Source organism: Plectropomus leopardus, chromosome 11 (genome assembly GCF_026936395.1).
Source record: "Plectropomus leopardus strain MGB_pleo_1.0 chromosome 11, ASM2693639v1, whole genome shotgun sequence".
Lineage (NCBI taxonomy): Eukaryota > Metazoa > Chordata > Actinopteri > Perciformes > Serranidae > Plectropomus > Plectropomus leopardus.
Window position 1 is genome coordinate 9968679 of NC_142186.1, and position 144179 is coordinate 10112857.

General features: G+C 41.2%; 1 protein-coding gene across 4 annotated transcripts; it reads left to right on the top strand.

Moving 5' to 3' along the window:
- Positions 1 to 21019: 21019 nt before the first annotated feature.
- LOC121945323 (zinc finger protein 516-like) lies at positions 21020 to 78513 on the top strand. 4 transcript variants are annotated; one of them, XM_088083993.1, is made up of 6 exons: positions 21055 to 21127; positions 23824 to 23985; positions 54016 to 56378; positions 60761 to 62089; positions 66984 to 67088; positions 73614 to 78513. In XM_088083993.1, exons 3-6 carry the CDS (start codon positions 54629 to 54631, stop codon positions 73823 to 73825), a joined length of 3396 nt encoding a protein of 1131 aa, XP_087940119.1. In that variant the 5' UTR covers positions 21055 to 21127; positions 23824 to 23985; positions 54016 to 54628; the 3' UTR covers positions 73826 to 78513. The 4 variants fall into 4 exon arrangements, with proteins under 4 accessions (XP_042345380.2, XP_087940119.1, XP_042345379.2 ...); XM_042489447.2 differs by lacking the exon at positions 21055 to 21127 and adding an exon at positions 70314 to 70384 and having other exon boundaries at positions 23699 to 23985; positions 73614 to 73823; XM_042489446.2 differs by lacking the exon at positions 23824 to 23985 and having other exon boundaries at positions 21020 to 21127.
- Positions 78514 to 144179: the final 65666 nt, after the last annotated feature.

Genomic DNA, 144179 nt, shown 5'->3' on the forward strand with positions numbered 1-144179 from the left:
TCAGTGATCTTTTTCAAGAGAAAAAAAAAGTGTTTGACCCTCAAACACACACCCGGATTATGTGCATTTTAAACGTATAATCATGCCCATAAATAGATGCCCATCTGTTGTGTGGATGTATCTTTAGCAGGACGTAAATCATACTTTATATGAGCATGATTGCCTCAGCAACATTTTTCCCTGATACAGGCCTACAGGTGGAAAGCCGTGACTCTTTGCTGTGTTCTTCTTTGTTTCTAAAAACGGGAAGTCAGCCTCTGTGCCTTTTAGTGAATAAGCAACCAACCAAATGCATGTTCATTGTGTAAGAACATCTGTTCCTGCCAGGCCGCCAGTTACTCTGCCTGTCCCCTCGCGGCTGCACAGGCCACTGATCTCACCATTGAAAACAAAAGACTGGACATCACTCTGACCTTGTGGGATTGTCCACGCCCCTCTTTCCTCCCTCTCCTTTTCTTTTTCACTCTGCGGTCTGCTCTCTTCCCTCTCACCGCTGCCAAAAGGCAAGTGATCAATCATTAAAATTGTCGTGGGCTCTGGGAGTGGGATTGTCAGGAAGTGCACCTCTGTCGGAAACATGCTAAAGTCATGTTGTGGAAAACGTGCTGAGAGGGAGACAGAGAGTGAGGGAGCTGCTGTTGTTGAGTCACATCTCTAGCCTTGTCATTCACGCTAACAAGCCTCACCAACAGCACTGACATCAATGATACTGGCTGCGCTTTTCCACAGACTAGGCTAGACATGAGTCAGACTTGAAAATGCGGTGCTTGTTTGCAGCACTTTGCAGATGAGGTATCTGGTGAAAAACTCCCATGCAATCAGAAGCTTCTACTGCAATTTAAAGACACCAGACTGTTCCCGGTTAGAACAGGACCAACCATTGCCTGGAGGGTGTCCTTGCTGATTTTGGCTTGTACGTTTCCCTTTTCAAACCAGGACATTGTTGTCTGCAGATTCACCACCACCTCACGCAGAGGCAGACAAAGCCTAAGTCAGACTCCCCTCTCAAACAAAGGAGAAATTCAGACACAATATTCTCCACATGTAGCACGAGGCCGGGCTGTAAATTCCTTGATGTCGTCAGGAGACGGGTGACACGTCTCACAATGACCCATGGAATGACCTTGTTCAGTAACATTTCACATCCTGCCAGTGTTTCTTCTCCCAGGTGTGGGCAAGGGTCCCCATGTGCTGTTGGAGAGCACCGTCCGGATCCATGAAACCAATCATTCTTCGGCATCATGGAAACAGCATCTGACAGCCGCGGTCGCCATGGGCGTTCTCCCCTGTGACCAAACTCAACAGGGGACCAGGGAGGTAAGGCCACGCTCAGCAACACTCATTGGTCTGCTGGGTCTCTGCTTTAGTGAAGAAGCTTTTGACAAATGTTTTTTTTTCTGAAAATTCAAGACACAATAAACATAAAATACAACCAACCTTTTATGATTGTTGAATGTGAAATGTTGCAACAACAAAAGAGGAGCCAGGAAAAAATATAGAATATGAATAAGGGAGCAAATGAATATTTAACATCTCACAGTCAGTAATTGACAGCAGAATTAATAAGAATTACAATGAGATATTGTCAACAGACTGCAGGTTGTGCAAAGTAACATGAGTGCAGTGAGACAGAAATTAGAGCGTATGGTTTAGAATATACAAACATAAAATGTTCAGTGAGGTGTGTGTATATACACAGGATGTGCAATACGCACTGTAGAAACAATCTTGTGCTTGACATGCGTATGTACACAAAGTGTCTCAGTGTGTGTGTTTAAATAAGTGCTGTACCAGGAAGCTCAAAATAAAGTGAAAGAAATGCCTTTATGTGTGACAGAGTTGGTGTGATAACCATTAGCCTGTATTTCAACCTCCTATTGTTCCACATAGGTTTGTCTCTGCCTACCTTTGTCTTTTGTCTTGTGCAATTCTCTGTCAGCGTGCTGTGTAGCAGGATGTGAAGTTGTTTCTGCATATCTAACATTTAGCCTCCCACTGGCTGTTATAGGGGGAGGAGGTGGGGTGGGGGGTGGGGGGTGGCGGGGGGGTGAGAAAAGCATTACACTAACTAAAATCATTCAGACAATCAAAGAGTTGCACGCATTATAAAACAAACTAAATCTGCAAAAAAAAAGTAAAGCCGGATTCATGGTCAGCTGTGCTGGAAAGATGAAATAGCATTGCAGGAGTGTTTTGTAATCAATAATGCATGGCTGTCCATCTTCGGAAAAGAGAAAGCCCCTCCGAACACACCAGAGGCATCAGACACTTTTCATTTCATGCTGAAGGTCAGCAGAGCAGCATGGACGTCCCTACAGTGCAGAACACGAGGAAGTAAACACATACAGAAAATTATTTTTGCATTCCCTTCCATATAATATATATATATATATATACACACACACACATGCACAGTAATAAAGAGACACTAATGATGAGACTTCTCTGATTAAGTACTTGTAATATAATCAGGGTTGTTCTAAGGTAGTCATGTAATCTGATCTCTGATGTAATCTAATCTTTTCAATAACATGCTTTCGATGACAAGATGAATAAGGCTTTACATTGCAGCCCACAAGTTACAATGTAATATGGTAGGAATATAGATAGGTAGGTCGGCAGGTAAGTTACTGGGCACCTAAAGGTTCAAGACAAGAATGCAACAACATTTGCATTTTGGTATGTACTTGAATTACCCAACACATATTTAATAATTACAAGGCACAACCAGGGTTTACAGATTTAGCCTACATACTTTTAGCCTACCTACCATTTGATGAAAAGGAGCCAAACTATACATCATTTCAATTTCTTTTATAAAAAATAAATAAAAATGAACTCATTTTTTAAAGAGTTATTCTGTAATTAAAAAAAATTCTCATTCTAAGACCCCCTTAAACACAAAACACTCATCCCCCCATTCCCTCACTTTTCCTTCTCTGTTATAATTTGCATTCTATTGATACTTTGTATACACTATCAAAAGTTCTCAATCTTTCTTCAGCCAAGGACCCCTTAACGATAGACAACATACCAATGAATTCTTCATGTACGTCCCAGCAAATAATTTCAAGGGACATACATACTTCTCTTTTTATATTTATATTTGATAGAAAGGCACAGGAGAAATGTATTGGAAATGTATTGGAAATATATTTGAAATGTATTCAAAATATTTGCACCATGTCAACTATGGCTGGCTATTGATGTCGACCCAAAAAAAACAGTACCAAATAGTATCAAAACGCCTCCCGTCAATGATACCTGCAGTCATGCCTTTTTACGCCATTTATCCCTGACATAGGTTCAGTGCAGCCGTGCGGACTGCTACCAACTGTCCCAAACACGGAGCTCACACTCCCACAGCAGCAGCTACAACTCATACAGTCTGTGGTGCAGTGATGTCAAGCACAGCATATCAACAGAGTTGGCAGTTCAGCGTGCTGAGATGCCACCAAAACGTTTGCAAGTATGGCCAAATCATGCACCACTGGATACACTTTTTTGGTATCAAATGAAGTACTCTGTTAGTATCAGAATCACTTTAATGATATTGGTATTGGTTCTGGTACTGTAAATTTTTAAACGCTACCCGGCCAAAATAGAGAGCAAAGGGCTCAGCTGAACTGCATTTCTGAATGTACACATGCACACATACATACATGTGTGCGCGCACATACATACACACACACACACACAAAAAAAAACATGTATCAGGAGAAAGTTTCACTCTTGCATACATAGTAAGACATATGTAAGACATTAGCCTACTTAATTCTTCATATACATAAATAAAAATTATGATCATAACATAACATTCAAATTATAATATAATAATATATTTTTATGTCGTCATGATTTTAATTAATCAATTTATAAAACTGTCAGGGACCCCCTGACAGAGTGCCACTGACCCCACTTTGAGAATAACTACACTAAATGATGACAGAGCAATTTGCAGGCTGCAATCTTAAGTATTACCCAAACACCAGTTATTATTTCAATTTATTTTGACTACTATATTACTGCTTGCTGTGGTTACTTGCCTTGATGTAAATTCATCCTCACACTCCTCAATGTCTTCATGAACGGCCATCTGTTCAGTCCAGATTACTGTTAAATATTAATCCCTCTCCATCCTTACTGCATTATGACAGTATGCTCATCACCTGCTCTGGAGCCATCCTCCATATCGATTTCCCTCAAGCTTCCGCACATCTGGATGTTAAATTATTCTGACCGCAGCACAGCCTCTCCTCAGCCACTATATGTACAAACATGCATACACACTCATAAAAATACACACAGTCACCCTTTGTACACACAGCAGTAATCTGTGACCGCCTTAATGCAATGCATATAGACACAGGCACAAACCAGATCCCATCCCCCTGCCTTTTAGTCACACAGATGCAGAGTACATCAAATTTGTAGTTCTTTTTTACCGACACAGATGCACATAATCACAGGCGCATGCACACCTGTATGCGTGCACCCACCTTATCTGACTGTAAAAGCCAGCACGCTGAGCTAATGCTCATGCACTGAGGATGACACATAAGGATAATCAGCTTCCTACCACATGAAGCCATGGCCCCGTGACAGCTCAGATCAATTAGACACCATTAAAGGCTGGTCTCAGAACAGCCATGGAGACTTCCTAATGTCTTCTTTTTCCTCTGCAGGGTGCTAACAAAATCCATCTTCTCCCTCGCCCAAACCTAATTACAGGTAGAGATGCACTGTGTGAGATGAAAAGCTGTGAGATGCTTTGATGGATGGTGGGCTCCTGCAAAACAGAGCAAACAGGTAATTAACATGACAATAGGGATGAGGCAGGGGTCTCATACAAAGACACAAGGGTGGTGGTGGTGGCGGTGGGAGCAGAGTGTGCATTCGTGTATGGAAGACAAAGACACCAAAGTGCAGAAATGAAGGCTGTAAACTTTGATGTGATGTAAAATCCTCTCACTGCGTGTGTTGTGGTGAAGTAGAATAGATAACAGTCCTGCAGGGAGTGACCAGACGCTTAATGGAGGTGTTGAAACCTCGTGCCGAGATAAATAATTTATCCTTTGACAAAGTATACCTCATTAATTTTTCATTTCAGCATATTTATGGGTGAATCATGAAGATGCGATCGCCGTATCAGTTTAAATTGTCAGCGTAAGAGGTACTGCTCCTCTTCAAACAGCGTATAGATCTGACTAACTTATCTCTTATTTCCCTTTCTGTGTGCTGAGCGCAGGGAGAACGTGAATCATACATACATTTATACATAAACCATTAGCACCGGATTTTTAAACGTCTCATTAAGACGGAGATAACACTGAAAAGGTGAAGTGAAAGCAACAGCTCAGACTTCCCTACTGTATTTTATGGCTCATGAGAATAAAGAGCACGCCTCGTGTCCTGGGGGAGTTTCACACAGAAGTAAATGGCTGTGCAACATGATTCCTCTATGGGCAATGTGCTACACTTTTATCTGGGTGGCAACAATTGCTTAGCAGCCAAGTTGTTTGATAACGAGAAACTTTTTGTTGTTATTTCACATGACTGTAAATCTTTAATATAACAACAAACTATAAGAGACATAATTCACAGTGTCAGCGTGGTCACAGGTGACCTGATAAAGAAATAAAATAGGTTAGCAAACTGACAGTGACATATAAATATTGCAGAAGCTGTAACTGTACTGTTAGTGAATTAGATACATTTATTATGGGAGATGTAATTGAATTATAATTCAATATTGTGTCTAATTTTTACAAATAGGTTTTCCTCCTACCTTTCCTTTTTGGCAATGACAAGCACTAAAAAGTACAGGAATCCTTTCAGCATTTCAGAAAGTATCTGCGACAGCAAACCATAACTTCCGGTGATAGCAGCAACTTTAAAGACCTCTGAGAGCATTCTGTAGATTAGACAATGAAGGCATGAACACAAACACACACACACACACACACACACACACACACACACACACACACACACACACACACACACACACACACACACACACACACACACACAATGTGAGCTGAGGTCCCAGCAATAGTGAAACACAAACACATAGGAGAGATCATAGAGACATTGTGACTAAAGCAAACTACTACTACTACTAAAGTACCTCCTAGTTCTAGTCATCTGCAGCATCTTTTTTTCCATGGCAATATTCAGGCAAAGGTAAAAACAAAACAAACAAAAAACATTTTATTTCAGTGTATTTAAACTTACATAACTCAAGGACAGAGGCCCTTCCAGTGATTCTGACTGTTCGGGGGATAAAGTTCAGAGTGTTACACTTCAAATAAAACCACAAGCATGTACTAAAAAAGAAATGAGAACAGATTTCACTTTATTTTGGGTATGCCTTGGATAGGCGTTTTGGATGAATTTAGGTGAATTTTACAGGATGTTAAAGAGGTTAAAGGTCTAGTGTGAATTACTTAGTAGCATTTAGCTGTAAGGTTGCAGGTTGTAGTCAGTTGAAACGTCTTACTGTGTGCTGAGCATGTAAGAGAATTAGAGTAGCCAATCTAAAATGTTAAAACACGAAAATGCGAATGACCCTATCAAGAGTCAGTGTTTGATTTCTTTGTTCTGGGAATCTGTACAACAACATGGCAGACTCCGTGACAGAGGACCCGTCTGTATGTAGATTATACTTCTCATTCTAAGGTGAGGAAAACACAACGATTTTTATTTTCAGGTAACTATACACTAATGAAAACATAGCTTTGAATATTATGTATCATTTTTGTCAATATATCCCCCTAAAACCTACACACTGGATCTTTAAGGGTCAGTGTATTTAGGAGATTGTCCCACTGGACAGCTTACTTTGTATGCTGTCTGTGATGCAAGGACGACTGGCACCAAAGTCTCATCTTGTCTCTGTAATAACTGTCTGCTCTGTAGGCAGACACTCACTCATCCAGTCATTGTTGACAGCTTTCATTGTTCCAAAGTGGATTGTTACATATTTTTAATCGTGTAATTAGATGTGGATGGCTTGTCTACCAGCCAGTGACAAAACAGTCTGCAAGGTGGTGAGATGATTAATGTGATAGGAGAAAAGAAAAAAAAATCAACCACACAAATTCTAATTTTCTCCCTCTGGGCCTCAAATATCTTTTTTTTGTAATGAAATCATCTGAGAAGTTTTGTGGGAAAAACCCTCTTTGGTGGAACTAAATATGTATTTGACACTTGACATGACCTGAGAGTAGAAACTTCTTTTACTTAAGGGTGACAAGCCAAAAAGGTTGAAAACCACAACTTTAATCTTTATTGTTATGTAGCATTAAATAACTGATTATGTGTATACGATTAGCGTCAAATGCTAACACTTTGGGTTGGGGCTAGTCCGATTACCAACCCAAAGCGTCAGTTTTTGACAACCTGGGAATGGTACACTACAACAAACTTGCTTTCTCTAGAGTTACATACAGTACCTTTAATGACATGCATTTTTTAAATTTTTCAGTTAAAGTTACTAATTTTCTGATGTGTATAGTCCAATACCATTACAGTCGCCATTTTGAGTTCCACAGTAATCCTCTTGTAATGTATAATCAATCTATACACGGTTGGCAATCCGTTTTCCATATTGTCCTTTTTCTTAAAAAGACAAATATATAGCTTTAATTGGAAAGTGTGCATTAAGAGAGACTTGGGGTTACCAATAGAACCCATTTTCATTCAGATATCTGGTTCGAGGGACCCAACTGAAAGTAGTCATGCCAGGTGATCCCTAAACAAAATTTTACTTTGGAGCGTTGTTTAGCCACCTTCCTGACAAATATGATGACATGGTTGGCACCATTGAATGCCTTAGGTTGTCCAGTTTAATGAATGTAATACACATCCTTCAAACCTCTCCTCCAGTAAAACTTCCACCAGTTGATTGTTGTATTTTTGTCACTGTGCTATTGTGGTGCAGCTCTAAAGAGCTTTTATAGATGTTATAGATGACCTTTTTTCACTTTAGACTTTCCATTGAAAATCTGAAAGTATTTTTTTAAGTGAAGGCTCCTTTGTGTGTCACAGGAGTGACTCCATTGAGAGATAATCTACTTAATGTTGGTTACATTTTTGGTGACCCCTTTGTGACCCAGACCTTGTGAAAACAATGTTTTAAATATAATACCTCTATTTTTCTATAAGTGAGATGATTTGCTATCGTGCTGACATACGCTGTTTTATTCAGAAGCACCGTTGTAAAATACAGTTGTGGTGGCAATTTAAATTCTTTGCTATTGGCCATTAACTTAGACTACGTTCAGACCCAAACACACAAGAAAATGCTGTAACTCGCTGCTCGATGGCCCATCACATGATCGAAACACACAGTAATTCCCAGTCTACGGCAGAAATGTTCCTGTGGGATTAGTGTTGTGGACAAGACTCCATTGTTTTGGATTTCAGTCTCACATTCTCTCTTGCTCTCAAATCATTTCACAATGACAAAACTCCTTTCTGCTCCGCTCCTAGAAACACTGAATGTAATCAGCCAAATCACACTGACCTGCCACCACCCTGATGGCAATTAAGTGACCATAACTTTGCATCTAACGCCAAGCTATATGCCTAGTTAGTACAATACGAGTGTGTAACGGAGAAAGGGTTCACATGAGAGAGGAGAAAACGCTTTCAGGAGGGACGCTCTGAAACTTCCAATGCACATTTGTCATGCTTTTTAAGTGATTTACAAATGAGAGGCATGCAGGCTTTGTGAGGGAGATGGAGAGAGCGTTTTCAGTGAGAGGCTTTGTGTGTCTGCCTACCCGCAGCATATAGATGGAGTTGGAAATTGTGTTTGTGCGTCATCAGGGGTCATTAAACCAGGAGATAGACCAGGGCCACTTGTATGATGATGAAGGGGTGAAGGAAAAATGATGGTGATTGTGTTTTCTCATGACTCTTTTATTATTGCAAAATTAAATGAAACCGTAAGAATGATGAGATACTGTCACAAAAAGTTTTACTTTTGATATGTTTTTAAATGTATGTGTTTAGTCATTCATTTCTGTCCACTTTACTGCAGCTCCCCTGACACCACACCCACTCATTTCCATGCGCGCACGCACGCACGCACAAACACGCACAAACACACACACACACACACACACTTATGCTTCACTCTCACACACTAAAGCACAAGCACATACACACTCAAACACACCACCACCACACAATAATAATATACAATATCTCAAGTAAACACACCAACTCCCAGTCAGTGACAATGTCATGTCGACCACTTTGGACTCATTTATTATGACTTTCATTCAGTGTGCAGGGGCGGCTTGTTTTAGCCAGGCAGCCCTTGAACAAAGATGAGAGGGAAGAGGAAAAAAAAGACAGAGGAAGAGGGAGGAGGGACAATCTAAAAAGCCACCCATCCCCCTCTCACTAAAAAAAAAAAAAAAAATGCATGCCGTGCCATGATTTCCTCTCTCACCTTCCTATATGTGGTCTGTGTTTTTCAACTTTTAACTTCTCTATTTGAATCTTCAAAATAATGTTAAAAACTCTATCTCAATTCATGTTATTGACAGATTTTGGAAAATTTGCAGGCAAGTTTGTTGCTTGAGGCAACAGGTTTCTGTGTGTATAAGCAGCTTTGATATGCTACTGATGAATATTGTTTCAGTATGATCCCATGCAAACATACACTCCATATGTTCTCAGTTCTTTTGGAATGAGGTCATAAACTAACACTTTTCAATGTCAGCTGTTTTGAACATGGCTCCTGTGTTGGAGCTATTGTTGCTGGCTGGAGCTGTGTGTGTGTGTGTGTGTGTGTGTGTGTGTGTGTGTGTGTGTGTGTGTGTGTGTGTGTGTGTGTGTGTGTGTGTGTGTGTGTGTGTGTGTGTGTTTCTTTGCAGAGCAGATTGGGGGTGGGTAGGGTGTTGTGAATTGGGATGGTGCCGGTGGTGTTGGATGTGGGGATGTGGGGAGGGTCGCTCTTCTTTCCCCTCCAAACACACACACACTCATCACTTCAGTAAAGTAAAACACAGATAGGGCTAATTACAAAGTCAGTCTGAGCACTTGGGGCAATACAAACAACAGCTGTCTGTGGCATAAGTAGGAAAGTCAAACACACAGTTGCGTACACAGGCACACACTAACACACACACATGCCGTGGATATAATTAGAAAGATCAAGATAAGTGGAGGGTAACTCAAGACGTCTGTGTTTTTTTGCGCTGCCAAACGACTATTTGTTAAGTTTCACAGTTGCAGATAAATGTGCGCCGACTCTGAGCTGAATGTTATTTACCACAGCACTGGTAGGTGGATGTGAGTGGGGAAGCACCACGAGACTCTGTCACGCTGCTGACCACATGTGTATTTGTATATTAGTACGCAGTGCTCAATTCATCCCTCCTGTGGATGATGAATGTACAGAGAGTGTGGAAAAAGGAAGGCAGCCCAGACATGTGTGCAGGTTTCTAAACAACAAGTGAACAGCAGGTGATTTATCAGCTTCAGTTTTTTGGTTGGAATGAAAACTTATTGGCCCTAAATCAAACATGAAAAGGGTTTGTTGTATTTATATATATAGTATCCTTACACATTACACACACATTATAAGAGTACATTGTTTGTCATTTTGATTCTTTTTCTTTCTGTTTAACAAATACCATGAATAGACCAAAAAAAGAGCCCTGGAGATTGAAAATATCTGGTGCTCAATTGACTAAAATGGTAGAATTTCACAAATTAGATTTAAAAAATAAAGTTGTGGGGCACCCGGTGGCTAAGTGGTGGGATGCCTCATGTATGGAGGCTGCAGGTTTGATTTTGGCCTTAGCCCTTTGCTGCATGTCATCCCCTCTCTCTCTCTTCACCTTTCACGCTTAAGCTGTCCTATGAATTTCACACAAAGATCAGTTTCATAGAACTGCTTGTTTTACCAGTACTACTGAGTTAGTACAGTTCCTGTGTGAAAATGAAAGAGGTGTTATGTCTTCTGTGGCTCTAGTGAAGCTTTGTCCAGGCTGAGATAATACCCCTGATGATATCACCGTGATGTAATGTTTTGTTTTTTTAACAGACAGGCTGTATTACAAACGTTGTGGAGTTTCAAAAACAGGCGGTATATGTTGACCTCTGCTGCTTAGATTTTGACACTTTTGTCTTTAATATGTCTCTAAAAGGTCTCCCAAGTTTAACAGAGTGCAAAGTCCCTTTAATGATATCAGTCCTGTGTGTGTGAGTGTGAACCACTGCGGTCAGTTTCAACAGTAGTAACAGCAGTAACAGAAGTAGTAGTACTATTACTTGCAGTGGCAATATTAATTTCAACCTTCCCATACTGACAGGGGAGGGAGTGAGTATGGGAGTGGGTATGATGGTGAGTGAGTGAGAGTGTTTGAGGCGAGTGGGTGTGTAAGCAGGTTTTAGATATAGTACTATTTCAGATTTTGTAAGTGTCTGCAAGGGCACTAATATGGGGCCTGAACTCTATAGCTCCTCCAGCTGAAATCTTGTTTCATGGATTTTCAATAGTGGCGGGCATCTAACTGAAAAATAGTGACACTGGGAGTCACATAAATTTACTCCTGTCAGTGGGTTTGCTTTAAGCTTTTTCCCAGGTGCTTTTGAAATGTCAAAAAGAAAACTAAGACCTGTCATAATCTGCCATGTTTATATTCATTATATATCTCTATTTAAAACAGTATGCAATAAAACATGATGAGCAAAAATGAAAATGCTTCATCACATTAATTAACCCTTTGAAACCTAAGCAAATTAGCTTCACCCATATCTTTTTTGTGGCATTTTGTGCGTGGCAACACATCAGATTCAAACATAATTTCTGCATACACAAATGAGGAGATGAGAGAGAGGTTGAGGTTGTCCATGTTAGATTGCTTCAACAATTGCATTAAACACAACAAATTTCCAGGACTTTCCCAAAAGTTTGAATATTTTTTACTGATTCCATGACTTTTCCTGGCCTGGAAAATATGATTGTGAAATTACATGGCTTTTTCAGGTTTTCCATGACCGTGGGAACCCTGTGTCAGGCATTAAGAGTAACTGTATAAAAATCACTTCTATTATTGCTGATGGTCTTGTTTATTTATGTAGAAGCATTGGTATTGAATTGAACTTTTTCATTACCAGGTAAAAACTCCTTATAATTACTTTTGCACTTCAAAATTCCTTTTAAATAATGTCTAAAAAAATTGTTGGAACAACTTTAATTTTATGAGTAATTAATTTAAAACGTGTTTTCAGAAATATGGTAATTAAGAATTCCTTTCAGATAATGTGGAAAACTTAGCTGGAACAAATGAATGAATGAAGTATGGATTATCAACTTAAAAACTTGTTTATTATCATATCAATGAACACAAGTTTTTTATGTTAATTCCTCTTAAAAATTCAGTCTTTCATATTATTTAAAAGGAATTTTAAAGTGGTACGTACTGTTACCGTAACTATGAACACATGTTTTTCAGTTAATTACTGATAAAAATGAAATTGGTGCAATTTTTTTTTCACATTAATGTTTTATGTACTTCATACTTCAAACTTCATACCATAATTATGAACACAGTTGATTCCTCATAAAATTATGTTATGGCAACTATTTTTTTCAAGTTATTTTAAATGAATTAGAGTTAGTAGTATGTTAAGGCAAGACTGTACCTTCTTGTTGTTGTTGTCGTCACAGTTTAAGTATGGAAATATTCTTGAAATGAATTCATAACTGAAATCAGTGTTGGAAACCCTGCATTCTGCCAATACACTGGTTATACCCAAAAGAGTAAAATTACATCACCAATTAAAATGCCTACCGTGTGACCTTGGTCACCAGCACGAAGTATCTCATAGAAAATGTGTTGCCAACAAAGAAAAAAAAGAAAGGAAAACCACTGGCCTAAGCAACACTCTCACCACCTTGAACTCTCACAGAAACACACGCTCACACACAAACACTGTGAAAACGCCACTCGCCTAGTTGAACTTTTGCACTTTATGATATGATGAAACCCAGAGAGGGAGCAAAAGAAAATCTAGCAGGTTACAGATACAGCTTTTCTCTCCACTTTACAAATATGTGCATCTTTATGCACTGCCCTGACATATTTTAAAGCGTTGCATATTATAGCAGGTGTCACAGCAAACAGCATGTATCTGAAGGACTCATTGAATATTGGTTGAAGCAGAGCAGAAAAAGAAGCAGAAGAGGAAGAAAAGATTTTTAAAGCCTAGTCTCCAGTTAATATTAATACACTTGACCTTGTGAGATTATTAATGTTTGGTTAATGAAGTAATTTCCCTTTGTATTATTAATATTAAATGATCGTGTACATATTAGACCAAATTTCCTTTTGTTTTTAGATCTGAAGGTCCCTGGCACATTTAACTCAGCCTATTAGCATTATTTCTTTTTAAAAAGTTCGTTTGACTAAAATATGAACAGAGTGCGATGTGTAGCTGCCTCGTTATAAGATCTCATGGTCAACATTTCAACAGCAGCGGTTGGTGAGCTGGCTAAATTGGAGTAATAGAGCCTCATGCCAGACAATAATGCGAGTTAAGTCCTTTAGGGCAAGGAGCTGCAGAGATAGCCAAACAAAAGATAATCAATATCATATGGTGTGTCGCCTGGAGTCCAGACCAGCCTCTCTCGCCAGCATACTCATCACATGCCTCTGAGCACTTGTCTACCGCAGGATTCAATGTCAGACACAATGTCAAACATGCAACACGTCCAGGCCAACGTGTTAATTACAACATCATTGCACAAATACACTTGGAGGTAATATGAATTATTTTAAAGCAAGGTGGATGCCTTTCACATGCAGTATGATGTTGAAAAAGACACTTGGTTTGATTAAAAAAAGAATACTTGCGTGCACTTTTAGACCTGCTTATACAGCATTTGCTAAAATTAAATGTAGCAGTTTTAAAGAGCATTTATTCACCTAAAATGTGATATAGGAGTTACTTAATCCCTTAAAAATAGTTTTCAACAGAAATACTGCCAGGCTTTTTTTTTCATCTGATGAGAAAAGTGGAAGCGATACTAGAGAAGTCAGAAAAAGGATTACTTTTTTTTTTGTAGTGACATTGGACACCGTATATGCATGAAGCAGCACCCGATACAAAGCCAGCGGGTGGCACAATGTAAAGCACAATAGTGGCGGCCTCAAATTGCACTTTGTGCCACAGCGTATAGAACGAAGCCAGTACGCATGCATTTATACAACCTAAACAAACTTTAGGCACCCTTTCCCGCCTGTCCTCACCACACACACACACACACACACACACACACACACACACAGCCAACCCCCTCTCTCTCCTCTCTATCTCCTTTGAACCTGAGGACAGACAGAGGTGTCTCTGTGTTTGAATTAAAGGGCTAAGACAGGAGTGGACACTTCCCTTCCTCTAGACAAGCCGTGTGTAACAAGGTCTGCTGTCACTGGTAAAATGTACCATGTGTGCACGCGTGGCAAGGCACAGCTCCCTGTCTGACTTCCTGTTTGTGTAAGTCAGACATGGGATCCTTCTGTGCAGCACACTCGCAGCCTGACATAAGATTTGATGATGAAATCCCACGCTGAGATGCTGTGATACACTCGGCGTATCCCTGATGGCTGTTTTTGTCTTGTTGTTTGCTCTCACAGGCACCTTGCTTCTGAGCATGCATGGCTGCTTTTGAATGAGCAGGGGAGTATACGTGTGCTTTGTGTGTGTGTGTGTGTGTGTGTGTGTGTGTGTGTGTGTGTGTGTGTGTGTGTGTGTGTGTGTGTTTTGCATGTGTGCACTTTCGGACAGCGGCTCTCCTGCAATCAGCTCGTGCACTTACAGCTTGTATCTTTTCCTGCAGGGAAGGTGTAAGCAATGCTTGCATGTGGCTGCCTTTGCTCCTGCATGCATGCGCGTGTGTGTGTGTGTGTGTGTGTGTGTGTGTGTTTTAGAGTGATAATTCTGCTGAGAGGCAGGCGGACAGTAGGGGAGGGTGAAGGAGGAGGAGGAGGAGGAGGAGGAGGAGGAAGAGGACTGAAGACAATGTGAGCGCTGCAGTATGATCCTGTATCCATCAGGCTGCCTCCTGCAGTCACCACTGCTTAAAATGCACTGCCACAGACACACACTCTCTCTCGCTCTCTCTCTCTCTCACACACACACACACACACACACACACACACACACAGGAAATGGCCTCAATCACTGTAGCACACAGTCCACAGTTTCTCATTCCAGATGGGATTATGATGTTATTACTGCACGATTACACCACATAACTATATTAGCAACAGAACACAACCTGGGACTTCTCAATCAGTCACCTTCGCTTTATACCGAGAGGACTTTTCAACAACCCCTCCCGGCCCTACACACAGATACACACCCTGAACTAACAACAGCAGGACTCAGCCATTTACCTTCATCTTCATCCTCCCTGCTACAGAATTATCTACCATTAGCATGATTTAACTATGTTTGCACTCTGATGTTTTGCCATTTTTTAATGTTCGATTTTATTTTGACTTAGTGACGCAACACCGATTTGAGCCTTCTGCAGGTGGATGTTGTGGCCCGGCCGAGAACAACGCCGCTAAAATAGCATGAATGATTACTCATGTGGGTGGATCCACCCCTCACTTCCCCTCCCCACCCTATGGAATTTGATAAGCTGGAAAGGAAAAGGTGGTCAAAAAGAGAAGAAGAGGAGCAGAGAGGGAGGGAGGGAGAGAGCAAAAATGAGAAGAGATGTGAAAAATTTAAAGAGGAGAGGAGGGGAAGAGTGCAACCAGGAAATAGATGAGATCCAAAAGCTGTTTCAGATTGAGTCAACAAGATAGAGAGCGAGAGAGTGAGAGTGAGGGAGCCGCACTTCCTCCTATAACAACGAAGAGGTAAAAAGACCCGGTGCCTCTCTATTCGAAACCACATGCATTCATTCGGGAAACCTTTGTCCCTGCTGCAACATCACCTGAAGAGAGAGAAAGAGATTTATTTGTTTAATACCTACAAAGCATATTTGACTTGAATTCTTTAACTGAATTGGGAGAGGTGTCGCATCAGATTCCAAAAAAAAGGTGTAATTTGTCTTATTCAAAAGAGGTAATGCGATATCCCATAAATATTTCACGTCCTGTGGCAAGATGTGGGCTTCCTCCTCCTGCTGCTCCAAGATACTGTATTTGCTCATGGGCTGGTTAGGCAACAAAGCACCTCCACCCCCCTCTCTCCCTCCCTCTCCCCCTCCCTGAGGTATCTCCTTGAGGGTTCTCCTTGCACTCCTTTGCCAGCTGACAATTAGCATGCGGTCGCTAATGCACTACAAGCTAATTGAGCACAAGGGGGCTGGAGGTGTCAGTCACTGGAGAGTGCTCGTGATGGCTGTGTATCCTAGTACCGAACAGCGTGCCATTTTGAGACAGAGAAGACTAAACTTTATGGAAGTATTCAAGAGAAGTGGATCACAGCCAGAGCAGGAATTAAATCTCAAAAGAGAAAAAAAAATGCTGTTCAGAAAATAAAATAGTTTCTAGTTTTATATTTATATTTTGGTATATTTTAAATAGACAACACGAGAAATAAGGACTTCATAGGCTTGCTTTTATGTGATGTCTTCTCATTTTTTAATTGCTCTTATAAAATTTGTATTTGTATTTATTTACATGCATTTTGCATTTTTTTATGTATTTGTTTGCATATGTTTGGTGGACTGTTAGGCTGTCTTTTGCTATGTTGTCTTCTGATTATCCTGTTTCTGCTTTTGCTTTGTTTCTCAAAGCACTTTGAAATGTTTGTTTTTAAGGTTCTATATAAATAAAGTTATTACTATTGTTATTGTTATTACTATCATTAGTAGTAGTAGTAATAGTATTGTTATTTGTCCTATGGTCCTATTTGTGACTTAAAGAGATAGCTCAGATTTGTTGAAGTGGGGTTGTATGAGATACTTATCCATAGTCAATGTATTACATACAGGAGATTATTTTCATAGCTTTACCTTTTCATCAGACAGCTTGTTTCGACAGGGAAGCCATTAACAGCTTATTTCCCTATCAATGATCTTGTCAAAGCCATCAAACTACATTAAGAAAAACAGTAATTTTAGCTCTCTGAACATGGGAGCTGATGGTCTGCCGCTGGTAGTTTGTTAGTATTATTGTGACTTAACCTATTTAAACACCAAAGTCACACAATAACACCAACAATCTAACTGATAGAGGCAACGGTGGACCAGCAGCTTCTGTGTTCAACGATGTTAAATTGCTGTTTTTCTCAATGGAGTCTGGCTCTGAAGAGAGCGATAGAACAGCTTCATTAACCTTGTTTACACTCTGATGTTTTGCCCTTTTTTAATGTTCAATTTTATGTTGACTTAGTGACGCAACACCGATTTGAGCCTTCTGCAGGTGGATGATGTTGGAAATCACTGTCTGACAGGCAAAGCAATGAAAATATTCTAATTACTCTACTAATATGGTGGGTTTTTTTTTTGGTGGGACTGTTTTAAATGGCTAAATATGTTTGGTTGTTGTCCGCATCGACAGCAGTCCATTGCTTAGCTTCCATGCCGGACTCCAGCCTGCTGCTCCAAACTGGGGGTGCGCCAACTGTCAACAGTTTGTAATATGATATCTGTGGATACCCCATACAACCCCACCTTGAAAAAGAAACCATCCCCTTAAAGCATCGATGTTCTAAGTAAATCTGAAACATTTTCATACAACTTGATTATTTTTCTTCTTTCATTAAGTGCAATTCAACCTGTAGTCCAACATGCACAGACACTGTATACCGTAATGTAAATCAATGCTGCCTACAACAGTGAACATCATTGCAGTGGATATCAGGGGTAGCTATTATAAGAGCTGCCCCGAGGTGTGCGTTTGTCTGCCACGCACGAACAAGCAGCTACGCATGCAATAGTGTGCAAAACGCATGCATGCATTGTTGTATGCGTTTGCACAGCTGGTACAGTAGGTTTTTAAAGGTGAAGGTTCACTGAGGTATGTTTTAAAATGCTGAGTGGGTGACCTGCAGACTGAAGGGCGTTTGACGAACGACAGGGAGGCTTCTCTGCCGAACGGTTCAGGGGGAAAAGAGAGAGAGAGAATGAGAGAGAGGGGGAGAGGACACCTTGGTGTGTGTTTGGCCTGACATTCCCTCTGACTTGGAAAGCAGGAATAGACAGAAAGAGGAAGAGAGAAAGAAAGAGAGAGAGAGAGAGAGAGAGTGTGTGTGTGTGTGTTTTAAAGCTGCTCTCTTATAACAGGAAGTATCTGAACAGTGACTCACACACTACAGGGAGAGAGAGAGAGAGAAAGCAGGAGGCTCTGTTCATTGTTGTAACTATGTATCACTTAAGTGCTGTGTGTTTGTTATTATATTCATGGGTGTTGGAAGATATTTTTTTCTTTTCATGCATATAATAAGGAACGTCAGCTGTGACGGAGTATGTGTGTGTGTGTGTGTGTGCACGCATGGGAGTGTCACATTTTTTAAAGCATGGAATGAAGTCCTTAAGAAGCCATAATACATGATAAACATATATCTGTGTGTGTGTGCGCGTGTGCGTGTGTGTGTGTGTGTAAGGAAGTCCACATGCATGTGCACGGGTGTGGGAGTTTGAGCGTGCGCGCAGATCACATTTCAAGAATGCAATGCTGCATTTTAGTAGATATGGGTGTGTATGTGCACACGGGAGGGGCTATCACAGTATTTTCATATGCGTGTGTGTGTGTCTTGTGCGTACAGCTGAGCAGATCATATGTCATCAAGGACATAATGACTTACTTAACAGTCTTGTACGATCATCTGTACGTGCATGTCAGCACACATGCGGGTGTGTTTGGATATTAGCAGATATTTGAGGAAGCAGTGATGCATTTAAGGGCTTATATGGAACTCATTGCTCAATGTGTGGGCCCGTATGTGTGTATTTTCAGTATATGTGTGCAAATGCTAAGGGAGACCCCATGGAGCTCTGGGGGCTTGCATGTGTAAAGCACTGCCGTTACAATTTGAGGGCTCTTCGCTGATAAGATGTCTGTGTGTCTTAACTCACTGGCACATCACCAGTCAGCAACATGGCTCCCTCTCACTGCACGCATGCTGAGCAAACAAGCCTGACCTCTGCACAACACCCACAACAACGCTGTGGAGTGACAGTTATTACACATGACTTCAGCATACAATAAACTGGAGTACATTTTAAAATCAGCTAAGCCTCATGCTCCTAACGCTCTGAGGAAATGCATACATGTTTGGGGGTGACTGTGTAATTTGCGGTGATAATGTGAAATCACAAGTATTGAAAAATACTCATTTTATGAGGCTTAATTAGATTTATTAGACAAATAACCACAGTTGTTCAAACATTTCTACACCATTGCGTTATCACATTTATTTTTCAAGATTTTCTAGATTTTCCTGTCCTGCAAGGGAATTCACTTTAACCCTTTTTAACCTGGCATTTACTCATCTTATGTAACACGGGACCTAATTAATCAACTCACTTTTTCCAGCCTTATTTTCCAAAAGTGAAGCACATGTAGCATAATATTAGCCACAATATGTGATATAAAAACTTTGCAGTTATGCGGTTACTTTTTGAGCATGGATTGACCTTGAGTTGGTGTTGCTGTTATTTTGTTTGCCAGTGTCAAACCTGTGTGTGTGTGTGTGTGGAACAGGATTGAAAACCTGCTTGACTGAAAATAAAGTAGTTAGGCGACGGTCATGCATTCCAACAGTATCAAAAACAGGGGAAACTCTGCCAGTAAACGTAGGACACATGTACATTGTTTGAATGCAGAAGTTTCATTTCTTTCAGGGCATTTCCACCATGAAACAAAAATCAATGTCTTGATGGCACAGAATGGAAATATGCGGGTAGAAAATTGTAACATTGTGAGTGACATATTTATGGGAAAAAGAAGGAGTGGGGTTTCCCCAGCTTTAACCCTTTAAAACCTAGTTTGACATCAGTTTTGTTGTGCTGTATTCTGACAAGCTATTTAACTGTTTGATAAGCAACTAGGTTTGATTTCTTTCAAAAACATGAGGAAAAAAGGCAATGACCAACTTGGCAAGAAATGTCCCATAAATTGCAACAAATTAGTTGGGGAGAAATATTAGGAAGCTATCAAAAATTAGTGGAAATGTCCAGAAAACTATATTTATAATTATTATAATTACACATTTTAAATTAGAAAAAAAACAGACACATAGGCTATATATTTTTAATTTTCTGTAGTTTTCGGATCATTTTTTGTTTTTCACTTTTCTTTGCTTATTTTCAGTTTTTTTCTTCCTTGAAACTTTTTACTAATTTCTTGGTATTTCTTGGGCCATGCGCTGTTAAGTTGCCCATAGCCTTCCCCTATGTTTTCAAAGAAATCAAACTGATTTTGCTCACGTTTCAAAGAGTTAACCTGGAAATTCAGTTAGCCTTTTTAACCTTTATTATAGCCATATGATCTGGAGATTCTGGTCATTACTGTTAGATAATATTTCACTGCATTTCCACTTATAATATTTTTTTTTCTCTTAGAAACAGCTCCCTGGGTTTTTGCAACAGGGTGGATAAAGGAGGATGACTCCTCAGATATCTCTATAATGACACAGGCTTAGAGTACATTACTGTGTTTGATTGTATCCTCAAGCTTTTCCTTGACATCCTTTGAAATCATAAGACAAATTGTCATGGTAGACATTCTCACACTCCTCACACACTTTTTTTGAGCCCGTAGTAGTATCAACAACTTTTCGCTGATGAGACAATAGCAGATAGTTCCATTTAATGCGGGAGAAACCATATGGCCGCGGAAAAGGGGTGTCAGGAAATTAAGAAAACATTCACGTGGACACCTAGCTGACAATTTCACCACTGTTGTTCCTGTGGTTAAAATCACACGTGTGAGTTTATATGTTCAATTTTAACACGAAACGTATCCGCGATATGAAAATAATCGCAGCGAGGAATTCCAGCGCACCCCCGCGAGACCGAATGGACTCGACCTACTCAATCATGCACTTCAGCATACACTGCAAAGAGCATGCTTTCACCTTTAGGATTGTCTCTGCTTCTTGAAGTCACCCTGGATTATTCTTTTGGATCAAGCAGGTACGCACATTTCCTCCTTTTTATACGCAGTATAGTACCGGACCATGTCGCGTGCTCTGAATGGGCTGTGGGTGGAAGGCGATTGTCGGATCTTGATTTATAAATAGGTTACATGCAGGCAAGGGTGTAGTGGCTGATTAAAGAAGAAAAAAATATCGTATGACCTCCTGTGGGTGATCGTCGCAAGGCACATAAGCGAGAAGTGTGGAAAAATATAATTTCCACTTTTCAGAGTCGTTATAGAACTTGGAGCAGTTAAATGATACTTGAGATGTGTGTGAGTTGCCGTAGTCAGTGTCAGGCTTTATAAAAGCTGCCCTAAAGTCTGTTATTCAAATAAGAAATGTGGGAATACACTGAGAACGGCCAGGGTGGTATCCTCCCTGAGGTTAAGCAAACTTTCCACCAGCTCACCACACACACTCATCTCTTCCTTGAGTAATTTCTTTTTTTTTTTTTTTTTTAACAACACACTCTATCACAGCAGCATACAGATTTGTTGCTTCAATAAAGTAGATTTTAAAAAAAAAAGCTCAGTGCAGAAACATCCAAAAGGTGGAGGAACAGTTTTTTGTTTTGTTTTTTTTAAAAAGATTGTTTTATTCACACAGAGACACAGGGTGGAGGTGGACGTTAGGGAGGGGTAGAGGGGGCTATATCCATATTAGGAAGACGTGTCCTACATAATAGGCATGGCAAAACTGCCACTGAGCAAGGCACAGGTGCCAGCAGCCGGAACGAAACTGCTCTACGTGTTATTAGTATGAGGATCTGAAACCGCTGGAAGATCTCTGCTGTGTCGCATTTCTTCTTCTTCTTCTTTCAATCTCTGCGCCAATTCGAGCTCTTACAACTCATCTGCATGCGGTGTGTGCGTGCGCGCGCGCGCGCTTGTGTTTGTGAGGGGGGGCGGAAACATGTGGCGAGGGAGGAGTAAAGGGAGTGGGGGGGGTATGCATGTGTGTGTGATGGGGAGTCTGTGCATGTAACTTTTTTTCTCCCCCCCTCCCAAATGAAGATGCACCTACAGGATGTGAGCCTGCTGTTATTGTAGGGGGACACAATGGGACTAAAGCCGCGTGTGTGTGTGTGTGTGTGTGTGTGTGTGTGTGTGTGTGTGTGTGTGTGCGAGACAATCCGAATTAATGACATTAATGACGTCTTTCTGGTTTGTCTTCAGCTCAATTATCAGACGTGTACGCCCAGGTGACTGTGCCAAAATGAGCGCATGTGGCTAAAAGTGAACCAAATTACAGATATGTGCCCAACATGTCTTTTTACGCACGAACTCGTTTGCACATGCTTGGTGGTGGGAGTGCTGGTGAGCTGGGGACAATTGTTCAAACCTCTTCTCGTCTCTGGACACTTTAAATAGGCTACACACACATGAACACGGCAGCTGATCGTGCTGATAGGAAGCGATGGAGACATAAATGAGACAGACACACAGTATGACCTCTGTGTGTGGACTCATGTTTAGGGACAAGGACTACATCGCGGGGACAAACTTTTCTGCTTCTGCTTTTTTTTCGCCCTCGATCTTGTCCTCGGTGTTTCTCACTCACACACACTTACACACACACACACGCACGCACACACAGAAAGCTTCTTTCCATTCGTGGTGCATTCAGGTGCTGCATAAACTCCGCCATTTGAGTGATTAAATCGCACAGGTTTGGTCACAAATACCTTCAATATGTCACACCAGGAGGGAGCTGTGCTCTCTAATGTGACTTAAAGGGTGTCCGATGATCACACGTGTTTTATCACAATACCATTATATATATATATTTTATTAATGATAACTCTAGAAATTAAATCAATTTAATCAATTAAAGTCAGAAAACTGTGAACAAGTACTAACATTAACCGGAAGCACTCAAGTAAAGGACAAGTACCTTAAAGTAGTACTTAAGTAGCCTATTACTTGATTAAAACTACTTTATTTACATTCCACCCTCGATAATACTCTATTTGGAAGCAAAGTAGGGGTCAACCAATATTGTTTTTTTAAGGCAGATACAGATTATTAGTAGTTAACAAGACCGATAACCGATATTTGGAACTAATATGCATTTACAATAAAATTAAAAATCTTTCTGTCAATATTTAGAATTTGGAATATAACAAACTCCAACTCAAAGCTTTGGTTTAAATGACTTTAGCAAATGTTTAATCAAAACTGAGACTTTCAGCATCATATTCAGCAAGTTCCCAGAAACTTTTTTGTTTTTTTTAGAAAAAAAGAGAGGAATAAATCAAAATAACACCCTAGAGTTTTACAAAGTAAAAGTTCCTCCCATGCTGACACTTTCTTTGCACTTTTTAATTAATAAATTTTATTGGTGATCATTAAAATAAATGGCCAATCAGCCAAGCCGATCAATCCGTCAACTCTTAAAGCACAGATATCACAAAAATCCCCCTTTTCTATGGAAGCTTCATCAGTGAGTCAACAGTTTCCCTTTACACTGAAGTGACCCCGGAATTCCCAACGTTTGCCAGTTTTCACCTCCGAGTCCCGCCATTTCCGACAACACCTGAAGGCAGCACCAGCGAAACGACAAGAGACGAGAGAGAGAGAGAGGGAGACAGAGAAACAGCGAGGGAGAGAGAGAGGAACCTGTGCTGCTCTCTAACGCAGGGAGAGAGGAATTCGCCAGAGATAATAATAATTCCACACGATTTTTTTGCAGAGTTGAACCTCGGGTCGCTGTTGTCAGTCGCCGCGCTGGAAGCTACACTGTGTCTCCTCTTATCTCTACCGGATCTGGACTCTTTCTATTTGCTTTTTTTGGAGAGCTGCACCGGTCCTGCTTTTTGTGAGTGTGTGTGAGAGCTCAGCGGTGCTTTAACTGGTAAGGAAGTGACTGTATATAATTATCACTGTTTGTTATTTGGAGGGTGCGTTCGTCGGGCTGCTGCTGTTACAGTGCAATCTTTGGCTATTAGTACACACTCTTTGGTTTTTAACCCAGTCATTTCCTTTAGGAGTGAAGATTGAGAAACGGGCAGCAAAAGTACATGTGCTACAGTGGAGATAAGGGTCATTTTGAGGAATGTTGGACTGATAACAGAGTGGAACCTTGCGACAAAAGACACACTGAAGAGCGCTTTACATGAACCAGGCAGAAAAAATAAGTTCTGTTAGGAATTGCACAGTGGTTTTAAAGGCGATGTAACGACCTTTTAAAGTATCACAAGAGTGATTTAAACTTACTAAACAGCAGCAAGAGACGCTAAGTGAAAATAATAGCTATGCCATAGATGATAATAGGAGCAAAAAAATCCATAAAGGTCACAATAAAAGCTGTTAAACATTAAAGATACCCATTATAGGTATATTATGGGATTGTCATAGTGATCCTCCCTCAGGGGGAAGGCTGGAGTATCAGAGGAGATAGTTATGTAAAAGCAGAGTTTGCAGGAGGGAGAGAGAGAGAGAGAGAGAGAGAGAGAGAAGTGAGCGCGTGCGTGTACGGGTGCGCGCACCAGTGCCAAAACATGCGTGCATCCATTCTCGTTTATAATTGAAGGTATACAAATGATACAAATGATAAAGAAAAAAACTAAGGCACTGTCTTATCTGGATTTTAACTGTAAATAGATTTTAGAGTGATCACACACACACACACACACACACACACACACACACACACACCACTGTGATATGTCGATTAATTGCCACTTGTGTGTACTTGAATGAGTTTTACTGTATGCTGTTTTTTCAACCTGTATGAAATTCTTTGTACTCTGTGTGTTATTCCTTCAGTTATTCCAGTAATTTTTTTTTTCAAACTGGCAGTGTTCATGGTGTCATCAGCCGAGAGCTTTCTGTGCTTGACAGCATTTTCTCCCCTCTCCTTTGATATTGTCTTTCTGTGGTGCGCTGTTTTTTCTCTCTAAAGATACAGTGTTTTCTTCTGTGTAAGGTCACACAGAGAAAGAGAAAGAGAGATAGAGAGAGGAGCGAGGAAGGGGAGGAGGGAGGGAGGAAGAGACAGGGTGTTGTTTTGCAGACAGGATTACATTGTCTCCCCATGTCAGATTTCAGACATTATGTTAAACATTTCTGCCACAGCCTGCTGCCCCCACTCTGTGGTGATAGTAGCAAACGCAACACCGCACAACAATAAATGGGCCAACTTCCCCAAACTGACTGTTGGATAATAAATAGTCCCTAAGAGCGCCACCTGTTTTCCAACCCATGAACAGTACCAGGAATAGATTTGAAGGTAAACACATTAAGTGTGTGAAGCTTTAGGTAAATTCTTTTCTTGGTTTCTGTGGAATGGCAGGAGTGTAAGACTTAAGGTCATACTTGGTTTTTTTTTAATATGTGTAAGGAAAAGCCACAGTGTGGGTGTATTTTTCTTCGTCGGTTATGTCATCCAAGTGTCCAAACACTGTCTGAGATCACTTGTTGAACATTGCTAAGCAATGCAAAAGAGGAACATGCCCTGTGTTTAAATATGACACATTGTGGCTATCAGTTGACTTTTACAAATGTGATTCATGCTGAAAAAAAAAGAGTCCACCACAGTTACGAAATGGGATTTAAATTATTTTTTTTTTAAAGTGTCACAGATGCCTCATATTCACAAACGGATCCCTCGAGAGCTCACACATGACTCAAGTGAAGCTTTTTGTATTTGATTGCCTTCCACCCTTGTGTCTCTTTTCATACGCTGAATAACTGCCGCATACATTGGGGCTTTTGTCAATAGGACTTTTTGTTTGTCTTTTGTGAGCAGCTCGTGTGCTTACTTTTCCATCTCCGTGCTTATCGTGATCAAACTTTCAACTCTGCCGTGGCTGTTTATCTCCTCCAAAGACCTGGCTTTTTTTTTTTTTTTTTGGCAAAGTTCAACCACCCCTTGCCCACTCCCTCCACCCACCACCCCCATTTTTTCCTGTATCTGTAGGAGTAAAATTAGCAATTTAATTTTTTTTGTCTTCTCCCTTCAGAATGTGGAAGTGTTTTATTGGTGTGGTGAGAAACAATGAGGACAAGGCAGGGCTTTGTGGTGGCAGAAATGCATTTTTAACCCATGTGAATGAATGGCGCCTCACATTCCACAGCAGCAGGCCCTTTACTGAATGGCAGCACTAACTCGGCTGTTTTCATTACTCATTACTGCCTTGTGCCTTTTCACCATGGACATAGTCATTTACCTTCACCAACTTAGAGGGGGGTTCAACACTAAAAAGACTCTGTCATAGGAGACTTTTTGAGGTAATATCACTGAGCTGAATATGGAGCAAACTTTTGCTTTTCCCTCTTTTTTTACTAATTGAAATAAGTGACTGGCGCTGCTGTATTTTTCTTTACTCAGCAGTAAATATTAAAGCTTATGTAATCAAAAAAATGTTTTGACAACGGATCGAATTACTAGGTGTAATGTGTTGTTCAAAGTGATGAACGCACAGTAAACTTTGCAGTTCCCCTCATTTCTACTGAGATTTATAGTGACTTTTAGCTTAGGCTATTGTTTTAGTTGTCTGACCCGCAACCATACTAGAATTCTGAAAATCCCTGCTTATTTCTTAGAAGTTAAAATTAGAAAGACCAATTATGAGATTATCTAGCAAACACAGTGAAGCTTTTAACAGTTGAAGAACCAGACATTTGTTTGTATAGACTACATAAAAGCTAAAATGAGAGTGAATATTGTACTTATATACTCGAGGCTAGAAACACAACCCAGAATTAATGCTAATGTGCTCTGCAGTTACTGTTTGCTAGCAAGTTAGTCATACCACACCAAGTCCAGCTTTGCAGACTAAATGCCAGTCTTTCCATTAATTTATATGCGGGCAGTGCATCTGCGCTTTCTAGGCCCCATGCAGCCTAGACAGCTGACCACTGAAAAGTTAACTTTGGGTTTAGCACTCTGCTAACTTGAATGAGGATTAAATAATTTAAATCAATCTTACTGTTCTTCTAGACTTTCCAAAGGATCAAATTCCAATTGTGAAAAAAATCATTTTGTGGCAGTTTTGACGCTTAAAAAAAAACGTATCCACTTATTCACAGACATCTTTTTCACATTGTAAGACTATGGGAAAAAGTTTTTTTGGGGGGCCCATGGCATCACATATAATTCCACTTTTGGCCAGTGTGTAAAATTAGCTTCAAAGCCTGGAGCTGTTCCTGGGGGCTTGTAGCAATCAGACCGTAAAAACAGCCACAGTCCACGAGAGCACATAATGTCTCTTTTCTATTGTGAAATATTGAGTAAAAGAAATACACTATGTATTGACATCTTGTGTACTACATTACAAAGAGGAGCACTTGCTCTCTTTGTGTGTGAGTGTGTGTGTGTGTGTGTGTGATTTTTGTGTCTGCAAAGATACTACAGTAATGATTATCAAATGGAATTCTTCAGATCTTTTGAACCAGCATAAACAAATGCACAGTAGACAAATACTCAGTTGCTGAGATGGGTAGATCGACTTTCTCTTTGCCCTCCACTCCCCCACAAATTGGCCTTTTAAATGACACTCCCACACCAACGAACAACTGCAGCTTATCGCCGCAACACTGGATTTTGTGTGTTGCAACCTAATACTAGAGTATATCAATGTTGCATTTACAGCTTGTTTCTGCTCAGTAGCCAAAAGATCCCTTAAGGCAGGTTTTAGAGAAGTATACTTGGTTTACAATCTCGGTTAGTGAAATCATCTTTCAATGTGAAATCTGACAGGTTGACCTTCGTCAAAAAAATATTGGAAACTAATTGCCTTGAAAAATGAAAGTAAATACAACTTTAAATCTTAATTTATGTTGACTTTATATCTAAGTGTTAAGTTTACTTGAAATTAAGACGTATTTACTACATTTTGTGAAGTTGCTGGAATTTAAAAATGACAAGTGAAATGACCTTGTTATTTCTTAGTGTTAACAAATTAAGTAAACCAGTCTTACTTAACTTGATCACAAAAAGGATTTTGCCAATGCTGACGCTAAGAGATCTGCGAGTTCTGTTTTCTTAACATGTTTGTGGATTACAGATACGATTGACAAGTTTACAACCAGCAGAATACAGATATATAGCACATTATACTTGGTTTACTGAAGTTGCTAAAACTCAGAAAGACTGATTTAATTCAGCTTGTCATTTTTAAGTTGCAACAACTTCACAAAATTAAGTCAATATAACTAATTTTAGGTAGACTTAATTAGATGTAAAGTAAACATAAATTAATTGTTATATTTACCACTCACATTTTTCAAGGCAATCTGTTTCCTTGATTTTCTTTTGAAAAGTAAAACCTTTGATAAAACCTCTGATTTTACAGTGCTGTCTCTTGTTTTAAAACCAGGTATTTATGTTATCAGGTGCATCTCCTGGTTAGTATTATTGTACTGTTTTGGTAACTGGCACTGCCTTAAGCTCAGATCTCACTTTTTTAAAATGTAATACTTACAAGTGATAGCATGGGCCAAAATCTTTGTTGGTGGTTTGCAGCACCTTGTGGAATTAATGTTTGAAGGAGTTTCAGAGCGAGCTAGTTACATATGTCATTGATTGAGTCCATTCAGTCCTTTTAAGATTGTAATTGCTACCCTGCTTTGACTCCTGACGTCTTCATCTCTGTACAAACGGCTCATGTTAGTGGTGTGTGGCTTTGAACTAGAATGAATATGAACAAAGCGAAGACATCAAGTCACAAGGCACACACTGAGTCAGCTCGGCTAAAGTCCTGTTCTTTTCTGTTCTCTTTTTAGATTGTATCAATCCTTTCTTCATGAAAGCAAAGAAGTATCTGCCTTCACAGGCTTAAATAACTTTCTGTGGCATATTGAGGTTGGATTATAGAGAGAGGCATCAAACAACAAGTGCAAACCCATTCTAACAGCTGTTCATTTTTTGGTGCTATGAAACAAAAAATGGAAATGCAACGGGGTCTAGTGTCTGTTCTGTGGTGACGGCATTGATTCCCCGCTGCATGGTGGGGGTTTCCACTCTGAAAGGGCAATCTCTCTGTGTTAGCCTAGAAACACCAAGCTCCTGGATTAAATTATAAATGAGCCCTCCATGGGAAACATATTGCTTACTGGCTAGGATAATCAGAAGAAATGTGCATTTACTGTCATCCTGCACATTAACAGCACATGTATATGTCCACTCTAAATTACTAAAATATTACTGGTTGCTAATTTTGATGAAAATTTGCTAACAAGTGGGTAGTTAATCCCTAAATTTGGGTCACACCTTCATCCTTTCCACCCATACAGATCAATAGAGACTCTGCCAAGCCAAGCAGCTTTGTCCAGGTAGTGAACTGTGAGGCCTGATAGCTGTCTCAATTAGACCCGAAGAAAATGATGTGGTAATCGGAGGATTAAGATAGGAGAGGGGTTAGAGTCAGTGGGGGGTAGGGGAGGTGGAGGCAGGGCACAGGGCCTTTTAGCCTCTGAAGTGGTGGGGAGGGGGGTAGAACATGGTAGCAGTGTTGCATAGGGTTCAACTGTTGCACATATTGATATTTTTTTTAAATTAAAGCTGCCGATAGTTGATATTTTGTGCTGAGATTGTTATGCTCAAACGTAACCATCATGACAAAGATGGGTTAAACTGCGGCATGCAAGGCCAGCCGTATAAACTAAAAACTCTTTGAGTGAGTGAGAGAGTGAGTAACTGACTGATGAAGTTGAATTGGTCAGTGTGACTGTTGGTGTGACGTTGCTGTTTCCCATTGGCTGCTCAGTCTTTTAAAATAAAAAGACACGGACACGGTGGACAGGCTGACAGTAGCTAACAGTCCTGTATTACTGTAAAATTAGTCCTCATTCTCTGTAACCAGTTTATGGTGGAAATAGCAAGCTAGAGAGATAAATGGCCATCCATGGTTTTTAAGTCAGTTTTGGATGGAGGAGAGAGAGGATCATCTTCAGTTTGAGGGACAGCTGTGTCTATAGGACAGGAGCCTTACATTTATGTAAATATTATTAACTACGTGTTACAATATTAGAATGGGTGGTGCCACCATTATAAAGAGAAGAAGAAAATAAAACACTGATTGAAACGGTGTGAGAGTGAATATTACGTGTTACACTGTTGGACCAGGTGCTGCCACAATGACAGAATTCTCTGTTTGGTAATCAGCAGCGATAGGATGATTCACAAACTATCGTTATCAGTGGAGCTTGGCTCTGATAGTGGCCTGAGGTAGCGCAGCCTCTGCCAGTCACACAGGGATGTTCATCCCCAGGTCCCACCGAAGCTGCAGTCAGTACAGTTTGAGGGAAAGCAGCTCCCTTCTGCTGTGTGACTGTTTCTAATGTTAACTGTACTGCTCTGCATTTTAACATGTATTTAGGCTGCATACCACCACAACAACGCAACCCCACTGTGGGTTGCCAAAGCTTCCCAGGGGGTTGTGAGGCCTTCTTGATTTTAAAGGCTTTTAAAATAAAAATAAAAATATATAAACTAAAATGAACAGCAGGCCTATCTCAACATTTCATTAATTTCTGCAAAGATAACTAAATGCATTAGATTAATGTTAAAGATATACTTTATTTAAAATCTCACAGGGCACTGTGAAGACCTGAACACAAGCTGTATTCACAGAGCCTTCACTCTCCGCTAAACGGCCTCGTCCTGTCATGGAAAAAAAGGCCAAGCAAAAGGAATTTCTCTAAAAAGAAACCTCCGGAGAGTGAATGATTGTAGGTATATAGATACCTATAAAAAGTTTCAACAACCATCAGGAAAACTCATCTCTGATGCAATATTCACAGGAAATAATATGCTTAAAATTCAGAATAATTGCTAATCTAACACAAACTTCCTGCAGTTAGGCATTTGGGGTAATTATTGTACTGTTATTGTTATAAATTCAATACAATATGAAATATCCCAAAAATATGTCATCAGTGTACTCAATCATAGTAAAGAAGTCCCTAAGGGAAAAAGGTCAGGAACCGCTGTACAAAGTCCAACCAAATGCTAGGTTTTAACCTAGTGTTGTTTTCATCAGAAGTGGTGGAAAACCCCTCTGAGACAGCATGCTATCACGGGACTCAAAAACTCCTCCATAAAAGCCAAACTATATGGATATTTTCAGTCAAGTTAATTATTAGAACTCCATGCAGACTTTGAATAGAAACAGTATTACAATGTGAAAATTTAGATATATCTGGTGCAGTATATTCATACTCCATGCCTGTGGGGGAGCATTCAGTTGGAAAATGTGGCTGTTGCAGTCACCAAATCTTAAAACAGCAACATGGGCTACGCTGAAAATACAAAATAGACAAATGAGAAACCCTCTTAAAGACAGTCTATCTATTAGCATATAGAGGGAGACATTCGGTAATGGAATTAAGTCAATGAAGGGAAGAAAACTGACAAGTTTGTTTACTGTAATTATTTAATATAGCTTCGTACTGATGTTTTAGGGTTATGGATAAAAAGATGGCAATGTTATTAATACAGCTCCTGTCATTACCCAAACAGCTGAGTGTGGGTGTGGAAGCAACCCACGCTAATTAGTTGTCTGCTTTTTTTTTTTTAATAAACATTGCAAGAGGCGACATTGTAAATATTATTGCCATATTTGCACACACCCACAAATGTTTAACATTGACAGTTAAATGCCAAACTAGTAATGACAACACACACATTAGAGCCCACTCACAGTAAATTCCACACTGAATGTTAAAGTAAGAACAAAGAGGGCATTCAATGTTGAGATCACTCCCAGGGATAAGCACAATTCTGGACTATTTTAGTGATGAATGGTGATGATTACAGAGGCTGTAGATGTATTTGATTGCTGTAGTTAGTGTAAGTAGTTTAACAAAACACTTACTCCTCTGATTGGAATATTCTTAAAGCTCAAGTCTGTGGGTTTAAGGGGATGTTGGCAGAAACGGGATTTAATATAATAAGTGTGTTTTTTTTACTGCATAATCACCTTAAAGTAATGGTTGTCGAGTTTTTGATAATAATGAGATGTTTATATTTATTTAGGGACCGGGTCACCGGAATAAATTCTAACCAGGAGGAGTTTATTATACACTTAAGTTGAAATTAGACAGTGCTTATGTTACTGTAATGAAAATACTTAAAAAGTTAAAACTAATAAAACATAATGAAATGTTGGTATGCAGCTTTAATTAGAAAGCAGAGCTCATGTGTATTGATAAGTTTTTGTCTTCATCTCACTTTGCAGGATCAGACTGCTTCTACCACTACATCCAGAGGTTGTACTAACAGATTATAATTTCATCATCTGTGCGAAGGCTGGAAGCATAATTTAAATCAGAGGTGGACCACACTGTGGGCTGATGGTCTTGATAATCAGGATCGGATATCGACCCCATTTATCAGTGCAACTCTGTTTGCATTAACTGAGGACACTTGCAGCTCGGGCCCGCAGTGATGCAACCAGCTTTTCTTGTCAGTGCACTGATTCCATCTGCTGAATTAAAAAATGAAGTGTGGACACCCCCACCACTCCCCCACACACACACACACACACACACAAAGTAGAATCTCACTTCAGTTCCAAATGGATGCCCGTTTACTACATTACAAGCTGCATCCTCCATCACTGGCACTCATGTTGATTTTCCATCTTACACATTATTGATGATCCAATGAAATAACAATCACGAGCACACGGCGCTGAGCTGAATGTGCTGGATTCATTAGCAGTGCTTATCAGGTTGGAGCTGACATAGTGATCATAGTTAATAGATTTCTGCCTGCTTCTGTGAACCGACGCTTGGCATTGTTGCTGTGATTGCTGTGGGATTAAAGAAGAGAAATAAGCTTAGCTGAGAGAAATAGCCCAGAGAACCACGTGGCTGTGATCAGGGATTGAGAGGCAGAAGAGAGAGAGAGAGAGAGAGAGAGAGAGAGAGAGAGAGAGAGAGAGAGAGAGAGAAGGGAGAGCTGCAGGGGGAAGGAACAGCACTCTTTGTCCAGCCCAGATGTCACCATAGTAGACTACCATTATTGATCCACTGCTTTACACACACACACACACACACACACACACACACGCACACGCACGCACGCACACACACACACACACACACAGAGATGTGCATGTGCACACCACAGACACACACACATGCTCTCATACCTTAATTAGATTGCATTAAAATGGGAGTTTAAAAAAGGATACCGTCAGTTCTCTTGCATTAACACCTTTTAGCATTGACTCAGTCTTCATTTTAGAAAATAGATGTCTAATTGCATATAATTCTTTTTACTAGATCATAAAAAACATGCCAATAAGCTGTAATATAGATCAGTTTAAGCATATTTTGATTTTTAAAAAAAATTGTAAAGCCAGCCTTTCTCACCTGTGCTATCTTCTGATCAAGTCAATTCATTGAAGGCTGTGGCCTTCCTTTTGATGCGCCACTCGATGGCACACAAACGCCGTATGTATGTTTTGCAGGGGTGATGGCTGGGCCCGACAGGGAGGGGACATGGCACCCAAACTTAATCCAAACTCACAGCAGCCCAGAGGGCATTAAGGGTGGGTGGGGGTTGGGTGAACTGTTTCCGAAGCAGAGAGGCTCCTTTTTAGCATGCACACCGTTCTGTTCCAGTTAAAAAACATGCTCAAAAGCATTGAAATAGTCGACAAAAAAAATTAAAGTTCTAAAATTACACCATTTTTGTGATAAGAAAAAAATTCTCAGATGTACAGGAAGTCATGTTTTTTCTTGCAGATTTTTTAGAATAAAGAGAAGAAGTAGAAAGCTTAAATTTTAAGGGACGGCCAGTGTGAGCATGCAGACAATGTCACCCATGGGAGCTCAAACTTCATAAACCAAAAAATACATAATGTGATTGATAAGAGAAAGAGGGGAGTAGAAATGCAACAGCAACCAGCACTGAGAACAAAGGAAGAAACAGGAATTTAGGGATCGAAAATTGAGATGTTTGCAAATATTTGCATCCTGTCTTCCTTACTTTAGATTCACTTAGATGCAAATACCTACTCCACCCCTTTACACATTACTGTAAAGCTGCCAGAACTAAACTCTTTGCTCTAACTGAGCATGAAAATGACTTTAAATACAAGAAACTTATCTCCTGTCTCCCCTAAATTGTGTCTGCTGCAACTGCCCCACATTCACTACATTGTTTGCATCATCTATTAGTCTGTAAAAGACTTTTCTGTTTTTGGATTCAGAGAAAAAGGAGGATAGTGGATGTAGTTAGTGCAGATTGAAGGCCAGTGATGTTGCATGTCTGACCAACTTAGGGAAACAAGCTGGAAAAGTCTCCAGGCTACTGCAGCTAATCATTGAGCCCACAGAGGAACTGATCGTTAGTCGCTGATGTCAGCCTAACCTTGCCGCGATGGGCTTTAGTGTTTGTTTGTGTGTATGGGAGAGGCGGGGGGTACAGATGGATGCAAGTTTGGACTTAATCCTGTCAAAACTGTTTGCTTTTCTGATCATTACTGAGGAGAGAGACATGGTCCATCGTGCCAATTATGGGATTACAACATAAAAAAACAACAAATAATATGACAAATTCTTACTACCAAAGAACAATGAATAAAAGCGACTGCATTGCGTTTTAAATGAGCAGGACTTTTTGCACAGCGCTGTCATTGACGTGCCTGCATGTCACTATTGTTGTGTCCCTATTCTGTGGGAAAAAGAGGTAGTGCAGTCCCACTCATATGGAAATACAGGGGGCAGTTTGACTTCTCCTTTGCTGCCAGAAACTGTCGGCTGTCTCAAAATGACTCAAAAGAATGAATAATGCTAACAAGTGACCATATTTGTGCAGTTTAAAAGCTTTATTGTGAGTGTACTGGAGGAGGCAGAAAATCCTAATTTGGGCAAGACTTGTGATTGTGATGCTTTGACAGTCTACTCCATTTGTTTTTATACCTAATGTGCTACTTTATAGAGAAGGGACTGAACAGGCGTTAGGAAACAGGGCATAGGAAGTAGTAGAGGAGGTCTGACAGGGTCAAGCATGCTTTGGGGTCATTGAGGACAGAGGTGAGGGGGAGGAAGAGAAGGGGGGGGGTTGCCCAGGGGCTAATGAGCTCACCCCAAATCCACATGTGGATCAGCGATACAGTTCAACTCCAAGCATGCATGCAAGATGAATGTAAGCTGAATGCAAGTGCAGGTTGCAGGCCATGTGCATCTATCATCTATTCTGAGGGTTTCTCTTCAGCAAGGATAAAAAGTGCAAGGCGACGCTTCTTCATTTTTCATTCTGCTAGTTTCCCATCATATTTATGCAAAAATGTTTTACAAATGATGCTTATTACAGACAAAAATAGCACAAATACTCTCCCCTCAATCATTTTAGTGATCTTTTTTCTTTTAAGCAAGACCCTTTTTTTAGCCCGTGCTTTGCTAATGTCAGCAAATTAGCTTCTAAGGATTATTTAAGCTTTTCTTCTAGATGGATTTCTTGCTGACAAAAGTTCATCAATTTTACAAAGTGTAGTTTGATAGATTGTTAATCATGATTTGGGCTGGGTGGTATGGAGAAAAACAAATATCAAGATATTTTTCTATAAATACCTTAACACAGATATTGCAATTATATTATAGGGTGGAACATAATATTTTCACAATAAGATTTTTAATGGATGATCATCAATAATGTGGACTAAGTGAGCGAAGGCATACAATAGAACAGCTTGACCAGTTTGGTAAGTTCAGAAAATACATCATTACTGTAATTAAGCCCATAAAACTAGAAAAACACAACACTAAAGACATTAAGATATCCAGAATCAAAGATGATACGTAGCTTCATATCATAACATTGATATCAACATATCACCCAGCTCTTGTTATAATATGATTTTGTTTCTGATTGCAGGCTGTTGGGGGATGTTATTTACCTGTGAAACAAGTGGGGATTGTTGTGACATTGGACTGGAGTTTCAATCAGCACCATCGAATCTATAGAAAGCACCATCGATACTGATATCTCACAAGTGTCAATTTTGGCAAAAAACTAGAATGAATTGAAATGCATAATCCATCCATCATCCATCAATCCATCCGTCCATCTATGTATAGGGCGCAATAATTATATCACAAGGAATTACTGTTATATACTGCTTTGAAGTACCGAAAACATGTCATGATAATAAATATTTCTGTGCCGTATCATTCCTGCTGGTTTTCCATCAGACGTGGCTGGTATGATCGTGAAATAGGCTTTAAATTGGATTTGATGTGGTGTTTAAAGTGCCTGAAAAAGTATTTTAATTTAATTTGGGAGCCCTGCAGAAATCCTGATTGTGGATTATGTTCCTTCGACTTCTGTGTTTCGCATCAAAAGTGGAACTCGATAACTGAATTTAGTGTGCATGGCGATCTAAACCTGGAGTGACTGCTCTATATATCTGGTGTATTTTCCCTGTTAAGTGCAGAAACACCAGGTTTTTACCTCGTCTGGATTTGTGCTCCCACATTATGCTTCCTACCTACCTCAGTTCCCAGCTGCCTCTCTATCTGTCTATTGCTTGAGGCCCTTGCAGTCAACTACACAGGGAAGAAGAGACCAAAGACAGGGAGCTTTTTAGTGCCCCCCCACCACCACCACCACCACCACCACCACAACACACACAACCCCGCCACCCCACATCCACCAGCAGCAGCAGCACCACCACCTTCTCCATTGGCTCTTGATGTTTTGTAAAGAATCCCCCAGCACACTCACACCCTCCCTTCAGCTACCCCCCTGGCCTCAGTGCCCTGTTCCCACATTGTATCCAGATGTGAGGAGGATAGTTGAGGGGAGGAAGGTAGGGGCCCCTGGTAGTGCACCCCCCTTCACCCTCAGCCCCAAACACACCATCCCAGTTAAACGCATCCCAAGACTGGAGGTTTTCCAGTATAACCAGCTCAGAAATGAGTGAGACTACCAGAGAAGATTATCCACTTCAACATTATTTGTACACTTTCATTTCAATATTCCATGATGTTATCTGTGCACACATGCATCACTGTGCTGCTAAGGTTGTAAGGGTATGAAATTTTCACTGAACGATAATCGTTTCAGAAAATATCAAAGGAATGAAATCAGAAAGGCTAGTTTTGTTTGAACATATGTTTTATCACTATATTTAAGACTTGAAACCATTTGTAATGGAAGTAGCCTGTGTGGAAAAATTCTCCCTTTTGAAAATAACAAATAAAGGTGAGATTTTTCATCCAGTTGCATTTTTTTCCATATAGCAGATAAGCAAATGTAAACAGTATGATAATCATCAACTTTTACTTCACAGTATACCGTAAAACCAGTATATAGCTGCAACCCTACATACGGCATCACTTTATAACCCTGCTTCTATGTTTTTTCCTTTAAACTAAAGCCATAGAGATGAAAATCTGTTGCTCTTGAGGCTGCCTGGCTGTGATCATCTAATCCCTGGCCGTAGAACTATATTTAAGGAGCATAGCCGCTAATCTCATCAGATTATACTTGACCAACTCCACAAAATCACCCAATTAATAGTCTTAAGAATGGTCCCAAAAGCCTGTCTTCCCCCCAAAAAACAAACCTCCAATGAGTTGCGTAGAAAGCTCTGACCCATTTATGGATTCTTAATCTAATACTTAGTCTCAAACAGAGAAGCATTTGGGGTGCAGCTTTAGTATGGCTGTGAATCCCCATCTAGAAAAATTGCTGATGATGGAAACTTAAATAAACCCCTAATATATCTGCATTTTTATGACAGTAAATTTTAGGGGTGGGCATCACAAAAAACCCTACAATACATAATTATTACAATACTTGAGTCACGCTGCAATATTATTGTGATATTTAAGTTAAAATACATTAAACATTATCAAGATACTTAAATCACGATACAATATCGTCGCAATATTTAAGTTACAATACAACATTATCACGATACTTAAGTCATGATACAATATCACATAACTTAAGTCAATACAATATTATCATGATACTTAAATCACAATACATTATTACAATACATTAGTTACGATACCATATTATAATGATACTTTAGTCACAATACAATATTACTGTGATTTTTAACATTTTGTGATAAGACAAGTATTGCCATAAGTCATACTGAGATGTAATTTATTTCTTTCATTCATTTGTAAATTCTGTCAGCAAAAGAAAACTTCGTCTCAATTTATGAAAGTTTTAAAGTTTCTCACTTCAGTCATTTTTATTGCATTTTTAAATGCATAGTGGACTGAAAATGGGATTGATTTTATTATTTTAGTAGGCCACTAAATGTTTAATATGTTTTGCAATATTGAAAATGTATGTAATGAAAAAACAATACTTGGCAGCTGTGTATCGATACAGTATTGCCACACAAAATATTGTGATACAATGTGGTATCGATTTTTTTCTCCTCACCCCTATTTAATGTGTTACTTTGCACTTATCCATATTGACACCATCTTAATCCGTACATTACCCCCTAAACTACAGATGCTATGGTGCACTACTTAAACTGGCTGCTGCACATACTTCAATATGACTTCTTGTAAATGCATATTGATTTTCTCAACTAGGTTTGAGCCTGGAGTCCCACAAGCAGTTGGTATGCTTAGGTTTAAATACCTGGACAGCAGGCTCCACAGGCATCATTGTCCCAGATAGATCTGAGATGGTGGTGTGTGTGCTATACTTGTATGTATTAGGGTTTTTTGAAGGCTGATACTGCCAACTGTTTAACTGAAGCAGTGGGGAATTTGTGCCAAATTTTAGCTTTTAAAAACGCCATTTTTCGCTATTTAAACCTTTTGAGGAATTCCAAACAGACAGTGTGGAAAAGCCCCCGAAACACTATTATATTAATATAACTACTACATGAAATTTTACTCATAATTATGTGAGACCAATTCAAAATATGTAATTAGAATAATTTCAACAAGTGTGGTATTGATTAATTCTACAATAAATGTGTCATCAATTTAACTCCATCATACGAACAATGTCAGATACATAATAGTCTGTCTAATCTGCAATAAAGGGCCACTGTCATTTTGTTCTAACAATCAATCTATTGTGTATTCTGTATGACAAGTTTAGCTCTTTATTGCAGCTACAGTATTTACAGTGTGGAGCTCTTTCTGATCCTTTCATTACATCTCAAGCCCCAGCTGATGTAATAACAGTATCACAATATTGATCCACGTCACCATCTCTCTCTGTCTTTGTTAGCTAAAGCTTTGTGTTCTCACTTCATACCCACAGCACTATTCGATTTGCTTATCTTAGATTCATACAAATACATGCAAGTTAACCAAGTGACTGTCTCTCTTTGTGAGTGTGTCTCTAGTGTGTGAGTTGTCTCCATTTTTAGTAACCCATCCCGCAGTCCTCTTTGAGTCTGGGCCCGGCACAGTGTGTTGTGTAAAGCTGGTCCACTGGTGCGATGTGGAGAGAATGACAGTGTGCATAATCCTCTCTCGCTTATTTCTTGTGTAACAGGCCTGTTGGTCTTTAGTGGCGGCCGATTGGCTGGTTGGCTGGCTTAATGGCTGTTTTGCTGCCTGGCTGATGCAGGTAACTCCCATTGGAGGTGTCTGATCTCTCGGGGGGTGGGGGTGGGGTGGGTGGGGGCTGCGCAAACATGACTGCTTGATGCAACATTTGCTTTCTCCTGTATTACCCTAAGTCGCTCCTCGGAATTACTGGTGCAACATTAAGTGGAGTGCAGAGTGGAGCTGATACGTTTTGCACAAATTTGGAAATTAATGATACCACAATTTGCATTTAATCAGATCTGCAGTCTTGTCAAATGCAAAAGCTTTTTATATACTAGTGTTACTGCTAATAATACTGCTGTTACTGCATTTAATGACAGCCTAACACCCCATATTTTGTAGCTTGACCTGATTTATTAGTATAAATATATTGTAACAACACTATTTCATGTGCTCAGAGTTCATTCTTTGAAAGAGTACAAACATTTCTGTGTCATATATACAGAAGTGCATTCAAATTCAGGCACATATCTATTGACAGTTGATATGGCAGTCTGTGCTGAAGAGTGAGGAGAGGCTTACAGCTGCCAGCCAGCATTGTCCACTGCAGTTCAAAATCAGGGTCAGTCCCAGAATGACCAATTGATTATTGTTGTCTAATAGTAACTAACACAGAAAAACTACAGAAGCTTGGTACAATACTGCACGTGTTAGAATAACAAATATTGTAGTGTAATTAAGGGCCTGACACATCAAGCAGATTCAGCATGTTGAAAAGGCATTGGAGATGGCAGAGCCCGTCTGTGAATGAAATCCTCCTAATTGGTAGTTCAGCTCAGTGTATGAGTAAAGAAATTGTAGGTGAATTCACAACAGCAAAGGAATGAGCCACCTTACTCTGCCTCTGGCTAACCCTGACATCCTTACCCTAACTCGAACCACTCTTACTCCTTTCTGATAAACCCAACCAAGCAACAAAGACTATGAGTACTTGCCAATCACAGGGAGAGAAGAGCATTAGCTTTTTACCTCTGGCAACTGCAATTAGGCTTCAAAAATCCTGAAAGTGGTGTTCATTTGTGAGGATTATTTTGTCTAAGTATCATATACTTTTTTGCAGCAGCAGCAGCAGAGACTATTTTCTGCAGTGATCAAAAATCCGATGAGAAAATCGAATTCGCTTTTTGATGAGGAAACCCAGATGACGCCTAATCCTGTGTCAGCCTAGGGCGCTCTTTATCTTGTGTTCTTTCAACACAGGGTTATGTTTTTAATGTGCTAACTGGATAACAAGCATTGAATCCATCCTTTAGGTCTTCTGGTTTCCATTTTTGAATGACAAATACAGACTATTGCCACCTGCTGGTATGCAAAATCATTCCCTTTAACATTTGCAGATTGTATGTGCTCGGTGGCCGTCGACTGTAGGCTTTGTGCTGTGTTTAGGGAAACCTTTTTGGCAGTCAGCCTTCATTGACACTAGTTCTTTGAAGTTGGTTTGGTGTGTCTGGGCCTTAAAAGTGTTTTCAGGAAGTAAAAACAAAAATATGCCATAGATAGGTACATGTGAGAGAGATTTACAAACCTTTCCCATACATTGTCTCCAAGCCTATATGGGGGACTGTTTCCCTCGTTTAAAATAAACATTTAGAAATTTTACTCATGCACTTTTCACTTGACAGCTATTTTTTACCATTAATATCCCACTGACATCACGTAGCCCATTACCAGACAGGTTGTCAGCCTCACATTTATGCTACTGTAGGTGCTGCATGCTTCCAGATGTCGATCTGGTAAATCCACTACTGTCTAAACACAGTAACTGGTGCAGATCGGTTTGTGCTGGTGAGTTTATTGCAAACATGCGGGTTGTGGAATGCTGCTCGTTTATCGACAAGATGCTGTGATCTGGTTTTCTTAGGCCCACCTGCACCAGGAGGGAAAGTGAACGGCTCATTCAGCTACATAATTGAGTTTTTCTCTTCTTATTTTGCTGCATTTACAATCCTTCAGCACATCTTTTTCACTCGTATACCTTGGGTGTCATTCAACTCAGATTTTCCTATTTTGAACTTAACACATGCCATTGACGTAGGTGTGCTTGTTGTTTGTCATATTTTGCTGGGAAACTTTTCACGCTGCAGCCGATGTCATTTTCAGTAGCTGCTTTCATGAAATTGGCTTTTCCAGTCAAACCTCTGGAGACAGCTGTTTTCAGCCTTTATAGACATTAAGGTGTTTTTTTTTTTTACTCGGCACATTGATTGAAACTCTTTAGTGGAGATTTCTTTGATTTTTAACATTTTTTTAACCCGAAACATCTGTCAAAACAGAGGAAAAAGTAACTCAAATTTTCTCACAAACTCACCGTTTCCCACACACAGCCACCCACCCTTATGCAAACACAACTACACACAATCCTGATGCGCACACACACACGTGCTGTGCATACACACGTTTGCGCTGTACAGTGTGGGTTGATTGGGGGGCAAGGAGGAGGTTAGAGTGTAACTATACTAGCAGATTGTCTCAGTAGGACTATTGGATGAATGTTGAGAGAGTGGATCTTTGCCAATTTCCTGTGCTGTGGTTACACTGCAAAGAATATCTGTCACAGCGAGCCCTGTAGTCTGGAACTGAGTGATTCAATCATGCTTCCTTAAAGAAAGTTTGAGTAAGAAAGCACCAGAGAGAGCCAATAACCAGAATGACACATTTGTTTTTTGTGCTCATCTTCTCATCAGACAGCGGTGATCAATAGTACACCCGAAAAAAGTCAGCTGTATGATGGACATTTTCTGCAGTGTGCAGCCCTCGGCCTGCATTTCTCTCCCTCTCTGTCTGCCTCAATCTCTCAAATCTCCCTCTCAGTCAGCTCTTATTATCCCAATCTATCTCCTGCCGTGACTTTACATCACTATTTACCACTTATCTTCCCTCTGCTGCCCTCCCTCTCATTATTTGCTCTGCCTTTTCTACTCTCCTTGACATGCACCTTTCTCCTTCTCTCTTCGGATGCTGCCTTGTTTTCCCTCAGTATTAGTTTAGGGTTTTTTTTTTTCTTTCCACTGGGGTAGGTTAACAAGCTGGCATGATTTCATCAATGTGAATCAGTCAGCCTGATAAGACGTGACCCAGATGGGATCTCCGGCTCTTTTTATACAGCCATCCATCATGACCACGTAGCCACGTAAGCTCGCTCTCACGGTAATGCCTGTCAGCCTGCGTATGAAAGAAATGTGTCATGTAGCTTCAGCGTGCTCTCGAGAAAAACCCTGTGCCCCATATAAGGAGGACTAACATTGTTTGTTATTCTCATTTTGCAGCCCTATTTCCTGTGTGGTGCTTTTCAATTTTATTTTTTTGGCCAGACAGATGTTTAAGAACGTACATTGGCTCAAACACAAACAGAAACACTCCTAGAATATTCCTTGAGGGACTTTTTATGGTCAATGATGAGTTTACAGCAACCTTGTTGAACTTGTGGTATTTTATATGTCCACTTGTATCGTTGTCATATTACTAAAGTAATCCCGCAGGAACTCAAAGTATGTCTCCAGGGCATAATAATGGATTTAAAGGCAGCTTATTGCAGTGGATGCTGCTTATGTTGTATTTTTTAATGGAAAATTTTTGACATTTTGGGGAATAAGAAAAAGATACCATTCTTTCAAAATCCCCAAAAGCCCATGAAATAGTATTCAAATATTGTTCTCCACTGACAAAGGCTACAGACTATTTGTGCATTTGTTTATAGGCCACATATAAGCGAATTCATTTTCATGGGGTACATAGGCTTTAATTTGTGGGTAATTCTTGATAAAGTTTCGAAGCCCTAAAAATGGTTTTCAGGACAGCTCTTGAAAAAGTAATCTTACTAATATTGTAATATTGATTTATTATTTTAATACTACTAGAATTATTGCTGCGATGTAGTAGCCATACAGCTAGGATAAAATGTAAAGTCATGTTTTATTTGCCGTGGAAGATGTGTCCTGTCCCTCAAACTTCAGACCGATTTCCTCGCTGGGTAAGGTCAATCACAACTGTTAATCTAATACGTTTGAGACCATGACTTACAACTTGTGAAGGCTTCACGTTTTACGTAACATTTTGGTGTACAGCCATGTACAGTTCCCCTTAGAAATAAAAAATGAACTGAGAGGATCCAGACTTACTTACATTTGTGATTTGGTCTGACTATGTTTATAAGTTTGTAACTCTATGGTAGCTTTATCTCATAACAAATCATAATTGTCCTGTAATGTTTGTATGACAATCCCTTGAGGATTTATATTGTCTATGTGGTGCCCAAAGGTAATTTCTAGTGAGTCCATATGGCTTCTTCTTTTCTATTTGCTTTGGCTTCACACATACGCACACACACACACAGCGAGGGTTCAATACTTAATCCAGTGTACTCTGCACAATAACACATCTTCCAGGGGATTCAATTGGATTTTACCCACAGGTTACTTTGTTTAGAGTTGTGCTTCTTTAGAATGTGTATGTGTTTCTTTTTGTTACCGAGTGTGTTTGTACTTTAGAGCAGTGTGTGAACCACCTCGCAACAACAACAACTGCCTGTTGAAGCCCACACATTCTCTCTGTAGTAGAGCCATCAGGAGATTTCTGTGGAAACCCTCCCATCCTGCCTGCCAGTCAGTGTGTGTGTGTGTGTGTGTGTGTGTGTGTGTGTGTGTGTGTGTGTGTGCAGGCGTTAAGGAAGAGTCAAAGGCAGATCTGTTGCCCTGTTATGTTCTCATATCTTCTCTTGACAACTCTTACAGGATGTGTTCTTCAGATTTTGCCTCGAGGTAAAAACCGGTTTTAAAACGAGGAACACAGCAAAAACAAGTAAGCAAATAAATGAGTAGTCAAAGAAAATTCAAACAGAAAAACTGTGTTCATCCACAGGAAAAAAAAAAAAACTAAGAGAGTGCCGATGCAATGTTTCAGCATGGACTTTTGTTCCTCAAAGCATGACAGGTACCGAAACACTGGATCAAATCCATTCCACCGTGTTTTCTGTGTGTCGGTGTGTAAACTCACAAACCAGTGGGGCATCTTGCCACAGCGAGCAGCAAAATAAAACAGTTATATCAGAAAGTGTGACAGTGTGAAAGACTGTTTGAGGTCACCGGTCTAATTACACTTCAGAGAGACTGATTCAGGTTCAGTTGCAGAGGTTGTTCGGGGGGCTGCAGATGGATGGATGAGTGCAGAGGAAGACGAGTGAGAAGACAGGGAGAGTTTTGAGAACAGTGGACAGTCGGGCGTGGAGTGAAAAGAGATGGAGGAGTTTCAATTTAGATTTCAATCGAACACTATTACCACGAGTGCCTCTTCTGCTTTCGCAGCTATTGCACCAACAAGTTGCGGCGGCGCTCGTTTCACCTCTGCTCCCGGTGTGTTTCTGTTCTCCGGCTTCTCTGTGTCTCTGATGTCAATGTGAGAGAAGTGGTGGTTTTGCAGTCATTTGCATGGATCTGACAAGAAAACTATGAGACTTCTTTTCTTTTCTCAATCAAGGTTATAACGTTCTAAAGTACTTGTAGGGAGTAGAGTTCCAAATTTTAACCACATCCGTGAATCAATTATTGGTGAAATTAACGAAGGATTAATTGATTGTTATTTTAAAAAAAAACATAAAGCTTTGCTTATTGCAAATGATACCAAATGCGTTTTTCCTCACACAAAGGTCACAGGAAGACATTGCATGTACTTTGACAGCATTGCATAGCCTAAATTTTACATGTTCGATTAAATTCTTAACAGCCATCGATTAATTTTTATCCTTAATTTGGAGATGAATGTTTTAAGTAATCTTAAAGGAATACTTCACACACAAAATGACCATTTCTATACCGAGTAGTCATGCTGTATTCCCATGAATTTGTGGAGAAAAAATTGTTTTCTTGAATGCCTCTAAGGAAAAAACATGTGGATTAATTGATTGACTGCGGTCCACATTTAACAACAGCAAAGCTGTATCACAACATTTGCCGTGTTTCCCATAGAATTACAGAGTATGTGTGGTGGTAGCTGATGACGGGGGGGCATGAAGATGACAGCACACCTTTTTTTCTCTTCTTTTAAATATGTGTTACTTTGTATTTTTCTGTGTCCCCTCTCAAAATTCAAAGGTTTTTGCGGGTCTGTGAATGCAGCGCTGGCGGAGCTTTTCATGAGTTTTTTTTTTTTTTGTCAGCAGCAGTTAATGACTCAGGATGGATAATTGATCTGACGATCCTTTCTGAGCTGATCAGATCAAATTGATGGATAGATGAGAGGAGCAGCAGTGAGTGCAAATTTTAAGGCCCAGTAAAATGAACGTTTAAATTTCAATTTCAATTCAATATGTGCCTAGACTGTGCTCTGCTCTCTGCTTACTTTGGGAAGATAAATGAGACTTGGATTATGCTGCAAGAGTTGTGTGAGAGTTTGTTGACTGATGTTTTAATATACTTTTGCTGCTGTTAAACGTGGTCCCCCAATCAATCAATAAATATCTTCACAAATACATATATTTCCATGGAGGAGGCATGGAGGCACACAAGTTTTCTTCACGCATTCAAGGTAACATGCCATGACTGACTGATAAACAGATGGCCATTCTGTGGATGAAGTATTCCTTTAAATTTCTACCACTGTATGGACAATGAGAAAGATCCTGTTACATAAGCATATTTTGATCATCTCTACATCTATTTGCGCAGTTTAGGATTAAGATTTAGATTGATGGCTAGATTAGGTCACAACCAAAATTTAGTTTAAATGTTTGGAGATGAAGGATTAAAACCAGCAATTCTGCTCAAGGACAGTTTTTACAGTGAGCGTATACTGTATGCTGTTTGTGATCTCAGAGGCAGTTTAGATCATAGTCTGCGTTGCACAGTGACAGCAAATCTCAATGTGTGTGTGTGCATGTGTGTGTGTGAGGAATGCTGCTGTGGTGAAGGAGGAGGAGGAAGGGGGGACTCCATGGGCAGGAGCACCCAGGGGTTAACGAGCGGTGTGAGAAAAACAGGCAGAGTTTGAGAAGGAGGGGGGGCAGGGAAGCACACACACACACACACACACACACACACACACACACGCATGCTGAGTCCCGGAGGAAGCCGAAGATGGTTGGTACCCATGAGAGCATGCAGCACTTGTTAGCTTTAAACAGAGCTAAATGATAGCAGCAGGTATCACTCCCTGTTGATCAATGGTGAAGTAGTAAACAATGCAAACAAGGAAAATTCAGCTTTCTGAACTTGATACCAACAGATAAATGCGCAAAATGGTGACAGATTTTAGCAGTGAAAGAGAAACCTGCCATTGCATACTAATCATATCGAAAACCAGTGAGTCTAAACAGGTAGCGGAGTCTGTCAAATTTCCATCATTTCTTACAGTGTTTAATGTACTCTGTAGTGTACTCTTTACAATTGAGAACCATCCCCTTCTCCTCCTGACCCGTCCATTAATCCTACTAGCATGGACCGGTCACCAAAATGTAACATGACAGTATTGACCCAAACACCTGCCACTTCCTACACACACACATACACAGAAACCCAGTGGACTCTTTTCTATCCAAAGACCCTTCTCACGCAAATAGAGTAGGCAGGCAGGATCCCTTCTCAGCCCTATTTATCAGAGGAGGGGGGGGGTTGAGAAGGGACAGACAGCGTGGACCCCCTCTATTGTTCTGGCTGGGTTTTAAGGGATGGGGGGAGCAGGGATGGAACTAGGGATAGGATGGGAATTGGAGACCCCAACAATGCCACAAAACCCCCCACTGCTCTTCCTGCTTATGAGCATGACCTGCTCTGACAGACCCCGAAGAGAGGGGAACTAGATGAAAACTATAACATAACTCAGCCCAAACTGCATCAGATGAAACTGTGACTGAGATTAGTGCACTTGAATTCAAGCAGCAGTCACATCAATCAAACAAGCGTCAGACTACCAAACTTCATGACATGATCTGATCCTGTAAACAGTGTGGTAACACAAAAATGATTCAAATGAGAACTGAATCATACTAAATGAGCCAACGCCAGAGACAAAATTAGAGTTAAAAGTCAAAATGGAGTGAAAAAGGGCTACATTTGAGTCAGACTTTATGAGCACGCCAGTCTACACACAGTCTACAGTCAGAATAGGTCTCAATCAGGCAGCATTCAGCACAAAACTAAACCAAAAACTGCCTTGAACACACAGCTGCACCGCATCCATCTGAATTTAGTCTCTAAAGAATTGCATGCACACACAGATGCATCCACGGTCAGATGTGGTTATGTGCAAGTATGTGAGTAATGTGCATACATTTAACAGTGCAGTGATAACAATGTAGGAGAAATGTACAAGGACAAATCCTTTGAAAATACATTGTCAAAATACTTAAAAAGTGTTTCATTTACAGTTATTTAAAGTGGATAAATGGGATGTAAGTGAATCTACGATACTTAACAACAGCTGAAGCAGAGCGTCGTCTGTCAACCACAAAGTTTGCAAAAAGCTTCTTTTGTGCTCCACAGCTGACACGTTCAACACCCAAAAAATGTCCTAAAGCTCCAGTGTGTGTGTATTTTGCAAACAGTCTATAGGTGTGTGATTGTGCGTGTGCACATCCAGCTGTGCTGTAGCCCTCTCTCTTTCTCTCTCTTCATCGTGGAGCTTGCAGCAGACCTCTTTGTCTGCCGGTTTAGAGCAGGGTGTGAGGTGAAGAGCAGTTTGTTCATAATGGATTATTGATTGGTCTGAGAATACACTGGCTCTGCGCTGTGTGTTGTTTGTGTGTGCATGTGTGTGTGTGTGTGTGTGTTTAAGACTCTATACCATCCCCTCTGTCCCACTCTGAGCACTGAATGTCTCCACTTCATGAGCGACTGAACAGAGGATAGCAAGGTTTTTTGTAAAGTGCTCTCTGTATGTTATGCTCCGTGAAGCTGTGTGTGTGTGTGGTGTGTGTGTGTGTGTGTATGTGTGTGAGCAGCTCTCTGTATGGGCCGTTAAGTTCTCAATGCTGCCTGTATGAAACAGTGTTAAAAGCCCACAGTGTGCACATATAGACTTTCAAAAGATGTGTGTGGACAACATTAAAAGCCCCCTCTGTTTTGCTTCATGATTCCTCAGTTCCCCTGCATGTATGCATGAGTTTGTGTGAGTGTGTATTTAAACAAGAGGTCCACTCTTATTTTTCCCTGCTGTGTATTTTTTTCTTAACCTCTATCGCTCGTCTCTGTGCCACTCTGTGTGGGAGGGAGGCAGAGCCCATCATGGCTGAAGGATGTCCCACACGAGAACGACCTACAGTCATTATCAGTGATAAGGTGACAGCGTGAGTGAGTCAGTGTGTTATGAAAGCCAATCTCTGCACCCTTGGGTGCAGAAGATTTGTGTCATGGCTGCCTCTGAGATGATTGTAATGATGAAGGTGCTTCCTGGCTGGATGACAGTGTTTTCCATCACAGAGGAGGAAAACAGTGAGGCTTGCACCTTCTGCTAAAGCTTTGCACGACTCTTTGTTCAAACACTCTTGAAACATAAGACTACAGTGCTTCTGTTTTGTTACTTAATTTATAAAGTTGCATCAAATGTGTTGGATTCGTGGCATTTAGAGGGAGCAAATGAGCAGATTGCGTTACTGATTAGCACAGTGTCTGAAAAATCTGAGTTTCCGAAACTTTGTTTAACGCATCCTGGTCACTTTTTCAAGAATTAAAATAACAAAATAATTAGTAAGCTGCATCAGCATTTTTATGGTAACTAGGGTCTCGTTTTTGGTTCATGACCCTGGAAGTCCAGAGACCAGAAGCCGAGAGGCAATCCCAGATGTGCCCCTCAAGCCCCTTCTAGAGGGCTCCATCAGGCTTTCATACACATAAAGCAGTCAGCACAGACACAAGGTGTCCACTGGCAGCCACCCTGATCTAGGACCAACGGGGCACTCCTCTTTGACCCAGAGGGGTCGGGGAAGGAGGAAGAGAGAGGGAAGCGCCAACAGGGAGGAAACAGGACGCTTCACTTTATAGTCATAGGGCTTACATACATTCTACAGTGCCAGAAACAGGATAAGATAATGAAAAAGAAAAGAGAAAAGGTGTGAAAATTCATCATTATTTGAGAGAAATATGGGATATTTGTGGGAGTCTCCCAGGAAAAACTGAAGTGTTGGCAGGTATCCTCCAAAACTTGCTGAAAGGTATTGAGTTGTTTTTTACATGGAGGAACAGAAAGACATCTAATGAATATCAGAAGTTTCTACAGCGCTGTCTGGCTTGATACTCTTGTGTATTTTGACAGTTTCATGGTGGTATTGATGTTAAGCATAGTTTTTAAATTCATATTCTGGCTTCGTGTTAATACTAATGTGTGAAAGCAAGTACACCCTTACAGCTGTAAGCAGGTTCTCTCTCTGCTGGCCTGCGCGCACTGTTTGACACCGTTTGTTTCAAGACTCACTCCAGATGTGAACCTCGGGAACAGAAATAGCCTGGCTGCAGTGAAAAGGTTGTGTATTGGATGGGAAAATAAGAGTGGATTTCCTCCTCTTGCGGGACCTCAGTTGCTACGGTTCAGCGTTCAAAAAGCACAGCAGCAGAGGTTGAGCATGCGAGGAAGGAGGGGGAAAAAAAAGAACTGTTTGTTTTTGTTTGACACAGCAGTCATTATCAGCTGAGTGTAGGCCTCCACTCACTCCCAGTGACTCATGGTAGGGCAGCTTAAGTGTCCAATAATGGCATGACTGACATCACACCAGTGACGGTCCCATCTAGGACTGGTCTTTAGTATTTAAATATGATCATTTTTCTGCAAGGAAAAGACAACTCCTGAGAGGTACCATCAGAATAAATACACTAAACTAAGAAATAAAACACTAATTTCAGCAATAAACTATCTTCAGTCTCACTTATCTGTGTGAGAGGTTTATTAGCTGAAAGATGAAAGTCAAGATTGACTAATGGATTGTTCTTGCTAGCTTCAGGAAGACACTTTATCCACTTATTGTACATGTTGGCCTTTAACAAAGCTTTGATGCTTCTTCTCTTTTTTGATGACTTCGATGATTGCTAATCTTGTCCGTCTCTCCTGGACAGTTCCTCCCATTTAAGCCAATTTGTAATTTTTCCCCCCTTTTGCCTGTATGGCGAGGAGCCTGCATTGTTTCCCTTCTGGTGGCTAATCTTATTACATTTCAATTTGCACATGCGACTGTCTGGTGGATGACAGGCTTACTGCTGAATAGTCTCAACCCCCCCTCCACCCCTAGCCCTCCTGACCCCCAATCAGCAAGACCATTTCAACAGGAAATAAGATTATTATCCTCTGTTTTTAGCGCCAGAACTGAAAAAAAAAACTACTAAGTATTAATGAGTAACATTAGGATGTGGAGACAGAGAGCAGATGGAACAGATGGAGGGGGAAACTATGGTGGATACACAGGGTTTGTGTTCCTTTTTTTGCTGATTGATGTCAGTATCACCTGATTGTCTATCACGCCATGTGGTGGATGTGATTCTCTCAAGCTTCATTGTTCCTCCTTTAAGTGACGTGTAAAGTTTATCAATTTTTTCTTTTATCTTTAATCATTCTGGTGAAACCTGAGCTCCTAAATTTCATGAAATTAACTCTGGCAGATTTGATGCCCCTATGAACAGTTTGTGAATATCTCGTGCAACTGAGAAGCACAGGTCCTACCATAAATGCTGCAAAGAGTCGACGTGGTGTTGTGATATTGTAATTATTGAAATTTAAAATTGACTGCACAAAGCGCACAGTTCACACCTATAACCAAATCAATCGTCAAGGCTAAAAGTCTACAGTTATGCTGGCAGCGTTGCAAGGCTACGGTGATACTTTGATCTAGAAGATGCATGTTAACATGCTATCAATGAAAATGCTAGCAAGCTGATGCATCTTGTTTTCCATGTTCATCGTCTTAGCATATTGGCATGTTAAATTTCCCTCGGGATCAATAAAGTACCTATCTATCTATCTATCTATGTTAAAATTTGCTAACTGCTAACTAACCAAACATTAAGAGCAGCTGAGACTGATGGAAATGTCATTACTTTTGCAGATATTCAGTCCTAAACCAAAAGACAAATTGAAAATTTGACCTGATTATGCCTTTAATTGAGAAGTCAGGATATCACTGAAGTGATTATAAGCTATTCCAAAGGTGATATAATGTCTGTATCACATTTCAGGGCAATCGATCCGATAGTTGTTACGCCATTTCGCTCAAAACCAGAAATGTGAATCTAGTGGTGCTAAAGGATAAGTCAGGGATCACTTAAGTTATTAGTCATTTTTTTGGACCAATTAATGTCTGTCATATTTAATGCCAACTCGTCAAATAGAGTGAGATATTTAACAAAATAAGTAAAAACTTTGACCCACTGGTCAGTAAAAGTCAAGGGATCACAAAAGTTATCAAGATTCATCCTCAGGGAAGAATGAATGTGTTGCCTCATTTTCGCAGCATGATTTGTCTCGACTAGACTCACGTGTTTCTCCATTTATTTCTTGCTGGGTCCTTTTATCAGGACCAAAATAGTACAAGGTGCCATCCCCAACTTTTGCCAGTGGAAAACTAAACAAAGATGTTCCAAGCAAATGAAGTGGAGCCATGCTGCACCTTGTAGAGAAATGAAGCTAAAGTCAAACATTTTATGGCAAATCATCAAGTAGTTTGGTCTGGAAAAAAAGTGATAGACCAACTGGCCAACATAATGTCACTTCCATCCATATAACTACAATGCTAGAAGGGTTAAATATATAGATTTATGTAGTTTTCCAATGCAAGCAGCAATAGTGAGCCTCTATCCTTTCTTTAGATCAGCACTGATAAATCCATATGTTTAGACAGAAGAAGGTTTTGATATGAAAATACATTTGTATTAACAAAACTTCACACACAGCTGCACTCCTGCCTGGAGCAATACTTGTTTAGTGGAAGCCCTAGCTTACTAAGCACTCCAGAGGAAGCATGGCGAACCGTTGAGGGCGCGCTGATTTCAATAGCATAAATCATTCCAGATAGATAGGTGGCTCTGGCGCAGGGTAGTCATTTTCAGTGCGAGAGTTTAAGACATATGATTGTTCTTGTGCTAACTTCCCTCCTCCACCACCTTATCCTCTTATGATTATGATCAATTATCCACTTATAATTAGAGCCTGGCAGTAACTCAGCTTATGGGCTCTGGCACTTTATATAATAGCCTGTAATAATGCTGTCAGTCACATTTCATATAGTCCATACTTTCAGGCTCTAGCACAAGCATCTGCTGAAATTAATACTCCAGTAAGAAATGTGTTGGTTTAATCAACAAAGCTGTAACAGAGAGAATTCTTTTGTAATGATATTATGGATGAGCTGAGAGAGGCAGAAAATAATAAAGATGTGCGAAAGATGGGATGGGATTTTGCAGCAGCGTGTAATACTAATGGGTCATATTAAAGAAGTGTGATGAACACATCTGACAAGTTCAACACATCTATGCACAATATAATAAAAATTAAAAGTGAATTTTAAGGTTTGGAAACAACAGTAGTTGAGCAAATTAACACATATATTCAAATTATTCCAACCACTGAAAATGCATGGGGTATGAAATTAGTCTACAATGTTTACCTTCTTCTCTTATCACACCCTCTCTTTCTCTTTTTGTTTGACTCTGTCACCCGACCCCATTCAACTCCAGTTTGAGAAATATAGAGCAAAGCAAACTGTCTGAAGAGCCACTTCCTGTTGTGTACTTAAGATCCCTGTCATGTGATAGTGTCAGTTGAGGCGGCTGTGTGAGGCCAGTATGGGGAGGGAATATGGTGGCACTGCTGATCTTGCTGATGTGAACACGGCCCCCCCACCTCACCATCACCACCCCCGCACCCTGATTGTGTAAAGTGTCGACTCAGCCAGTGTGGCGTCAGAGCCCCAGAGCACTGCACGACCCGTGCACAACCACAACACACACACCGAACACACACACACACACACACACACACACACACACACCTGCACATGCGTAGTGTCTGTGTGAAATGTAAGCCACACTTACATAGAGGACTTTATACATAATAACCCTCAATGTACACTGATGTAAATATTTATTGGGCAAATTTGAAATCGTACAGGTTACTATGTATTTTAGAGTTAAAGAGGAGGCTGTCAATAAAAAAGGGTCTCTTTAATATTTCATAAATTTTATTACTGTGGGAGGTTTGCCTATGATCATATAGATCCATGGGTCTTACTTTTTAATTCATTGCTATATTACCACACAAACATATACATACTGTAGCTAGGTTAGCTACATATGCCATATCTAATTGAGTGTGTTTGAAAACTGAAAATGCCTTTGAAATAGATTTGCTTTACTTACATGGTCTTTGGCTCTTTTCTCCCCCTCTTCCCCTCTTTGTCTCTTTCTTTCATTCTCAGGTGAATGATCTATGGCATGTGCAGGCCATGCTATAGCCAGCTCACTGTTACATGACCTGGAGGCTGCTAATGTTTCTGAAAACTGAAGAGAATGACGATAAGCCAATAAAATGAAGGAAAGAACTGCTGTGGAATAGCAACCCTGAAAAGACCTCTCAAAACATCTGTTCACTGACACAAGAATGACCTGGAATTAAGTGAAAACCCTCTCTTTATTTAGACAAATATTTTGTTAAATCTCATTTATGATATACATGCTGGGGCTTATTTAGCCCAAAAAAAGAGTTAACATTTTACTACATGTGTCTAAATAAATGATACGGCTACATGCATTGCTTTCTGTGGTGCCAGTGGTACACAGATAGTAAGAGCCACTGATTCACAGACGGTGCTAGATGAAGATGGATAGATGGTGTTGCATCCAGTAACCGAAGAGTGCTAAATGAGCTGCTGCGTAAGCAGCTTGATCTCTGCATGATTGAAGGCAGATAGCATTTTAACTAATCAAGAAAGGCACACTAGACATCCCTAGATGTGCAACTGCAGATAGCAGTAGTTTCAAGTTTTTTGAGCTTGTGAAAGGCCAGCTAGACAGGTTAGTTGAGTTCGTAAAATGAATCTTAGAGACAGCGTGGGGGTGATGGAGACCCGGGCGGGAAGTCAGAAGGAGAAGCTGTTTGGAGACCAGGTCAAACCCGGAAAAGAGATTGAGGGTGAGGATGACAAGACCCCTGGGGCTTACGACTGCAACGTCTGTGGACGCAGCTTCCCATTCCTCAGCTCTCTGTCGCAGCATATGAGACGCCACACTGGTGCGCGTCCTTACAAATGCCCCTACTGTGACCACAGGGCTTCTCAGAAGGGCAACCTCAAAGTTCACATCCGCAGCCACAAACTGGGAACACTCTCTAGCCATCACACCAATGAGGACGAAGAGGGTGGAGCAGAGGAGGAGGAAATGAGTGTTTCAGAGGGTCTCGATGGAGGTACCAGTCCAACTAAGAGCAGTTCAGCCTGTAACCGCATGATCAATGGGGATAGTAGCGAGGAGAGTCGGAGGAAAGTGCCTGGGAGGAGCTTGAAAAGAGAGAAACCTGTTACTGACCAGAGGCCTTACTGTTGCCGTCTGTGTGGCTTTGAGGCCCATCGAGAAGACCAGCTCCTCAGCCATATTGAGAAGGTCCACATAACAGCAGATGCAGAGGAGGAGACCACTGTAAAGGAAGAAGCTGTGCCAGAACCCGATACTGTCCAATCCCAGAGTGACGGGACCTTCCCTTGTGAGACCTGTGGCCAGGTCTTTACTCAGGCCTGGTTTCTCAAGTCACACATGAAAAAACATGCGGGGATCTTTGACCATTGCTGTCGGATTTGTGGACGACGTTTCCGTGAAGCTTGGTTTCTGAAATCGCATATGAAGACGCACAACACCAAATCCAGGTCACGGTCAAAAGCAGATTCCGCTGAGCATCCAGCCACTATCAACGATGTGGCCCAGGATCCTGAAATTGTCACTGGCTCTGTAACATCCATCTATCAAATGTGTTCCAAATGTGGAAACCTGTTCCATAACAAAGAGAGTCTGAGGGCTCATGATAAAATCCATAGTATCAACTATGGCAAGAAATCCCAGAGCCAATGCGGACTCAGTGATGATGAGGACTCACCAGCTGCTAAGAGACGTTACCTTGACTACTTAAACCTCCAGCCTGTTGAGGAAAAGACCTTAGATGAAGAGGAGGAGAATGAGAAAAATATGCTAGGTCAAAGAATCCCAGAGCTGGATCCAGTTTGTAGCTACCAGGCCTGGCAATTAGCTACTAAAGGAAGGGTTGTTGAGCCAGTGGAGCCAAGTCATAAGGCTTCCTATAGTGGAGGAAGTATGGAGGAGGAGGCCCTCGCTGGAGCTGCTGTGGTTTTTGAAAAGGAGAGCAGCCGTTATGTCCTGCAAGGTCAAGAGAAACGCAGCTCAGGGCGACGCAGCAGCTCCGGTTTGGGAAGCCATGCTTCTTCAGGGGACCGTACACCAGAGAGCCTCAGCGACTCCGAGTACCGGCCTTCGTCTCGCCAGGACCGACGCCGACCATCTTCCTCCAAATCCAATGAGTGCTTTGAGTGTGGGAAGGTTTTCCGCAGTCGTCACCAGATGATCGTCCACCAGCGGGTCCACAGGAAGGATGGGGGTCGGGCATCCGGAGACAAGGAAAGAACTTCAAGAGACGACCGGTGGGGCTCCACCAGCGATCCCGAGTCAGGCTCTCCTAGTCGGCCAAGCACTCCGGGGTATGGAGATTCTCCGCCAGCCTCCACTCTTGGAGACCAGGCCTCAGAAATGGGTACCGCAAACTCTGGAGAGATTGGAGGTTGGTCAACAACTTTTCTTTCATATCAAATTTATTTACTTTTTCTTCATACTTTGATTTGAACTAATCATCTATAATCAGAGGAGGGCATTGAAGCATTCCTTTTAGTCATTAAGGAATTGACTGATCCTTTGTTACTGTTGCAAAGTCGGACATGCTTGACAAAATATGGCCGTCAACAGGGCCTACTGTATGATATTGCAGAATTCATCATGTTAACTGTTATGAATGAGGTAAAACACTGCAAATTGAGGAATACTATTTAACAAAAAGGGACAAGTAGGAACTCAGGATGACAAGATCATCAGTTGTCATTGCCCCTGCGCAACCAGATATTTGTCCCCTTTTCACTTACTGGGGACCAGTATAGTACTCTGTATTTATTATTAAATAGAGACCGTGGTGCTGACCTAACATTGGTGTCTCAACTGCAGAAAGATACATTACTTCAGGGTGGCACATAGATTTACAGGAATAATACTAATAATATTTCATGTCATCTTTAAAATTTGTGAGTAACCTACCTATCAGTCCTTTTCCAGGTCTCTAGAAAGTTATCGCAGAGATAAGGAGGAAGCAAACATGGCTGACAACTACTTTTGATGTAGCAATGCCTTAGCTAGCCAGTTAGTGAGAATCTCGCTAACAATGGCTAACTTTAGATGTGACTACATCCGTGAAGCTTGTGACAATCTCCCAGCCACATCTTTTAAACATCTTAAAAATGTGGTTTTCTTTTCATCAGACAAGCGTATAGCACACAGGTTCTGCCATGTGTAAAGCTTGCTCTTAACTCTTATTGGAGCACAGAGCAGGACTGAATTTACTGTCTCAATCATTCAGTCACGTTTGTTAGGCTATAAATGCAAAAATTCAAGTTACGGCACTGAAGATTCCTTTGTTGCTGTTTTGGTCATTGCTGGAGACCACCATAGGTCTACTTGTCTATTTCAGATACTAACTCAACTTTCCTGCATAAAACAATAGAAATATGTAAATTATAATCAAGTAAAGGAAATGTAAACACACCAGTTCAGTAACAGAAGCAAGCTCTGCAGGAGTTTTAGTGGCAGAAATGACTGCAGCCCTTTTCAAGCCTCCCACTCAAGGCCTCTGACTATGTCACTCTGTAGTAAACATCTGTTGATGAAATGTGCTTTGTGTAGGTGCAGCTCCTCAGCTCACCGGCCTCTATGGAGAGGGAACTGGAGCCACCATGTGGCGAAATGTCAGAATGACATCCAGTTCTTTTATTGGGTGCTGCACACAAATACTATCAAATATGGTCAATAAACTTTAACTGCCACTGAAGTTTCTGTTTACAACAGTGCAATTATTTTGTATCACAGAGCCATAAAGCTAACAGTTAAGCGAAACTTTGTGCCTTTCAGTGGCATGTCCACAGAGGATATGGCATTTTTGGAATGCCTATCATTTTTTCACCTCCACAACCAATAAACACTGCTGAGCAAAAAAAGAAAACCCACCCATGCAAGAGCAAAACACCCGTAATCATGTTAAAGGAAGGATTCCTGTGTAAGCAGCATGTCAGAGCTCTCTGGCTTTTGTCTTTTAACTCTCAAACGAAGTGACAACACTGTTTGCAAAGGTTAGTATAGTGGATAGCCAAGAATTGAAGTGATTGCTTCCATTCCTCCCTGTTAGTACAGACACTCAAAAATAGCAGCAACATTTCTTCAGGCCTGATCGAGCTGTGTGCTATTTCAGGTCTTCCTGTCTCAGGAAACTCCCCTCACCCCCCCCTTATCTGTGTATGAATATGTCTTTTGCTCTCCTTTTTATGTCTTTGCCGTGGAAATCTGTCTTTGTGTTTCCTTTTACTCTGTGCTGAGGTTGTTTATTGTATAACAACCAATTATTAGTCATGCAATATAATAACAGTCCTGTAGTTCAGCAGTTATAGGCGTGGTTAACTTCCTTTATAGTAATAAATGTGCTGAATAGTATTCACTCTCCCAACCCACTGGCATCCTGGTGTCTGGTTTCAGGAGTTGCAGTTGGGATACAGGATCTTTTGAGCTCAATATATATACAAATATATATACTAGATACAAAAGCTGCAACATCAAGAGACATGTTATAATGTGATGAAATATTTTCACAAATTTCCTTGCTGATATTTGATGAAGTGCATTGATGTTTATGACAAAGCCTAGAAGTCAGCCTTTACCAAAAGAATACTCTCGTCAAGGAGACTTCTGTCAGCCCATCTGTCCGTCCCTTTTCTCTACACCTTTCTTCCCTGTCCCCTCTGACTCCCTCCTAATCTCTAAGGTTACCTCCTGTGACTCTTCTACTGTCACTCATCCACTCCTCTTACCATTGAGCCAGCCAGGCTGCCCAGTGTCTGAGGGATTGTTTATTTATAGAGTCACCTCCCGATGGAGAGGGATGCAGGCAATGGGGGAAAGAGACACTCAGAGGACGCTTTAGTCCCAAATTCTCTGATGTCCCTTACAGCCATTAGGCTACTTTTTGGGAATACAAATTAGAAGTGACAGTGTAGAAGCACATGCCAATATAAACATCAGCTCCGATTAGTAATAGATTATAGACTGATACATACTTTGAAAGGACAATGTGAATAATTTGGGTGTTAAAAGCAAGATATTCAATTACTTGCTTCAAATAATTTTACTTTGTCTGCTCAGCAACTAATTAGTAAAAGAGCAATATCAGCCTGATAAACAGGATACATCAGACTAAACACCCTCCCTACAAAACTGCCCAGCCCCGGGGCTTCACCTTGGCAGCGTCTGAGCTGTGTGTGTTGGCCAGTGTTGCCAACAGGAAGCCAAATGAAAAACAGATGGCAGGTTACTGGTGTTGTTGTGAAAACGAGGAGGGATGGTGGGGAGTATTCCATAATGTGCTGCTTACAGAATCTGATATGTTGGATACTAAAGTGTTTGCATGTATGTGTGTGTAATATGATACAATGCTTAGCTCAGCAATGACCCAGCTTCTAGATATTTTAATGCTATTGTGTTCAAAACCTCTGAATTCCAAATGAAGGATTTTCCTTTTACAATACTTTTCATTCAATAACTTGACTACACCTTCTTTGACCACCATAATTCCCATTTTTATTTTACTTCATTTTTCTCTTAATTCCTCAAACAGAACATGCTGGTAGATATGAAGTTTTCCAGTGACAAAAGCAGAATTGACTTATGATGAAAGATGGGTCACAAACGCCATCTTGTGGGGAAGTCATAGAGCTGCACTTCAGGAATCACTGCTCAGTACAGTACTTGCACAATACATTACGATTGCAGGAGTGTTTTCACAAATCTGGAATTTCTAACTTAGATACAGAAAGTCCACAAAAGCATGCACATCCAGATGACAAAAAAGATGCTGGATGAGAGGTAATACAAGACAAGAAAGACATTGGTGGTAATTGAATTACATATTAATGGGATCTTAGTCTAGTGTGTGAACTTTGGTTTTTCTGAACTTTGATACAAAAGCTTGAAAAATGTAGATATTTCATACAATGTTCAATACCACAGAGAAAACTGACATCGTTGGCACACAAGTTAAAATTTGTATTAAAAGAGAGGCATAACAAAGGCATAATGACAACTGTGATGCTTCTTTCTTTAGTTAGTATAGCCAGGAACAGCAGCGTGATTGCAGTAAATATTAACAATAACAGGGAGGAAGCACAGCTGGTACCAGTGTATCGATATTGTGGAAAATGAGTATTGAAACTGCTTTAAATATTCAGAATCAATATGTATTGATGAAGTGATATTTTTGACAATGCTAAATTGACATATAAGAGCCTTGCAAAGAATAAACCTTCTTTATAAGCTTTATAATATAATATTTGGTTAATGTGTCAAAAGGGTGCTTATTTAACTCTGTGTTAATGTTTGACACTATTGTGTAGTTGAAATTGTCACACCTTATGGACCATAATACATTCCATAAACTACCATAAAGATGAATTAACAAGTCTCTAAAAAACAATATCATCTGAACATAATATCCTTCACAGAATTATTATCATTTAACAGGGCCACTTTGTATCATTAAACAAATATCGGAACCTTGAAACAACATCCAATGGTGACATAAATATTAATAATATTATTAAAATAATATTTTTGTGTTGATTTATATTTGTTGTCCCTGCAATAGTAGAAGTAATAGTGCTTCACAAAATATGCACTTGTGTAAATTGAAAGGGACTTTGGGAATACTGGCCAATACTGCAGCCTGGTGGTTGTTCCGCAAAACTACATCTGGATGGAATAATATGAGTCTGGCACAGTAAACTAGGAGAGAAGAGTAAAATATAGATTGTTTCTGTGCAGTCATTGACTTTGATGTTGTCATTTCTTTCCTTACAGATGAGAAGCCTTATATCTGCAACCTTTGTGACTTTGTCACCACAGAGTTACAGGCCTACTTGACTCATGTTCGTGTCCAACACCCGGCTGGCCCTGGAGACAGACCCAGCCCCATTCCCAGCCCCAGCTCCAGCTCGGACAGAGGCACCCCAAGTGGTTACCCAAAGCTGAAGAAAGCTCTTCTTCAGGGGTTGAACTCTGCGTCCCCACCTGCTTTCCTTTCAACTCGATCCTCCCCACTCAACCCCAGCCTGACCCCTGTGGATCTATGTGTGAGGGCTGAGGGCAGCAGGGGCATAACCTCTCTAACCCAGGACAGGAAGAGCCTCCCTAGCCACAAGTGCTCGTTTTGCTCCCACTCCACTCGCTACCCGGAGGTGCTCTGGATGCACCAGACTGTGGCGCATCGCATCAATAGCAGTAGCTCCAATCTAGCTCCTAAATGGGCCCTGAAGAACAGCTCCAAGGGCTCCAGGGACAACTTCTTATCCTCAAGGAGACGCACTGGTCCTCCACCAGTCCTGGAGGGAAAGGAGTGTCCACCGCTGCCTCCGCTGATGCGTACCCAACGTACTCGGCCCCCAACCTACTCCAGCGAGGTTCTGAAGAAGAGCAGACCAGCGAGTCAGGCAGCCATGCCATCATCATCATCATCATCATCATCCCCCTCTACCTCCTCCTCGTCGTTCTCCAGGGGCTCTTCATCCACCTCAGGCACCCAAGCTGGGAGAGTCCCCGTCCGGCCAAGCAGCAGCAACAGCAGCAGCAGCAGCAGCATCAGACACACTGTGGACCAGAGTCCCCAGTCTCGCTTCAGACCCAAAGTGGACATTTACCCTCGGGGAGGCTCATCCTCTTCCTCTAGCTCCTTGGAGAAGAGCACTGGTGCCCTCTCACGCTCCTCAGCCCCAAACCCCAGCTCTGCCACCGCGTCACGGGTTGCCGACCGCTACATGATGCCCCAAGAGGGCCTGGGCTTCATGCTGTCCAGCAAACATGGCCTAGCAGAGTACAGCCGAGCTAGGGATTCCCCTCATCAGCCACTTACCAACTCCCACAGCCAGAGCCGGGCTAATGCTATGAGGCCCAGTACCATCACCCATAGCTCCAATGCAGGACACAACTATGGAGCATCCCAGGTACATGGAGGCACTCTGAATTCCTCCACCTCCTCTATGCCTTCAGAGGCTCGTGGAAATGTGAAGCAAGAACCAGAGACACCAGAGATGCCAACTGATGTTCTCGGCTTCCTCAAAAACTACAACCCCCATGAACTGGCTGCCCTCTACCATCGCTGGGGTGCGGCCAATGCACTGCTGGATCCCACCGGTAGGGAACAATATCAACAATTTTTGGTCAATGTGTTGACTTAAAGACATATGCATTTGTTATAGTTACACCTCCTTTTGTATTTTTAAATGCCCCTTTGAGTCATTCTGTGTCCCCTCTAAATTTGGAGGATTTTGCAGGTCCATAAACACAGAGCAGGGGGAGATCTCCATGAGTTTATTTTTTTTCCTCAGCAGCAGTTTGTGACTTGCAGGGTAGATAATTGATCTGTCCATTCACAGCTGTTAAGATCAGATTGATGGATAACATGAGCAGTTGTTTAGACCCAGCAGAATGAACATTTAAGTTTCACTTTCAATGTGCCTTAAGTTCTGCTGCTCTGTGTCTGCCCTTAGTATGCTCTACACTGCAATAAGGTAATGCTTTAAATAACCGACCATACATACTAGGGCTATACCCGACTCAGAATAATGCCAGTCTAATGGGATTTGTCTATTAAATACAAATATTTTATGTTTGAACGGGCTCCACGTGCCGTTCAGTGTAACCCATAATATTCCCATAATATACTAACCAAGCTAACAGTGCTAACAATGGGTCATAAATGTGCAACAACATTTTTTGCAGACACTAGATATCAAACAGAAGCCAGAGATTGTCTTGGATTAAGTTGCTGTGGGCTGTACATTCACCACTTCTAAGCATAAGGTTTCTCCTCTCTCCTTCTCTGTGCTGCTGCCTGCACGTCTGCACCAGGTCAACACCTTTGTGTATCAAAGAGTAGAGTAAAAGTCAAGAGCACTTACTCTGCAGCAAAATCTGGGGACCAAAACATCCCCAGAAGTACACTGCACAGAAAAAAACGACTGCTGGATTTGAAGCAATCTCAGTCAACTAAGGTGTCTCCGACTGATGGTTTGATCTCTGACTTTCAGGGGCAGCCCAAGTATATACATTCCAATAGTGCTTCTAATGAACAATACAGCTCCAAAAACAAAATCTATTTGTGACAACCGTACTAATAAATGAATGTGTGAGAAACCCTGCAAGATAAAACAAAGCTATGTTTTTTAAGTCTTTTGTAATATCATCATTCAGAAAAAGCTCACTTTTTCGAAAAAGTCCCATGCCATCCCTCATCATCAGCTCACATACAAAACGCCCAGAGGATCTTTGCTTTGGAGAAAATGCCAAATGTCAGGAGTTGAAGAGAAATCTTTTCCAGTGACTGGGCATTTTGTTTTGAGCCGTCACTAGTAGAACTGCCTAAGCTTGACAGACTAAACAAGGAAAACACACTCAGTCACACAGATCCACACTTAACATATGAACCGTATTCTGTTAGGTATTTATCCTCTCTAACACACGCTGACTCTGTCTCACACACTAACTCACCATCTGGCAGACAGTGATTGACAGACACATACACTCCTCGAATCTGACAAGGTTTTGAATAATGAAGAGGAGATCCATTAAATGTGCACATACACGTGTACTTGCATGTTTGTGAGATTTGATTAAAGGCCGTAACTGGGCCAGCATGTGTGTTTGAGCGTGTGTGTCCATATGTGGCTCCTAGATGCAAAAGGAGTGTGCATGTTTTGTTTTTTTTTTTTATGTGAGAGACATGAGAGAACCTTTGCTACTCTCAGGTCTGCGAGGCATGCCTAGTCTCCAGCTCCACTCTCCCAGAAAGCTGTCACAAACTGTTTAGGTCACGGCTCTGCCTGACGAGAGCCTCGCACAGATGCGAATGGAGGGAGGCGAAACAGAGAGAGAGGGAAAATAAGAGGCAAAGAGAGAGATGAGACAGAATAATTACCCCACCAGCTGCTTTGGAAATGGTCATTACCGAACACGCGTATTATTTGCCCATTTTCAGCTGTGTCTCTAAGGTCAAGTGGGGCTGTACGGAGCCAGGGGTCAAAGACAACAGCCCCAGAGCAGACGCATGACATCGCTGTCACCCGTCCAGGCGCATATCGTCACGATCCGCCTTAGCCCTTTGAGTCACATGCTATAAAGTGACCTTTTTTGAGCAACTGAGTCTTTCTCCCATTTCTCTCTGTAATATGTGTACAAGTGTGTGTGTCTGCTTGTGTTTTCTGTCCAGCTCTGTCTTGTCTTTCATTAGTGCATCAGTGAGAAGGGCTGGCGGCCCACAGTAGAAGTAGAGTATCCAGAGGCCAGCAGTCGGGCTGCCAGAGACACTCTCTGTCACCTCCTCCGCCTCCCTGTCCTCCTTGTCCTGCTGTGTCCCCCCACTACCACCACTTTTTACATGCATACACACAAATACACACACCACTATTGGGCACTGCCCAGGTATATGCCAGCCTTAACGCTTGGGGTGTTTGTGCAGTAAGCGTCCCCCTCACTGAAAGCACCCATGAACCCTGAGGCCTATTATCTGTCAGCAGGAGAGGTCACAGGAGTGTGTATGTGTATGTGTGTGTGCAGAACGTCTATGTGTTTCTTTCAAAAATCATAAATCATCATAAACCTCAATTCTTCTTTTTCATCTTGTCCCTGTGGCTGCAGCTGCTCTGACCACATTTACATGCACATCAGAAAACATGTTACATGTTAACAGGTAGTCCGAAATCAAAAACACGCTTTGTCTTAAATACAGTCATTCAACTTTTCTTTACCATGGAAGAGGTGACTTTGTACCAAATGGCCACTTTTTTAGTCACCCAGGATGCATTCTGTGTACTTTAACAAACACAGTAAGGTTTTATGTCTACTAACAATCAACTTCCTAGTGGCAGTTTTCTTGTACTAGCTCATTATAGTCTCAGAACTGCCAATGTTTGTGAGTTTAAAATTATGTGGTTTTGCCAGGATTTCTTTTTGTTTTTAAAGTGGTCTTAAAGTAGTGCATAATGAACTGATTTAAAAAAACAGATAATTATATACCAGTCTATAGTTGTTTTTGTGTGTGTGTGTGTATACATTACACCTGTACAAAATCTTGACAGCGATCCCTTTGATAAAAAAAAAGATAAAACTAAGTGAGACTTTTAACTTTTAAGTGCTCTCTAGCGCAGTAGTTCTCAAAATTGAAAATTGTTTGCATCAATAACGAACAGGACAAGAAAGTTGACTCCCTAACAATTATTTAATCTTTTTTCTTCCCGCACAAGAGACTGACTGAGAGAAAGCATTCCAAAATTCCCATTTGCTCGTGTCATGTCACGTGACATGATTTATAAGATTTGAAGTCATCCAAATTCAACAAGTTTCTTTTACCATTTAAGGCCATTAACATGTTAATCTGACTTGTGCATGTAATGGGAGTGTTGTGTCATGGTGTGTGTGTGTGTGTGTGTGTGCACGCGCACGCATGCATGCATGTAGCCAGTGTGCGCCACAGCCTATGCTCACTTTCCTCCCTTGGACACACATATATACAACTCTTGAAGCACATACACATGCAGACACACACACCTGACATGTGACACACGGGCAGCGGAGCGGGCACATCACAGCCGGGGCGTTTTAATTGCCTGTAATTTATGCGGTGTGTGTGTGTGCTGTGTGTGTCTGGCTGTCAGCCTCTGAGATGATGCTGTGTGACAGCTGCAGTCCAGCCCCTGGAGCTAGCCGCTCATAATGACACATTAGACATACTAATGATGCCTGCGCGGGTCCACTACTGACGCTACCTACCTCCACCGCTGCAGCCACGGCTCTGTGCTTATGTACACCCACTCACTTTCTGCCCATTACTGACCTTTACGTCGTCATTCAATCTCTGCAAACACGTGAAAATGTCTTCTGCTTTGGAATAAACTGAAGCTGATGACCACCTTTTCCACCAGAAAAAGTCACATGTGAAATCACACATGGGAATTCAAAGCACACCACTGGCCTTTAAATGTGAACATTTCACTTTTTTTCCCCCCAGAATATTTATAAATGTGAATTGTCTTTTGCTAAAATGTATAAATACACCTTAAATTCTGAGGTATGGATTTAAATTGAAATCTGATTTAACTCCCCTATGGTCTAAGAATAGACACTCAGTACTTTACAGTAAACATTACATTGAGATTGTGGACGATTATGAATCATGATTATTTGGTCTTATTGCTGTCAGTACAACAGTAATCTATAAAACGCAACACACAGCATTGTGGTACTGTTTGCAGAAAGTAGTGCACATATCATGACCACTATTTTTATTTTAGTTTCACTATATGGACCTTTGGGGGTGTTATATATAGTGCATTAACACTAGTGGTATAGTAAAGGTCCTGTATCATAAAAGTCAGATTTCCATGGTTAATGATACAGCAGGTATAGCTGCTGTTTAAATACTGTGAAAGTATCTAAGCGTTTCATCCACAGATGAATGCACACGGTCAATATTCAGAAACTGTGACTGCCATGAAATTGTGATGTCGCAACTATACTATACAAAGGTAAACACTAACGCTACAATGTCATAAAAGTAATTTCTGGATGCAGTGCAGGTAAAGACGCTGAGAAAGAACCAGAAACGCCAACCAATCAAAGCTTAAAGACACAGGCATTGAAACATATTTTGGGCAGAGGTTGAATGCACGTGTATTCAGGAAAACAGTATGAGAAAAATAATAACAATACCTTTTTTAAACATGTTCTAGTAAAAACCCCAAATGAATGTATGAGCCTGAAAATCAGCAAAATATGGGACCTTTAATAGATTTTTGATTAGACAGATAATAGATTCTTTAAATACAAAAAAATTGTGAAAATTTATAGAACTATATCAAGTGAGCTATATCTGCTAACAGTACATCCTTTACATTTGATTTATATCACATTTCTGTTTTGACCACTGTTATATTGAACCTATGATTGAACTTTTCTACTGAGATTTGCTCTTTAGTACTTAGTTTAATTGTGTGTTTCTCTTTCCCGTGTGTGTGTGTTTGTGTGTGACCAGGGATGCTTAGGTCTCTGATGCGGCAGGGACAGTATTTCTGCCACGAGTGCGGGAAGAGTTTCAGTCAGCCCAGCCACCTGCGTACTCATATGAGATCCCACACAGGTAAATACAGCCACAAGACATTGACACACTAACACACTCAAAGGTACACAGTCTGCATACGTACGCATACTTTCACTGGCTCCTCAAAATAATGGAAACATCTCATAAAGACAGGTTTTTAAATCAACTAAATCGCAACTTTTAACCCTTGTTTATTGTTAATATTGTCTTCCTAATTGTTTGGATCCCACAGACTCCACTGCTTTATAAAAATAATGATAGTAATAATTGTGGAGCTAAATGTTTTCCCTTAAAACAGTATTTTCTTCTCTCTGAGCTTATTATGACCCAATATGTATATGTACTTAAATACGAAGTATTTAAATACTTCGTATTTAAGTGGCAGCCCACAAACTGTGAGCTTGCACATTTCATTAAAGTGACAAAATATAAAAAACTGGCATGAAGCTTTGGTATTACACCAAATAGGAAACTGTAATATTTTATGCATTATTATGGGCTATGCATGAACAAATCATACAGCATGTTACCTTGCATGGAGTGGTTATTGCTGTTTGGGGTCATCTAAACCAGATATTCCAACAGAAGTAACTTTTGACGAAAGTTTTACTTTCAAAATCATGTTTACAAGCAATTAAAGTTAGGAGAAGTCATAAAGTATCAAGGTGTTCAAACAATGGCTAATGTTTATCTTGTGCGTTTAAAAAAGGGCCCTGGGTCTCCAGGACCCATAACAGAAAACTTAAGTGCTTTAACATGAGTTTTCAAAGTCATAAGCGATAACACAAAGAGGTTTGGGGTGAAAACTGGTTGGAAATCGAGTCACAAAAACTGTGAAATTATAGGTATGACAGATGCAGACAAACATCCTCAGCAAACAAAAACAATGAGAATTTAGCAAACTGCACATAAGACAACCTCATTAGCTACTTGTTATTCATGTATTACGAGCTATTCCTACTTTTTTTGGCCACTCCTTCAACGGTCACTCATTCCTGTGCCACCTGTGCACACACATCATCCCCCTCCGAGCCATTTATTCACCCAGAAACGCTCACATGAGATATAGAGAATATATGCATGGGGATTCACATTCTCGAAGATATTTCATCGCTACGTTCCTGCTTTCTCAAAAATAAATCAAAACAGATCTTTTTGTTCAGTTGAGTGTGACAGCCAGTCTGTGAGTACTTCCCCGCCCTGGGCTGGGCAGCTGTCTCTATTTTTTAAACTGAAACATGATTTGCTCCGGATACTGACCTGTGACAAATTGTATACATTATTAATCACATGTCAATTAGAGAGATGGAATTGCGCATTCTAATGAAGCAGAACAGCATTTGTCCACGCCAGCCGTATGAATCCATTTGCATGCGTCCCAATGCCATTCACTTAACAGTGTGATTTAGACATCCTGCCTTTGCCTACACTTTCTCCTTTCCCTCTTTACTTTTCCTGAGTGCACTTTCCTCCCCCCTCTGCCTTTCCTGCACATTTCCTCTCCTTTTGTTTTGTGTCATTTTCTTTCATTTGTTTCCTTTTTAAAAAAAAAAAAATCCTATCTTGTTTCCTCATATTTCTTCCTCTTTTCCTATTTCCATCTCTTTTCTTTCCTATCATCTCTCCTTATTTCCTGTCATCCTCTTTTCCTCTGGCTTCCTCCCATGTGACTCCTCCTCCTTTTCTTTTTTCCTCATCTCACCTTAATTTTTCTCCTTTTCTTCTTTCCATCCCTCTTGTTTCCTCTAATCTCACTCTTTCTCCTGTCATCTTCCTCATTTTCTCTTTTTTCTAAATGTTTCCTATTCTCTTCCTTTTTGTTTCCTTGTTGTTTCCTCTAATCTCACTTGATCTCTATTTTTTCCCTCTCTCGTTTTTTCTCATCTGACTTTTTCTTCTCTCCTTCTCCTCTAATTTCAGTTATTCTGCTCCTCTGTTCTCATTTCCTCTCATCTTGTCTCACCTTTTACCCCCTCCTCTCATTTTCACCTCCCCACCTATAGTCTCCCCTCCCCTTTTTCAATCTTGTTTCCTCTCATCCCACATTTCTTTTTCTCCCCTTTCCTTCCCTTTCTTGTTTTCTGTCAACTCACCTTTTCTCCTGTCCTGTTTCTCATTTCCTCTCTCATTTCCTGTCAGTTATTCTGTTCTCCTGTTCTTATTCCCCTTCTTGCCTTATTTCACCTTTCCTCTCCCCACCTATAGTCTATCCTCCCCTGTCTCACTCCCCCTTTTCTCTCTTTTGTCTGTCATCTGGCTTCTTTTTCCTTTCAGTTTTCTGCTCTCCTCTCCTTTTGTCTCATCTCATTTTTTCTCCTCTCCTCTTTTCTTCCCATCTATAGTCTTTCCTCCTCTCTTTAGCTCTCCTTTTCCCTCGTTTCCTGTCATCTCATCCTTTCTGCTCCTCTCATTTCATCTCCTACACCTTCCCTCTCTTGTTTCCTGTCTTCTCACCTTTTCTCCTCTCATATCATATCATCTTCTCTCCCCACCTGCAGTCTCTCCCCCCTTCTTTTTCCTCTTGCTTTTCTCCCATTTCTTCACATCTCACCTTGTCTCCGCTCCCCTACCTCCCATCTCATCTCTCCTATTTGTCCTACTTCCTCCCTCTTCATTTCCTCCGTCCTCCTCCTCCTCCTCTTGCCTCTCCTGTCCTGTCATGTCATGTCCATCAGACGGCCCGGCAGTGATCACAGTAGACACTGAGATAAGTAGCTTCTTTATAGAGAGTGTGAATGATATGTGGCACAGCCAGTGATTCTAAGTGACAGAGGCCAAATGGTAAGTGATGCAGCGCTCAGCCCCCCCACCCTCCCCCCAAGCCCTGTTGTAAACACACATACACTGCATTAACACTCACACACACACGCCCATGCGTAGGGTCTGTAAACACTCGCTGAGGCTGTAATTAATGTTGTCACTGACGGTTGTCTTCAGCATGGACGTGCACACGCAGAAAAGGCCAGCCACCCCGAGGCCTCTATTAACATGCGTCATATTAAATCACTGACTTGCCTCCACCAGGTTCCATCAGCATCATCACCACCATCATCACCATCATCATCACTGCCAGGTCCCCTCTATTAGCAAGGGTGCTGGTGGCAAACGCTACAGAGCGCGGGTGGTGGTGGTGGAAGGGGGGAAAAAAAATTGCTTGTGTGGATCTGGTAGAGCTTTTAACCGAATGCCCTCCTCCCCTTCCTCCTCCTCCTACCCCCACCTCCTCCTCCTCCTTTTCCTCCCATCCTCCTTCTCCCCCCACAGTTGGGTTTGATTTTAACGGACTCCACAGAGGTACTGACGCTCACACCACCGCTTCTGAAGCTCCCAAACAAGTATGTGGCACGATGGCTAACCACTGGGCTCCCTCATCGCTTCTGCATGTTTTTCGTATTATTATTGTCTCACCTCCGCATGTGTGTCTTTGTCAGTCCCGCACCCCTTCCCATTCTTTTGTGAGTGGGTTTTTTTTTCATGTGTAACAGTCACATGTGGCACCCTCTGCACCTGGCATTAACACCTGGCATTCTCACATGCTGCTGGATCACACCTGACATCAGCGTGTGTATCCAGTATACTCATCACAGTTGATTCATTGAAAAAACGTCCAATTTTAGTTTTAATTACACCTGAAGGGGTAGAGGTTTTTTTGTAATTTATTGTGGAAACGCTACCATATGGTTGTAAATTTACCTAAATACAATAATAATGGCACCTCTTTAGTTGGTAATTTCTTGAAAGGTCCAGTGTGTAGGAATTAGGGGGATATATTGGCTGTTATTATCTACTTAGGGAGTGGGTTCTCGTCAAAGAGATGTCCAACTTGCACCACCATGTTTCAACAGTAGACCCCAAATGGACAAACCAAATGCTGACTTTATATCGGGCCTTTTTCGTGTTTTCGTGCCAGACACTGTAGTTAGCAGGCCTCTCCAAAACAAGAGGGCCCTTACCCAAGCTGAATTTTTTATGTGAAACTCAACTTGACTCGACTCAAATTCAAAGGAAATTCTATGTGCATCAAAAACACAAAAAATACATAAAAGACAACATAAGAAATAAATACAGAAATATATAAATTCCCCAGCTCAAGTGAAACCAAAGATACTGCTCAAGTTAAACAAAGATACTCCTACCACTTTGAACCAGAAATGGAAACGGTTTGAAAAACAGCGTCAAAATCGTCAAGTAAAGTGCAGTGCATTGGCAGTACATAAAATTCATAGGACTATATAATCAAGGTAAGAAAATAGGTAAATAAAGAAGTAATATATAATCAAAGTATATAATCTTAAATCTATCTAACACAAAAATCCATGAAAGACAGCAAGTTGGGCTAGCAAAATAAGTTTGTCAATGGCTTAATTCAGTGTTTTTACTGGTCTAAATCACTGGGTCCATTTGTTTTTGGAAGGAGACCTCTGCAAATAACTCTGCTCCTGGTAAACACTTCTGACACATCTTGATTTTAAGTTATGAGAGATATAAGTTGAGCTCACATTAGCAGGTGCTGGAATAGCAGCCCAGACTAGTGAAACAGCGTAGGAGAAACACTGATTTGTAATGTGAAACTGCTTTATTCAGTGTTTTTACATGTTTAAATCATGGGCACTGTTTGTTTTGGAGAGGAAGAAACCTCTAAGGGTTAATTTGACTCTCTGTAAAAACTTCGTGAACATGTGAATCTTAAGTTATCAGAGAACAAAGTTGAGTTCAAAACTGACATGCCGAACAGCATAGGAAAAATATTCATTTGTATCATTAAACTGTTTTATATGGTGTTTTTATTGGTGTAAATCACCATGTCCATTTGTCATGGCGAGGTAAAGACCTCTGCTGATAATCTGACTCCAGGTAAAAACCTCCTAAACAAAGTACACTGAAGGAATTCTAACCGGTAAAAGTTTCAGCTGTGTGCAACCTGCAATCCTCACCATTAGATGCCACTAAATTCTGCTAAATCTTGCACACTGTTTCTTGTTAGACTCAAGTAAGATTCTCAGCGATTCTTTGTATTATTCAAGCTTGGGTTTGTTTATGGCTGCACATAATTTACATTTTCAAATATATACAATCAAATCTGTGACCACGCACAATTGTAATTGTAAATGTTACAAATTCAACACATAAATATAGCCTAAAACCAGTTCAAATGTCATGAAACAAGTTTAGGAAATCTCTAACTATTAATAAATAAAATAAGAAAATAAATAGCAGATTAACCAGTAATGAAAACGCCTGGTAGTTATCAAGAAAATGGCAAAAGAAAAGTGTTAATGGGTTTTTAAACAAACATGTAAAACTATAAGAATAGCAACACATTGCCTGTAGTTTCTTTCTTGTCTTTAAAGAGTTTTTAGAGTCAGTCATCGAGACAAACGTCGACGCAGAGGAGGAACACAGGAGAAAATCTGTTCTGTTTTGACATTCGGAGTAGAGCTTGGTTCTACACGCTGCGCCTCCATCTTAATTAATCACACACATCTCATATACACACACACACGCAGACTCAGATTTACCGCACGCTATGAATGATGGGAGCAGGCGCGGCGGAGGGGTCCAATTAGATGTAGTGTTGACGCTGCTTTACGGTGACGATAACCTTTATTATAATGTAGTGCACCGGTCCCGTCAGCGATGTTTTCTCGCAGGACAGTGTCGTGGAGGTTCTCGCTTTCTTCTCACGTCTCGCCCTCGCCATCTCTCCAGCTGTTTTTTTTTTTTTTTAGATTTTTGTATGATTAATTATACCTTTTTTGTTTTTATCTCTCTCTTCCTCACCACCTCCACCACACACACCCCCACCCTACCTTTCTTTCTCTCCGTTGTGTTTCTGATGATGTATGATAACAGCTATATTTCCCTGTTTCTTCTTCAGGGAGAAGGGTGCGGGAGGGGGCACGGGGAGTCATTTGTTTTCCCGCTTTGATACTCTTCCATTTATCAAAATGATAATTAGGTGCAATTAAATGGCAATCTCATTTGTTTTGTTCAGGTGTGTGTTGCCTATTTTCTTATTAGTCTTTTTTTTATATATATATATATTTTGTCGAGGTGTCTGTGCCATTGTAGGTCAGTCTAATTAGAAGAAAGAGTATAGGGTGTGTGTGGAGTGTGTGTGTGTCGTGGCATAGGATGGCCTGGCTGATTTAGGGAAATACAAAGAGACAAAAGTGGGACTGCTCAGATGTCGGATGTTTGGCACTCTTCTCCAGATGGCAGGAAAGAGAAAGGAAGTCCATCTGGGTCGAACTAAACTTTTTTAAAAATGAAATTAGGTGTAAAAAATGAAATGTGAATGGTGCTCTTGACTTACATAATACTCCCCTATTTTCGGTTGAATGTCACCATGTGTCTTGGTTTATGTTTGTCTCTGTGTTTTGCTTGTTTCTCCATTTTTCTTTTTTTTGTTTCCACCGCAGCGAGTTTCATCCGTGGCTTTACATTGTTGTGTCCTGTTAAATCTCCTGTATATTCTAAATTCTCGTCCTCTCCAGTCCCATGTATGATGTCCTCTCTCTGCCTCCGTCTGACCTTTCAACTTAATCTGTGTGTGTTCCTCAGGGGAGAGGCCATTCTGCTGCCAGCTCTGCCCATACCGAGCCTCTCAGAAAGGGAACCTAAAGACGCACGTCCAGAGTGTCCACCATATGCCTTTTGACAACAGCCAGTACCCAGACACAAGGAGCTTGTTCCTAAATCAGGAGGAGCGAGGAGCGCTGGCTGCCAAACACCCACCAACGCCGCAACAGCATCAACAACAACAACAACAGTAGACTGTCTGATAAACTGGGATCTAGACTTGGGACCTGAGTTGTCAGGGACTACACCATTCCTAAAAATCAGAGGACTGGAAGAAGGACCCTTGATAAACTTTTTGAGCCTCTCCTCTTCAGCCCATCAACTTTGATGACCTTAAAGGACTTTTCTATTATGAAGGCTCTTGTTTTATTTTGTTTTTAAAGTAAGAAGCTAGTCAAAGCTGTGTTAGGCAATTCTTAAATCACAATGTGGGCCTGCAGCAGAGAAGCGTGTCTATCTATTAACAAAAATAAATCCTGAAGTTAAAAATTCAGGTGTCAGGTGTGCACGCAAATGAAAAACCTTCTCCACGTAGAAGACATTAAATGCAAAGTGTTGACTCAGCAGAAAACGTGGACTCGCAGGGTGCCTGTTGGCTCAGTAGATAGAGCAGGCGCCCCATGTATAGAGGTTGTGTCACCGCCTCTCTCTCTTCCCCTTTCACACTTGTGCTGTCCTATCAATTAAAGCCAAAAATGCCCCAAAAAATATCTTTTAAAAAAGAAAATGTGGACTCACAACAATCGATCTTTTGCTTGTTGTGGTCTTCTCAAGTTTGGAAGTTTGCAAAAATGAGCAGATTGCGTATCGTTTACATCACCTTCAAGGATTATAGAAGCCCTCAAAAGAGTTACCTCTTGCTGCCATTTCAAAGGTTCCAACAAGAGAGGTTGCCTAGTGCAGTTTTACAAGAAAAGCAAAGTTGTTTTCATGTAAAGAAGCAGAAAAAACAGAACTTGAATGCAACTGCTTTTAATCAAGGACTGTGGCATTGCATGGCTGCTGTAGTTGCCCCTCCTCTTCCCCTTTCTTTTTTACTTTAGTTTTATTGTAAAAGAATTTGTGCATTCCTCAGGACACCAATCATCAGAGATGAGATGAGAGAGAAGATGCTCTGCAATTCATCAACAGTCAATTGATGCATTTGCAAGTTCGTTTCCCTCTGGGTTCTCAAAGATGAAGACTTGCATCTGTCTGTGCGTGTGTGTGTGTCTGTGTGCACGAGTGTGTTAAACTCACTTCCCTCCACTGCGGAGTGTAATGTTGTGGAGTGCAGTGACCACTCTGAGACTGTGTAGCTGATGATTAGAAGGAGGGAGAGAGGGCTGGAGAGAGGTAGGATAAAAGAGAGAGAGAGAGAGAGAAAGAGAGAGAGAACGCTAATGGGGGTGTCTGCTTTAGTGCTCATTAAAAAGAGGGTGCGTTTTTTAATAGCCAATATAAATGAGCGTACCATTTTTATGGCCATTCAATTATTGTCCATTTAAGAGGAAGGGACTGAGTGGAGGCAGTTTTCCTCCATAACTCCATCATATTAAGTAGCGCTTCCGACACTTCTGACTTTGAGTTAGACTGACTTCAAAACAGTGGGTGATGACAGGAGGACGCTTGCTCAGCTGTGCACATATTAAACTCTCACTTGCGTGCTTGCATAAGAGAGAATGGTACTGCTAGTGTTAGCCAGCAAAGATACATTTTAATTTCATACTGCTGGAGGGCAAAACTGACTTTTTGGCCTGTTTAAGACCAGGCCCAAAAGTTGTAAACAAAAAAAACAACCAACCCAGTGTCTCTGGTAAAATCAGCAGCACAAAATACTTAAGCACCAATGTAATCTGAGGGGTCTCAAGAAATAATCCAAAAACACCTCTTATACACAAAGTTAGGATGATTTTTTGTGACTTTTCCAATCATTCCTTTTTTCTTGTTTAAAAAAAAAAGTTTACCTTTCCAGGCCTCTAAAATGACTCAAATTTAAGGGTAACTTTGGTATTTTTCAACATGGACCCTATTTTCCCATTTTTTTATTTTTTTTTTTTTAATCCAAGTGATTAATGAGAACAAGTTTTAGAATAGATCAAGTACTGAGAGAGACTGTTGCAGCCTGCAGCCGCAAAACAGGCTGCAATGTAATGTAAATGGGCAATTGTGCACTGGCCATTATCGTTCACTCAAAGTAATTGTTTTTGCCACCGACAGGCTCAATTCTTGTTTTGAGAGTCTGACAACATTATGGGAAGGATTCCTAAAGAAATAGACCTTTTATTTAAAGAGCAAGATCCTCTTTATTCAACCAGAAACGGCCCAAAAATCACTTTCACTAAACTCACCAGACTCCATTAAAAAAAACAGTAATTCTACCATCATAAACAACACTTAATTCAAAATCATTAGAAACAAAATAAAACTCAGAGAGGCCGCTTTGGTTTACCTTTAGGCTAATCTAACTATTGTTTGCTCTGGTTTGGTTGAAATAAATTCTTAATACTCCCAGCTCGATGTGAAAATGTGCAGGCTCTATACACACTAAAATTGCTGTTTATTTAAATGGAGTCTGGTGAGTTTTGTAATAGCCAATATTGGGGCAGTTTCCAATTAAACAAATGATCTTACTCTTTAACAAAAATGTCTATCTCTGTTGGGATTCTTCCCATAATATTTTCAGACACATAACAACATATTATAGATGCTAATCTGAGCCTGTCAGTGGAAAAAATAAGCACTTTTAGTGGGCCTAAATTGACCATGCACAATTGCCTTAAGTTATTATGTTGCAGTCTGTTTCACGGCTGCCGGCTGCGGCATTCTTGTTCAATACTGGACCAGTATTGGTCACTTCAACACAAAAACAAGGGGAAATAGAGTCCACATTGAAAAACACAGAAGAAACCCTTTGAACAATTTAGGAGAAGCCAGGCTAGACATTTCCCTTTGTTTTCAGTCTTTATGCTAAGCTAAGCTACTGCTTGCTGTATATGTAGTGGACCAACATGAGATTTTATCATCTAACTCTGCAAGAAAATGAATAAGCATGTTGCCCAAAATGACATGAAATTCAACATGGCCGCTGTAATATAGCATGCACATCCAACAGAGCTGCAGTGCCGATTTTGTTATCAGCGTTCAAAGCGGACTAATAGGCTTATCTCCCACACCAGTCAGTCTAACTTCTTGAATGGTGATGTGAAGATTTGCATTCTAGGAGGAAAGAGTGAGGAGGTCAGACAGAGAGCAGCCAGAGGTCAGGATGTCAGGCTTCCAGAGAGTTCAGGTATGAATACGCCAGATGGAGACGTTTTGAAGCCCATTGAATTGTAGAGCCGTCACAGCCTTAACACAGGTGTGTGTGTGTGAGAGAGAGACAGTGTGCATTTATGTGTGCGTATGTGCATTCTTTTTAAACCTCTCCGTACTGTATAAGAGGTTGACTAACTCCTGTGTACTCCAGCCTCCCTCTAGATGCTTTGTATACTAGCCTACCTCCTTTGTAATGAAATGAAACGCTGTTTTAAGTTGGCTGGTATGAAGTTGGAGGACTATTCTTTGCTAGGAGGAGATGCACTCTTATGGCTTGTTTTTTTCTCCCTTAAATGGCCTCTACAATTTAAAAGAAAAAAAGCCATTCCTTGACATATTGGGGAAAAGAGGAAGAAAAGCAAGGCGGTTAAAAGCAGACGTACAGAGCAAGAGTGAAACTGTGGAGTCATTTTTATATGCATAAAATCAAAATTCAAACCCGTCAAAAACTACGGAGCATACAGAGTACTGTACTTCCCATCTATTTTGAGACCTCAGTCCATGACGATGAAATGGTTGCGATACCAGTGGGTTTGTGAGTTATGCATACAAGGTTGTGTGCTTGAATATGCCTAATAATACACAAATGTGTATATTGAAGGTGTGGGTAGTGAAAATACTTGAAATGGATACTCTAGCCTTCGAGGTAGTGTAGTACTAATACCAATGTTGTACAGAATTCCCTTTAAGATTAACTCCTCAGTTATGAATTTCTACTCCGAAGTGTGACTTAGAAAAGCTATGAAGCAGGAGTGTATGTAATATAAACTGTATATCTGTAATCCACTCTTACCAAACCCTTATATACAGCGGTAGAAACCAAATGGCATTACTAGTGCACTTAGACTAGGTTACTGCTTTAACCGTTCTCATTTTGTCCGATTCTAGCTAAGGTTTCTTTGGGAATGTCTTTTAAATGGTGCCAGCTAACACACTTCAATGTCAGTTCTGGTTTAGAGGATTTTTTTTTTTTGTTAGGATGATTCCATAGATTTTAATGACAAATGATTTGTTCTGTGACAGCTGTGTGGCACAGCTTTTTAGCTACGTTTCCTCATTGAAAGTTTGATAATGCTATGTGCAGCAGTGCTTATTTTTTCATAAAGATGTAAGAGTGTTTTTAGTCTTTCTCTTTGCTAAACTGTAGGATTTGTTCAGTAGCTAGTCATGGCTGCCCTCCCAGAGGGGCTGGCAGGTGTTGTTCTTTTCTCTTTGGTTGGGTTTTTATTATGCCTCTTAAGTTGTATTATTTGTGTCCGTATTGCTTTTTTTTATTTGTATGAACTTCATGATTAATTTACCTTAGAAGACTTATTATTCCAAATGTATTTGGTTGATATCTGTATTTATTATCACTTCAAAAAGGATTAAAGGACAGAGGCAGACAGGAGCGTTTGTTAAATTAGATTTTTTTTTCTTTTTTTTGTTCTGGGTTGTTTTTGTTTTTATACTGTGTAGTTTTCATGCCAGCAAGCCGATGTGAAAGCTCTACCTCGTCTGAGCCATTCTCAGTTCTGTTACACTTTTGTACATCATTTCAAAAAGATGTAATGTCATGTCCACAATAAAGACACACAAAATGGCACCTGTTGGCGCTGTTTCATCTGGTTTCGCTTGTTTGTTTTAAATCTACCTCAGCCACTGTGACTGAACACGTCCAAGTTTAGATGAAAAAGCTTCACAGATTCACAGTTTGCAAATGTTCTTTTTTTCTCCCTTTTACTCACACTGCCGGTGTGAAATCTTACAAAGAGCCATGCCGTCTCTGAATATTGACAAGATTAAAAAACGGAGCATATTTTGTATTCTTTTGCGTCTCTCACACGACTTGTTCTTGCCATGGTCACTTGCTGTCATCACTTGTTACTGTCAGCAGTGTGCACACAATCTGTGCTGGTGTATCAATCAATATTGAATAGGGCCAGTCAGTCGTGTCCACATTTCCTCTCTGACTACAGCTACTGTGCACAAAAAACACTGTAAAAATAGCATTTTATTTTGTTAATGTAGGTTCCAAATTAATTGTTGAAGCTGTTCTTGGACTTCATACTAATATGATAACATGTTTAGCATTGTCTTCCTCTAACAGTCTAATGGTCCTAAGTTTTAAACTAAATGGATCCTTTATACTATTTGTTTTGCCCATAAGTCTGATTTTCTTATTTCAAAATACATGCAGATTAGATGAACAGGAACTCTAAATAACTAGAAACTGATTTATTGATTCAAGACCACGGAGTACAAAGGCAATATACAATGGCACCCAGCAGAGTTAAAGTACAGCGTACTGAACTATAAGGTAGGACATTCTTCAACCAGAAATTTCACTCAGTAGAGTGCAGATTCAGATCCGCCAGGTGGCCCACAACGCTGGAGCTGATAGCGTCCACTCTAGACTGTGCATGCAGCACACTTGGGTCCACTGGAATAGTCCCTCCCAGCTCCCTTACATTCAAGATGGCAGCAAAGATAACGAAAACAATGGGGATTTTTTTTTCTTTCATGTCGTATCATGACTAACTTAAGTGGATTATAACATCATCAGGAATGATTCTGCTGATGCTCCTGTTCAGTTGTCCTGTTGTCAGTTTTTGAGCGACATCAAAGGCCAAAATACGGCCAGTGACAGACAAGGTACGGCTTGGTTGTAGCTGAGCCAATATCTGGAAATGCTTTTTGTTCTATGCTTTTGCTACACAATGTTGATGATTTGCAGCCCCTACCAGCCAGTTAAGAGTGAGGAGTCAGCAGTCAGTAAAACAACCGCAACCACGGGAGGTCCTTGAGCATACTATCATAAATGTGCACGCAAAATATTAGGCCGATTGAGCCTGTGGTATGCTAAATGAACTGTAGACGGACAGATACACACACACACACGACCAAACGCATGATACCCTCGAGGCTATGCCTGGTGTGGATAAAAAGTGCAACACGTAGTGGGGCATTAGCATTCATTTGGAGTCATATCTCTGGCCCCCTGGTGAAAAAAAGTTCATCATTCACTCTCTTTTATCTTGAGTTTTGGACTTTACCAGCTGAGGCAAATATATGTCTCTTCAGCTGCTAAATGCTTAGCTAGTCACTGACTGTGTGTGTCTGCTGCTTGGTGCTGAGCAGGTAATGTACAGTGGGTTATTACAACTTTTCACTGAAAAGAGTTGCCTGCTGAGGCTGAAAACGTCACTATGAGAGCCATGAGAGTGAACCAAACCATAAACCTGCAGCTGGCTGGTTAAACAGTAAGTTCAAACTCATCATAAAGAGAGTTGTTTCGCCTTTGAGCCGTAAGTGAAGGTAGTAACAGTGCCGAATCAACATCTGTGTAAAAGGGACAGCCTGCAGGACAAGACCACAGAAAAGGATGAGTGTGATGTTTTGATGACATTTTATGTGTGCAAACCACTGCTGGGAGATTTTAAAAACAGCTAAGTAGTGAGTAACTAAATCAAAAAAGAGCAAAAATGTCTGCAAACTGGGGAGACAAAGAGCTCCTTGCCCTCTGAGCGGAGACCGAGATCAGCCGCCATATAGCAGGGACGGTAAATGATTGTTATTGTTATGTTACAGAAATGTTATTTTTTTGGACAGTGCTGCCAACATGCATGTTATATGTCAGACTAGAGGCAGATACTGTTGTGTTACACATCACGCCCATCATGCTCCTTTTGCTTGCAGATGCTGCGATGCTATATAAAATCACACACTGGCGTGGCATAATGCCACCACTGTTGTGGCATAAAGAAGGAGCTTGTAGCAGCCCTGTGGCGCAGTTGGTTTGTAAAAAGGGCTAGGGTGCTGCTAACTCTAAAATATTTCCCATTTTGTTTGTTATAGTGTGTCATTATGGTGTACACACTCCTATAGAAGTATGTCCAACTTTACAGCATCTTTGAAGAAATGCCTCTCTCTGTCTTTTTAATGCCACAAATATTGTCAGATCGGCAACTTCACTCCAAGAAACAAATAGTTGAATCTTATAGAATGCCTATACAATACATCTTTGCATTTGTTGTCTACAACCTTTGATTGGCTTTGATTTGGCTTCGCAAATAATCTCCTTGACCAGCAGAAGAAAGTGAAAGTGGTCATGATTCATGGAGATGAGGTGAAAACAGATCAGACCTAAGCCATACTGCAAGCTGTTCCCTTTCATAGCATGTGACATGTTTGACGGATAGCGACTTTGATGTTCGTCCGGGCCCGTTGGCACCTTGATGTCCATGTGTGGCCGCGCGGTTGAAGTCGAGCTGCCAAGCAACAGTGATGAGAAACCCTCACCCTTCAACTACGAGAGACCACCTAGGGATTCGTTGCTACTTTGCCAGTCTCTTTCATGTTCGGTGTCTATGTGCACCATCTGTCTGTCGGTTTGAGCGACGGCTGACTGACGGGTTCCCTCTGAGAACATGGCACATAACGTTAATGCCAGGCAGGCCCGCGGGCTGAGAAAAGACTGCAGCTGCCCGTCACTCTTCCCAACCTCATCAGTCACTGCGAAGGCAGACGTGACGGCCCTGAGCTCCCTGGAAAACCTGTTCGCTGACATCTCTTCTTTCTGTCACACAGCAGAGGGAAAGCTGACTGACTGACTGACTGACTGAGGCGGAAAATACGCCGAACGTCAGGCTGACTCAGATTTGATGGATAGGTGTGGTGGAGAACACAGTATAATGTGTTTTTCTTATTTCACGTTTTTATGCGGCAAAAGAAAGCTGCTGTTGTTCTCTCTGCTTTTACAGAGACGTAACCACAGGCTTATAGCTACACATAACTTTTGCCATTGAGCAGAAAATGTACAAAGTTTAATTTTTAACTTTGAAAATTAATGTCTGTTGCTTATCCATGTGTGTGCAACATGAATTCAACTGATACAGGTCTATTACACAGGATTTTTGGATTGACACTCATTGTGGTAGAAATTGTGACTATTTAAATGATTTTGATTAGTCGTTTCATTAAGAATTCTGATCAAGGTGATAAATCCTAAAACAACATTTAGACCTCCATGGAACAGTAAAGGCATCAGTATGCTTCAAAAGAAATGCTTTTTTGTATTGTCAAGCAGCTAGAGAAAACCCCCTCCCCCCACACCTTCTGGACCATGGATCTGAGCCAACTGTTAATAACAATTTTTGTAACTTTACCAAAACCATATCTGACAAGCAGACCCATTTCACGCAGCACTGAGGTACAAAAATAAGCAGGATTTAAACTCTAAAGCTCTCTTCTTTCATTCTTCACACAAATGGTTTCATCACTTATTGTGCTGTTCACATGAATGCAACACCAAGAATAACTCCAAGGAGAGACCGTGCAAAAATGTGTGCCGTGTTTCCCGTTTGAACAATATGACAGCTTTTCACTCTGCATCAAATTAGGCCATTGGCAACACTTCTGCCTTTGGACGGGGTTGGACAACAATTTTTCTGAACTACTTAATTTCCCGGCCTTAAATCGCTCTACTGTAACCCGTGATCAAAGTTTTTGGAAGTTGTTTTTGTGGTATATTGATCACATAATTGTTGTATGGTAGAACTCTGCATTGAGAGTTAAGTCCTAGTAAAGTAAGTGAGCCCTAGCTTAAGCCCACTTCGTCAATACTCCACAGTTCTTTCAGACAAGCTGAGGTTTAGAAAAAGAGTCACAGCAACAAACTTTGCCGTGCTTGCAATGACAATGATAACATGCTGATGCTTTGCAGGTATAATTGTTTACCTTGTTCACCATCTTACATCTTAGTTTAGCATATTTACCATGCAATTAAACACAAGGTACAACTGAGACTGATGGGTATGTCAATTTTGAAGGTATTTGGCATGGATGCATGAAGTAAACTGGATACAGCTTTAGAGGTGGGGCCCTGTTCATCCCTATGAAAATTGCCGAGTGGCGCATGAAGTCAAAAAAGTTCAATTTTCCAGGTGGGATAAGGGATGAATGTTATTGGACTAAATGCGTCAAATCCCAATAGGGAATCATTTCAAGGAGGTTGTGACGATAAAAAAATGTATGTATTGATATAGAGATGTATACAGGGAAAAAGACTTTGGGCCATGACTGACATGGGACAGACCCATACGTTTTAGCTACACTGTTTGACAACCATGTACACCTGACTTCAAAGTCCAGCACACTTTCTGGGGTCCTTGTAGACCTTCTTAATTATAAACTAAAGTAATGGGCAAATTTTGACCTGACCGGACAGTGTTAGATGCATGATGAAGGGATCAAGAGAATGATTACAATTCATCCTGAGGGGAGCGTGAATGTGTGATGCTAATTTCATGGCAATTCATTCTATAGTAGAAATATTTCAGCTTAGACCAAAGTGGTGGACTGAAAGATCAACAGGCTGACATTACCATCCCCAAAGCTACACCACTAATAAGACTAAAAACCATACCATATTAGACTGGATTCTTTTCTCATTTCTCTTGTGAGTGACAAATGAAAAAATAATAACTTGGTAAAACTGGCTTACTGACAGCTGGTCATTTCAAAACTGTCTCAGTTTGGTGCCTTCCTGTGGTAGCATCAACAAAGACAGTCAGTGATGTACAATGCAACACCCTCCCCTCTATGACCTGACCCTGTGAAATACAATACAGGGGTTAAACAAAACTTAAAGGAAAAAATCCATCCGTAACAACTAACAGAGGGCAGGTTTCTTCTACTACTGACAACATTTTGCATTTCGTCCATGTCTCTCTGGTATCTCTTGCACTTTTTCTGTTTGTAAGAATGAACTATAGTCATTCCTCTGAGTATTTTCCTCTCTCTTTTTCTTGGATGTAACCCTCTGTAGCTGTGCTGTGTACTGTCCGAGTCAGAGGGCATGATCTATATCTGCCACCAGGGAGCACTATCCCTCTCTAATGGCTGCTAAACGGCCTTCCTCAGGAGGACAAGGGCCACATCACAGACCAAATGGCACTTGTACATGTGCAACGGCTGCCGCAGCGCAGGCGGCGGAGGGGTAAATATACTTAAAACACACTACGGCGTATATCAGCGCGGCAGCCTTGACTACGGTTACCACCAGAGAGTCCGACTCCTCCGCATTTCCCAGGCAAAAGGCCAAACACATTTACAACACTTCAAGTGTCTGCGACACAAGAACGCCCTCTCCACTGTGAAATATGTAAATATTGCACTAATCAAAGGGTTGTGGAATCGCAAAATGCCACGGAAAGGTTATGACCCGGAGCCTGTGCTAATAGGGGAGTGAGGGGGGGGGGAGGAAGAGGGGGTGTTGGAGGGAGGGCTGGGGGTTGAGTTGTGGTGGTGGTGGTGGGGAGGGGAGCGGAGGAGTGACAGCTACCACAGGCGTTTCTCCTGCCTGAGGAGGACCTTCACATGCTGACCTCCGCCTCCTGCACTCCAACGCTCTGACAGTAATGAATAGGAAGGGGCTGTTTATGCATATCAAATGTTATTTACTCTCCCACAGTCAACTGTAGCCACAGAGGAAAGAAAGAGAGAGCGCAAAAAAACAGGATATTCCCAAAGACCGTGGGCTGCCATTAGAACAATGTGGACAAGAATGCAGAGGCCTCTGCGGTGCACTGAGGTTAATCTATCTATCGCAATGAATTACATGACATGGTTTTTGTGGGGCTCTAGCTTGACTTGCTTTTAAAATGCTGCATTGTTCACTGCCTTGATTTTTTTCCCCAGGATTGGAGAGCTTGACAGATACAGAGTACCTACATGAAAACAAGCCCTTGTGAGTATATAAGTGAACTTGACAATGAACTCCTCTTGATATCTAGCCCACATGATTATTTTCTTCAACTATCTGCTGCTCTACCACACTAAAGTCTATATCCAGAGACAGAATCGGGGGGGATGTTAACATACATTCTAGTCATGTAATATATTTTTTAAGCAGGATTAATTCTTTTCCACATTGACATGATTGGTCTTAAATAGCACAAACCTTAAAGCCAGAGGGAGGAAAAGCCTGAGCGGAATTATTCAAGGGAATGACGTTCGACGACAAGCTCAAGAAAATAACCTTGAGCGCGAACAATGAAAAATCAGCCGCCAGAAAACGTTTGTGTTTTTTTTTTTTTTTTTTTTCCCGGCCCCTGCATGTCATCGTCATCGGTTTACGACTCAGCTTCATTTTCCATCACCCCTTGTGAGAATTAAGTTGGATCTTAAGTATGTAAATGAGAACCTATTCTGTGGCCCCCACCCTCTCTTATATGAATCCCAGGACAGACCATGACATTTAACATCGCCTTCACTAATTTGTGCTTAATAGCCAAAAAGTGATTAGAATTAACATTAATGACATTTCATATGTCTCCCCTTCTACATTCATTACCCCTTCTCTGCTGCTGATACTTAACCAGCTAATGCTGGTGGCTGCTTCTTGCAGCTTAAATTTCACGTTACACTTTTGGCAGAGATCTTTCAGTCGTCCTTTTCTACACTTAACTTTCTCCTGCTCCTTTGCAAGAAGACAACAAGGAAGAAGAATTAAAGACGGGGGGCGTATAAAGCCTTTAAGTTCTGAATCTATTCTATCGGTCACACCCCCTTTACCAACTGACATGAGCATCGCAGTAGATTAAGAAAAAAAAAACGCGCGGGGGTCATCTCTTTTCTGGCTCAACGCCTGTTCTATCACCCTCAGCCCTTCTTGTTGAAACAAATGCTGTCCGATACCCTTCATCTCTTCTTCTCCTTCAGCCCCTTGAACCTCACTCTGCTGTAGTTTTTTTCCCCCAGCAAAAGCCAAATCACAGAGGATAACAGGGCCGCAAGAAATGCTGGCATTTTATTATCATTCTTTCGCTTAGATCTGTACGTGGAGGAGATTATTGCGTGAAAAATGAGCATTGTGTTTCTATCAAACGACAGTCTCCACCAGCCCTCCGCCTTCCTCGCTGGTAATTAGCGATGGTCTCCAACCTTGTTCAAGGGCAGTGAGCTTTTCCCATGTGTTTCTAAAGGGAGGTCACCCGATCCTACAGCAAACATGCGACGAAGGTGCCTCAACATCAGAATCAGCTACAAATTGTCATAATATGATGGCAATTTAACGACAAATATTACTTTTGAGGGAAAGAAGGGAGGGATGCAGGAATGTAATGGGTGTAAGCAATCAGACTGTATGGTTAATACACTATGAAAAAATCTGATAAAACTTTTTTTTACATAACTATTTTGGTTGGTAGTGAAACTCACTAAAATGTATTTGACTTCATGTGAAAACACTGAGTATAGAGAAACAGCCAAGAAGCTGAGTGTAACCAATGCACAAAAAGCCAGTACAGAACACATCAGACCGAGCTGAGTACAACTGAAAAGAAATGCAAAGAATTTAAGGTGACTTTATACACTCCTTTTTTTATATTTTGACCAACACTATAAGCAAAATCCAACTACACTAATAAGCAAGCATTGACAAATAACTTTTGACATATCAGGAGCAACTAAACACTGACACATTTGCATCTTACTATTCACTTTTGCAGCTCCTGGCAAAAAAATAAAAAAATAATTATACAGCCTTTGCAAAGCACCATACCAGCAATAACACACAAAGGCCAATATGCCACACACATAAGGCAAAGAACAGTAACAACAAGCTGCAAAATGTCTTGTCACAAACACAAATGATGTGCTCAAAGTGTCAACAATATCAAAGTATGATTGACTCATCATGCAGGCATTTTATGAAGCTATATACAAATACCGCACCAAACAGATCTTCATCAGAACTTCAGCAGAGTAATGACAGCACTTTTCTGCGAAATAATACAATTTCAGCTCGTCAAACTTAATAATACCTGTGCAAATCTCTTACAGACCACTTTCTCAGTGCAGCTGTACATCAAACACATGACAACACAGTAAATGAAGCTTACCTTGCAGGAGTGTAGCTCCACAGCGTTTCCTGAGGCCAAACTTACGTCCAACTCTTTCCATTCATGAAAACTTTGCTCAGCCGATTTTTCAAAGGCGCCAAGGATGCTTGACATATTTTCCAGTCTTTATCACCGTGTCTGTCGAGAGTTCACGTTCCCTCACTTCCACAACATAAAGTTTACAAAAGAAGAAAACGTAACATCCTTGCTGGCTGAATAAACAAGCCGTCCGACCATAGTGACGAACTTTCCGTCACTAACGTTACCTGCTGCTTAGGCGTTTCGTTTTGTTTGGTTTGTTTTTCGAAGACTAGCAAACTTGTTGTCAGTCAGCCAGGCTGCCATTGGCTCGTGAGAGCTGGGGGCGGGAGGTGGGGTGGGGGGCGGCTACAGGTGCAGTGTGATTGACACCTGTCTTAACAGTTCATTGCGCTTACAGACAGCGTGGCCTAGTATGCTAGGAGCCTGCGGTTACTATTGGTTACTGCGCAATTTTACCCCTGAATAGTTGGCAGACATACATTATGCTGCCCAAGGCAACTTATTTATTTATTTATTTATACATAGGGTAAAATCAGGTAATATGAGACACTTTTTTGTACCAACCATCTAAAACTATGCAGACTACCTAAAGTGTTTTTTTTATAATTTGTTATGGTTCTCTGCTATATTTCTATGGAGAAAATATGTTTTAAATATGTATGAAAAATCATTTTGAAACTCTGGACCTTCAGACGGGTCGAGGAGCCCTCACTTCACTCCGATGACATGTTAAATCAAACTGTGGAAATTCATCTACAAAAAAAAAGATTGTCCAATTTTTCTGACATGCTTCTATATTCTTGATCTTTCGTTGAATGTATCAAACACTTACTCAAAACCCTTTTCTATTAAAAGTAAAGAGTGTTGTGAAAATATTTTTGTTATAGGTCAAATATTGAATGAATTGAATTTTGTTGCTATACCTTTACCATTTTAAAATATGGTCTGGAGGCCACCCATCTCTTCTTGTGGATGTGGAATTTTCCTAGAAGTAAAAGCAGTTGTACAAAAAATATAATGTCTTTTTCACTGCCCTAGGCAACTGGCTAGCTCTCCTAGTATATGCACGTGCTGGCAGTGCTTACAGTACTGTAACACTCCACAGTCATTTAAAATGTTACATGTAAGCCAAAAGACACCGTGTTAAATGGTGTTAGAGCAATTACGGTTTTAAAAGGCAAAAAGCCCATTAATTAATGCTTTCTGCAGGTTTATCTGATTTTTATTACGTTGGTTGTTTTGTCTCATTAAGATCATCGACTGGAGGGCAGAGTTTAAACACCTTCTTTGTTTACCACCACAGCACTGCTGTAATACATGGATGGAGGACAGAGGTGGCAGTAAAAGAGGAAAACACTGAGGGATGTTGTGGACAAAGGGAGAAGAGAGGGTATTTTAGTGCAGGGGTGGGGGGTTAAAAGGGTAAGAAGAGCTGGGGGTGATCATGGGTAATGGCAGGGACCTGGCCGCTGACAGACAGGCCAATCTCCCGCCTGGACAGACTCAAGAGAGATGTGTCAGTCTCAGCCGGCACCCCGGGCCAGCCGCACCACCACACCGCTAAATGTGTATTGGCAAAGTGTCGGTGCCAATGCCATTAGCCAGCATACTTAAATTCCCCTGTAATTTTCTACAGGCTCCTCGTTATTGGCACCTCTGATGGGTCGAGTATTTGAATCCTGGTTCAGTTTTAATGGATGACTGGTGGTGGTGAGCAGCGGGGCAATTTGTTATCACTTCTACAAGACACACTTGCACACATGCACACATGCGCCCACACACACACGCACGCGCCCGCACACACACACGCACGCACGCACGCACGCACACAGGTGTTACTGTCCTTCATAGACACGAATCTTACCCTATTGCCTCATGATCACTGTTATATAGTTTACCCTAGAATAACTAAAGATTTCATCTTGGATTTAGAATTCCAGTAATATCTATCTATCTATCTATCTATCTATCTATATATATATATATATATGTATGTATATATACTGTGTATACATATGTATGCATATAATCATGATAATAATTGTCTTCACAGTCAAAACAGAATTTTACAATTTTTTACATAAATGATAAGAGGACATTTTTAAATTTTTACTAATTAAAAATCTTATTCGTAAACTAAATGAACACAGATTTGAAGATCATAAACTTCCTCTTAAAGGGTAAAAAGTAAAAAAACAAAAAAAACAAACAAAAAAAACATTCTAGAAATTAAAACACACTGTTAAAGATCTCCACATTGTTGATAGGCTTTTTGACTCCTTGTAATAAAATAAAATAAACACATACCTTTAAACATATACAAAAAACTCCAAAAATAAAATTAAATTTGTGTAGCAAAGCTTGTTTTTTTTCTTTTCACCTTGTGACCCTTCAGATTCATCGTGTGGACCTCTGAACCAGGACCAGTGGTGTGGAAAACTAAACTACTAAAAGTTAAGATGCTGAAAAGTTTCTCCATCTGTTACAGTTGTAAAATGATGCTCACAACTTGATGCATCAGTACTGAATGTTAGAATGTAAATGAGCATATTTATGCAAGCACTGTTAGTACAATTTTAAGGTACTTGTACTTTAATTGAGTATGTCCATTTCATGCTACTTAATACTTCTACTCCACTACATTGTGGAAGCCAATATTGTTTTTTTTACTCCACTACATTTATTTGACAGTTAATTACTTAGCAGATTCTGATTATTTATACAGAATATAAATCAACTAATTTGTGTTATTATGGATTAAAGTATTATAGGTTAAGTGTCAGTGTATATCAAAAAAAAGCCAAAAACTGCAACATTAGTTATCTACAAATTAATGCATCACTGATAATATTCCAGTATAGGCCTATGTATTTTTCTAAAATGCACAATTATGTATGAAGACTACTTTTAATTTACTTTTTTGTGCAATAAGAGCACTTCAATGTTAACACTTATGTGTTTTTACTTAAGTAAGATTTTGAATGAAGGACTTAATCTAATGTCATCCACAGAGGCCACTTTTCTGCAGAATGATTAGTTTTACATTTGGTACCTCTAGTAAATGTTGCTGATGATACTTCTGTACTTTTACGTACAGTAAAGTAAAAAAGTCAGATTACCTCTTTCACCACTGAAATACCCAAAGCTACAGGTCTAAAACATGCAGTGGTTCTTATAAATAGAGCAATAAAGTACAAAGTGCAGTAGACACCTTAACAGCTCTCATTACACCACTGGGACAGATCTAATGAAGAGTAATAGTTTAGAGACTGACTTTCAGTGCTGATCTGAGATCAGGCCTTTGCCAATCAAACCTCACTCATTAACTTCATGAGACAACAAGGACAAACCTAACATGTGAACTGATTGCGATTAGCATTTAATTTAATTTTTCAGCTTAATTCTCCCTGGATCATGATACGATGAGTGCAAAGAAACAAGATATTTTTACTCTCTCTCACCATCTGTGACCCAAAAACACATTAAAACCTCCAGAATTTTCATGAGCAAACGATTGTGAAGTTGTTTTGGACTCTTGTGGGATTTGCAGCTTTGAACATCTCTTTCGCAATTTTTTTTTAAATTTTATTTTTTTTTACAAATCTTCTCCCTTCCAGCGACATTGCCCGTACAGTGTGTCGAGGGAATACAGCCTTCATCGGGCCAAGACAAACACACGCTCAAAAACACACATGAGCCACCACAAAAGTTAAATAACTATATACAGGAGCAATTTAGCTCGGCTGTAATTTGTATATAGTGTTTGACAACCTTGCTGGAGAAGTTTTCACCCCAGAAATGCTAAGTAGTCCCAGCAGGAGACAGTCAGGAAGAGGAGAGGGGCTCTTTGCTGTTTAATGTATTCTTCAGCAGCCCAGAGGCCTCCAAAACGCTGCATGTCTTTACAATCCAGTGTACACACACACACTCACACACGGACTCATGCACGCACACACACGCTCACATATCTGTCGGCAGTCAGGCTCTGAAGGAACACTGCTAATGGGGCTGTTTTTAATGAGCCAGGAAGAGGAGAGTGACCCTTCGAAGGTGAATATCTCTATCTCTCTCTGTATTCTGCTGTATGCATGCATGCCATTCACACACACATGCATTTAGACATATACACTCGCAAGTCCTCATGATTTTATACAAAGTTGTAATATTTATGTCTAATTGTTTTTAACTGCCATAATTACTTTCAGCTCTCGGCTCATTCATTCGTCCAATCCTCTCATCAGGAGTGAGCGTGTGAGACATCAGAAGGAAGAAATGTGTGTTTTTACGGCTGGAGAGCCTGCATAAATTGTAAGGGTTTGGAAAAAAAAGAGCCCTGCAGCAATAGTCCTCCGCAAAGCTGCAGGAGATCCGTCGATTTCCTCAAGTTCCACTTCACGTTGCAAGGGACATATCCATCCCCAGACAACCATTTCACTTTATTTCACTGATTTTATGATCTTTTCCTGCAAAGAGAGGGGGGAAAAAAGGGAAAGAGAAAGAGGCAGGGGGAGCAGTTCTGCAAGCGGCCAAAAGATGGCACACTATGTATGGCGGGAAGAGGGGTGGTGATGAGCGTTGTGGCGGCTGTTGGTGTCTGTATTTAACCTAGAACCTGGAGAGCGTCTGTGTTTCCTCTTCTGGGAATCTTCAGCTTCTAGGATTCATAGAGGAGGAGGAGGGAGAAGAAGGAGCTAGGTAGGTGAACGGATGTCATGCTTCTGCCCATGTTGCTCAACAAGCCGTACTGTGGCTGCTTTTACACTAAAATGAGCCTGAGGATATATAGCTGTGACATTTCATCTGAAAGAGCCCCCCAACCCCGGTTCATTTTGTGTGTGTGTGTGTGTGTGTGTGTGTGTGTGTGTGTGTGTGTGTGTGTGTGGAGTTACAGTGCAATCTGAGAATACAAAAAATAATAGTGATACTGATGATTTGTGTTTTTAACGTCTCATTCAGGAAATAAATGCACCGACTAACCAGGTAGGGCACATTGAGCAGGTTAATATTTTTGCTTCCTAAAATAAAAATGATCGTGGAATGAAAAAGATCTTTTTTTTTTAACAAATTTGTCATGAAGCACGCTCATTAATCCCACCAAAATTGTCTTTTTATGGGTGTTGCTGATTCCTTTTAATCATTCTTTCCTCATGCCGGCGCCACGGAGGCAGTTTAAAATCTGTACTAAACTATTTCTTTTTGCCAGACATGAACGATTGGAACATCCCTTTTTTTGGTGGGTTAATTGGGAATCATTATTTTTTTAAAAATACAATGAGAAATGTGAAATTTGCTCAGTTAAAAATGGATTACAATTCTTCAATGTTACAGTCTACACTCGCACGTGCCATGAGCACAAGCCGATGTGGATGTTTGACAAAATACATGTATTTTCTTTCTTTTATATTCTCTTTAATTGTGCTTTCTACACTTAACACAGCAAGTGAATGTAACAGCGTGTTTCTACAGTGTGATTACATTTGCTCTGTTACACACTGCTTTGAACATGGACACACACTCCACAGACACAGGCACACACACACACGCTCATGCTACTAGACCACTGAAAATCAATGTGACAGGTTTCAGTCGTCCCTCAGTGTACACATCCCCTCTCAGACTCTCTCCTGACATCTGCTCGATTACCTCCTACAGCCACACACACACACACACACACACACACACACACACACACACACACACACACACACACACACAGAGACGCCCTCCCCGTGGCCGCTCTAAGCCCCTCTGAGCCATATGAAATGTAGTCGGTGCAGGAGAAACCAGATACTGCTGGCTGTGTCACATTGCGTTTGCCGCCACCCGTCAGGAGCGGGCCTGTTTGACTGCCAGACGTTATGACAGCGTCAGTCATCCTCCAGCCCAGCAGCAGGCTGTGGGACAGAGAAGAGGAGGAGGGTGAGGAGGAGGAGGAGGAGAATAAGGGGGGAGCAAGACCTCCACCACAGGCTGACTAGGAGGTGGTGAGGAAGGGAGAGTCCAGCGTTTACAGGAAAAAAAAATCTCTGACTTCACGTGCAAACACATCCTGCGTCCTGATATTTTTAACATTTCGATCTCAGTTTTCTTTTCAGCAACACCATGCTTCACACTCATACAGTCACACTTGCTAAGAAAGGCAGGGTTATTTTTCCAGCTGGTCCGAGGATTTCAAGCGACCCTGGTGGCTCTCTAACCTCTTGCATTATGCTCGTGCGTGTGTGTTTGCGGCTGGCTTGGGGATTTGACAGCCGGCAAGTTGATGATTGAGCTGCTTATCCTGTCAGACCTGATGGCTAGACTTGCATTTTTATTTCATTTTATGCTGCTTTCTATATTTTCTTTTAGCCTAAGCTGCGGGAGGGTGCAGAATGTCACCCCAGAAGGAGCGCAGATAAAACGCCCGCTCCAAACACTCATGGCAGTCAAGGACACACACAAACAAACGAACCTGCACTTCATATTTACCGAATAAACACACACACACACGGAAGATGTGACGGCAGCCCGGTTTGTCAGGTCATCCGACAGCGCCGACAGCACCGTGAGCTCCCATGTGGCCTGGAGAGTTTCCAGACAGCAGGACAGGAGGCCCGGACAGCAGCACCTCATGCCCTCCCCTCATCTCGCCCTCGCCACCAGCCCCCCCCCTCTGGCCTCACCTGCTAACTCACCTCCAGCCTCACCCACTGCCTCTCACCGTGCAGGACAGCAACCCTCAGAAGAGCCCGGCAGGATGAGAGGTGATGGACAGGCCGTCTCTGGTGTGAACTCTCGCCCTCTCTGGCCGACGTCACGGACAGACAGCTCACTGTGACATACAGCAGCAGAGAAGGAAACAGAGTTAAAGTGGTAATCCTCCAAATGTTTGTGTTTGGTCTCAGAACGATGCTGTGATGTCTTTGCTTTGTGGTTTCATGTGTCAATCGAGGAGCGTCTGTGGGGTCTCTCTTTCCTTTAAGTTTCTATAGGTGGTGCTATTTTCTTTGTCTGCTTAGCCACAGTGGTTATCAGGGCTCATACTTCATCGAAAATGTCAAATGCATCACCTCCTGTGAACCACATGCTTGGCTGTTAGAGCAGCAAATGTCACAGCCTTTACAATAACGCAAATTTGATTCGCTAGTGTGTTATGTTGGTGATTGACAGTTGTAAAATGGACATATGATCAGGTGGAAGAAGTACTCACGACCTTTGTCGAAGAAAAAGTACCAATACAACACTGTTAAAATACTCCACTACAAGTAAACGTCCTTCATTCAAAATACTAAAAAGTAAAAGTGCAGATGTATTATCCATAAAATGCTTTCAAACAATAAAACCAAAACACATTAATTTTGCAGTAAATCCCTGTGACCAATATTGTGACTGATGTACCAATGCATTTTTCTGTTGGGTTGAGTTCTTTTAGTTTGAATTATTTTGCATACATGTTGGTAAGCTTATGCCTCATTTCCACTGCATGGTGCAGACTAACCAAACTTTACCCAACTCACTTTAGGTAACAGGTACATTGCCAGATTTCGTTTTCCACTGCAGATAGTAACCGATGTCTGCAGTTTTCCTATGTGATCATCATGTTGACGCCACGTGAAACTGCAGTGATATTTTCTTCAATGCTACACAGCTCTTGCTGTCAACCTTTCATTGGCAACCAAACAGAGGAATGTCTGCACTATATCAATAAACTTTGGCATGGCTTTGCAGTTTTTTGTGCCTTAGTTAAGTGATTTTATTTCATTTTTTAAATGCAGTCACTACTGTTGGTTTAGCAATTCAAAATTAGCTGGTTTGAGCAGGCAGGGGACAGTGTGTCACACAAGTGACAATTCTGGTCAAGCTTCTCTGAGTAGTGGTGTGTAGTATTTTAACTCCACCTTCTAGTATTTTGCTCAGTTCGCTCGAAGCCTTTAGTGCTGTGATACACAAAAATATGTACCAGGTACTCTCCACAACTTTTGTCAGTTGAGAGCCAAAAAAGAGTAAGTCGATTGGAGCCAAAGCACCAACCTCTGGGGCTAAAAAATGAAGCCAACATGTTAGTGGCAGAAAAACTGCAGTTTCACTAAATGGCCACTTGAAGCTGGCTCCAAAACAGAGTCAATCCTCAAAGACCCCCATGTCTTCAAAAAGACAGTTTTGCATTTTATTAAGGCATAGAAGTATGCATAATTAAGGGCTTTCAGCTGATAGTGTCTTCGGCCTCTGAGTAAGACCCACTGCACCTTAATCCACAGCTCCAGCATCTTGCCCAAATACAGTCATTTCTGGTTACAAACAACCAAGACTGCGACATCTGAAATGCAGAACCTACAGCATTTTCATTACTTTTACAGTTTATGGTCAAGCGTACCATGCAGTAGAAAAGAGGCATTAGTTCAGCAGTTCTAGGGGTCCAAAATTTCATAAACTCAATCTGAGGGCTCATGAGATGATGAAATATTTTACAAAGTTATGCTACACAAATTTGTTTTCAGTTTCTTTGGTCTTTTACTTTGTGTCAAATATTTGAAAATTTACCACATTTAAATAAAACCCCAAATAAAACTGCAACACTAACAGACATCTAACTCCCAACGAAATGCTAGTCTTTTGTGAAGGGTTAAGAGGCCAAAAATGTTCAGAACAACTGGTTTAATTTATAATAGTGCGCTGTATTTTCTGTGCTTATCGTGTGTTAACGATGTAAAATTTTAATCTGAAAAGAAATGTAGTGGAATTAAAACTACAATATTTTCCTCTGAAATGTAGAAAGTGGAAACATTCAAAGTACAAGTACCTTGAAATTGTCGTTAAATACAGTTATAGTTTCTTTTCAGCTGTGCACATGCTTGTATTAAAGTGTTGAATTCTTCAGATGCAAACGGTGCACGCTGGCAGACAAATGCTTGCATTCTGCATGGACCTCACTCAGCGCTGCTGTCAGTCTCCTTCGTAGCCATTCTCTGTATCACTAGCTCAGAAATGAAGGCCCTCTGCTATGAATGATTAATAAACAAAGCTATTAACAATGCGGCGGACATTTCACAAAAGGTTCATTTTCGGAAATACAATCTCCCTTTTGTTAATAATGTCCATTAATCATGTGAGGATGTCACTTAACGCAAGGTTAATGAAACACTGCTAATGCCTGGCTAATCTATCCGCAGTCAGAAAGCTGCTGTAACTGTAATTCCTAACCCTCAAAACTATTTTCCGGGGGATTCTCGCCGCGTGATTGATGGATGCGGGACAGGGGATGTCCATTATTTTTAAGTGGAACACAGAGGCAGAATATGGGGTCAGCTGTGGGCCGAACTCAGAAAGCTTTACCTGTCCAAATGGCTAATGAAGCACTGACAAGATATATGGGAACACTTTGGGGGAGAATTTAAGTATGACATAACAACTTGATAATGGATTTATTGTGGCGCTCTCAACCATTCATTCACAATCAAGCATAATGTTCACGGCCTTCCTGCTTCATAATCTTCTGGCAAAGTATTGATGGCGAGAGCGACTTCAAGTAGTGCTGATCTTTGCGTGACGGTGTGTGTGCGTTGGGTTTTTTTTGTGTGTGACTTGTTGTGACTTCCATTTTCCAGCTGTCAGGCCGACCTATTAAACAGAGTATTATTTTTTTATGTCTGTGTGCATTGTGTCTGTGTAAGCATGGCGTGGTGTAAGCACAACATTAGGAGAGATGTTTATTGTAATGTGAGTGTCTGGTGCCAGCTGAGCTGAGCTGCAAGCTGTTTGGAGAAGCGGATGACTGTTTGATTGTTTGATGACAATGTGAGCCTTGCATCTCGCTTCCTTTCGTCTGTGTCTCTGAAGAATGCTGACATTAAATGTTTGATGTTGGCATGCACAACTGATGTACAAATAAAAACCTCACCGGTGAGACATGTTTTTTTTTTCCTCTTCTTCTTGCATTTTGACAATACATTTGTTGTTTTTCTGTTGTTTCCAGATTCGATTCAAGTTTACCTTTTCCCCCTTTTTAAAAGTTTGGATTGTTTTATCTCTTATTGTCTTTCCTCTCGAACCAGAAAGTCGCCAGAATTGAGGAGCAAAAAACAGAAAATTTTCACTGAGGGTCGCATGTGACTTAAGGAATAAATGTTTTCCAGTCGAACACCTCTCGGTTTTCAATCGGGGGTGTATACAGCATGACGCCGGGAGAGCGGAGGTGGTGCTGCGAGAGGAGAGGCAGGTCAATATGAGTCCTAATAAAGCGTGAGTTCATTTCCCCGCTGCGCTCCCCCCTGGCCACCGGCCGCTCCATATACAAGTCAAATCGGCTTTTTGCCTCCCAAAGCCCTGTGATTTATGACCCGGCTCCATTGAGCAGACCAGCTAGTTTTCATTTTTGTTAAATCACGCGGCCTCTTAAATGAAACTATTGATTTAAAGTCAGCTTACTGAGGATTTAATTTGTATTTGGAAAATTAAAGCAGGTAACGCTTTATAATTTCACACTACACTGGAGTAGAACCAGTTATCCCCTATCCCAGGACCCACTGTGTCCCGAGCATAGACGCTAGCCCCCACCCAACACATGCACACACCTATTCCCCCCTCATTTCTCCCTCCATCTGGTTTCACTGGCCACTTTGTGCGGCCATTAATGAATTTTGGACAGGGAGAGGAGGGATTTATAGCCCTGGGACTCCAGCCTGGACTGTCCCATACTTAGTGCCCCTTTGCTCAGGGCTGCTGCCACAGCACATCAGCACTTAACTGCTGTCTTTCCCCTGATTTCCTGTGACCTTGACTTGCACCGGTGTTGTCTGACTTTCCACTGGTCAACACCTCCCCTGTGCCTGTCAGAGTGCTGCCGTCGCTGTCATTTCATCACAGAGAGACGAAAAAAAAATCAGGTTAACTCATTCTTTTATCTGCGTATCAAAGAAAGGCTTTGTGTCAGTTTATTTGTTTGTTCACTGGTTTGTCACTACTGTTCCACTTCTTTCCTGAAACTTGGGGAAACGGTGCTCATGATAAATCACAAGCAAGAAAACAGTGAAAAAATATCATCCCGCAAGATTCTGGTATTTTCAAAATGGCACGGCAGGGGAAGCTTTGTTACTCTCTCCATCACGCGTGATTCCTCAGACACCCCTGCCTGCTCGTTTTGACAAAACCTGGAGAAATGATGCATCTCACCTTTTCAAAAATTACACTTCCTGGCCAAGATAGGAAGCCACAATTACAGCTCAAAACACAGTGACACATTTGTTACTGACTGTCCCTCATTTGTGGGGGAGAAGACATGCTCACTGTCACCGTGTCTCAGCTTTGTCTCCAGGTCTGTTTCCACCGTCTCCTCCGCTGACACCATGGCATCCTTCCCTGCTACCCCTCGCTCCTCTCCCCACTCCCTCACCCCTTACCCTACCATAAGCTCCTTCACCAAGCCCCTCATTAACCCCTCCCTTTTCCCCTGGCATTGAAAAGGCGCTGTCTTTAAACCCGTCCCTGCATCTTCAACAGACTTTTCAATAGTGAGCATGTGGGCGGATGGGTGGATCCCTTTCCCCGTGCCCCCGCACTGACTGTTTTATATTATATTTAGTAATAATAATCACAGTTATTGCGCCTCCTCCTCCTTCCTTTTTGTTAGAGCCTCCCGCTAGCGGGGCGGTGGGACGGCATGGCTGTCTTCCTGGCCTCCTCACCTCCGAAAGGGCTGTGTGTGTCGCTCACCCTCCATAAAGGAGAGGGAGGAGCGGCGGGTGGGGGTGGGAAGCTCTAGGGTGTCATTAACTCCTTTCTTCTCCCCAGGAGGAAACAGCGGTTTGACTACCATGATCCTGACCCCCCCCCCACACCCCATCCAACACCCTCCTCTTCCCCCCACACCTCACCCTCCCCAGCCCCTTTGCCCGTCTTGCTTCCTCCCATCCTCACGACCCCCAAGCACCCCCACCCCCGGGGCTCTCCATAACTGTTTATTAACACGTCTTTGACTTCACTAGACTCTTTAAACTGAGCTCACCCCTCCACCCACCACCTTCACTCACACGTCACTTGAAGCCTGCGCTTTCCCTTTCATTATCAGGGACCTGTTAGAGCTCGGGATTCTTAACCTTTTAGCTCAGTTCATGTCGGGGAATTTCCCTTCGCTTGCTTTTGTTGTCCTCATCTCTGCCAATACTTCCTGTGGAGGCAGCCATGTTTTTACTTCATTAAATAAAGAGAAAGTAGCTATGTTGATTATTTGGGCTTTTTTTGTGTGTGTGTTTTTTGGCGCAGCAGCAGATTCTAAGGCAGAGAAAAACTGTTCTCACATTAGACCGTCATCTGTTAAATGCCATTAATGACTGACTGCACTGTCACCACGTTAAATATTTTTTAGGCTTATTGTGTTGCAGCACAATCATTTTTACAATATCATTTTCTGGTTGTTGTTATTACAGTTGAGCTAATTACTCAAACAAAACGAGTACATAATGTGCTTTTTATGAGTATGAGTATCATTAGAGTAAAATGTGCATCTCTGTGCTTACGGTGAACAAAAATCCTCATTTGGGTAGCGGTGCTCAGTCTTTCATTCTTCTGATCCAAAAATAAAAAATAGCAACTTTTAACAACAACCAATTTTAGGCTTAAAATAACAAATCTTGATTTGGACACTCCCGGTTTAAGCCCAACACACTTTAATTTAAACCAGGCCCATTTCGGGTAAAGACTCAGATACAAATAATTTTGTGCTCGCCAGTCACTAGTTTTTATTTTTAAGTTAAGGGTTAGGGTTAGAGTTTGGGATATCCAGCCTTTTGGATAATATGGGTCTTTTAATAATAGATGAATCAAAAATGTATGTATACACAGACATTGACTTGTTCAGCCCTACACAATGCTTCAAATGGATATGTAAATATGAAAAAATGTTTTGAGTACAAAATGTGCTTTTAAATAATCAAAAATGCTTTAAAAAAATCCACGCATGAGTTGCTTTTCTTTTTAACTGGCATATTGTGTTGCAGTACGTATATCATTTTCTAATAATTCTTACTATCTTAAGTTGAGTTCAGGGGCTAGCCCAGCCTTTGGAGGATTTTGGTCTAATTATGCATCATTTAAAAATGCATATTACCCAACGATTTAGCACCTCACAAATGACACCACTTTTTGTAGGAAAACGTACAAACACTGTATGGCAACAGCCGGATCTGGTACATGAAAAATGAAAAATCACAGTTTAAGACTATAAAGCAGGCCTTTAAAACATCAATTTTGATGTTGTATGTTTTAAACTAGTTAAAAAGTCATATTTATATTTGACGTACTCTATTCTGTATCTCTTGTGAAAGGTTGTTCCCACCCCCAAATCCAACATTTAGTTAAGAATAAATCAAAAGACGATGAATGATGTTTTTATCAAAAACCCACCATCAGCCATTACCAGAAGTCAAAAATAAAATATTTATAAATAGGAGGGTGCATGAGCCAGAATACTTTCTGTTGCCTCAGGGGTATGATAGGCAGAAGGTCAAAAAAGTTTAGTGATTATCACTCTTTCATGAGCTCCAGCTTAAGTTGTGTTAACATTATGACAGAGGCTATTGGTGAGTAAGTGCAAGTTTTTTGTGTAGTTGAAAATAATTAGAAATTAAGTACATACAGTACACATTGTCCCACAAAATCTGGCTAATTAGTAAAATTACTGCAGTAATTAATAAGTAAACTTCTATCCACTTCTGAAACAATCCAAAACATACTTTAAAAGCTTTGCTACTTTTACAATAAATGTACCACATTCTGGTATTTAGAGGAAAAAAATACAAATAAACAACAGAAGAATGTGTGTGGGACTGTCTTAGAAACTTTTTTATAAACACCATCAATCAGAAATTGAGTACAGCTGTCGGTCAGGCCTGGCTTCTATTGTCTCTGCCTCTAGAGGAGGAAGTTTGACTGCGTTCGGGACGATCCAGGACAGTAGTAGCTGCTGCCTGACTGTATGAGTGTCCCAGAGGGAGCTTGCACTTGGGTCTTTGGGCTGGGCTGCCAAGCACATATCTCTCTCCTCCCATAAACATCACAGAGCGCTGATGTCTTTAAAAGGCCCTGAATGACATCTGGGAGTGGAGGAACACTGTGATTAATCGCCACGTTGATTCTCATGGAAATCACCCCGGGTCGGCACAGAAAGAGGGGAGGAGGAGCTGGAAACCGTGTGAAACCAACTCCGGCCAAATACACAGAGATGATTGCTCACGAGGGGATTTTTATATTAGCAGAAAGGGAATTGTGCTTAGTACAATGGCCTTCCAGTTGTGCCAACGTGTTAGTCCATATTTCAAATCAATAGCTAGTAAATTGGCATTTGAGATCGTTTAGAACAGGAATGTCTTGCATACAAGTTGATGAAAACACATTTAAATAATTTCCTAATCATGTGCCAGTTATTGAATCAATCTATAGGATTACTGAGAGGAGTGAGAAAAAAAGAAGTACAGGGATTTTTTTTATTTAAGTCACTTCTATGAATCAACTCTGGCATAAAAAAACGCCTTTGCACATTTTCTCATGATTGAATGAGCAACATCAATTAATGACACAAGTGTTGCACTTATGGATAAGTGTTAAGCTGTAAACGTAGGATTACACTTGATTTAAAGGCAATGTTAGGTACTGAGTCAGTGACTGTGATTTCCCACAGGAAAAAAAACACCTCTATCTCTTGTAAATGCTGTGCATGTACCGGCTCAGGTAATTCATCCAGGGGATCATTCAAATAAACAGATCTCTATGATAAATATAGGCTTCGGAAAGACATAGACAGATGTGTGTTCTTTAAAAAAAAAAAAAAAAAGGTGTGTGCCACATTTGAGGAACTGTGGAAATCACAGCACTACTTCTTCATAACAAAGCCTTGGAAAGTTGAGGCTGCCACCACCAAAAAATGAATGAAAGTTCAATGGCGTTCTGAATGTTTGTCAGGAGCTGCAGTTTATACTGTTTGGCATAACTGCCTTCCCTGAGCCATAAGTCTATGCCAGCATTAAAAACAAATAGCTGGACTGAAAAAAAAAGCAGGGAAGGAGGAAATTTGCCCGAGTGAGGAATTGATTTTGTCTGGCCCAAGAGAGTACTTCATTCTTGGTCACGGCAGCGGGAGGGCTCCGAGACGTGTTTTACTAACAGGAGAGCAAAGGCACCCATGCAAAACTATTTTTTAACAGCGCCTGGAAAAATCACCCACTCCTGTGCACCATTTTTTTCTTCTTTACAGATGACACAATACTTTCCAGTCACTCGTCACCGGGAGCACCTCACGGCCACTTTTCAGATTTAAAGCTGCAGCGGTGCAACATGCCGCCTTTTGCTATGCAAGCAGGGGTGAAGCATACACTTGCTATGCGAGATTTACAGTAAAAGTGAGCATAAGATTCTCTCGGAAACAGAGAGGATTTCCCATTGGAGGCATATATGTCACACTGAACACACTTCCCTCCCTAAAACTCCCCGAACTGTGCTGCACGTGTCTGCATTAACGGTTAATCCCTATATTTTTGTTGTTATTTGCAACGGGATATTGATTTTGATTCCAAACGATTATGGCGAATGATAATACAATTCTCCCCATATAATTGAATATCTCTCTTCTTACTCTATCAAAACACAGGATACAGATACAGTGTGCGCTATGGCTGTCACCGTTTCTGTCCACCTCAGCAGAAGCGGCTGGTTTTATAGGGGCTGGTAAGGAGCGGAAAATGTGAATAAGCGAATTTGGAAAGCCTGACTCTCCTCTGCAGTGCTATGCAATTTGCAATTTAGTGTGAGAGCTAAGTGGCTCATTTTTATGTGAACACCATTGTGTTCCTAACTGTGCAGCAAACAATCGCTGTTCCAAGGCAAAGAATGACACAATGTGAACAATGGAACAATGAGGGCCTTTTTTTTCTCTCTGTTGCTGCCTGGAGGAGAAAAAAAGAAGATCCTCACAAAACAAAAAAAAACTGGGCTGGTATAATTGTTTTCTAAGGCTGTGATTCGGAGATGTTAAGTATTTTTTTAGTTTTTCAGGGAGGAGACAAGATGCACAAAAGAATGTGAAGTGCACACGCAAGCGTGCACGGGTCTAGTACACATGAAGACACACACTCAGGTGCACATATACACAGCGCAGATCAGCCGGCGTCGGCTGATGTCATGTGTGTTAGTGTGTATGTTGACAGGGATCAGCGATGGGTGTTAAAACATTTCAGGCCCCTGCTCTCCCCACAGCCATAGCATTGACAGTGTGAGACCTGCCACTGAGCAGCCTAACCTGACACTATCTATCACTGGGAGCATGCAGGAGTCAATGCTACACTGCACACACCGACACACAATCTCCCTCACTGTCTACTGCACTCTGTCTCACTTCCGCTGCTTGGCTATTTCATTCGCCTCTATCTGTATTTATGTATGTCTCTTTGTCCCTCTGCCTCCACCGCTCTCAAAGACACTAAAAAATCCGCACAACCTCGCGCACACACATTCTCAGGGATTCCTGGAAGTCTTGCATGCGTGTCATAAATCAAAATGATCATATCAGTCTTGCGCACAAAGCCGTATTTATTGCAAGGAGTGATGATACAATAGATTTCATCCTCCCTCTTGCTCTGCGTGGTAACACATTATCAGTTTGTGTATCAAACTTTTTTTTTCTTTCTGTGTGCGTCTCGCTCTCCAGTCCCACCCACCAAACACTTGACTCTCTCCAAAAAAAAAACCCACCCCCGGGTGGCTCATAGGCCTACATCTGTTTGTGATATACAATGTAATACAACACCTCACCCACACGCTACAATGTCACAGATTCACAGTACGACGAGGAACTGACACGGTGTACTTTCCCAGAAGGTCTTGCTCTTAACGGCTGCAACCGCCCCCCCCCTCTATACCAACCCAACCAACCCCCTCTTTCAAATTCTCACCCCGGTAACATGGACAGCCCATAATAGCAGACATGAATCTGTGTCTCCCCTTGCTCCAAACAGATGCTGGCTGTCCATAAATCACATGCCTCCATTTTGTTGAGGAGAACAAAAAGCGTTGTTTCCGTGGGCCTGGTAATAATCCCTGTGCCCCATGTTGTGTTTTGTCTCTGGGCCGGCTCTCGTCTCCCCTCTCCTCTGTCACGCTCCGGCTTCTCCACATGCATTACAATAGGGGCAGCCAGGTGATGAATATTTGTGTCTGGCCTGCCGTTAAGATTTCATTAATCACCCCAAGACTTGAGAGCAAAGCAGCGTACCTGGCCGGCCAGCAGGCAGCGGGCCTCCGCGTACAACCTCCTGGGGATGACGCGCAGCCATGTTGTGTTATGTTATGGCAAGGCTTATTTGTTGTATTTGTCTCTCTTCTCTCTCCCTGTCGCGCTGTTTGTGCTTCCAAGTAACACAGGTTTCTGTAGAAAGAATGAATTCGCTGAAAGGAGCAAAAAAGAAAAGTTTTTTACTGTCCGATAGCACAAAATAACCGTGATATGTCAGCAGGGGCTTGTTATGGTTGTTGATCAATATCAACTGAGTCAACAATTATTCGGCCAGGTGTTGAGATTTCAGGCTTTCAAACTCTATATTTACAACCGTGCTATGATGGAAGACGGCGCTACAAGTTCGTGACTGGAGCTGCGGCAGCTTGAAGATTCTGCAAAGGCCCGTTCCGATGCCAAAAATGAGCCTCACGGGGCAATGATATTATTTTAAGATTCAGCATATTATCTCCTCTTTAGGCAGGTTAGCTGGATTTATACTTTAACCACCTCATTTTCTCCACTTTTAAGAATATGAGGCAATTAGTTGTGTAAATTACAGCCCACTGTGACACAACGGGATAAGAGATGTGGAATGGTCCAAAAATGACAAGTTCCATCATTGTTTAAACTATTTCTGCTAAGCAACTTGGAAAGGTCACAGCTGCTGTGATTTAAAGAAAGGGGGCATTAACTTTCTCAGCATTTCCTCCCTTTCGCTGTCAACATATGAACATGTCAGCCCTTTCTCACTCCAAATTTCGTCAAACATGTCCACTCTGTCAGTGCTTTTGGAGTAGAAGCAGGATGCCAAAAGTCACCTTCCGCATGAAGCCAGAATGTGGCGCATCCACATGCGATGCACATGGGCGGCGTCACTTAAAAACTTGCCTAGACAGAACTGGTCATGTACAAATGACACTTGCTGTAGGGATGGCAATGTCTGTCGGTTGGATTGCCCGCCACTTTAGTCCAGACTAAAATATATCAACAAGTATCGGATGAACTCATGTTATGTATTCCAGAGAATGCATACTGAAAAACTTCTGTGATTGTCTTCCTTTAGCGCCACCACGATGTTGTCATTTGTGGTTTTGAGTGAAATATCTATTGAAATATGTAACTATTGAATGAATTACCACGAGATTTGGTACAGGTTTACTCCTCACAGGCAAAATGAAACTGCAATGCAAAACTGAAGTATGTCAAGAGCACGCCAAACTAACAGACGGCGATGTAACTATAACACTAAAGCCAATCTAAAAAGAAGATGTTGGCCAATCAGATTTCAGTGCTCATGAACTGTTTTTAAGGTCAGGGTTAGGTTGGACCCAAATTTGTACATATCATATCCCATGTAATTTGAAAGGCTGCCATCACCTTATCAATGCACTAATGGGAGTAAACAAGGAAGCAGTCCCAAGACAGACAAACAAAATGTTGCATTATGATATGTGGCAAGTTTTTTTGACAGCCTCCGACAACCATGTCCCCCTCAGGATGTTTAATAATTTTGGTGATCTACCAACTTTTCCTCTAGCGCCTCGATGGAACTGTATGAAATGAAATGAACACTGTAATTTGTAAATACTTCATGTAGCTCAAAAACTTATGACATTCCTGTCTAACGAGATTAGCAAATGCTAATCAACATTATGTTTTTCCTGATAAACATTAGCATGCTAGCATTGTCAGTGTGAGCATGTTAACTTTCCATAGCATTTAGCTCAAAGCCCAACTGTTCCCATGTACAGCCTCATAGAGCTGCTAGCATGACTGTTCTCTTACTCTTATGTTTTCTCACGCGCTATCACTGGACGAAACCGTTACGCTTCAAAGTGAGTGCTACAGTGACTTCTTGTGATCGGACAGAAGGCGAAGCAAATTTTTGACTCATTCAAGTAAATGTGACATCTTTGTGAGCAAACAGTTCAAACTTTCTTAAAAGTAAAAAGCAACACATTCAGAGACCTCAATGACGAGAACAAATCTCTAGAAATGTAAATAAAGTACATAAAGTAGGCCTACTGTGGCATTCAACATAATGACTCTAGAAAGGCATTAACCTGCAGGGCAGGTTAAGATTCAACGCCTGGCTTTTCCCCATGTTTAAGAAGTTTCATACTGTTTTGATGTCTGAACAAGTTCAGCCTTGCATATGTACTTGTTGATGAATCATATCATCAAAACATTGTTACAAACAACACTTTATTTCCCCTCTCAGCAGCGAGACCTAATAGCAGGGTTTCAAATGTTCATATTAACAACTAAAACTTTCACCAAAGCATGACTCTAGGCAGGCACACAACATAACCGCTGTCTTTCTTTCTCTTCTTTCTACTCCTCTCCTTTTTTTTTTTTTTTTTTACGGCGCTGGTGAGGCAGTAACAGATGGAGAGACAGAGTGCAGGGATGATGAGGACGTAAAATGTGCAACGTTTACTCATTTGCTTCTTTATTGTCTTTCGCTGCAGGAGCGGAGTGAGGGAGTGAGCGGAAAAACAAACCGGTGGGTACAAGGACACGGGCCTCCCGAGCCTCATTCACCAACCAATCGGCCTTGATAGGATCCACCAGCTGCCAAGGATACACCGACTCCCTCTCTCTCTCTCCTTTCCCTCTCACCCTGCCTCCCTCTATCCACTCTTTGCCGCCCCACCTGTTCTCTCACTGTCAGTCAATTTTGACTCTCTTTTTGCTGTCTATTTGCACCCGTCCCCTTTGCTGCCCTCCCCCCATTCCCTTCCTTTCTTCCTGTCTGTAATGCGCAGCGGTGATGGATAGACATGTGCCGGCGTACAGAGGAACCTATTTGGACTGGTGTGTCAGCCCATCTTTATCAAATGTTGCAGAGGTATATTCTCTTGCTATGCTTCATTACTCTGGAATGGCGGGCCCTGAAATGTTTGACTGCTCTGTCTTCTCTCCTCAGACCCCCTCCACCTCGCCCCCCTTCTCTCCCACTCATTTAGCGGCTGTGAGCTGTAGTATTGGAGCTGTGGAGTGAGCGTGAGCATTGCTGTCGTCCTCTCTCTGCCGGCTGGCCAGGGGAACGCAGCGCTGCCTCGGGGGGTAGATATCGATTCCATTGCATGGCTGAGGTGCTAACGAAGCCCCTCCCCTGCCTACCCATTCTCATGACAACCAGCTGCCACACTGCGCCACCATTGGCTGAGCCTCAGCGGTGCCTCTGCCAATCAAAACCACCACTGACAGCCCCTGTTTCTGGGCATGACCTCAGGATGACATCACTAGAAAGGCATTAAAGTAATAAAGAGCTTGGTAGTACAATACTGTAAAGGGCAGTGCAACATAAAGACTCATCGATCAGCGCGTGCGGAATCTAAATTGAGGTGTTTCACTCTTGGTTGAATGAGGGGTCAGCTCTACCCGAGTAGCCTCTCCGGGAAAAACTTTTTCTCTCGCAGTCTATCTGCTCTGTCATAATATTCTCTGTATATCTGCACCTCACACCTTGTCGGTGAGCTCGAAACTAAATGTGTGTGTGGATAGAGGTATATCACCCCGCAGGAAGTGGGGATCAATAGTAAATCCTCCTGAGCTGGGGGTATTTCTCCAGAGAGGTGGGGACTCTAAGCCAAATCAATGAGGAGCACAGACAGGCATCTGATGGAAGTTTGGAATGATGGGAATCAGGCCCAGGCCGAATTATAGCAACAATCATAACGCCAAAACAGAGCTCCAACTTTTAGGTGGAGTCCCAGACCTCGTAGGTCATCATTAGATCAATTGCGGCTTGCTCATTGTGTTATTTTCAAAATTATTTCAAAGATTGACACTGAGTATCAACCAGGTTGGAGCCAAACTGGAGGGCAGCCAGTTCAACTGTTAGATTTGTTGCAGTCATATCGGAGCTCTCCCCGAGGCCAGTGGAGTCTGTGTTCTTCCACCAGCCCCATTTGGACCTGACTGGCCTTTCCCCAAATAGCCCGTTTGGCCCTTATAATCCACGACAGGAGAGGGGGGCACTACGGGATCAAAAGGAAAGCAGAAAACCCTAAAGAAGCCATAACTCTGGGGTTTAATTGTATTTCGAGTAAATGTCAGAGCACCCCAGACGTCTGGGAATCATCTGCCTCCCTTTAATACCAGTTATTGTCATTCTATCAAACAAAATCACATTTGGACCAAAATATTTGGAGAAGTAGCATGTGGGAGATTCACTCCACACGGAGCACTAAATTAGAGAATAAATGTAAACGAGGAGCTGCTTTATGACACACACAGTAAACATGCAGTAAATTGGATTGTCATTGGCTCATTTCTTTAAAAAGCTACAGAGAAATGTGCGCGGGATGTCGAAAGGGAGAAGTTGTGTTGATCATCCGCAGTGAGATTGCTTTATAACTAGAGTGAAACAGAGTGGCTCATGTGTCTGTGATAATTAGGACTATATTCTGTTTTGCATAATCGCCCAGAAAGATAAAAAAAGAAAAAAAGTTGAGATGAAGCATTATCAAAAAAATGATAACTGCGCGCTGGGACGTTATCAATATATCTGTTTCACATCCTGAATTTGCTCTCATATTTTGACAACCTATATAGCACATTTAACCTTCGGTGTCTGTTTCTCAAAATGAAATTGCACTGTGCGAGAAAGAAAAAAAAAAGAAAGAAGAGAGAAAAGAAAGACTCATATTACCGTGAAAAAAGATGGCTTTTCTCTGGAACAATAAGCAGTCCTTGAACTCCACGTCATTAAAGTGAACGCCATCATTTCCTTTCATTAAGATGACTGTGTGCAGACACATATTGCAGTTGGAAGGCGAAGCTGCGGCAGGAGACTCATTTAAAAACCGCCCTAATCTGGAAAATGATTCTAATGTTTCTCAAATGTTATATCCTCCCAACCTAGCATGTGGAACGCTTAAGAGAGCTGTAACATTTTGAGGCATTTAAACTGAGCCCCTGCTTTTAAAAAATGTTCTCTCTGAGCTGCTTTTCACATATATTACCAATATTTTTGACAATAAATATCGAAAAACTGAATAAAATCCATATCTTTTACCCCTAGGAGATGATGGTTATCGCATGCAAAAAAGGGGCCTCTCATAAAGAGTGCAGATTTTTTGTTGGTGTCAAAGTGTAGAAATAGCCGTGCCCTCTCCTGTTTGCCTCATTTGACTCAACGGGTGTGAAACAGTCCCTCATATCCTTGTCTTGTCTATAAGAGATGAAATGACTTTAAGACTGTGCGGTGTTGCCACAGGCAGGCCGGCTGAAAGGCTATTTCAGGAGAAATGGACATGGACATAAATATCCTCACGGGGTGCTTTGTAATAAAAAAATAAAAAAAAACACAATGTTATGAAACGCAGTGAAACATAAAGGAAGAAAGAAGGAGGGGGTGTGTGTGGGGTGTCGGAGGGGAAATATCCATCAAATTAACACATCAGTGGCTTTGATTGTAATCTCTCCGCCCTGGCTCTTGCTCTGCCACGCTAGACAAGCAGCCAAACGTGATTTATCAATGCAAAGCTAATGGCATCAATATGAATCTAACTAAAAATCAATATTTCATTACCAAATTGTTAGCGAGAATGAAGAAAAATGGCCGCGGCCGGAGCGTTCTCCAGGGTAGGAGCATCTGGAGTTCAATGTGACAAGATGAGCGATGCGTGACTCGGGGCTCGAGGAAGGACACGGCGAGGACAGGACTCAGTCTAGGCACACTTTGAACTCTCTCTCTTTCTCCCTCCTCCGTGTTCCAGCCGGGGCCCCGGCGACGATGTTTCCCCCCCTCCACTTTATTATGTTTTCGCTGTTCACTTCCCTTCTCTCTGCCTCTCTTCCCTCCTTTCATATCTTTATCACACCGTTTCCTCTATCAATCTCCCCTTGTGTGTCAGCGAGGGTGTCGGCGGAGGACCACACAGTGTTTCACATTCCTCCTCAATTAATGACCAACTCGAACATGGAGCCACTCAATCTCTCCCGCCACCTCACCCCCCCACCCTTCCCTGCACACACACACACACACACACATACATACACACACACACACACACACACACACACACACACACACACACACACACACACACACACACACCCCATTTCAATTATTTTTGCCTCCTTTGAAGACAAGTCAGCATTTTTTTATCTATTCCCCTTCCCCTTCAGTCTCTCTCTACCTCTCTCCCTCCCAGTGGATACAGTATATCTCCCAAGGCTCATCACACGTTCTCCTAACCAGCACTGCATGGCTTCTCCTGTAATGAGCGCACGAGAGAAAGAGCAAGAAAGAGAGACAGAGTATGAGAACGAGAGAGGGAGGTTGGGTTGATGGGTAAGACACCTAGCTCTGGACTAGATCACGCCTCCCTCAGATGTGACCTTCACTTTATTTATATTCCAGTTTTTAGTAACGAGTATTTATTAGGGAGGGCCTGTGATTGTGGCGCTCTGTCAGGTAAGTAATGATGCACCTTTGTGCTTGTGCAGCAGCCCCAGCTGCAATTAAAAACAAACACTCTTTCTCTCTTTTCCCTTTCTGCATCATCCCATCAACTCCCCCAAACACAAACACACGCACAAAACTCCCTCCCCTCCTCCCGTGTTTGGACACCACTTCTACCTTCTCCTTCCTCCTCCTCTAGTCTCCCCCTATTGCCACTCGCTCATTTATGTGTCCCCTGGGAGGAGGTGGTAATGTCCGAGAGGCCCATTTCTCTCCAGCAGGAGCGGACAGGTCCACTCCTCCGAATGAAAAGGGGAAGGGGGTGATTGTAAAACATGTGTCATTACAGTGTCAAAACACCACACAAGCACAATGACTCCATCCTCCATCCTTCGCCTTCGATGTTTCGGAGGGAATTCATCCCCTAATTTATGGCTCATGAGATAAGCATCCCTGAACTGTGTTGGTGTGCTAAAGGGCTGGCAATGACGAATATCATACATGGGCAGAGCGGCTAATATGAATGCTAATATCGCCCCTGACATACAGTAAATCGACCCTGGGTGTGAAACATATGCGGGCTTTGGATAAAGTGTTCATGTTTCCATTGGTGGGAGATTAACCTGCTATGGATTTTATTGACATTTGCACACTGTGGAGCGGTAGTGTGGGAACAGGAGTGGGTGTGTGAGGGGGTGCGGGGTAAAGGGGGTTTTCACACAAATACAGCAGGAGTGCAGAAAAAGATTTTTTACCTTTCACATATAGAAACACACACACTCAATATCACTGACACCTTTCTCATATAGTAGAACTACAGTATAATCCACAACAAACAGAGGTGGAACAAGTACTCAGATCCTAAACTTCAGTAAAGTAGTAATGTTGCAATGTCCAAAATACTCCTTTACAAATAAAAGTCCTGTCATCAAAGTTTCATTTAAGGGAAAGTAGCGACTATTAACATAAAGATGTACTTTAGAAATGTAAAAGTAGAGATAATGCCCCCTTTCAGATTGTTACAGTACATATTGTATAATCATTAAAATCATTATAGAACATTTTGCTGCAATATGATTTTCTGCCAGTCAGCTGGAAGGCATCTGCTGTGGCTGTATGATATGTAGCAGGAGCTGAAAAGTCCCTATAACGAACTGGAAAGTCTCTAAAGTCCCTATCAGTTTCTGGAGGGCCGGCTGGAGGGGAAGTAGATTGGTCCAACAAACCCCAGACTTTCACTCGGGAGCCCATTGTTTGCTTCCCTGATGAATGTTGAGCCAAACCATTACCTTTTTTCTTCGAGACCTAACCTGCTGCCTAAATATTACAATGTACTGTGTTGCACAAGATAAAAAAATGTAAAAACGAGGTGTTTTACCGATGTAAGTTTTTTTTAGAAAAAGACTGCATGCATCAAACGAACAGAAACTGTATTTCTTGTGAAAACAAAAGTGTATTTTGCAAAAAAAAAAAAGATTTCATTTAACAAGCGTTAATTGACAGTCCGTCCTGGAATATCAACAACAAATGCAGGACAATACCTTGCACAGTAATTTATTTTCCTGCATTCTGAGGAATTTTCATGCACCTATTTGTGCTTTTTCTGCATCAGTTTATAATGTAAATGTCTTACTCTGTCTTTGCTTTTATTGGGAAGAAAAAAGCACATGTTCTAAATATTGATGAGGACGTGCCCCCTGCTCCCTCCTGAACACTACACCCATACTATCAGATAAATGTTGCTGAGTACAATTTTTCCCTCTGAAATGTAGTGGGGTAGAAGTGTCAAGTAGCATAAAATGGACATTCTCAAACAAAGTACAAGTACTTTAAAATGTTACTTACATACAGGAATTTAAGTAAATTAAATTTACCAAAGTAAATTTACTCGATTTTCGACCACTACAAACCTCTTTAATGACTGTCAGTGGGGAATAAGACACTTTGAGACCAAAAATGGTAATTATTATAAGTTATATATGCTTTTACCAAAAAAGGAATTACAAAAAAAGCAATAGATAGATAACACATTAAATAACTAAAACACAATATGAAAGATGTAAAAATGCAAGACTGAAAAGTAACAGAGACAACAATTTTTGTCATCCATCTCCAAACCAATTATAAAGTAAATATTTCACTAACTTTCATGATGATTCTTCATTCTTGTCTTTCTGTCTGCCATAAAATCACAATCATGCTTTAAATAAAAAGAGCATCACCAAATTAAAGTATTATTGCCCCGTACTTTAAAAAAATAAATAAATTCCTATTTTTCAATGAATCACTCTTGGACTTGTCGCTCAGGCTGCAAAGAGCTCTGCAGTCCTGTGTGGCTGGCTGTGTATAAATAGGAGTGTATCAGTGTAGCATGGCTTTGGCTCATGTCTTAGAAATGAGGCTAACAAGACTTTCGTTTTGTCTTAATGAATAAATTAGAGAAGGTAATGCATAATACATAGATGATCCCATGTTGGATGGAGTGATAGATAATACATATCTTTCATTATTTATTTAATGACATTAACTTGGTCGGGAGGTTTGGAGCCAAGAGTCCAGCATATATAGAGCCTGATTAGAATAGCAATCAGGCTGAATCACCTTACCTCCATTGGCCCAACACAGCGAGCAACCTGGCCGTTAAGGAAGCGCTAGAAGACTGTAAGAAAAGCAAACTACCTACAGTGACCCCGGGAGACATAGCGCAATCACATGCTGTTGAGGACTTTGAAGTTTGGACACCTGCTGTATTTATCAGCAAAGCAGCATTAAAGTGGTCAAGTCTATCATGCTCCTAACATATTAATCTCTGTGATATGTGACTCGACTTATTTCTCTGTGCACAGAAAGAGACAGATCAATTAGGGGTCAGAGGGCAAACTGGCTTAGATACAACCCAGGCTAAGTCACTTATGGTCCATGAGTCCATTATAATAGTAATTACCTCATCCAAATTGTAATTATATTATCCTTAGTCATTACTGGATTATGTTCACTTTCAGACATAGAAATACACTGACATAAATCATTGAAATTTATAAACTTAAAGCTGCATCAACGGCATTTTTGTCCACAAGGGGGCAACACACACAACATGTAAGCACAACGCTAAGGAATGGAGTAGTTTAGTGGAGTTTGTTTTGTTTATTTTTTATTATGCTACAAACAAACTCCACCACACTCACATGACTTAAACCACCACAACGAGCCTACAGAGCCACGTTCAACAACAACATCTGTCATCTCATTTAGCCATGTGTTAGCAACTTTAGCAACCTTATTTTTGGGGATACGTAAAAGCTCCAAAATTCGCGAGTGGAGTATTTTGAGGTTCATTTTATGTTGTAAAACTTTAAATAACATTTAAATGTTGTTAACCAACGACCTTTTTTGGCATCTAACGAAGGACCTATTCAAAAAACACATAGACTCAAGACAAAGAAAACAGCAGTGCAAAGAAGTAAATGCTTAATCATTTCCGGGTTCAAGTTCCTGCACTGCCCTATGACCACCTTTTCAAGTTGCAAAGGTGAGCGTATTTGCAAACTGTTGATTTTCACTTCCGCACACACACACAGCGACACTGGCATTCATTTGGAGGCATCTGGCCACCTGGTGAATGTGATGCCAGTCTTATTTCTCCTTTTTTATTTTACATGATTATTTGCCAGCGAAACATAAAATTCAATACTTGAAATCTGATGCATTATCAAGAGAAAATAGCTAAAAGCTAATTTTCATCTTCAGTCCTCGGTCAGATGAAGAATCTGCATTAACCTTTAAGCTCTCTTAAGCTGTCTTCCAAATCCTGACTCTTTAGCTGCTAAATATGACACTTGTCTGTCTGCTAAATGTTGCCCAGCAGGGAGTGCATAGTGGGTTTACAGTATCAAAGACCCATAGGTGAAAAAGAGAGGCCCAGTGCTACTTGAAACAGAGTTGGAGCAAAGAAACTGAACCAAAAAGGAAAGTTGTGGGTTGCAAAACCAGGACAGAAAGATAAGCATAGTGGACTCTCCAGTACAGAGTTGGGTGATCTGTCTCAAATTACACGCTGTTAATTTAAAAAAAAAGTTTGGGGCTGCTTTAAAAAACACAATTTATATTTCTGTATCTTTTTCAGAGGATATTGTATTGAATATCAATTGTTTCCAAGGTAGATTAAAAAGTACACAAATAAACGCTAACACAATAAAGCTACAGAAATAATTTCCAATAACACAGTTGGTTAAACTGTGGAAATACTGAAGTGTGTTTCCCTATTTATCAACAGATGAAACAATAAAGACTGAACACGTCAGCTCGGAGATTGTAAATCTGGCCGGACAGTGAGACGTCTAATAGAGTCATTTGGTGAGCAGCGGTACCCCAACCCCCCGTTTCCTTTCTCTCCCCTGTAAGCGATTACAGGTTTTAATCAGCCGTACAGCCTGAGACCAATTAATCGTGGAATAAATTAGCCAGTTTGGCCCAGACCTCAGTGCTCAACAATAGAAACAGAGCAGGGAGAAGAGGGGACTGATGGTGTGGGATAGGGCAGGGCTGAGAGCCATAAGGTGGAGCTCACAAGGCTTCAGGAGGGTAATGGGACCAGTGTGTTGGTTCGTAACATGTAATTTAAGGTGCTGTGACTGACAGTGGATTACACCCGGAAAAAAATCAACAGTCATGTGAAAGTCAATAGTTATGGTGATCAATAGCCGGTGACTCGAGGGTGAATGATTGTGATTTTCCAATCTGCCGTCCAATCATATATTTGCCACTTTTTATGACACTGTTTCTTACAATCAGGGATTTTTTTATGATGAAATTTATCATGAGAACAACAATTTAGGTAAGAAGAATGAAAAGAAAATCTTTATCTAGAGGTATCTTGTTCACAGATAACATCAGTTGGCCCATATCAGAAAAATCCTGACATCAGCGTTCAAGTGTCCCATTAGAATTTCCACCATTTACCTGGGGTATCTAACCAATCAGTGGTCCTGAAGGTGGGGGTGGTGGAGGGGTAGGAAGGGCCTCTGGGGTTTAACCGTGGAACATTCGAGGGATCTTCATGGAGGCAGGCAGGATTTGATGGGCGAGGCACACTTTAGTGCACGGTGAAGGCAGTATGACTAATGTGTGGAATGGGACATTTACATAGGAGAGGCAGGCTGTGCTCGCAGCCTCCCAGAGGTATGTATGGCTGGCCCAGCGCTGTGTCTGCTGCCTGTCCTCAGGGCTCCCTCTGCCACTTCATTTCCATGCTCCATTTTAGATCAAGGCTTCTCTAATATTTCCACATTATCCAAGGAGGCAATCTAAGATTGGAATTTGATCCACTTTGGAGGGACGTGCCGTCACCAACCCCCCTTTTCCCCAGTTATTGGCTATTTTTTTTGTTGTGTACCTGTGGTGAGATTCAACGATTCATTAATTGTCGCATTAAGGCTCAGAAATCATAATGAAATCATTTTGAATTAAAGAGACAATTTCAATTCTAGCATAACATGAGATGACACATCTCTTTTTCCTCTCTTCTCAGTGTCACCTGTGACAAATTTCACACACAAAACAAAGTGATTTACTGAGCACCAGGAGACAATCACATCGCATTGGAAATTGAAAATTAGGCAGAACAACAGTAGGTATTTATACACATCTTGTGACGACTATAACTCATACTGCAGGAAGTAATTATTACCGACAAACCTTCTCAGCTTGAACATTATTAGTGTGCATTAACTAGCACTCCCCTTTGTAATTGTACATGGCAAAAGCAGCGGGTTGGAGGGTAAATTAGAGGGGGGGGGGGTGGCGAAGGGAGAGACAGAAAAGGAGTGGAAAGTTAATCTGGAGCAGAAGATGGAGAACTGGAGTGTACCGACAACAAGAGGGAAAACGGATGTAAATATGATAAACAACAACATGGATGAAACTGCATGTTTTGCAGGCCCTCTCCCTTTGGACCTGTTTTCTCCCCTATACCATACTGCTGTTGTTTTAATTAGGTGTGTGAGGAGTGTCTGTGTGTGCATGTACTGTATATATGTGTGTATTTATGAAAGATTTTTTTTCAGGTGAGATGGATGAGGAGAGAGATGTAATGAGAGTTCCCCTGTGTGTCTGTAGCTACTGTTAGCGCGCAGCCAGGCCTGTTTCCAGCCTTCCTGATGCGTTAAAAAGAAGACATTATTTTGATTCACCCCAAAATGCAATATGTCCTCTAAGTGTTAAAAACAGGAGAAACCGCACCGAAGAGAGAGGAATTGCTTTCTGAAAGAATAAAAACGGGTATTTTTTTTCTCTCAGTTTTGTTCAGGATTTACCAATACATGTAATGTAAATGAGCTTGGTGCAATTTCAGTTGTCCCTGGGGCTTGGATTGTGCTAGAAAGACTGCATATAAAAGAAAGACAGAGGGATAATATTTTTGCAGGCAATTTCAAAGCAGTTTAGTAGCAAGTCTATTGTGACAGTGGACCAAAGAGAGTAGCACCTTCTATCTGCATTTGGCCTCATATCTTTTACTGCATGTCACTGTTTTGTCAGTGTGGAGTTTTAATTGGTGTTTCATTTAGTTTTACAGAATAAAACTTTTCTTTTCTGTATCCCAGCATTGTGTGCAATGCTGTAGAAATACTGAGGACCTAAAGCTAAATCAATGGGAACAAAAGGCTTCAAACTTTGAATACTCGTAGGCCATCTCAATGATAGATCTTTAGCTAACATGTCACACCCTACATCCTGATTCATTCATTAATTTCATTCAGTCTTCATTTTAAATTTATTCAGCATGGACTGAATGATTCCACATTGGTCCTGAATACTGAAAAAAACAAATCGAATGTTGTTCAGTTAAAGAAAAAGACTGACCTTCACCACCTGTCACTGCCTTCCAGGGTGCGGGGATAACATTCTTCAGAGAACAAACATCTAGGATTTATGATTGATAACTCTCTTTCTTTCAAGCTTCATACCACACAAACTACAGTCTTTTTTTTCCTTTCGAGGCAAAGAATAAAGTGCCTCTGCCACATTTCTGGCAAATGTTAAACTCTATACATACACATTTTGTATTCTGTTTACATGAAAGTTTATTACAAATTCCACTGCCTGTAATCGTCATTGTGGCCCTTTTTGTCAAAACAGTTGCAACATTCTAAATTATGCGAGATTAATTATAAGCAATTCTTGATATGTATTCTTATGAATGCAATTTTATTGTTCTAAATAATGCTTTAATTTAATGTTTTCATGTCTGAAATGTACATATTCTGTTGCGATCTGGTGCATACTGAGCCCTCATTGTAACATGCTTCAGTCGGGCCTCAAACTTGAGGAACCAATCTGTTTGCACACTTAAACATTTTTCTTTGCACATGGGGACTAGTTGATCGAGTTCTGAGTGTTTTGATCTCTTTTTTTGGGGAGTTGTAATTTTATCGATTGTTATGTGTTATTTGCTTTAGAATCCTAATTAGAATCAGAATAAGATTGATTAACCAAGTAGGATTTTACTTGCAAGGGATTTGCTTTGATTTTTGCATACATTATGAAATCACACATCAGAATCTACATTCCATGAAACAATGTATTGCTTGCTTTAATTTTTTTTAAAAATCAATTTTACATTATCCTTCTGATCATACGTTTACTACTTGATTTTTCTTCTTCTTTTTCATATTTTAATGTTAGTTTATGCTCAAATGTTTTTGTAACATCTAAGGTTATATTGTGCTTCACTGTGTATTGTGTAAGCTCCTTATACCATCTACACAACATTAAAACTCACAAAACTTTAAAATAAGATAAGAAAAAAGGCCTTAACCTTCATCTTTCTCATTCAGATCTAACCATTGTAGGTACTGGAATTGTCCATGGGGGACTCAATATATCACTGGGGATTATATCTCAGTAGGCCACCAACCTGACTCGACTTTGCTATTTTGTTAAACCTCAACGTCAGGACAATGTTTACTGCCAACGACAATTTGACTTATATTACTGATGACAGATGATGTTGATATTTTCTTGATTTTTTTTTCTTGGTTTTCTCATGCCATGCCATCTTGATATAGAATAAAGACATGTAAGGTATAGACAACAAAACACAATTGTGACCCCAATTTTCATGCAAACTCAAATTTAACATCTGTCCGATGTAAGAGTCCATCGTCTTTATGTTGTCACATTGTCATCTAATGTCAGCTGGATATAACACATACAGCTTCACCACCCCCTTGAATATAATGATGTCAGGACAGGATTTAATCTTAAGAAACTATAAACATTTCTGCTCTTCATTGTGCCTGCCAATTAAATATTTGCTCTCTTTTCATTAATTCTCTCCTGATTAAAACAATATAAATCTTGTCCAGAACAGGCAAGATTATAGACTGAATGATCACTGCTTAACTGAACAGGGAAAATTATGTTTCTTTCAGTACAAAAACTTTTTTGTTTAAAGTTCCTCAAAATATAATGTAAAAGATATACATCATCTACTCACAAAGCAAGGTATTGAAGGATGTCACTTGTTCCTCAAGTGGTGAGTCCAAGTAAACAAATGTCACTTTCATTCAGCTTTTTCATACAAAAGCACTCCATACTGTTTCTTTCTCATTAAAACTCCTGAAGTTTCCTAATGATTCTATATTACTAGTTCTAAACACACACAGAGGGAAGCAGAATGTCCTCTTGTGCAATCAGCGATCTGTAGCTTAATACCGTCCAGATGGAGGTGAGGATTGACATCCACAAGAACCCACAGGCCCAAATGGCTCTACTGTGAACACAGTGGAGTCATTCAAGTTCCTCAGGGACCACCATCTGCAACACCATTAAATAGGATGCAAACATCTCCAATGTAATTAACAAGCCCCAACACAGGATGTCCGTCCTACGTCTACTTGGGCTAACATGTCAACATGTCATTGCTGAGTGAGGTCTAACTACATCAGCCATAAATGCCTCTGCTTTTTCTCAATGCTGCAGGATGTCATTTGAGGAGTTGAGAGCTTAGTGTGCTGCCGCCTGCCCTCCATCAAAGACCTGTAGGATGGCAGAGCACAGAAAAGGGCAAAGAAAAGATGGCTGCTGGCCCTTTCCAGCCAGACAAGCACCTATTTGACATCTTACCCTCTAGAAGACAGTTCTGGTGCATCAGTGCAGCACCACCTGCCACAACAACAGTTTCTTCCCAACGGCAATCACCATCCTCAATCTGCCCTTCTCAGTCTGCGTCCACATCAGATGCCAAAACCTACTCCCACAAGAACACACATATTGACTGACCCAGCTGACTTGCACAAATAAAAGATGTAAGGTTCATATTTTTCTCCATTTTATTTTGTAAGCACTTACTCATCTTTTACTATTTCTTAATCTGTGTGTGTATATATATATATATATATATATATATATATATATACATACAGACAGAGCAGCAGAACACCACAGGCAGTGAAAGTAAAACTTAATTATTAATTTGCTAGGTCTAAAAGTTTGCATTCATTCACTCAGCACTTTGCTTCTCCTCTTATTCATCGATTTGATCAGCTCTGACCGGATCAATTGATCAGTTATCCATGCCATAACTCACACTGCTGCTTATGAATAAAAACAGCATATAATGAGTTAAGCCTGCGCCGTGTTCACAGACCCACAAAAACATCTGAATTTAGTTAGGGTGCACAGAATGATAACAAAAAGGGACACGCTCACAAATGGTACAGAAAGGAACATTCGCTTAAATATAAAAACTTCACTTTGCACTTGTTTAAAGTTCCTTAACATCACATTGCAGAAATAACAAAAGTAAGTAGAGCAAAGCAAATGTGTGTCTTCCTTAGAAATAAAGAAGGAAAACACAGAGTAAGCACAATGCATGTAGTTACAGTTTGTAACAGTTTGTAACAAATGCTTGGTTTAACTCAGATCAGAAAATATTAGCTCCCATAAAAATATACTGTATCAGCAACATTTTAACAATCACAATATGTGTAAACCTGTAACCTTTAAGATAAAAGTCTCAGCTTAATCTGCATAGGATTTCATAGGAATAACATAACTATCATTTGGCACAACAAAAGTCACACTACAATGTCTGCCTCACAACAATAGTTGTCAGTCTTAGTTTTGTGTAACTGTCTTGTACTACACAGTACCAATTAATCAGGTCAAATTCCTCATGAAACATCCTGCTTGCTCAACTTGATTGATTGTAATTTTGATGAGGGATGAAATGCACAAAGCTCTGGCTAATACAAAGACTTAAAGAAAAAAAGTCTTTTTTTTTTTACTTCTTTTTTTTTTTTTTTTTTTTAAGAAAGGGGTCATGAGAAAAACTGGCCACATCCTCTTGTTTGCTTGCATTCCCAGAGTGGATATCTTTCTTTTCATCTCAGCCCTCTCCCTAATTCATGTCTCTGCTTTTCACTCGCAGGCCTTCTTCTCAGCAATGCAATGTTGCACAGCATGCAGCACACAGCAACAACAGGCCAATTTAGCACAGAGGGAGAAGTGGAGGGATTCTCTCTCAAGGCAATAAATACCACCGTTAAAATAATGAATTCTGGCTCGGAAAACCACACAAAAGGAATTATTTGATTACTGTATTCCTAGCTGTTTGGTAATATAAAACACACACATAGTAGCCATGAGTCAAAACATAAAGCCTTTGGCAATGCGTGTATTTATGGGCATCTGTTGGCAGAGATGGTATATAATACTTATATTTTCATTAGTTTATAATCACCTGAAATTAAAAATTGTTTTGTTTTTGTTACCATAGAATGAGCTGATTGTATCTACATATGGACCGGGTCCTCTCGCACAGAGTCCACCATGTTGTTTCTACAGAAGCCTCAGCCCATTCTCATTTCGAAATTGTCAAATACCGCCACTTTGTCACTGATTTTGGCGTAAGGTATTGACGCCAAACCCACATTTTGCATCGCTGATGAGCCACTGAGCAGCATCAGTTTTGTAACACGGACAGACAGAACCTTTTGTGGTGTTATGATAAGCCGCCAGTCAGCCGGATGGCACCTGTGACAGTCATATGATACGCGAATGGGTGGCATCAGTTGTTAATGCGGCTAGACGGAGCCTGTCATGACCATATGATATGCTGCTGAATGGTGTCAGGTTGAGAAGAAGAGAAGACAAACCAAACACTGGCTCTAAATATGGACGTTCATTTTTTTTCTTTTTTCTTTTCAGTCAGTTACCAAAGTTGTCCCACATGCTTGGCACAAGGGAGAAGTTTCAGTCATGCAAACACACCACTAGATGCCACTAAATTCTAGACACTAGACCTTTGTATGACTTAAAAAATTATGATGTTGCCATGAAGATTTACAATAAATTTTGTGTTAAAAATGAGTGACAGGATTATAATATGTCTAACATTAATATCCACTCTGCACATGCCACTTTAAATGAGATGAAAAGCTGCAGGAAGTAATCTCTTACAAATGTAGCAGTTAGAGCATGAGTGGCTTAAAGAACGCATGGGTGACACCCGGGCGATGCTTGGCAGGGAGGGAACGGAAGCGCGGGTGAAGCCTCCTTGACCCAGAGTAACACAGTGGGTGTGGGTGGGTGGGGGTGAGGGTGGCCTTTCTGGGGCGCTAAGTGCTCTGCTTGTCCAGCCCTGGCAGGTGAACTGGCAGGGGCTTCACCCCGAGGTTGGAGGGCTCAGCACTGAACACTGGCACTGGATAGGGGTTCTGGGATACATCCTGACTGAGTGTGTGTGAGTGTGTGCACTTGTGCTTTTTGTGAGTGGGTGTGTTTGTTTGGTTGTACAAGTGCATATACATAAGAACACATGCTCATATGTGCCTCCGTTGTGTGTGTATGGTTGTGCCTCTCGGTGTTTAGCCCCTAAATGATGAACAACACCCTGGTAGTACCAGTTGGCAGATGGGGACCCCGGCCCTTTCTTGGAGTGGGGTAACATGCAGACGAGTGTTTCAGAAGTGGCTCGACAGCCTCTACACCGCCGCATCCTAAGGGCCCTCTAACCTCTCTGTCGTCTCTGAGGGGCCCTACCAACCCTCTGTGGTGGCCTTTTTCAGTCGAAGGGGCACACAGCCCCTGCCCCCCGAGACCCCGCTTCTCTACCTGGCATGCGGGTGACAAAGAGGGCAGGAGGAGTCAGCGGATACGAGGGTTCACCTGGACAGGACAGAGAGGAGTAACAGGCCAAGCTACATCGCCCTGCTTCCCAAGCTGACATGATACGAGCTGTTCTTGAGAGCCACTTTGACCTGTTTTCCCTTTATGAGAAGAAGATAATCCTTGCCTACTCACACACGTTTGATGCTGAAGTGTGTAACACCTTCTGTGCCACAGTACAAATGGATCCTGTCATTGCCGAGCTACAGATGAGCAATTTCTCCCTGCTTTGATTCCATCTTTTATATTTTCTTTTTTGCTCAAAGTCGTGCACTTTTATGCCTCCACCTCACCATAAACACGTGTATGACAAGTTTATAATTGTAGCTCCAAATCGGCATGTTGGTGTGTGCCACATGGAGGCAGAGGAGGCCATAATTGGCATTCCTACCTCTGTGTGCCAGCCGGCTCTCTCTCCTCTCGTCAGAGTGAGAGTTGACAAAGAGAGCGCCAAGCGTTTCCAATCCCACATCCCTCACTTTTTTTTCTTCGCGGCCTGTGACGAGAAGAAGGCGAGATGTGTGCGTGTGTGTGTGTATGTGTGTGTGTGTGTTTTGGATTAGTGTCTTGCCGCACAATAAATCTTTGTTAAACAAATGCAAAGCAGATGGCACCGTGGTGTCTCCTCCGTGAGGAGAGAAAGAAAGAGAGAAGGAGAGAGAGAGAAAAGGAGAAAGAAAGAGAAAAAAAACACACGCCTACTCCTTATTCTCATCCTCCACAGACACACTGATCATGCACATTACACAGACGGTGACTGTGTTGAGCTGCAAAACACTTAATCCTGGAGTGGAAGCTAAAGGTGGTGTCTGAATACTGACGGACACCCAAACACATTCTGTTCATGAGAGGGAACATTTTGTTTATCAGAAGGGACTGCCAGCGCGCCTGTTGATATTAATGATAGAGCCGACATTTCTTGCCCCGGCACACATGAAAAAGACATGACCAGGCCACGCACCGCATTAAAGCAAGGTGAGGGAAGGTAGAGGACTCTGTTATGTCTCTACCTTTTCATGTAGAAGTGGCCTTTTCTGCATGAGGCCAGCCGTGGTTCGCCCCGGCTGTCTCTGATCGTTATGGATCCTTTTTCAAGAGCTTGCGTGTTCCCTGACACAAAAGAACGAGGAGGCCCCTGGGCAATATTGTGCACAGGAGCAGCATTACAAGATGGCCGGAGACGATCGCGTGGTGAGACTGATTTGCTCGTCAGGAGGAGACGCGGAGGAATCCGGTGACCATTGTCCAAATCAGACAAGTCTCACAGACAGCGGGAGGGCCGCTATTGGATTCAGGGCAAATACAAAAATTCTTCTGTTTATACTTCTCGATGAGTTATTTATTTTTTGCTCATTATAATATTCAACCTGACATCATGTCCAGTCGGCCCGGCGTAACCCCCGTGAGGAATCATGGGATACACATTTAGAAATAAGGATAACAGAGAGCAGAGTCATAATTATGATGATAGGTGACAGTGCTAGTGAGCCAAACATCATTGCAAATGACAGTGGCCTGTGTGTTTATATTTGTATGCAGCCGCATAATACAGCAAAAAGTGGAAATGTGCTCCTTTGAATTACCACAACTATTGCTCACAGATATGAGACTTGGACTGATTTTAACTATTCTCCTTTGTACATCCATAGTATTTTACCTTCATAGACCGTGGATTGTGATTAATGAACTTATTATGCAGCATACACCAGGGACTTGATTATTTACATATATTCAGGAAGTAGCCGGTCTAATGGAAAGAGCCATTACCCATGCTGATGATGCTAACATCAAGGTGCTCTTCTCTTTCTCTCAAAAAGCTGGGACTCATCCGTGGCATATATTTTTAGACTCAACGTCTGACTGGGAGGCCGGATTGAACCACGTATTTCAGCGCTGCAGTCTTTACTCCTTTCATCTCGCCTGAAAATGGAGGGAAAGCATCACTTAACATTGCAGCTTACCACACAATTACCTGAGTACCTGTTCTCACTGCAATTACAAGCCCAAGACAAATAATTAGTCTGACAAATGACTGCTGGGCACATCGCCCTTGTTGTGGTTGAGCCGTGTAATTTGGAGCCCCGGCTCCGAATGCTGGCTCTGTGGCAGTAATTAGCGATAGGCGATGTAACTTTACACCCGCTGAGTGTGTGTGTGCGTGAGGGTGCGCGCGCCTGTGTGTGCCACTGTGAGTTCATGTGTCACCGCGGCCTCGGCTGCAAACATAAGCTTCAGAACCTGGAGAATCTCTGCATGTCGGCCCTGATCTCCCAGTCAGTGACACAGACAGCAGCAGCAGCCCACCTGCCAGCCTGTCACGTCTCCCCAGCGAGGGGCTGACATCATATTGTCAATGCTGCAGATTGAACGGCGATCTTTTTTTTTTTTAAACCCCCTCCCCTTTCACTCCATCTGCCATCATCTGTGGTCTGTCTTCACGTCTCCGTGTGTGTATCTGCTCCTTCCTACCTTCCTTCCTTCATTCACTCAGTCCCGGTTGTCACAGCTGACAGCGGCTTGTCAAATGTTCCTGCAGCTGCAGGTTCATCCATCATTAAGCGGCTGAGAAGAATTGAAATCATCTCTATCAGAGCCCTCAGGTAGTGTTGGCGCCTTTAGAGACGCGGGTCTGTAGACTACGAGGCCTCGCTTGTAGAAGGCATCATTACTTCCACATCTGTCAGATTTGAGTAAAAGGTTACACAGTTAGCAGAAAAAAAGAGAAGACTGCGCTAGCAAATTCAGGATGATAGAGTAAAGTCATAAAAGTAATTTGAACTGTCTGCTGCGATATGTCAAGTCTTGCTTTCTTTCCAGTATTGTCTTCACATAATATGCATGCGCACGCACATATGGCTCAGCCCTTTTATTATAAATACACACAAACACAAACAAACAGTTTTCCCTCCTCACACATGTTTTTGGGCTCCCGCGGGGCCTCTTTAAGAACATTGGTTCTCAGAAGTAAATGTATCGCAGGTGTTTTCCTCCACACAAGGGAGGAGATTCTGCAGGAACAGAGACCTGACCTCTCTATGGGGATTAAGTGCAGGTAAATCCTGGATGTGCTCCCTGCCCGGTCCCGACAGCCTGGGAGGCCACGTCTGACTCCCTTTAGTGAGTCACGGAGGCCCTGGAGCCGGGAGCACACACCAGGCAGGCAGACCGCCACCCTGGAGGCCAGGACACACACACACACACACACACACACACACACACACACACACACACACACACACACACACACACACACACACACACACACACACACACACACACACACACACACACACACACACACAGACTGTAGCACAGGTGTGGAGCCAAGCAAAACAATAATATTCCTAATTAGGTTATTTTTTAATCTATGGAGGCAAGGAGACTAATTACTACAAGGTGTAAATACAGACGTTTCCATATTTACCGCTCATGAAATAACAGGATGCTAAGGTAAAACAAAAGGGGAGGATCAGGGAAAATGTTAAACACAACACAGAAAAAAAACCCAATGAGAATTAACAAACAAAGCCCTCCGTTATTCTTATCGTGCTATCTGATCAATCTATTTTTGTTCCTCAACAGCTCTAATCTCTCTCCCACTCCCTCCCGTGTTGTGCCGAGAAACATTTTTGCACTTCAGAGATAAAAATCACAGTCTTCTCATCCACTCCTCTTCTTTTGTCTCCATTTCACACAACAAAGAGATAACACCCACGTGTGACAAGTCCACCCACATCCATCAAACTTCGCTCAAATTCCGCCAGCAATAGAAAACAAAAGGATGACTCTCTCATCACAGAGGGGGCCAGAGAGCATCGATCAGTCTCCGAGAGGCTAAACAGAGAGTGACTGCGTGGAAATGTACGGACCTGTTATGCATTTTAGATTGACTTTAAACCACTTATTTGCACTACTTGTAGCAGTTGTTTTACATTATGCTTAACATTTTTACCATTGTGTTAGAGTTGTACTGTTTGTCTCATTTATAAGATTTATTACGCTACACTTCAAAGAGTCATAAAACGTGGCCCGTGTCCAACACTGTGATGTCTTCTTTCTGGGATTTTCTGTGGAAGAAGTTTGTGTTTTTGTAGGTGGAGCTCTTTTCTATTATCTGATCAGCCACAGCTGCTGTAGCTGTTTACAGCCCAACTCTTCTTCTTCTGTTTCTCTTTCTGCCCTCCTCTTCTACAAACCCCTGTTGATATTGCCATAAATGTAAAACAGAAAAGCCCCTGTGCGCTGGAGAATATTTCCAAGGAAAGTGACAGCAGGCATTCATCATCGGAAATGTAAAAGCTTTCATGTGCTGGACATGATCTGATTAATTAATTGCATGACAGTAGTAAAGCTAAATTATTTAACTTATTACAGATCATAGCTGAGTCACTGGCATTGGTTCCTTCTGTGGAAATAGTCCTTAAGCAAACTGTTGACAGCAGCAGCTCTGTGGATTATCCAGATCTGTTTCCCAACCTGAGGTTGCAGGAAAGATGTGGGTTGTCACACGATAAATGATATGTAGGGAAAAAAAATACACAACATTTAGCGATGTTTTCCTTCTTATGGTTAGCTTTTTCTGGCAACTAAATTGCCAGAATAAATGCTGGAATTGTACGTTTCTGCCAGCCACAAATATCTTACATTTGTATGTTCCATATGTTAAATTTGTACGATTCATATGAAGCAGATATGTTGAAATTGTTCTTTGCATTTCAATTCTTTATTTTATTTCCAGACAATACTTTGGTTAATGTGTGGTTAGCACAAAGAACCACTTTATTATGAAAACTTCATGTTCTGGTTTAAAATTCATGGTTCGGTTGCCACGAACACTACCGGAAATGTCCTGACATGTTGTTAAAAAATACCTGATTTTGCCGCTTTAAACGCAGTTGGATATATTCAGATGTGTTGCTGAAAATCTTTTTTTTTTTCTTTTTAAATCACAATGACAAAAGCTGTAAATTTCCCAAAGTGTAGTAAAAAACACAACAGGCTTAAAGAAATACCCACTTTTGTTATAACAAACACAGCTGGAAACATCCCAAAGTGTCATAATAAAAATACCCGCTTTGGTTGTTTGTTGGTCTCAAACAATAGTCTGCTTCCGTCTGCCTGCTCAGCAGCAGTCTCGCCTTCACCATCCCCTCCTTGTCCTGATGAGAAACTCAGCCCATATACATATAATCTGAACTTCACCACTTCAGAAATTTTAGTTATGTATGTATGAAAGTACAAATATAACGTATCTGTGCCAAAATCTGATTCTGATGACTGGGCTGGAGCTGGATAAGTTTTCCATCTTCAGGATGGAAAATTATTTTTAAAAAAATTTTTGAATCTTTGGTTAAAACTGTCACCACACACAAATGTAATCTGTGACAGAGGCCGGCAAGTAGACAAATCCTTGTTTTAAAGCCAGCAAAGTTTGAAACCACTGATCCAGAGTAATAGAGATGGTGTAACCCAACTCCCAGTAAGAGATTTAGCAGCTGAAGTTTTTATATGTAATGTTTCAGTGCTTTTAACATTGTATTGTATCCCTTGTATTGGTGCTGCAGCACAGATCTAAGAGACAGATATCTCAAACCCCTCACAAATCAAACCAGAAGTATCTGCATGGGTAGATACCAATAGAGGGAGGTGAGCAAATGTTTCTGTTGTAATATAGATGGGCCAAACCTGCAGCTACAACTCTCCAGTATGGCAAGAATTCATGTAAAAGTAACGGGCTGCACAGACAGACTGTGAAATATGTCATACTTTTATTCCTGTAAAAATAGCCCTGCTATTACATAAATCCCACCGTTAAGATCCAAGTGACGCGCACAGTGAAACAAAGACACTAATATTCCACAATAGATGAGGCCCCGGCGATGCGATACAACAGAAGAGAAGAAGGAAAAAGGTCAAGGTAAACTGGACCGGAGATTTAAAATGTTCATCACAATCACAGCTTGCCATCAGCTATTAAGCGTCCGGCAGCGGACAGCCACACAAATCCAGGCCTGACTGCCTCTCACAAAACCTCCTTATCTCACCTGTCCACCTGTCCCGCTCACTCGTCCATCTTCCACCCGCCGACCGCCGTGATTGCATCTTTAGTGTTACTACCCAAGCGACAGCTCTGCTGCAAAAGCAACATAAAGTCTGCCATTAAAAAAAAGTGTATTTATTATTTCTGAGACACAAGGAGACAGCAAAGAGGATTGCCTCTTCCATTGGCCATGTAAGGGTACAGTGATGGAGATGATGGTAAAATCAACACTTTATCAGCAGTCTGCGGCAGAGATGTCCCAGAGGGGAGGCCTACACAGATCTGACTTTATTCATGTCTTCATTTGAGGATTAAAGTTTATTCATATTTTGTCTGGCTCGATACAATAAATCATTCTGTTTGTCATTAAAAAAATCACTTTTATCAAAATTACATTATGAAATTTATGGACATAGTAAAATGTAAAGTTTGGTCATGAATGAATTTGTGCATTATGAGAAAAAAAACACTTATTATTGGTCTAGATGACTGTAAATTTAATCATAGATGTCTGGAAAAGTTATGTCCATTGGAAAGGATCTGAGCACGTTAGGAAAAAACACAGAAGTATTACCGCATTAGCAATGACATTTACTGTAAATAATAAATATAAGAGTACTAAATTTGCAAAACAGCCCCTGTTGGTGTTATATTATTTTTTTTCCAGTAAAATTACTTTCGGATTATCCTGTTGGCAGTACTTAAATGCTGCAGTATGTGGAGCTAATATTAACTGCTTTATTAACTGTAGTTAATTTGTGAAATATAGCATATTCTATACACTGATCATATGTTTTGTGTGTAAAAAAATAAATCGGCAAAAGTACCAGTAATTCAAGCTGGAAAATTAATGTAATGCAACTAAAGAACAAAGAAGCATCAGACTGAAGTAAATAAAAACAGATTTTTGGTACTTGAGTATTTCCAACACTGCAATGTTCCAAAAATACACAGATTTTACTTTTAAAATTGCATTTAAAAGCCTTGTAAATGTGCAATGCTAAACAGTACTGTAAAATGTATTCATGGAACGTGAGCACAGGTCCAGATCAATAAATACACAACTCTATATGCAGTATATGTTAATGTCTTGTGTTATCTAAAATTGGTCAACAAGACATTTTCTGTGTTATAATGCAGCGCTCCTCTGTCCACAGAACAATAGTTCAGTGCTCTTAAGCCCTCCGATGTGTGTTTTTCTCTTGCTAAAATTGACTGTATTTGTGTTGTCTTGTTTGGTGCCGGGGGCGTAAAGGGCTCGAAAGTCAACGGGTGTCGTGCTACTTCCACCAGGCAGCCACCCGTCTCTGAAGCCAACATGCGTCACGCTTATTGACGGAGGAAGTTCCACGTGTTTCTGCAGACAGCCCCCTGTCCGCCTGCGCTTCCCCTTCGCTGTGCCGAGATCCATCCCTACAGAACGAGGTCAAGCCTGCATAATGACCCTAACGAGTCAAGATTCGCTGGATTAGATTATTTCAAACAGTTTGCGGAGCTACCGTTTTGACAACAAATATCCCCGAGCCAGAGAGTGATGGTCATTCCCTGGCTGCTTCTGACATCGCAAAAACAATGTGTTGATTTGGATTTCACGTTCAGCCGCTCGTCGCGTCCGCCTGGCTTATGCGGAGAGATATGTCATTCCGGGGGTTAGGCTAATTTCAGCCAGGCCATTTTAGATGATGTCAGTGGGCGCGGGAGAAAATGGAGCTGACCTCTCATGCCCCGCGCTGCTATGCCGCGTTAGACTTGCCGCTCACCAAATTTGGTAAATCTGCCGCGTTTATTTCCCCCCAATGTCCACTTCATTACGGCGCGTCTCAGACATCGGGTGCACCGTCCCATGACAGATCGCCGGCCTCCTTTCCTCCTCCACCAGCAGAGCAACGCTGTCCTGCTCTTTTAATGCAAAGCGATGGGAGGCAATGTGAGCGTTTGGTTCAAAAATAAAACACATTGCTTCCTCTGTCAGTCTCCTCTTCAGGAAGCATTTGGCGAAAACGTCGTCCTAATCTGCCTTGTCTTTGGCTGTAATTATCAACCCTATAGTATAACCAGGCCTGTGCCGCTCTCTTCTTACATTGTGTCTCTTTTGTGTTTCGCTTTTCTCATCTGTTTTTTTGTTCCCCTTTCTGTCTTTTGATTCCAGCGGATTGAAGAAGAACAGGCCTGATTGTCTCGCCTGAGGTAAGATTTCATAGGTTTACATATCAAAGTCTATAAATAGATAAGAGCTTTTGAAAGGGAAAGTGAGCAGAGAGGAAAGTGTGTGTGTGTGTGTGTGTGTGTGTGTTGATTTGTGCCTGCGAGTTTGTTTGTATGTCTCTATGTGTATGCGTGTGTGTGTGCGTCTGCGGAAAGACAGAGAGGCTTTCCCACTTGCATACACAGCGAAAAGAGCCTCCACCAAAACAAAAGGGATTATGGCGTTTCAAGGGTGTTGTGTTTGCTGTGTTTATTCACATAGCTCATGGGGCTGCGCAGGACCGGCAATGAATGTCAATGTCAGGGAGCGAAAACGCTGCAACACAAGATAAATATGATGAACAATAAACACAGATTAAGGCTGAATATGTCACGCTGCATCATACGCTAGATCCCGAGTCTCATGACATTAAGTAACCCTTGAAAGTGTTGACATGATCATGTTAAAAAACGATGATGGCTGCTCGCCTCGAGTGCACTGCCACGGACGAGACGTTATTTATATGGATAGTTTGGCAAATTCAGGTGTCACACCTGCTCTAATCCAGTGCGGGAAGTTACAGTGGTAGTGTAACAGAGAGTGGACTGTATTAGCGCTGATCATCATGGCCTTGAGGAGATGAATGCATCAAGAACTGTAGTTGACGGAGGTGGGTTGAATAAATAATGAGGCTATAGCGAGTGTATTGTGAAGCAGGTGCAGACTGTATTGCAGGTGCAGCAATACTTACTATTAATGCACAGGAAGTACAATATCTACGTAATCAAAATGATGCCTCAGCACTCTTACCTATACATTTTTCCACAAAGGGAAAAAAGTCGCGGCGTCTGAAAGATAATGTGCACAATATTGCACCGTGTTAGTTAACAACTGTGCCTTAACTTTAACTTAACCGATTGCTTCTCCTCTCCCCCCCTCTTTTTTTTTGTATTTCTACATCTAATTACACTTTCATTCATCAATGTTGATTAATAGGTCCTGTGGCACGCCTGCCTCATTTTACTCTCAATTAAGCTGGTTGATGCATGTTCTCATCAAGCAAGATGCATTGGCCTGGTTTACTTGAGGCGCTATTAGTGGACACTGTAATTAGTATCCCAGCACATAGAACTTCCCCCACCTCCTGAGCCCCTCTCCCCAAGCTGCCATCCCTGGCCTCTTTTAATGCCTTCCAAATAATGAAGATAACAGAATAGATGAGGGACGAGCAGTCCGGCCCACGTTAATCATCTTCCTCTCCGCAGTTTTTTTCTTCCTTTTTTTTCTTTTTTAGCAGAAGAATTATGGCTTGTAAAATCACCAAACTCCCAGTGTCTTGACAGACCTCTTTTGTGTGCCAACCACTCCAGCTCCTCCCCGCATTTTCCTTATCAGTGGAGAGATATATGTCTTTATCACATTTCACACTCAAAAGGGAACAGCCCGCCTGATATATTTGCCAGTTGCTAAATGTGGGGCTTTATCGAAAATATCAGTCTAAGTTGTGCACATTAGCCCTCATGCTCTTTGAGAAGCCACTTTAAAAGAGGCCTGATTACACGCTTGTTGCTGTCGTGATACCAGCTTCAGCGCTGGAGCCCCCGTTTTTCTCACTCAGCCAGCTTTCCCAGAGTGCCTTTCTGCCTCTGATTCCCCTGAACTTCAAGGGATCTCTCTGAGGAGGGCTCTGAGGGGCCTCAGCAAAGAGGCCCGGCTGGGCAGACAGAGACTAAAGGATGGGTGAAAGATGGAAAGAGATGGAGAAAGATGGAGAGAGAGGCAGCACCGGGTAATAAAGCCAAGAGAGAAAGGAGAGCGGCTACGCTGCTGCCGTGTAGCTGCTCTTTGTGCTTTAGACGCTGCGGCGGTGGCCACGTCTCGTCCCCATGTCTGCGTAGACGGCTCCCATGGGCCCCCGCGCCGAGCTTGTAAGAGCTAATTGGGCCTGTTAGGGTCAGCAATTAGCCGGCTGCTATTGAAGGATCGTGACAGCCAAGCCTTTCAAAGCCCCGTCATTCTTTTAGGGCAGAGAGAGAAAGAGCAGAACAGAACATGGACAAGGCTGACGCTCAGACAACCAACAGACAAGCAGCAGAGGAAGATAAACCAACAGGATATCCCACAATGCAGTGTGCTGAGGGTGAGGGGAGGGCGAGGGGGGGACAGTATGAGGCAACATGGCTCCTATTGACTTCAGTCAGAACCGAGAGGACTGATGCAACTCTCTCCTGCTACAAATAATGCATCATGTTGCACTTTTCTCTTCCTGTACAAAATGAATAAAGTTTGGAACTGAAATAATCTTTTTAGTGTGATGTGCTGCAGTTTGACTGGCTGTGGGTGTTGTGTTTGTTTGGTGTCTGACTGGTTCTGTAGTTACTTACATACTGATTTCATTGTTTGCTTCGTTGTGTGAGGTGGTAAGGATTACTTATCAAGCAGATTCTGGAAGAAGATTGTCTTTAACAGGAAAAAAGGGCTCACTTCTGCCCCACAGGGGAAATTATGTACTTTTTTACTCCACTACAATTGTTTGTGGGCTTTAGTTACTTTTTAATTAAGATTTTTGCACACAGAACATTTAAAAATTAAAAAAGTAGAGCTAAAATTGATCAATAAATTTGTTCCCAGAAAATTTGAATATGATTATTTAGATAATCCTTTAGTCATTTAATGCAAAAATGCAAACGCATTTCAAATGTAAAACCATGCTTTTCTTAATGCATGAGTAGTAATAATGTAGTGATATAGTATTTAATAGTTGGCTGTAACAGTGACAAGTGACAGTTTTTGGAAGTACTTGTAATTTTAATACAAGTACAATAAACCTACATACTTTTACTTAAGTAACATTTTCAAAGCAAGACTTATGACGGTGTATTTTTTACAGTGTGGTGTTAGTACTTCTTATAAAGTAAAAAAAAATCCAAAATCATCCTCCACCCATTACCAAAACCTTTGTTCAAGGGTGTACATTTGACTTTACCTCTGCCACAACCTTTTGAGCTTCAGTTCATTTTGTGGCTTCTGTTGATTTGTTTTTGCACCAATTCGTGCCTTTTCTCAATCAGTTTATGGTGTACATGTCTTTAGTTTTGTTAAAATAGAAGGCCTCTGCTACTTTCATGTTTTTATTGCAGGGGACAAAAGCACATATTCCAGATACTGAGGAGGACCTATCCTCTGCATCCTCACTGTAATCTACACCTATGCTGTTGTTAGCACTACATTTTCGCAGTGGTTGAAAACGAACTTGCACACTTTGGGTGGTAATGTGTCAAAGCAATGTTTTTTTACATTTCTGAATCACTTACATCATAATGTTGGTTGTCAATCAACATCAGTAACTTGCTCAGTAACCTGCTGTCTATTTTGCTGGAATAAATGTTAGTGTGTTCATTAAAAAAAAGAAAAAAAAAAGTCAACTGATTCAAAGTGAAAGTTTTTACTTCAATGTTAAAACTCAACACACTGAAGTAAAAAGAAAATGGTTTCATAGTGATTTCTGATGGTAACATGGGATGCAGGAAAATAATCCACTCACACACTTAAACACCTGTAACCACCAGCGCAGGTGTATGCGCCTTTCACATGTTAGCGACAGGCGGTAAACTGCTCAACAATCACTGCAGCCATGCAGACTCTGATGAGGCTCCCTAATGAATATGACAGGGGGCCATTAGCAGATTTGGCCTCTCACAACCACAGCTGTCTCTGATTGTAAGGCCTTCCGGTTTGTGTGTGTTTGTGTGGGTGTGTCTGAGTGAGCATCTGCTGCAGGGTTACAACCTCAGCGGCCAGAACACACAAGTCACACAAGTTTCTTTGTTTTCTAACACACTTCAGTCAACATTGCTGTAAATGTAATGGCACATATTAAGAAGTACGTGGCACTAAAATGACAATAAAACGTGCATGTTGACGACAGTGCACAAATCACACAGAGCAATGCAGTTATTAGAATATATACAAAACGGGACAAACCCTGACCGCAATATTAAAATATGCTAAAAGCAGCAACCTCCAAAGCTGAGAAATGAAGCCAATGTCAAAGTGCCAAAAACTGCAGTTCATCGACTGTCCTCCGGAGGAGGATTTCTCCAAAAGAGAGTCAATCCCTATAAACCCCTAAAATTTCACCCAACTTTACAGCAGAAATAAACAGGTTTACAGCCTGGTACAAAGAACAGCTTTGGTCTACATAGATAAACATGACAACTGCACATTTTTTCCACTTTATTGAGGCCCGAAGTTGCACATATTTCCGGGTGGGGCCACTTGAGTGACAGGCTGTCTGCGAGGTGTCACTACAGTCTATCAGTCAGATCCATCCCTCACTCCTCCATAGCTCCAATTTCTTGTTCAAATATTTTCACTTCTGGCTTCAAAAAGACAAGATCGCAACGGCCAAAATGCCAAAGTCAAGGAATTAAGACAGCATTCCACAAACCAGTGGGTGACGTCACAGTAGCTGCGTCCATTATTTATAGTCTATGGCTGGTACAATTAATGTCAAATGCTGTACTGACTCTGTTTTTATTACTTTCAAATGTGTTGAAAATGGAAAACTTGAATGTAATATGAGTGTTAAAATGTCAATCATTTATGTTCCAGTGCATGTGTAATTAATGTAGACAGTATAGCTTTTATCTATGGCATATTCTTATAGTACACTTTATAGCTTTTATTTGCTTGTGATAAATAATACAGAATATAGGCTATTGTGAGTATAATGAGTTTTCAAATTTTGAATATTTTTCTGCGGGGGTGGTGGGGGGTTCAGACTTGACAACACGGATATGGCCTTGATGCAGAGCATCAGGAAGCAGCAAACCCATACCACTCATAATGTACAATGTTAACAAGCCAATAGTATTATTCAAAGAAAAATTGACAATTTGTTAAAAACAACAAAGCCCTCAGTTCAGATTGTAAAATCATTCAACTTTTGATGTATAAGGCACTCTGAAATTAATCAGTGAAAAACTGTATATGTGTTACCTAATATTATCCAAGGAATTTTACAGCTTTTGATGGATTTTAGGTTTTGCACTTTATAATAGGAAGTGCTTAAATGATTTTTTCAAAAATCTAGCAAAATTCTGTCAATAATAATAATAATAATAATAACAAAAAAAGAATAACTGTACTTAAATCAATTGTTCCGGTGCAGAATTAAGCTACAATAAACCTGTTATCAATCTGTATTGCATCAATCATACTGGAGGTCATATACAGCAAAACACTGAAGAGGTATATATCTGATTTTTAATAAGAGTCCAATAAAGTCGCACTAATGAATCAGGCTAACCCTCTGAAGAATAACATTAGAATAATGTCATTTCATAAAAGCAATAAGCCACTCAGCGCAGTGCTTCACAGTGATTTTAGAACAGCTCAGAGGCTTTAACTGTGCTTCGCATCATGCCTAACACCGCCTCTTAGCTGCTCTAAATTCACCGTAAAGCACTGCCTCTCATCGCTTATAGCTCACATCAAATAAGACCTTTTTAACCACAAATAGCAAACGAGGAGCAATATAGAGTGGTGGGTATATAAACGCCAGCAAGATTACAGTATATTTATCTCATAAGTGGCCCTCAACTTGTGCCTGTGCATTCCCTTTATATTGTGAGCGAGTTCAAAGGTTTACAAGGACACATATTTGTGTTAAAGAGCAGGAGAAAAGGACGGAAATGTATGGTTTCAGTGTGAAGTTGCCATAGAAACGCGGCCGTTGTTTTCTTTATGTGTTTCATTTTATTTTATCATTGAGTGAGGAGAAGAAGTTACTTTCTGTGTGTGTGTGTGTGTGTGTGTGTGTGTGTGACAGGTGGGGACTTGTTGTGCTGTGAGAGAGTGATGGGTTAGGCAAGATGACAGGCTGGCACAGGGGGCAAGCAGGACGGCGACTGAACATGCTCGGATCTGGGGAGAGGTGTCAGTCCTGCAGCCAGTCAAGCAGAAACACACAGGAACACTTAGGAAAAGGTGATTCAAAGAAGAAACAAACAAAAGCTCCACTTTAGATATTTCTGAGACCTGAAGGAAGTGAATAAAAGCAGAGATTATGTTTTCTTATTCTGCAGACTGATGAAATTATCCGCTTCGGTCTAGATACGTGAAAGTTCCTGAAACGTGCTACCACACGTCACCAAATTTAGATCATAATGTTTGATCTCTGGCCTCCCATTTTAATGGCGAAAACAAGTCAACGAGGCCACCGTCTTGTTAAATGTGATCCACATCCATGAGGAGTGAAAAAGAAGACATAGCAGCTGTTCAAATTCATAGGTGATGAATCGTGCTGCAGGCTTCCAGCCATCATTTTTCAAAAAAAAAGTCCTCACGGTCACAGTCCATTTTTTACATAAAACAGCATGAGGGTTTTTTAAAGAGAGATGCTCCACTTGTAGTCTCTCTTAGTCATGGCTAAAGAGCGATTTTACTTCAGCTTCATCGTTTACGTGGAGGCAAGGGGGGGAAATTAATCAAAGCTGAAGAGTGATTTTTTTTTCACGCAGCTCGCTCGGAGAATAAACATCAATAAACATTACTTAATACCCTACAACACAACCCCGCAGGGTCCCATTTAATTTCACTGGTGGAGAACGCCTAAAGTGCTACTGTTTTACACCAAATTACATACTCTGAAAGTTTGAAGAGGCAGCTAGTTTTCCCACCCTTGAGAAAGAAATTAAATTAGCTCAAATAAAACGGTGGGGGGAAAAAAGGCGTACAGTAAATGCAGCTATTTGTCCCTTAAAGTCCGGTTTGACACCTCCATTGTTTTGAGGTAGTCTAAATATTGTATTTTATTAAAAAAAGAGTCCAAGTTAGTATAGAACAAAATTATCTGTCATACACAACTCAGTTTCACTTTTTCTTCACTTTTTCCAGCAGCTGCTCAGTGTTCACATCACTTCGTGCTGTCGCGTGCACCTGCTGCATGCCGACAGCCGTCATAACACTTCACATTGTACTTTTCACAACACCCTTTTTTTTTAAGGAACCACTTGGACTATAGATTAATTACAGTGCAATTACGTGATGGCTCGCTGATGTGAACTCTACATTTAAAAATTAGCCGCAGAAATGAGTGACACTGGGACATGAGGCGCTGTGCTACCCTGTAACATAAATATTTTGGAGCGCACACACTTGCACTTTCATTAAAACTCAGTGGTTGAAGGATAGCGGACGAGTGTCATTCACTGTCTGCGTATCACACGCACATGTTGGCACTTCATGCAATGTGTCAGTTTGGAAACAGGCACTTTGCAGGCACTTTGTCAAACAGCAGGTGATGTTTAACACAGTTTGACCTGGTGTCAAACACGAGACGAGTTCATCATATTCCATCATGTTTCTCAGAGATGTTCTGAAGAAGTCTGCAGACGTTTTGTTGTGTTACCTCATCGCGTGTGATCATCAAACAAAGACTTCCTGATTTTCCTCACTCTGATGAAAACTGTCAATCACAGCTGTCACAAGCAATTCGCTGATTTATCATAGCATGTTTGTTTCTCTTTTATCATTTATTTCTCGTTAGAGTGAAAGATGTCAAGCCTTGATATCACTGGAATATGAAATCAGTTTGTGCTTTTTTTATCCTGTAACAGCATGTGACAAAAAGGCCAGTGTAGGCCACTTTTAGGACCAGTCTTTCCTTTAAAATGACTAGAAAAATCAAAGTCTCCAGTGTATAAAATCAGTTATGGAATTGCGGAGGAAAAAGTGGCCAGCAGTCATCAAGAGGGCTCCAGTAAACACCAATGGGAGTGTCAACTACAACAGACTCCCTCAAGTCAAATCACACTTACATCAGCTACACACGTTTCAACAGGTGAGAATAATAAACACATGTCATTCTAAAAAGACCTATAATAATGGTATAATAGTAAACAGTCCAAGTGTGCATGTTTGGTCTGCATTTTGGCTGAATGTATAGACCCAGGATTAGCAGTCAAAACGAATTAATTCATTTTCAAACAAATGAAATTATTCATGAGCCAGCGTGAAGATAGTGGAATCATGTAAGAAAATGTATCCATATACAACAGTTTGTAAGACAGCCTTCAAAAATGCACACAAAACACTTTGTATGATATCCTACGAAAAAGCGCCCCATGAATGACATTTCATCTTTAAGGTAAAGTTACATAGTTATCATAAATGTTACTGTGGTTAGGTTTAGGAAAAGAAACGGTGTCAAAAGTGTTGCAGGAGTTCTGACTCTTTTCCCTTCTCCGTGCACCTTGGAAGTAGGTGAAGTTGTGCCAGAAATCCCTACTATGTTTCTACAACTGATAATAATTTTACATAGCTCCATCACACTGACCAGACAATAAAGTCAGTCCCTAAAAATGTTATCAATACGAGCGGGTCACAAAGTTTTAGTTGCAAATGATATCAGATGTAGAGACTTTGCCAGAGTCCCTGCAGAGTTCCTCAAAGTTTAGTCCCCAGAAAGCCTCATTATAACAGTGGACAGGGTTGGTTTTGTGTACTGACTAACATGCCGGACTTCCAAGGACACAAACACTGTGCAATACGATTAAAATAAATGGTCAGCTAATGCCAGAACGTATCCCTGCTGTGGTAACACACTTTCATTGTAAAATAACAGAGGGAATGATAGCAGAGCGTTCTGATCCAGATTTGCTAATGAGCTGCGGGGACCTGTATCGAATTACAGAAGGCTAGATCGTGGACGGGGCCGGAGATGTGAGCACCTGATTGGTGTGTTTTTTGGAAGACGAACACCTGTCGTCCCTGGCCGTACATCGCTCCGTCCGTTGTTTCCCAGAAGCCCCAGAGGGAGGGAGGGCAGCGTGATGAACGAGCGGCACTGGCGAACACCCAAGGCAGTGATATCTGATCCGCCTCCCACATCCCAGCACAGGCAGAAGGACAATGAGAAAAAAGAAAAAAAAAAAGCAAAATATGTCACATCCCAGCCCTCAAAACAGGGACAGAGTGTAAGAGATGAGAGCTGTGTTTCCTGTTACCCCCACTCCTCCGCCTCCTCCGCCTCCTCCCTCTATTTTGATTTAAGAGCGGAGCCACTTTAATAGAGATATGGGGGGGCTGAGAGAAAATAACAAGGCCTACCATGAGATTAAGCCTTTAGCCACATGGCTGTTGTTGGAGGAGATACCCGATGATCACATCCAGTAAAACACATTTCAAAAGTTTACATGATCCTGTAGCTACACAGTCAGTCGAAATCTTGCTTTTTTAGCTGTGGATCACCTGAATAAATGTGACTTGTTATGCTGAGAACAGCAGGCACATAGAAAATAACTTTTCTATGTGCTCCATGGTATTGCACAAATCTGTTTCTCTATCTTGATTTTTTTTAAATGGGAACGACAACTCCTCCAAATACAAAAAAGTCGGAGAATATCAGAGAAAACATACAGTAATACAGTAAAGGCCGCATCAGCCAAGGCAGGACAAACACAGAAATATTAGCGTCATTGAGTGAGTGGTGTTTTTCTTTTCGTGTGTTTACAGAAAATGTCCTTCAAACTGGATCTAAGCAGCTGTGTCAGCAAGCATCCTGCCTGCAGAGGGGTCTTTGATCAACACGCTGAGTCGCTACAAGCTGCTCTGCTGCTGACCCTGACCTTTGACCTCAGTGGAGCCAAAGGAACACACAGAGTGCCTGTAGGGATCAGGGAAGTACTTTTTTCAGACACTTTCTAATTATTGAAACTAGCTGTAGAGTGCTGAAGATGGACTATTCATTAGTTTAATGTGGATTATTTTATAAAGGCTGCTAATTTGATCATCTTTCCACATTCTTACAGTTATGATCTCTGGATGATAAAAGTACACTTCCAAGTCCATTCATGAACAGACAAAAAAAATATTGTCTACTTTTTAAGTGGTAATTAAACTGGCATTTCTCATGTGTTACATCAACAAGTAAGAAATGATTTATAGCTATTTTTTGATCAATACTACCGTTGATCAATACTAATGTTTGTAGGTATGGTGACAAAATGAGTTACAAAATACATATGCTGTACCATGGCTAGAGTTGCGCAGGTATTGCGTTTTTTGTTTTTTTTTTGTGGGCCGAACTTAGCGTCGCCCTGGTTCACTCTTCAAAACAAAAGCAATGGAGTTTTTCCATTGAATTTTGGATTATTGCAGAAAATAAGCTCTGTGGCAAACAAACGTTTATGATACTTACATGTTTTGTTCAAATAATCGTAAGAAATTAGCACAACTTTTACGATTTCTGAAGCCATAAACAAGAAACACAATGGCTGCATGACTTATTCGTGAGGCTGTAAAGTTGTGTTCGGCTTGATGACGTTCTGTAGTTTCATGTAGCCACTTGTTGGCAGCAATGTTTTTCAAGACACATAAAAGCTTCACAATTCACAAGTGGGGTATTTATTGATGTATTTTGTATTGTAAGACAAAACATGAAAGCCTCTGAAAGCTTGTGTTAAGCACAGATCTTATTTCAGGCTTCTTACAAAATACACATTAAAAAAACCTACTAACTTTTTTTCAGCGACAGACTCAATGTGAGAATTTACATCAAGAAGATAATCAGCTTTCTGCTATGATCCCTTCATGTTATTTTGCTCCTGCTACTGATGTTGTGTGAACAGTTTTGCCTTCAGGCCTCGCATGTTTGCTGCAAGGCCGCAACACACTGCAGGAAAAGCTGCAGGCGGCACTGGAGCGCAAACTGCTGCATGCAACAAGAAGACACACGCACAAACAGAAAAAACCGACATGAGAGAATGTAGGATAACAAAAATACATAGGCATGAATTCAGAAATGAAGGCATGGCACAATAATCAAATGACCCATGATCACTAAGGAGAATACTCAAATGTCTGCCTAACATGCACTTACACATGCTCACCTGAAAAGTTCTTAAAATAACTTATTTCCACTACAGCCAGATCTCAAACTCGAGACTTGACAGAGTCCCCTCACAGGCTTCTTCCTTCTGGTTGAAATTATTTTGTCACATCACTCTATTACAGCTTCAGTGGTTCAGAGATTTGCTCAAGGACACACTGCTCATTTGTCTAATTGTGGCTTTGAACCCGACACCTCCCAGTCACAAGACTGCTTCTCTACCGACTCATCACGTCCAACGATATATATATTTTCAAAAATCATGATTTAATTTGCATCTTATCTTCACATCACCTTTAGATAAATGAATAGATTGGTCACTTGTGATCATATCAGTGTCACTGACTCCCCCGCCACCACCACCCAAAAAAAAGGAGAGATAATCTTTAAAGAAAACTGATAAGCTTAACATTCACTGCACATTGCATTTCATTTCCTCCTCTGCAGGGATAGAATATCAAACAAAAAAACATGAAATGTGTTTTAAATCACTGGAGGACGGTGACATGATTGTTCGCAGCGCACACACACGTACACACACTCACACACAGACAGCACTTCCCTTTTCTTTTTCCCCTCCCTTGTACGTAATCTGCAGAACAATCACACAGCAGCCACACATCACAGTGACAGAGATGCACCTCCTCTCTACCTCTCAGTATCGATCTCCCATCCAATCTAAATGACCCTGTTAACCATTCCCTTAGCCCACCCCACCTCTCCTCTTTACTACCCCTCACCGCTTTGAGCCCTACTTAGCGGCAGCACTATCCCCCCCTCCACACCCACACAACCCACCCGCCCACCTTACTCCTCTTAGTTTAAAATGGCCCGGTGTGAAATAACTCACATCACTACAAGAGGGATGAGGTCATTAGAACATGTGACGCCCTCTTGAAACAGCAAGCATGATTGAAAAATCAATTTTGATGCCTGTTTTTTTCTCCTCCTCTCCACTCGGCTCTCCTCTCATGCCGTCTGTGTTTGCATTTCTTTTAGTAATGCTCTCAATAACACATTTCCGCCATGGAAACACTGAATCAAAAGACATAAAACTATTAGAGCAACACTCCTTGTACTTCAAAAAGCCTTTATCTCAGTCTCAGGCTTTTTTATCTTCCTGCTCTGATTCTGGGTTTTTGAATATGCAGGAAGAATAAAATTCTGCCAAAGCAGAAGTTGAGGGTGGGCTTTGGAGTACAAACTAGGCTGTCACACTCCAATGATGTTGTGCTAATATGTTATCATATACATAACATAGCCCCCCGCTCAGCGATATTTCAATCTAGCTCATTACTCGGAGCCTCTCGATAGGACCGTGGTCTTTTGGGAGTGCAGCAGTGGCTTTGAGTGATTTCTTGAGTTTTTTGATCTTTTTAGCAGATCGCTCCAGGTTAGTTCTTCCGCTCACCTCGCATCTCCCATCCATTAAACCAGAGTCATTTTGAAGCATGTTCTTATTAAACGGCTCCTGTGTTCTTGTGGTTGAATATTTTCACGTTAGAGACGCAAGGACAGGGCCTGCCCACGGCGAGAGAGAGAGAGAGAGAGAGAGGGAGAGAGAGAGAGAGACGTCAGTGCTTTTTTTTTTCCTTTTTTCCTTTACCAGCCGTCAACCTTGTTGGGTTCAGTGTAACTTTCATTAGAGAAGGAGATTTAGTGCACTTGAAAAGACAGATGAAAGAGTTAGAGGCTAATTATCAGGAAATTGAAAAAAGATAGATGTACTGCAGCGACTACAATTAGTGAAGCACAGAATATCAAAGACTTATCAAGAGCAAGCGAAAAGGCTGCCTTGAAGAGCGAGCACAATTAAGGCATCTGCAGCCCATGTGAAATGAGAGAGAAGAGGAGGAATAAAAATATGCCGGCTTGAATAGAAGTCCTTTTTTCAATATTTCAGGGATGGAGGGGGGAGGGGTGGGGGGCTTTAGCGAGCCAGCAGATGACATTAAATCACCCTGTTAGATGAGCTTCACTCGCTGTGAGTTCTCCTCTTCCTCACTTGCCCTTCTTCCATCCTCACTTCCCCTTTGCCTCTTTACATTCATGGTGCCTTTTCCACCCTGCTCCCCCCCCTACCCCCCCTCCCCCCACACACACACACACACACACACACACACACACACACACACACACACACACACACACACACACACACACACACACACACACACACACACACTTCCCGTGGATGGAGGGGATGGGGGTTGATGTCTAGCCTCTGCTCTGACGGGACTCTCCTGCATGCTTCATTGCCTCACAAATTTGCACTGATCGACAGTCGCAGGTCACACATGCTCACAAATAGGTCATTTTGGGGCTGTGAGTGTGGGTGTGTGTGGGTGGATGTGTGTCCGCCCACTCCGCGCCAAAACATT

Excerpts from the sequence above, each read along its gene's own strand:
- LOC121945323 (XM_042489446.2), top strand. The coding sequence starts at position 54,629 with ATGAATCTTAGAGACAGCGTGGGGGTGATGGAGACCCGGGCGGGAAGT. Across the intron at positions 62,090-66,983 it reads TGCACTGCTGGATCCCACCG|GGATGCTTAGGTCTCTGATG; the intron begins GTAGGGAACAAT and ends GTGTGTGACCAG. Across the intron at positions 67,089-73,613 it reads TCATATGAGATCCCACACAG|GGGAGAGGCCATTCTGCTGC; the intron begins GTAAATACAGCC and ends TGTGTTCCTCAG.